The sequence below is a fragment of the Jaculus jaculus genome, chromosome 20 (genome assembly GCF_020740685.1).
Source record: "Jaculus jaculus isolate mJacJac1 chromosome 20, mJacJac1.mat.Y.cur, whole genome shotgun sequence".
NCBI classification, from domain to species: Eukaryota; Metazoa; Chordata; class Mammalia; order Rodentia; family Dipodidae; genus Jaculus; species Jaculus jaculus.
Window position 1 is genome coordinate 17,415,306 of NC_059121.1, and position 123,223 is coordinate 17,538,528.

A 123,223-nucleotide genomic window follows, 5' to 3' on the forward strand; every position below is an offset into this window, starting at 1 on the left:
TTAAGAAGTCTGGGAGAGCTAAAACTTAAAAGCTTAGACAAAAGCGTAGACAACTGCCTGGGGGTGGGCGGTGCCCCCCTCTGCCGGGCTGGCTGCCTCAACCGTCCTCGCGTGCCGAAGACCCTGTGAGCTGCCCGCAAGTCACCACCTATGCCAGGGTGGGCTTCCCAGCGACGCCACTGCCTTCCAGTCATCTATAGCTCCTGTAAGCAGCCCTTCATCTTCCTCTGTAAGTAACCCCAATAAAGTCATTGGTTCACCCAACTGGTTTGGGTGCATTTGTACTTTGTCTGTTACCTGCGCCCTATCTGGGGTGAACAGACATCTCCTCATAAAAAAAGTTTCCCATGACAAGTAGTCATCCTTTTTGTTTGTTTGTTTTCTTTTTTGGTTATTTTGTTTCGTTTTTGTTTTTCGAGGCAGGGTCTCACTCTAGCCCAGGCTGACCTGGAATTCACTATGTAGTCTCAGGGAGGCCTCAAACTCACAGCGATCCTCCTACCTCTGCCTCCCGAGTGCTGGGATTAAAGGCGTGCGCCACCACGCCCGGCTCCTCTTTTTTTTTTAATATTTTATTTTTCTTTATTTATTTGAGAGAAAGAAATAGGCAGGGAGGGAGAGACAAAGAGAAAGAATGGATGCGCCAGGGCCTCCAGCCACTGCAAACAAATTCTAGATGCATGCGTTCCCTTGTGCATGTGGCTTACATGGGTCCTGGGAATCGAACCTGGATCCTTTGGCTTTGCAGACAAACGCCTTAATTGCTATGCTATTCCTCCAGCCCTGTACCTTTTTTAAAAGATGGCTCGGTGGTTCAGGTGCTTGCCTGCAAAACCTAACGACCTGGGTTCAGTTCCCTTGTACGCACATAAAGCCAGATGCACAAAGTGGTGCATGCATCTGGGATCCGTTTGCAGTGGCTGGAAGTTCTGATGCACCCATTCTCTCCATTTCTCTTCTCTCTCTCTCTCTCTGCTTGTAAATAAATAAGTGACTTCTTTAATTTTATTTGCGAGAGAAAGAGGGAGAGAGAGAGGGCATGCTAGGGTCTTCAGCCGCTGGAAGTGAACTCCAGACCTGTGTGTCCCCTTGGGTCCGTGTGCAATATTGCACTCTTGTGTCCCTGTGCATGTGGCTTACATGGGACCTGGAAATTTGAACATGAATTCTTAGGCTTCACAGGCAAGTGCCTTAACTGCTAGGCCATTTCTCCAGCCCTAAGTAGATATTTAAATTTAAAAAAGAAAAGATAAAGGGAAGAGAAAGGAAGGGAGGAGGGTACTTAATAGGTTGACATTGTATATATCAATGATTGAGATGGGGAGGTAATATGACAGAGAATGGAATTTCAAAGAGGAAAGTGGGAGGGGGAGGGAATTGCCATGGGATATCTTTTTTCTTTTTTTTAATTTTTATTAGCATTTTCCATGATTATTAAAAAATCCCATGTTAATTCCCTCCCCCCACACACACTTTCTCCTTTGAAATTCCATTCTCCATCATATTACCTCCCCATCTCAATCATTGTACTTACATATATACAATGTCAACCTATTAAGTACCCTCCTCCCTTCCTTTCTGTTCCCTTTATGTCTCCTTTTTAACTTACTGGCCTCTGCTACTAAGTATTTTCATTCTCACGCAGAAGCCCAGTCATCTGTAGCTAGGATCCACATATGAGAGAGAACATGTGGCGCTTGGCTTTCTGGGCCTGGGTTGCCTCACTTAGTATAATCCTTTCCAGGTCCATCCATTTTTCTGCAAATTTCATAACTTCATTTTTCTTTACCGCTGAGTAGAACTCCATTGTATAAATGTGCCACATCTTCATTATCCACTCATCAGTTGAGGGACATCTAGGCTGGTTCCATTTCCCAGCTATTATAAATTGAGCAGCAATAAACATGGTTGAGCATGTACTTCTAAGGCAATGAGATGAGTCCTTCGGATATATGCCTAGGAGTGCTATAGCTGGGTCATATGGTAGATCAATCTTTAGCTGTTTCAGGAACCTCCACAGTGATTTCCACAATGGCTGGAACAGATTGCATTCCCACCAGCAGTGTAGAAGGGTTCCTCTTTTTCCACATCCCGCCTAACATTTATGATCATTTGTTTTCATGATGGTGGCCAATCTGGCAGGAGTGAGATGGAATCTCAATGTAGTTTTAATCTGCATTTCCCTGATGACTAGTGACGTAGAACATTTTTTTAGATGCTTATATGCCATTTGTATTTCTTCCTTTGAGAATGCTCTATGTAGCTCCATAGCCCATTTTTTTATTGGCTTGTTTGATTCCTTATAATTTAACTTTTTGAGTTCTTTGTGGGATATCTTTTTTATGATCATGGAAAATGCTTATTAAAATTTAAAAAAAAGAAAAGGAATTCGTTAAGAGGCTACTGAAATGGCACAAGCAGATGACAGTAGAGACTGTGGAGGCAGCAAGGAGTGGTTTCAGGTGTATTCAGAAGGTGGAGTTGGGGGCTGGAGAGATGGCTTAGCGGTTAAGCGCTTGCCTGTGAAGCCTAAGGACCCCGGTTTGAGGCTCGGTTCCCCAGGTCCCACGTTAGCCAGATGCACAAGGGGGTGCACGCGTCTGGAGTTCGTTTGCAGAGGCTCGAAGCCCTGGTGCGCCCATCCTCTCTCTCTCCCTCTATCTGTCTTTCTCCCTGTGTCTGTCGCTCTCAAATAAAAAATAAAATAAAATAAATAAAAAATAAAAAGGTGGAGTTGGCAGAGAGGAACAGAACTGTCTAAGACAACTCCATGATCTTCGGCTTGAGTAACTAAGGGTGAGTGCAATTAAGTGAGCTGGGAAAAGACCATGGGGAGAGGGGACACATCAGAAGTTCTGTTTTGGACACTTAAGTGCATATTAGCCATTGGAACAGCACCTTTGGGCTTCAAGGAGACACACTCAGGAGATAGACATTCGGGCTGTTCCAGATGGCGAGTCTCAGATCCTCTGTGGAGGTGGGAGAAGACAGCAAGAATGGAACGTAGGGCCATTCCTGGGTTTAGAGAACAGGTCTCAGGGAAGTGCCGGTGTGCCCAAGGAGGACTTTCCAGAAGAAGAGAAAAGCTGTGGTTCTCCAAGAAGGAAGTGGAGATGGCATTTCAAGGTGGGAGTAATAAACGGTGTCAGGTGACTTTGGTGGCCCGGGCCATCTGAGCTGAATGAGGACCTAGATGTGATCTCAGCTATTGTCCTCAGCAACTATATTCCCCTAGTCCTGAAAGAGAAGCCTGTTTCTTCAAAGGAACATCTCCTACCAGAAGCAGCAGGAATTTTCCCTGACTGTCTATTTGGCACGTAAAGCCAAATGTACAAGGTGGCACATGCATCTGGAGTTCCTCTGCAGAGGCTAAAGATGCTGGTGTGCCTCTTCTCTCTCTCTCTCCTTGCAAATAAATAAATAAATAACCAATAAATTTTAAAAAATACTATGCTCTGGCTGGAGAGTTGGCTTAGCAGTTAAAGGCCCTTGCTTGCAAAGCCTGCTGTCCTGGGTTCAGTTCGCCAGACCCAGGTACTCCTCTATTGGGGGACCAGGGACAGAATGTGGTAGTTTGAATGGACAGCCCCCAATATATTCAGGATTTTACTAAAGTTTGTAATTTAGATCTGCAGCCACCTGGCTGTAGGAAGTTTCACTGTGGGTGGATCCTTGGTTCCAGCCATAAGGTGTGGAGGTGGGCTTGGAATTCCAGTCTAAAGATATGCAAAGTGCTTGAGCTTTGCCTGGAGTTCGTAAGTGTGCTGCGTGGTGCGGCTTTTGCATTTTGCATCTGTGGTTCTTCACTCGCTCTTGGCTTCCACCTGTGAGAACAGGCCAGATTCTTCTGCCATTAGGAAGTGAATATCCCTTCCTCCATACCAGTACCTGATTTGCAAGTTCATCCCAGCAACTCGAGGCTCTCTGCTGCAGAAATTGGCCAAGGTAGGAGGATCACTGTGAGTTCAAGGCAGGACTGAAACTACATAGTGAATTCTAGGACAGCCTGGGCTAGAGCGAGACCCTACCTTGGGGGGAAAAAAAAAACAAGGTGGGGAGAGATTATTAGGGGGTAAGAACAAGACATCATGAGAAGGGACAGATGGCAAAGGTTCTGACAGATAATTGAAAAGACTGGCTTATTCTCTGAAACATAGGGAAAGCTTGGATAGTTTTGAACAGAGCGACATGAGCGTTCACCATTTTGAACGCTGAGGTGGAAGTAATAGCAGAAGAAAGGGTCTGGCTGGGAGATAATAATCAAAGTGAGGCTTGTATGACTCATTAAGGAAGAAATCCAGCACTCAGGAGGCAGAGGTAGGAGGATCACTGTGAGTTCAAGGCCACCCTGAGACTACATAGCAAATTCCAGGTCAGTTTGGCCGAGACGGAGACCCTACCTTGAAAAACCAATAAAATAAAATAAAATAAATCCACACACACACACACACACATATATATCAAAGAAAGGCCAAAGGCAAGGCTCACCATTTTCTACTTTCTACAAGGTGAGATTTTTTTTTAATTTTTTTAATTTTTTTTTTTGGTTTTCGAGGCAGGGTCTCACTCTAGCCCAGGCTGACCTGGAATTCACTATGGAGTCTCAGGGTGGCCTCGAACTCATGGCGATCCTCCTACCTCTGCCTCCCAAGTGCTGGGATTAAAGGTGTGCGCCACCACGCCCGGCTTTTTTTTTCTAAATCTTTTACTAAGATCACTATCCTAGTATATCAATGTAGACTCACAAACAGAAACAAGAGAATATGAATTTGTGTATAATTCCTGGAAAATCCTTCCCTTCTAAATGCAAATTAGAGAAGTCAGAATCTCACTCATCTTGTGCCTCCAGCACACACAGTCTGAAGATTTCCTTGAGCTGGATGAAGGAAGGGTACCAAGGTTCTCACTGTGAATGAGGGAGGCCCGGGGTTCAATTCCCCAGTTACCTCATGAAGCCATATTCATGTGGTGCCACATGCACCTGGAGTTTGTTCATAGTGGCTGGAGGCTTGCAAATTAAATAAATAAATAAATAAAAACCTTAGCATACCATACAGTGCAAGTGTGGTTATTTGAATAGATGGCCCCCAATATATTCAGTGTTTTTTTTTTTATTTTGTTTATTTTCATTTATTTATTTGAAAGTGACAGAGAGAGAAAGAGGCAGATAGAGAGAGAGAGAATAGGAACATCAGGGTCTCCAGCCACTGCAAATGAACTTGAGATGCTTGCACCTCTTTATGCATCTGGCTAATGTGGGTCCTGAGGAATCGAGCCTCAAACTTAGGCTCACAGGCAAGCACTTAACTGATAAGCCATCTCTCCAGCCCATATTCAGTGTTTTATTTAGTTTGAAGTTTACATCTGGAGCCACCTGCCTGGAGGCCACCCTGAGACTACAAAGAAAAGAGTTGAATGGAGAAGGAACCTGCTTTTCAAGGTTACAATTTATTTCATTTATTTTGTCCTTGAATTAAAATATGGCCATGTCCTACACACCTGGTATTAGCTTTGGAAGCATGAAAAATACATGGAGTGGTCATGAATTGCACACGGTTCCAGGAGCTGCTGTTGAGATGTGGCATGAGGCAGGGCCTAATGCCCTGATAGGCTGAAAGAGCCTTTGGAATATGGACCATGGTTTGCATGAAGACCTGAAGATGTTTTGGCTATACCAGGACTATGGGAGGGCCACCATGGAGTGCACTGTTGGCCTGGGATGGAAGTGTTCCCTGCCTCCTCTGCCTAGCTGGAGGAGTGGAAGTGGAAAGTCTGGAAACTCTAGTCACATTGAACTTGAACTGCAAAAGTTTAACATTTGTTTGGTAGTGGTTGAGTTTACATTGTTTTACTCTCTCCTTACTATACCTTATACCAGTTGAAAACGTTTGCTCTGTGCCTTTATATGTTGAACGTATTTAAGTTGTTTGATTTTTATAGGACTCACTGTCTTAACTTGGTCAAGTTTGTGGGGACCTTTGAAAATGGACTGAGTACAATTTATAATGTGCAATGGTTATGAATCTATTGGGGGCCAAGGGCAGAATGTGGTAGTTTGAATAGATGGCCCCCAATATACTCATATACATTGTATTATTATACAATATATACAATATTGTATTATACAATATACTCATTGTATTATTAGTTTGTAGTTTACCTCTGGAGCCACCTGGCTGGAGGCAGTGTCACTAGGTGGATCTTAGGGCCCTAAGGTGTGATGGGATTGAGACTCCAATCTAAAGATATGAAAAGGGTGCCTCGCTGGAGTTCCTGGATTGTGCTTTGCTGTGTGGCTTTTAGCTTTTGACTTTTTGGCTTGTGCTTCTCTCTCTTTCTCTGCCTGGTCCTGTAAGAGTAGACCAGCTTCTTCTGCCATTATGGAACTTCCCCTGGATCTGTAAACTTCAATTAATATCCCTCCCTCCATAACTGTGCCTGGTCTGGAAGTTCACCTCAGCAAACCTGAAGCTGTCTGCTATAGCAAGTAACATATAGTCTATGGGAAACATTTCAAAAAGGGGTGAGAGCTACATAAAGTCTTAAAATATAAACGTTTTTATGTTTTCATAATTGTTACTATAATTGTTAATTTCAATTGCATCATTAAATGTCGCTTTTGTTGCCAGGCGCGATGGCATACACCTTTAATCCTAGCACTTGGGAGGCACAGGTAGGAGGATCCCTGTGAGTTCAAGGCCACCCCGAAGGCCAAGTGAATTCCAGGTCAGCCTAGGCTAGAATGAGACCCTACCTCAAAAAAAAACAAAAAACAAAAAACAAGAAACAAACAAACAAACTAATTGTGTGTGTGTGTGTGTGTGTGTGTGTGTAGCTTTTGTTGATAATATGTAGTCATTTGATTAGATACAATTATAGTAGTATTTCTATTTGAATAGTTTTTATCCTGAAATGTAGAGGGTTATAATCAAGTATTTTGATAGATTTGGCCCTCCTGGGGCTTTCTGAGAGCAAGATAAATTGTTATACCTCAGTTTTACTCATCACGCCATATGGCATATTTTAAGCCGATAGATGGAGTAAAAACAGTCTAAATTATCATAACATTGAAAAACATTTTTAGACTATTGGTGCTTTAAAACCAGTAAGTTGGCAGGGCACACTAAGGTTTTTGGTCTACTAAAATAGAAGCCCTAAAGGTAAACAGTTTGCTGTGTGCCCCCTTCCCTTAACTCTTTGCTTTTATTCTTTCTTCCAACATTTTCTTCCAGGACTTTCTTCCTGTACTCCGTCAATACGCTTTCAGGGTTTTTTAGACAGTCCCCCCTCTGGGAGAGACTAACTCCAATTACTCTATGATGTTCAGCTGGAAGCAGTAAAGACTGATGGGTCATCATCCTCTTTCCACGAACAGCAGTTAAAGAGTGTCTTCTCAGGAGAGGGGGCAATGAGAAGGAGTCAGGTAGCAATTTTAGGCAATTTTAGGGTGACTGGGCCCCTGAAAGTATCCTTACAGTCTCCACTTTGCTAGAGAACAAAGTATGATCTGACTTTTTTTTTTTTTTCTTTTGAGGTAGGGTCTCACTCTAGCCCATGCTGACCTGGAATTCACTATGCAATCTCAGGGTGGCCTCGAACTCAAGGCAATCCTCCTACCTCTGCCTTCCCAGTGCTGGGATTAAAGGCGTGCCCACCACACCCGGCCTGCTCTGACTTTTTATCTCTTCCCTAGATCAGTTTTTCCAGAAATAAGCTGGGCCTCTCCTGGGAAGGAGGACTCTTTTCCTAGGATTTAATCCTAACATTGTGGTTGGTCAAGTTCAGCCCACAGAATTTAGTACCATGGCTAGCCTCTTCCTGAGACAGCCCCTAGCCCAGACCAGTCCACTGTCTCTCTGGCTCACCTGAGCAGGAAGGTGGGGCTCACTACCATAAGGTTATGGTATTTATGAGGGAAAGGCAAGCTCTTTGGGTTGTCTGACCACTCGTGGTTCTGGTGAGTTTCCCCTCATTTTGGTCTGGCTAGGCTGAGATGATGAAAGAGCCCCCTCTTCCCACATGGGCTCTTTACCCCTTCCTGCCCTCCACATGGCAGAAGCTCTTTGTGTTCTTTTTTCTACCCTCTCTACAGTTTATCCAGCCCCACCACATAGGCTCTTGGGCCATGTGGGTGTATCCATTTTCCTTCCCTTGGCTCTGTACTTCTCTACATAAATATAATATTTTTTTTGGAGGGTGGGGGGTTTGAGGTAGGGTCTCAAACTAGCCCAGGCTGACCTAGAATTCACAATGTAGTCTCAGGGTGGCCTCGAACTTACGGTGATCCTCCTACCTCTGCCTCTGGAGTGCAGGGATTAAAGGCATGTGCCACCAAACCTGGCTAAATATAATAATTTAATAATTATACTTCACAGTTTGGTTTACACAACTCCTTGGTTAAATAGAACATGAACACAGGGTTTGGGGTTCAAGGACTTTCCTGAACCCCTAGCACCCTGTTTCAGTTAGCCTTTAAATGTATAAATGGTTCATTCATTCAACGCTGTATATGATTAAAGGAATGAATAAGAACATGTGTTAACACGAATAAATCTTTTAAAAAGATTTATTGAAAAACAAAGCTTCACAACAATACATACAATATTCTAGTTATATAAGATGTAACCATACCCATGCAAAATTAAAGCATATATATATATATATAAAGTATAAAATATGCATAGAAATGTTACTTTGCTGTTTAGCATTCCCTTTGGGATAATAAAAGGATAGACTGGAGCTCCAAGGGTCATATTTTTTTAAAAAAAATATCATACTTGGGGGTGGAGAGATGGCTTAGCAGTTAAGGCACTTGCCTGCTAAGTGTAAGAATGTATGTTCAGGGCTTGAAGCAGTTAAGCGCTTGCCTGTGAAGCCTGAGGACCCCGGTTCAAGGCTCGATTCCCCAGGACCCACGTTAACCAGATGCACAAGGGGGCGCACGCGTGTGAAGTTTGTTTGCATGCATTCTCTCCCTTTCCCTCTCTATCTCTTTCTCTCTCTCTCTCAAAATAAATAATAACAAAATAAAATAAAAATGTAAGATTTGGGGTGGGAGAGATCGCACAGTGTTTTTAGAGCTTGCCTGCAAAGCCGGGAGCTGGTTTGATTCCCCAGTATCCACGTAAAGCCCGATGCACATAGTGATGCATGTGTCTGGAGTTTGTTTTCAGTGGCTGGAGGGCCTGGCATGCCCGTTCTTTCTCTCCCTCTCTTTCTCTCTGCTTAAAAAAAATAATAAAAATATGTATAGTCAGATTAGCTAGGCGTGGTGGTGCACACCTTCAATCCCAGCGCTCGGGAGGCAGAGGTAGGAGAATTGCCATTAGTTCAAGGCCACCCTGAATTCCAGGCCAGCCTAGGCTAGAGCGAGACCCTATCTCAAGAAACAACAACAAAAAAAAAGTTAAATTTGGAAAATATTAATGAGATGGTGACCAATGTCAGTGTTTTACCCAGATCCTCTTGGTCCCTTGAATGGCCTCAATAAATGCCTATAACAAACAGCCTAAACTGCTATTCCCCAGTTTCTCATCTGCTCCTGAAACTCACTGGTTGCATGTTTACACTTTCCATTTCTCTGAAGTTCTCAAGGTCAACTGAGGACTTCCATATTGCTGCCTCGATGGTCACGTTCTAGCCCTTAGCACCCTCTTGGCCCTCCCCAGAGTGAATTCCTATGCAGCAGCATCACCGCTTTCCCTACATGACCTCCACCTTCCAGGACCCACCCCTGCCCTGCCTGCCCTCTCGCCCACCCACTGCTCCTCACTGCCCTTAGCGTCTCGCTGGAACACCCTGGGAGCCCACTTCCATAGTCCTTCTCTTTTCCCCCCCTTCTCCCTGCGCACCCTCACATCTTTAAATTTTATCGGAGGGCTGGAGAGATGGCTTCGCCGTTTATGGTGCTTGCCTGTGAAGCCTAAGGACCCAGGTTCAATTCCCCAGTACTCAAGCCAGATGCACACAGCTGTGCATGTGTCTGGAGTTCGTTTGCAGTGTCCATTTTCTTTCACACATACTCTCTCTCTCAAATAAATAAATAAAATAAAAATTAAATATTATTGGCAACACTGACAAGTCCTAAATTTATATTGCCAAGCCCAAACTTTTCCCTTGAACTTGAAACTGGCCTAACCAACTACCTACCGGAGAGGCCCACTTGGGTACCAGTTTTCTCAGTCCCCCAGTAAATTCTGGCCCCTTGCCCAGCTCTTTTCTCTCAGACTTCCTTTGCGATGCTGGCAATGATTTCCTTCCATTTGCTAAAGGCAAACACCTTGCAGGCATTTCCTCTTCTTTATTTTATTTCACTTATGAGAGAGAGCTGGGAGGAAGAGACTTGGCACCCCAGGGCCTCCAGCCTGCACCACTTCATGCCCACGTGTAGCCTTTGTGCCTCTGGCATAGTTGGGGTCTGGGCAGTCAGACATGGGTCCTTAGGCTTCACAGGCCAGTGCCTTAACCACTAAGCCATCTCTCTAGCCTCTTGGAGTCAGTTTTGATACCTCTCTACCACTTTTCTCTCACATCCCCTCAGATCTTTGGGAAATCCTGTTGATACTATCTTCAGAATGTAGGGTTTTTTTTTGGGGGGGGGGTTCGAGGTAGAGTTTTCCTCTAGCCCAGGCTGACCTGGAATTCACTATGTAGTCTCAGGGTGGCCTTGAACTCACAGTGATCCTCCTACCGCTGCCTCCCAAATGCGCCACCATGCCCGGCTGGAATGTAGTTTTAACATCTGACCTTTTCATTACTGCCAACCTATTGAAGGCAGCTTTATTCCTTATTGGGCTTGTGCAAGAGTCTCCTAATCAAACCTGCTCGCATCTGCCCTTCCTCTAGCCAGGCATGTTGGCATAGGTCTATAATACCATTACTTGGGATTGTAAATTTGAAGCCAGCCTGTGCTATAAAGAAAAATCCTGCTTGGACCACTTAGGAACTTCCAGCTGTGGGTGAGTTCCAGGCCCACTGGGAGGTTCCCCTTAACCCTTACTCCCCACAAGGGTTCTTGATCCCCTCCAGCTCCCTGCATGGCAGCAGCTCCTTGAACTTTCTTTTCTCTCTGCAGTTTTTCCAGGCCCTCCTAATGGGATTTCTAACCACGTGGGTGCCTTTCCTTGGCTCTGCACTTCCTTCAATAAGTAAAATAATTCAATAATAATAATAATAATAATAATAATAATAATAATAATAAAGATCTTGTTTCAAAAAAGAGGAGAAATGGCCTGAGAGATGGCTCAGCAGTTAATGTGCTTGCTTGCAAAGCCTTAGGACTCATGTTCAACTCTCCAGATCCCACATAAGCCAGACACACAAAGTGATGCCAGCATGCAAGCTCACACATGTGCACAGATAGCGCAGGCATCTGTGAGTTCAATTACAGTGGCTGGAGGCCCTGGCACACCAATTCTCTCTCTCTCTCCGATAGACCCAAAGTGCGGGGAATAGTCCATAAAATTCAATTTACTAACCTACATATTTTGAAAGAGAAATTCTTCCCACATTTTCCAGCTTACCAACAGGTTTCTAAAGGGTCCTGGTTTCTTTTAACAGGTAAAGAACTCAAATCTAGTTGCTTAAAGTGATCAGATTCATTTTTGATAAAAACTACTATGCCCTTAAGCTTACAATCAGAATTATAAAAATATGAGCTCAAATAGGTATGCTGTCCAAAATAGAAATATCTTAGCTGATACTTCTAAATGATCATGGATATTGCACTAAAATCAGTAACCCCTTACCTGATTTCCATTTATATGGAAAGTTAATTTTCTTTATGAAATAAATGTAATATTAACCTAATTATAATTACGCTTCAAAATATAAAGGCACAGACAGAAAAAATAGTTTAATACTACACTCAATGTTTCCACTGTGAAAATAAGGTGGAAAAAAATAGAATCTAAACTGCTTTTTATAATTTAATCTTAGGGTTACTAAAGAGTGGGGATTAAAAGGTAACAATAGGAGATACAATCCTTTCCAAATAATTTAGAAAAATCATTCTTTTACATAGGATACAAGTGCATTGTCCCATCTATAAGTTTCAACTACCATTTCCACTCACTGGAAATACCTACCTGACATATAAACAATCAAGACAATGTACAAAAAATATATATTGTTCCTGTAACTTACAATCCACAGAAAAATACCTACAAAAATGGAAATATTTATCCATTTAGCTTTCCAATAAATTAGCAAGAAATTTTAGCCCATTCCACATTTCCTTCTAAATAAAGACTAAAGATTTTAGGGTGGTTCACTGTTAGCTTGACATATGTTTTACCTCACAGTATACACGGCATCGCTTAATTCAGCAACAGAAAGGCACAATTAGCCAGCAATCAAGTTCAGTACCTGCATCATTAACCCAATGTCCAAAATTGTTGCAAAAAAAAGTACATTCAACACAGTGTATAGAACTTAAAAAACCAAAAAGGAATCAAAACCCCAATTTTCCTGAAAATTTGGTCCATTAAAAATGCCTCCCATGGAGGTAATATGATGGAGAATGGAATTTCAAAGGGGAAATTGTGGGGGTGGGGAGGAATGGAATTACCATGGAATAGTTTTTTATAATCATGGAAAATGTTAATAAAAATTTAAAAATTAAAAAAAAAAAATGCCTCCCAGGTTCAACATCATGGATAACATGAAAGTTGAGTCAGTATGTGGTAGCATGTGACTTCTCCGCTAGAAAGTAGTAATTTGGTTAGGAAATGGCTCCCATCATAAGTAAATGTGAAGCATATTTGTTAACAACATACCGGCATTAATCTCCAATAAGATTTTTTAAAAAATTAAAATTTTTAGGAAAAAGCTAGATGGTGTCACTTCTCTAGAAACTGTTTCCTTAAGTCTTTGACCTTTTTTTGTTGTTGTTGTTTTTTCAAGTTAGGGTTTCACTCTAGCTCAGGCTGACCTGGAATTCACTATGGAGTCTCAGGGTGGCCTCGAACTCACAGTGATCCTCCTACCTCTGCCTCCCGAGTGCTGGGATTTAAAGGCGTGCGCCACCACGCTCTGCTTTTCTTTGCCCTTTTTTTTAATACTGCAGTGCTACTCAAGTCCATTCAGCATCCCCTACCTTTAAGAACTGTAGGGTCACAAGCATCCACATGCCTTTAAAAGCCTTAGCTACGATGCTTGCCACCTGGCTAGCAACACATCTTGCCACCGTCTGGAAAGTCTTGACTCAAGTACAGTCTTTTGATGACCTGTATTCCCAGCACTGGGAAGCCTGGAGTGGCAGGATCAACAAACCTGAGGCAAGCCAGCCTATATCATGAGTTTCAGTAGAGACTATTACGACATCATCATCATTGTCGTCATCACAAGTCTCAAAGCAAAGCAAAACAAAACCAAAAGTCCTCTTTCCCTTCAGCCTTCCTTAAAAAGTAGAGCAATGCTGCTCCTCGCCTCCAAAAGTCCCTAAGCCTCCCTTGTTCTCCACAGCACTTGTCACAGCACGGACACAACGCACAGAATTTGTTTATTCTCCAGTATGATTATCGCCAACCAGAGTTAAGGTACAGTCCTTGAGAACAGAACAATTTTGTTTGCTCGTCTGTGTTGCTGTCTGTTGAATCTTCACATCCTACAAAGTCGTGACCCTTGAATATTCTCGAATGAATCTAGTTAACTCCCCTGCAGGTTTGGAATTTCATATAGATTGGTATAGTGACAGACTCAAAAGTCAGTCACTAAGCAGTTGTCTTTAATTCCCAAAGGACTTCCCACTGAATAATGTATTTATAACGTGAAAGAATTTATCTAAACAAGTGCATGTGTGTGTGTGTGTGTGTGTGTGTTGTGGACTACACATGCTGGGCAAGTACCCTACCATCTCCAGTGGGAGAAATCTTTAGTTTGCTTAAGTAGAAGACTGTTAACTTTGAGATTTCATAGTTTTTGGTGGTCTTGTTGATGGCTCCCATTTACCTAAACACTAAAGTTTCATTTTCTTTTCTTTCCTTTTAAGATATTATTTATTTCCAAGCAGAGAAAAAGAAGGAGATGCAGGGCATACCACTGCAAACAAACTCCAGATACATGCGCCACTTTGTGCATCTGGCTTTACGTGGGTACTGGGGAATCGAACCCTGCTCATTGGAGGTTGCGGGTAAACACCTTTCCTCGCCAGCCCTGAAGCTTCATTTTCTATGTAGTAGATTAAACCGTGGAAGGAAACAGAGCTTCTCATTTACCCCACCTGTCAACTTCTCTTCTTGGTTCTCTACTTGGCCTCACTTCTGGCTGAGAACTCAGAGCACAGGCAAACAGCTCTCGCAGGCGGTGAGGCTCTGGCTGCCAGCCAGGGGACTTATCAGGTAATTGGGGCTCATGGAAGAAGGTTCAATTCCAGTTACTGGCTTTGCTGTGAGAAGCAGGCAGGAAGGCTTCTGTTTTGCCTTCCAGCTATTGAACAGCGATTAGAGATCATTTACAAAGGTTAATAACATCATCACCATCATAACAAAAGTCACAGGCCAACATTCATCCCACTCTGGACTTCCTATCCAACAACCTCTGCGGAAGATATGGAGATACCCAAGACTTTGTTTCCTCTGTGGTGACTAACCAGGAATAAAGAAATTACAGACTTGTTTATCATTGCTCTAAAAGCTCCTTCCACCTCCAAATTTCCAGCAGTTTACCATTTATTTGCAAGGAGAGAGAGAGAAAAGGGGGGGGGGATGCGCATGCCAAGGCATCCAGCCACTGCAAACTACAGGTGCATGCGCCACCTTGAGTATGTGGCTTAGGTGGGTCCTGGGGAATGGAACCCAGGCCATGGGACTTTGCAAGTAAGCACCTATAAACAGCTCCCCAGTCTCAATCACCTTGTTTTTCTTTTTTTAAAAAAAAAACTTTTATTCTTTTCAATTTTTTTTGAGGTAGAGTCTCACTCAGGCTGACCTGGAATTCACTATGCAGTCTCAGGGTGGTCTCGAGCTCATAGTGATCCTACCTCTGCCTCCTGAGTGCTGGGATTAAAGGCGTGCGCCACCACACCCGCCTCTCAATTTTTTTTATTAACAACTTCTATGATTGTAAACAATATCCCATGGTACTGCCCTCCCTTCCCCCATTTTCCCCTTTGAAACTCCAATCTCCATCATATCCCCTCCCCCTCTCAACCAGTCTCTCTTTTATTTTGATGTCATGATCTTTTCCTCCTCTTATGATGGTCTTGTATAGGTAGTGTCAGGTGCTGTGTGGTCATGTATATCCAGGCCATTTTGTGTCTGGGGGGAGCATGTTGTAAGGAGTCCTACCCTTTCTTTGGCTCTTACATTCTTTCTGCCATAGACCCTGAGCCTTGGAAGGTGTGATTGCAGTGTTGAGCACTCCTGTCACTTCTTTTGAGCACCATGATGCCTTCTTAGTCATCCCAAGGTCACTGCCATCTGAAAAGAGAAGCTTCTTTAATCAAAAGTAAGAGTAGCATTAATATAAGGGTATGAACATTAAGATAAGTGCTTACTGGGCACTTTGATGAGCATAGTATATGCATTTAGCCAGACAGCAGCAGACATTACACCCCTGTTGTAGGTTTTCAGTATCAGGGATGTATTCCCTTCCATGGAGCAGGCCTCCAGTCCAATTAGAGGGCAGTTGGTTTTCACCATGACAGATGTACCACTATCTCACCTGTTGGCTCATTTGGCCTGGCTGGCAAGATATAAGGCTTGCAGTGTCCACTGTTGGGTATCTTCACTGGTGATTTCTCTCTCTCCTACTGAATTGCGTACAGAATGCCTTCTTCCGGCTTTCTGTCAGCTGGTCTACATGGAGGAGGTTATCAGCTCAGTTCCAGCAGGATTTCTCAGTGGCTTAAACCTTTTTTAAAAAACTTATTTATTTATTTATTTATTTGACAGAGAAAGAGGGAGAGAGCGAGAGCAAAAGCGAGATCAAAAGTAACAGAGAGAGAGAGAGAGAGAGAGAGAGGGAGAGAATGGGAGCACCAGGGCCTCCAGCCACTGCAAATGAACTCCAGAGGCATGCACCCCCTTGTGCATCTGGTTAAAGTGTTTCCTGGGGAATCGAACCTGGGTTCTTTGGCTTTGCAGGCAAATGCCTTAACCGCTAAGCCATCCTTCCAACCTTTGGATTATTTGTTTGAAGATTGGGGAAGGGGCAGTTGGAGCTCAGAGACAATGGTTGTGCCCAGGCCTCTAGCCACTGCAAATGAACTCCAGATGTATGCACCACGTGTGCATCTAGCTTACGTGGGTCCTGGGGAATCAAACCCTGGTCCTTTGGCTTCGCAGGCAAGCGCTTAACCACTAAACCATCTCTCCAGCCCCAATCGCCCTTTGTTAATAGTAAGAGGGAAATGAGCTGACCCTAATAGCTTGTGCTCTCAGGGCCATCTTTGGTCTTTCATTTTAAACTTTTTTATTATTATTATTTATTTTATTTGCTTGAGAAAGAGAAAATGGGCACGCCAGGGCCTTCAGCCCCTGCAAATGAACGCAAGCCACATGTGCCACCTTGTGCATCTGGCTTATGTGCGTCCTGAGGGATCGAACCAAGGTCCTTTGGCTTCCCAGGCAAGCACCTTAACCGCTAAACCATCCCTCCAGCCTTGTCTGTCCTTTTAGAGGTCAACCAGCCTTGTGAATATCCTTTCAAGAACAACAGCTCTCCCCCCGACTTTTTTTTTTTTTTCTCCTCCAGTGGTTCCCCCCCACCCAACACACACAGGGCCCAAACCCAGGCCAGGTTTTCCCCCATGGCAGATTTCCCTGCAATTCCTTCCTGAGTCATGCACCGCGACCAGTTTGCACGCCCTGCACCGTGTGGGCCCCTCCGGGGTGGTAGTCCGGGAAGCGATGGATCCAGGCCCGGCGTGGCTGTGCGCGCGCGCGCTGGTCCCCGGTGGCGGCACCTGGCGGCGGCTGGCGGCGGGCCTCGGGCGGGGTCGGGGCGGCGCTGCGTGACGCGGCGACCGGGGTGGGAGAAGCGGGCAGGTGACACCCCGCCGCCTCCGCCCCAAACGGCGTCTAGTCGGCGGCCCGGGCAGCAGGGGCCGCTGTGACCGACGGAGGAGCACCCACCCTAGGCGCTCGGCTCCGGGGCTGCGGGCGCGGTGAGTGCGGGAGGGGACGGCGCGGGGGGGGGCTCCATGGAACGGGGTGGTGGAGGGGTGGGGGACGGACGGACAAACTTTCCCCGGGCCGCCGGAGGAGTGCCGGGGGAAGGACGAGGAAGAGAGGGCCCCGGGGGAAAAAAGGGGTCCTCGCTGTGCCCCGGTGCGTTCTCCGGTGCCCGCGCCGTGCGCCCCAGGGCGCATCGCCGAGGGGCGCGTGGTGGTGGTGGTGGGAGATGGACGGGCGGTGGTCCGGGCCCGCCGGGCGGGAAGCGCAGAGGTGCCCGCGCTGGACACCGGGACACCAGGAGGGACAGCGTACGACCTTGGCCGCCGAGGTCACTTGGCCAGCTTCACTTCGTCCCAAATCTCCCCGATCCCCTCTCCTCCCCCCCCTTTTCTCCCCCCCTTGTTTCTTCCCTCCTTCTTCCTTCCTCCCTCGCTGTCTCTGGTTCTGTCCCCGCCGGAATGAACTCTTTGCAGGAACCGGGCTCTCTGGCTTCTCCGAGCTGCAGCATCCCGTCCCGGTGGTTGGTGGCCCCGGGGAGGGAGGGAGGGAGAGAGAGAGAAAGAAAGGGAGGATGCCACGCTGAGCTGTGAAACAGGTCGTTCCGGACGTGGACTAAAGAAAACCTTGTCGTTTCACCATCGTCCGAGGTGTGTGACGGTGGTAAAATAAATAAATTGAGATAAATTTAAGAAACAACAACAACAACAAAAAAAACCCCAAAAGGCCCTTTACCCTCCCTCATCAGCCAGCGCTGATTCAAAGTTAACCGGATGTAGAGGAGCGCTCTTTGGAGCTCCCGGGGGATGGGGAGGGGGAACTGGGCTCCGTCCCCGCCCCAGCTCCGGGGTAAGGCTGGGCCAGCCTGCGCCCTCCCGAGCTCTCCCCGCCTAGGGTCCCTCTCCTCTCGCTTGATCCGCTCGGCCCTGCAACTCTCTCTGATCCCCCGTCTCTCCTGCATTGCAATTCTGCCCTGAAAGTCCTCAATACTTTCTGAGCGCCTCCCTCCTTAACCGTGCGCACTAGCTCACGCCCCCCACCCCCGAATTGGGAGGCTCACCAAGGTCAGCTAGCACTAGGTAAAATCCTTGACCTTTCCCCCATCATGACAAAGGTGGGCCAGGGTGCTGGTCCCCAGTCGAGGTAAGGATCTTCAAGGATCATGTGTGGTGTAGGTAGATAAAGCATTCTCATGGTGTGGCCGAGAGCGGTCAGGGGCTCCGGCTGGATCCTGTGTTTGTGGGGTGGGTGTGGACCACTGTGTTAAGCTAGGATTGCTTAAAAGTTCTTTTCTTGGACTTTATTCCTCTGAAGTGGTGTGCTGTTTGGAGCATCGTGGACCAGTTTCTGGTCCCTCTTTTCCTTCTCTTTTATAACTTTAATTAATTAATTTGTGATGGGCGGGGGGGTGGGCAAATGAGCACACCATGGCCTGTAAACAAATCCCAGGGTGGCAAACAAACTCCAGAGGCATGTGCCACCATGTTTGTCTGATTTACATGGGTGCTTGGGGAAATCGAACCTGGGTCCTTAAGGTTTCTCAGGCAAAGCGCCTTATCCGCTGAGCCATCTCTCCAGGCCCCCTCTTTTTCCTTCCTGCGCGTGGCTTTGTGCTGGCCTGGGCTGTCTGAGCCTTCCCAGCCTCCCCCCTTCTCGGATGAGCCACCCGGCGCTCCGCACGTGGGAAAGTATTCTGTCCCACTGAGCTCCATGCCCCCTCTCTTTAAAAGACAGACAGATGAACGGTTTATTTCACAGGAGATGATTGATCCATTTATCCCATGGAACTTTCTCTCTCCCAGCTACTTAGCCTGGCTTATGACTTAGTGTCACCTTCAGATCTGGTGAACACCTCTCAGTGTCCCTTGTAATCCTCTCAAAGCATCACTCTTTTTATCTATTATGTAGAGAAAGAGAGACTGGGCACACCAGGAACTCTAGCATGTAACAAAGTCCAGACGCGTGTGTCACCTTGCCCACGGTGGCTTTACGTGGGCACCGGGAAACTGAACCTGGGTCCTTTGGCTTTGCTGGAAAGCGCCTTAACCACTAAGCCATCGCCTTAACCACTAAGCCATCCCACCGGCCCTGTATCTGTGACTCCTCACCACATCCACTCTTCCCCACCAGGAACAGAGATTGTGTTGCTTGCTGTTCGTAGTCGGGGTGGTGGGAATCTTCTTCAGCGAACGCTTGCTTTCCGCCGTAAGATCATAAGCGACTTTGAATGTGACATTGTCAGATCTTACACCCAGTAATTGCTGGAGGAATGATTGCAGAACACAAGGCAGCATGAACCAAGAAAGTCCTGAGCAGCAGGTTTTGTTTTGTTCATTTTGTTTCTTTGACAGGAAGATAGAAAGAGGCGGAGAGAGAGAGAAGATAGAGGGAGAGGGAATGGGCACGACAGGGCCTCTAGCTACTGCAAACGAAGTCCAGACACATGTGCCACCTTGTACATCTGGCTTACATCGTGGATCCTGGGTAGTCGAACCTGGGTCCTTTGGCTTCACAAACGCCTTACCTGCTAAGCCATCTATCTCTCTAGCCCTGGAGCAGCAGGTTTGATTGAGGGATAAGTCTGAGTTTGAATGGTAGACAGTAGATGAAGGCTCATGCTGACTGTTTTTCCATAGCTTGGTTGGTGCCACTTAACCTTGGAGTGATATTTCAAGGTGTCAAACAGTACAACAAATCAACAGGGAGCTGTGAATTGCCAAACAAAAACCAAAACAGTAATTTTTTTTTTTTTTTTTTTTTTTTGGTTTTTCGAGGTAGGGTCTCACTCTATCCCAGGCTAACCTGGAATTCACTATGGAGTCTCAGGGTAGCTTCAAACTCACAGCAGTCCTCCTACCTCTGCCTCCCGAGTGCTGGGATTAAAGGCGTGCACCACCACGCCTGGCTTTAAATTTATTATTATTATTATTTTTAATTTTAGATAGAGCAAGAGAGAGAGAAAGAGAGAGGAGTGAGAATTGGCATTCCAGGGCCTCAGCCACTGGAAACAAACTCCACATGCTTGTACAACCCAGTAGGCATGTGTGACCTTGCACTTGCCTCACCTATGTGCATCTGGCTTATATGGGATCTGGAGAGTCAAACATGGGTCCTTTGGCTTTGCAGGCAAGCGCATTAACCAGTAAGCCATCTCTCCAGCCCGTAAGTTATCTTTTCTTTTCTCTGTCTCTCTCTATTTCTTTTTTTGAGGTAGGGTTTCACTCTAGTCCAGGCTGACCTGGAATTCACTGTGTACTCTCAGGATGGCCTCGAACTCACGGAAATCCTCCTGTCTCTGCCTCCCAAGTGCTGAGATTAAAGGCACGCACCACTACGCCCACCTTCATAAGCTAGCTAGCTAGCTAGCTTTCTTGCTTGCTTGCTTGCTTTCTTTCTTTCTTTCTTTCTTTCTTTCTTTCTTTCTTTCTTTCTTTCTTTCTTTTGCTTTAATCTCAGGACTTGGCAGGCAGAGGTAGGAAGATCGCTGTGAGATCAAGGCCAGCTTGATGCTACAGAGTGAGAGAGCTCCAGGTCAGCCTGGGCTAGAATGAGACCCTACCTCCAAAAAAAATTTTTTTTGAGTAACTTTTTACTGAAAAATGTAGCACACACATAAATGCATATAAATAAACAGAGTAGGCCATGGATATATATAGTGGCTGAATGTCTTAATATGTCAGAACGTGTTGGATGAGGCATCAGTCAGGGCAAACAGGCATCTTTTCATGAAACGCCTGTAAGTGAGGTGGGCCTGAACTCACCAGGAGAGGTGATGCCGAGAATCGGCTGTACAAGGGAAGTTTGGGGTGAGGAGAAAAGAGGAATGTAAGGCGGTACCCGAATGGTGAGACTAAGAGACTAGTTCCAAACTACTACATGTAATTTGGCCTCAGTGAATATTTTGCTCTTTTGTCCTTTTTTATCTTTTTCTATGCATGTTTTTCTGCACACTCCACATACATTTTTAGTATTCTGTATTTTCTATATAACACATGTTTCATCTTAATACTTTTCCAAACTTACTGTTTGCATTATATTTCAGTAATGTATTACTTTTTTTTCTCTTGGGTTGTGGGGATTTAACCCAGGGCCTAAAACATACCAGGCAAATGGTGTGTCACTAAATTACATCCGTAGCCCTTAATTACTCTATTGCTGCACTGGTGGATTAGCAACAAATAACAAACAATGGAAATGAGCAGCATTATCTTTAGAGACATGTCATTTTACAAATTGGAGGTGGCTTCCTCAAGATAGTCGTCTAGAAGTAGAATCACTGTGGGTGGGCGTAGCCATTTCTCAACCCTCATTTCTTTTTAAAATTTTTATTATTATTATTTAATTGAGAGTGACAGATAGATAAAGAGGTAGAGAGAGAGAGAGAATGGGCATGTCAGGGCCTCCAGCCACTGCAAATGAACTCCAGACGCATGCGCCCCCTTGTGCATCTGGCTAACGTGGGTCCTGGGGAATCGAGCCTCGAACTGGGGTCCTTAGGCTTCACAAGCAAGCGCTTAACCGGTAAGCCATCTCTCCAGCCCTTAACCCCCATTTCTTTTTTTTTTTTTAATATTTTTTGTTCATTTTTTATTTATTTATTTGAGAGTGACAGACAGAGAGAAAGACAGATAGAGGGAGAGAGAGAGAAAATGGGCGTGCCAGGGCTTCCAGCCTCTGCAAACGAACTCCAGACACGTGCGCCCCCTTGTGCATCTGGCTAACGTGGGTCCTGGGGTACCGAGCCTCGAACTGGGGTCCTTAGGCTTCACGGGCAAGTGCTTAACCGCTAAGCCATCTCTCCAGCCCCTTAACCCCCATTTCTGAAAGCGATGGAAAAGAAAAAAAAAAACAAAAAAAACAGGATGGGTACACTGTGCCTATCTTTTCTCTCCGGGAAGTAACAATTCAGTTCAAAATAATGGTACTTTTGTTAGCTCCCTAGGGCTGCCCTGAGCCAACAGCACAAGATGAGTGGTTCAAAACAACGCCCCATGTTCTGCCGCTGGTCCCGAGGCGCGGGGCTGCGTCCACAGCTGGCATTGTCCGTCCCCTGTAGGAGCCCGAGGGAGAGTCTTTCTCAAGCCTTTCTCCCGGCCTCTGAGGACAGCAGCCATCCTTGGCCCTGAGTGGCTCACAGAAGCCATCGGCGGCTGCCTCTGTCTTTACCAGGGACTCTCTGTGTCTCTGTCTTCATGTGACCATCTTCTGAGGGTACCATTCATGTGGATCAAAGGCCAGCCCCACTGCAGTATGAGCTCATCTGAACTAGAAACATCTGCAAACAGTCCATTTCCAAATAATGTCTCGCCCTGAGGTAGTGGGGTTTTCGGGTTTTGGCATCTTCTTTTAGGAGTTACGTGGAAATTGTGAAAGACAGTGGGATGTGCAAAGAACCTTCCAGTAGTTTCTACTTAAGTTTTGGAGGTAGGACTTTTCCTGATTTAGTTGCTTATTCTATCTTTTCTTTCTTTCTTTTTTTAAAATAGAATATTTTTAATTTATTTACTTGAGAGCGACAGATACAGAGAGAAAGGCAGAGAGAGAGAGAGAGAGAGAGAATGGGTGCGCCAGGGCCTCCAGCCACTGCAAACGAACTCCAGATGCGTGTGCCACCTTGTGCATCTGGCTTACATGAGTCCTGGGGAATCAAGCCTCGAACCAGGGCCCTTAGGCTTCACAAGCAAGCATTTAACTGCTAAACCATCTCCCCAGTCCTCTTTTTTTTTTTTTTTAAGGGTAGGGTCTCACTCTAGACCAGGCTGACCTAGAATTCACTCGGTAGTCTCAGTATGGCCTTGAACTCATAGAAATCCTCCTACCTTCTCCCTCTCAAATGCTGGGATTAAAGGCGTGTGCCACCACACCCGGCAGTTGTTTATTCGCTAATGGACCTCTTGTGCAAACATCAGTTTCAGGATTGAGTAGGATGTTATTTGCCAAACAAACAATTTTAGAGCCATTGTAAATACGGTAGCATGTCAAACTGAGAAATGACCTAGAATTTCAATAATACACACTAGATAGTCGTAGGAAAAGAAATATATCATAAACTGATTTTTAGAAAGTATTTTGTACATGTGGTATGTTTTACTATTCATTAGCTATGGAAAACTTGAGAACTAATCCAGATTTGGCTTCTCTTTTTTCTTTCTTTCTTTTTTTTTTTTTTTTTTGAGGCGATAGGGTCTCTAGCTCAGGCTGACTGGAACTCACTATGTAGTCTCAGGGTGATTGATCCTCCTACCTCAGCCTCCAGAGTGCTGGGATTCCAGGCGTTAGGATTAGATTAGCTCAGATTTGGCATGTATATAAAACTAATCTTCTAAAGTTGGGTGTGGTGGTACATGCCTGTAATCCCAGCATTTAGAAGACAGATAAAGGAGAATCAGGCATTTAAGGTCATCTCAGCTACATAGTGAGATTGAGGCCAGCCCAGGCCATGTGACACCCTATTAAAAAAAAAAAAAAGCTTATTTATTGATTTTTTTTTTTTTAATAAAATGACTGTACTCTTGGGCTCCCTCCCCACCCCACCGCTGCCCCAGTTCTGCTGAGGGTTTTCTTCAGTGGGGTTATTGGTATTGATTGTGGGGACCAAGAGGCCTCCGTCAGTTTGGGGCAGGTGTGTGGGGCAGTGCCTTGGGCCGTTCCCACCCGCCCTGAGGCTTTTGCAGTCTTTCCACTCCCCTTTTCCACAATGTTTCCTGAGTCTTAGCAGACAAGATAGGGATCTAATCAGGTATTACATTCTCTGTAGCCTCTGGATCTCTGCTTTTGTTGAGGTTTGAGTGACCTCAGTGTCTGTCACCAGCTCTCTGGAATTTGTTTTCAGGCTACCTGTGTGTGTGGGGGGGGGGGGGCGGGGGTTGAGGGGAGGAGCTGGCTCTTCAAAATTGGCTTGGCTATGTTAACAGCGCTTTAACACTGGGAAGCAAAAGTTCCCCTTCTTGTAAGTGACAGAAGTAGACAGGCCACCTTACACAGTTGACTGTTATGCAAATTAAATGTTTCCTCAAAGGATAACAAATACCTGTGAGGATGTGGGGGAAAAGGAACCCTTATCTACTGCTGGTAGGAATGTAAACTGGTGCAGCCACTATGGAAATCAGGACACCTGAAGATAGAGTTACCTTACGATCCAGATGTTCATGCCACTCTCAGGGACACACACAAAGGACACTTGAGTCAGCATACTTCAGAGATGTTTGGCCCATCCATATGCTTATTGCTGCATTATTCACCGTAGTTAAGAAATGGGTCAGGGGTGGTGGCGCTCACCTTTAATCCCAGCACTTCCAGCACTTGGGAGGCAGAGGTAGGAGGATCACCATGACTTCGAGGTCACCTGGGACTACATTGTGAATTCCAGGTCAGCCTGAGCTAGAGTGAGACCCTACTTCAAAAAACTAAAATAAGAAAGAAAAAGAAAAAGAAAAGGAATGGAACCAGCCTTGATACCCATTAACAAATGAATGAATAACAGAAAATAGGGAACAGGTACATAATGATTTTTTTTTTTTCAGCCAAATCATGACATTTGCAGGGAAATGGATAAGACTGTTGATGAAACAAGCCACACTGAGAAAGACAGAGGACATATGTTTTCTTTCATATTCGGAATTGAGATTTAAATTTGGGCTGGAGAGATGGTTTAGTGGTTAAGTGCTTGCCTGTAAAGTCTAAGGACCCCGGTTCGAGGCTTGATTCCCCAGGACCCACGTTAGCCAGATGCACAAGGGGTTGCATGCGTCTGGAGTTTTTTTGCAGTGGCTGGAGGTCCTGGCGTGCCCATTCTCTCTATCTGTGAGTCTTCCACTCTCAAATAAATAAATAAAAATAAACAAAAATAATTTTTTAAAAAATTTAATTTGTGTGTACATGCATACGTGTGTCTAGGTAATTAGAAAGAAAAAAGACTGAGAGCTGAAAAATGGCTCAGTGGTTAAGGAACTAGCATGCAAAGCCTAAAGACCCAGGTACGATTGCCTACATAAAGCCAGATGCAAAGTGAAGCATGCATTGGGGTTTGTTTGCAGGGTCAGGAGGCCCTGATGTACCCATTCTCTCTGCTTTCTACCCACTTCTTTCTCTCTGTCTCTGTCAAATGAATAAATAAAAGTATTGTTTTTAAAAGAAAAGGGAAGCTGGAGAGATGGCTTAGTGGTTAAAATATTTGCCTCCAAAGCCTAAGGACCCAGGTTCGGTTCCCCAGTACTCACGTCAGCCAGGTGCACGAGGTGGAGCAGGAGGTCCTGGCACGCCCATTCTCTGTCTCTAATAAATAATTAAATAAAAATGAAATCTTTAAAAATAAAAATAAAAAAAAAAGGGCAAGAAACTGCTTTTAGTGATGATATCCGCTGCTTTTCCAGACCAGTGTGCCATGGAAGTTTATTTTTTATTAACTTTTAAGTAAACATTCAAAGCAATGGGTTTCATTGTAGCATGTGCACACATATAGTTTGTTCTTATGCTTCCCTCTTCCGCTCTTCTCCCCTCCTGTTGGTCCCTTTCTCCTCCAGCCTTTCTTTCTGTTCATGTCATGCGTATATTACATTGTTTTCTCCTCTTCTCTGAAGTATCTTCCTCCTTTCTCATCATCCCTTTTTGTTTTTTTGGTTTGTCGAGGTAGGGTCTTACTCTGGCCCAGGCTGACCTGGAATTAAATCTGTAGTCTCAGGGTGGCTTCGAACTCACAGCGATCCTCCTACCTCTGCCTCCTGAGTGCTGGGATGAAAGGCATGTACCACCACACCTGTATTTTTTTTTTTCTTCTTTTTACTTTTAAATTTTTTCTTACTTCTTTAAGAGAGCGTGAGAGCGAATGGGCACCAGGGCTTCCAGCCACTGCAATTGAACTCCCGACACATGCATGAACCACCGTGTGCATCCGGCTTTATGTGTGTACTGGAGAATCCAACCTGGGTCATTAGGCGTTTCAGGCAAACACCTGAACCACGAAGCCATCTTTCCAGCCTGGTTTTCTACCCTTCCAGTAGAAGGTACAGAGCCTAACCTGGACAGCATCGAGGTGTTTTGGAAGTTGCGTGCTCAAGCAGGGCACGGTGGTGCACGCCTTTAAGGAGGATCTCTGCAAGTTCGAGGCCAGCCTAAGACTACAGAGTGGGTTTCAGGTCAGCCTGGGCTAGAGTGAGACCCTGCCTTGAAAAATAATACTACAACAACAAAAACCAGAAGCTGCATACTCAGCAAGTATTTGAGAGTCAGCGTTGTGTCAGGCCAAGGAGGAACTGGTTGGATGGCTGTGGTGTGTGGGAGATGAACAATGTCAGGGCAGTGTGTGTGATCCACGTAGAGTTGTTTGTAGGTGAAACCATGTGGGTAGACTAGGTCACTCTCCTGAGCTCAGAGAAGGGAGAGCTGGGCGTTGTGGGGGTGAGGGATGGGAGACATGGTCCTGGAAGGAAGAGAGAATGCTTTTCTCGAAACTGCTCTTACACAATACAGAAGAGGGCTTGGGATATGGATGCCTAGACTTGTAGGGGCCAGGTTTACTGAGAGCCTCGTTTGGCCTACTGAAGATAATGGATTTGATCCAGAAGCCCATGGGGAGCTTTTGGAGACAGGTAGGGGAGGGACCTGCAAAGACTATAACTCCCTCTGGGATTGACTGCCTCACTTTAGGAAACCTCTCCCCATGTTGTGGCCTATCTCATTTCCTTATCTGATCTGGAAAGGATGTCCACCTTTCATGTTAACATTCACTACCTCTCTGCTTTAAGCTCAGCTCACATTTAAATTCTGGAATAGCAAACAGACTACCAGAGCACCCAGTGTGTATGCCTCTGCACCTAGAGGATGCTTGAGCCTGCATTTAAAGTTTACTCCTGGGCTGGGTGTGGTGGGGCACACCTTTAATCCCAGCACTCGGGAGGGAGGCAGAGGTAGGAGGATCACCATGAGTTCAAGGCCACCCTGAGACTACAGAGTGAATTCCAGGTCAGCCTGGGCTAGAGTGAAACCCTACCTCAAAAAAGCAAAAAAAATTTAAAAAAATAAAAAAAAATAAAGTTTACTCCTGCTGGGCGTGGTGGCGCACGTCTTTAATCCCAGCACTCGGGAGGCAGAGAGAGGTAGGAGGATCGATGTGAGTTCGAGGCCACCCTGAGAATGCACAGTGAATTCCAGGTCAGCCTGAGCTAGAGTGAGACCCTACCTCAAAAAAACCAAAAACAAGTTTACTCCTGGGCTGGAGCGATGACTTAGCTGTCAAGGCACTTGCCTGCAAAGCCAGTGGACCCAGGTTCAATTCCCCAGGACCCATGTAAGCCAGATGCACAAGGGGGCACACGTATCTGGTTTGTTTCCAGTGGCTGGAGGTCCTGGCACACTCATTCTCAAATCTCTCTCTCTCTCTCTTTCTTCCTGTTTCAAAATAAATAAATAAACAGTTTACTCCTCCATGGGTGGCTATGAGGCAGGTATTTGTGGTGTTTCTCAGGCATCTGAGTAGCCACAGGGATGCATTTTATGTGTGTTTTTTCATGAATGGCCTCAGGTCAGCAAGGAGCGCACTGCCTGCTCATCCCATACGCAGATGTAAAGAAGGATGAAAGCAGGAAGCATGTAGTTGCCATTGAAATCCAGGCCTGGGGCTGGAGGGATGGCCTAGTGGCTAAGGTGCTTGCCTGAGCGAAGCCCAAGGACCTGGGTTCGATTCCCCAGTACCCACACAAAGCCAGATGCACAAAGTGGCACAAGCAGGTGGAGTTCATTTGCAGTGGCTGGAGGCCCTGGCGCACCCATTCTCTCTCTCTCTCTCTGTCTCTCATAAATAAATAAATAATATTTTAAAAGCAATCCAGGCCTGCTCGCAAGCTCAGGCTCTTCCCACTTTGTATATTGAGTTTATGGAGTGATGTGGGAGAGGATTTAGGAGACTCCAGGGATTTGATCTGGCACAATTATTTTGTGAAGGCATAGGGTGGTTCAAAAAAAACCTTTTTTAGGGCCAGTGATTAGAATGTGAGACTTGAAAAAGTTTATAGAAGCCCAGAACTGCAATAAAGTCCCTCTTACCTTTCTGCATGTGTGTGTGTATTTTCGAGGTAGGGTCTCGCTCCAGCTCAGGCTGACCTGGAATTCCTCAGGGAAACTCATGGTGATCCTCCTGCCTCTGCCTCCCAAGATGATTAAAGGCATGTGCCACCATGCCCAGCTGAATTTTTTTCCTGTGTGCGTGGAGGAGTGCGTGGCGGGGGACGCAGCATGCGCATGGAGGACTGAGGACAACCTTGGGGTGTCTGCCCTCTTCTACCTCCTTTGACTCAGGGCCTCATGTTTTGCTACTTTTTGCACCAGTCTAGCTGGCTCAAGAGCTTCCAGAATCTCCTGATTCTGCCTGCCACTACTAGAGGAACATTGGGATCACAGATGCATGAGCCCCTTTGCACATCCAGCTTTAAGTGTGTTCTGGGGGGAATTGAACTCCAGCCAGCAAGCTTGAGAGCAGGTACCTTTAACTGATGGACCATCTCCGTACACCAAGTCCTGCTTTCCTTTCTATCCCAGTTGCCAGGGGTTTATCTTAAATAGCACATTGGGGGGCTGGAGGGATGACTTAGAAGCCAAGACTCTTGCCTGCAAAGCCTAAGGATCCAGGTTCAATTCCTCAGTACCCACATAAGCCAGATGCACAAGGTGGCTCATGTGTCTAGAGTCTGTTTGCAGCATCTGGAGGCCCTGATGTGCCCATCTTCTCTTTCTCTGTCTGCCTCTCCCTTAAATAAACAAAAACATAATGATGTAAAAAAAAAAAAAAGTAGAAAAATCAGCCAGGTATAGTGACACACACCTTCAATCCCAGCACTTGAGAGGCAGAGGTAGGAGAATTGCTGTGAGTTTGAGGCCAGCCTGCAATGATAGTGAATTCCAGGTCAGCCTGGGCTAGTAGGAGACCCTACCTTGGAAACAAAACAAAACACACAAACAAACAACAACAAAAAACCGGTGAAGTGAGAAGGAAAGAATGACTTTGGGGGCAAGGATAAAGAAACTTTCTCTCCCTTCTGTCTCCCTTCCCATCTACAAGAAACACAAGAGAGAAAAAAATAAAGATACAGCAGAATATTGATAGCCTGGGTGACGCAGCCCAAGCCAAGCTCAAAATGAAAATAGCGTTAAGATATCATGTCTCACATTTCCAGAAGTGTCTGACTCCGCTGGACCATCTGCTCCGCCAGGGATGCCCATTACTGAGCACTCAGTTATGCACGTCAATAAGGCCACAATGGGCCATAATGCCAGCAGCCCGGCATCACTCCACATTTATCCTCTCCAGTCTGACCAGGGACGGATGGCCAAGGCCCATTGCTGTCACTTAAGTAGTTTTGTGAAGAACATTTAGGCTTTTGAGTTCATGTTTTTGTTAATATTTTTTTTCATGGTCGGTGTAGAAAAAGATAGAGGTTTGTGGCATACATAGGTTTTCTGTACGTGGCCTGAGAAAATTGACACGTACATGCGATCAGTATTGACAGATTGTTTTCTGCTTATAATAATACACAATATTATATGCTGATCTTAGGGATGTGGAAACTTGTAACAGAAAATAACAAAGCGGGGGGGGGGGGCAGGAAAAACATCATAACAAAAGACAGGAAACATTTCACCCATAATCCTACCAAACCAGAAATGACAATTGTTAACATGTTGGAAAATTGTCTCACAGCCTCCTGCAGGCATTTTATTCCTTTTTGTTTTTTTAATTAGTTGCATACACAGTGTGTACACAGTCATGTTGGTACCATCATTAACCCCCTCCCTGTCCCCCTGCCTCGGCAGGGACCCTCCTCACTGGGGAATATGGGTCATCATGTAAGCATTTTTAATAGGTTATTGAGATTTTTTTCTTCTTTGCTCCCTCCCGTCTTTTTGTTTGTTTGTTTGTTTGTTTGTTTTTTCAAGATAGGGTCTCGCTCTAGCCCAGGCTGATCTGGAATTCAGTCTGTAGTCTCAGGGTGGCTTTGAACTCACAGCAATCCTACCTCTGCTTCCTGAGTGTTGGGATTAAAGGTGTGCACCACCACATCTGGCTCTTTCTCACTATTAAATAAATAAATACTTTAAAAATAAAAAGACTATATTTAAGAGAGTGAGCTGTTAGTGTTTGCTGACAAATTTGATGTTGGAGTGAGAGAAGAGGAAGCTTGATCTCACCTGCCAAGTTACCACATGTCTGGGAACTGGCCAGAGTTCCATCTGTCCAGTGCTATATTTGAATTAAACTTCTTCACTTCCCCGTGGAAAAATAAAACCAAGCTCTTCTGTTTGAACATCTCACTCTTAGGCTTTTCCTCTAGTTGCCTGTCTTCATCTCTTTTTTTGTTGTTGTCATTTGTTTTTCAAGGTAGGATCTCCTTCTAGCCCAGGCTGACCTGGAATTTACTCTGTAGTCTCAGGGTGGCCTCGAACTCACGGCGATCCTCCTACCTCTGCCTCCCGAGTGCTGGGATCAAAGGCGTGCGCCACCACACCCGGCTTCTCTCTTCATCTCTGTCGTTCTGGCTTCCTTCCCACCCGTGTAGTGGACATGTCTCCAGCCTCACGCCTGCCCTGATAACCTCTGATCCTGTAACTGCCTGCTCTCTCAGCCTATCTCCTGAAGAAGTGCCAAGAACAGATAATTAGACCTAATAGTCCATCTTCGAGCCACAGCCTCTGGCTTTCCAGCTCTCAGGCCTCCCTTCCTCCCTTTCTTTTCACAGTGTCCTTCATTTCCCCAAAGTGTCTTCATTTTTACCTGTGTTACTTCTGTATCTACCTGGCAAAGCAGCTCCAAACCTAATCCTGTGGTCGTCCTCCAAGTGGCTCCAAGTAGCTGAGCCATGGTTTGGAAAACTGATTTAGAAAAGGTGAATGGACCATGGCACGGTTCCAGTCCCCTCTAGACTCTGGCCAACATTATTCAGTGATTTTGCTCGGTGACTCTGTACCTTGGCTGTATACTAGAATCATCCAGAAGCTTTTGAAGTTCTCACCGCTCGAGCTGGGCTCAGTGGCACACACCTGTATGTAATCGCAGCTACTCAGGAGGATCATGAGTGAAGTCGGCTTGGGTTACGTAGTGCATTCTTGTCTCCAAAAAATACCCACCAGTCAAGCCAAGAATCCCACTGCTTAGGCCAAGGAAGTGTGATGTTTTGGGCTAGAGAGATAGCTTAACAGTTAAGGCACGTGCCTGTGAAGCCTAATGGACCCAGGTTCAATTCCCCAGTACCTGTGAAAGCCAGCTGCACAAGGTGATGCATGCATCCGGGTTCTTTTTGCAGTGGCTAAAAGCCCTGGCGTGTCCCTTCTCTCTCTCTTTCAAATAAATAAAATGACATTTGGGGCTGTCAGTATCACTTCCCATCCTTCAGGAAGCTCCAGTGCATGATTAACTGAAGAGCCACAGCTTGAATTTTGTCCTTGAAGGGTCTTCTTTTCCTGTTCCTCCTAAAAATTATCCTAGCCCTTCACTGCTCTCTAAAATCTGCCCCGCTAGGGAAAGAAAGACAAGTATTGTGTTTTCTCTCATACCTGGGACCTAGATTTAAACACCCCCCCCCCAGCAGTTGAGCATGGTGACATAGTGGTCATGTAACGTCCATGATCTCAGCAGGAGGATCTGAATTCAAGTCTAGCCTAGGCTACATAGTGAGATCCTGTTTAACAAAAAGTTCCCTAACCTAATTCTGTTTTATAACCCTCAGCAATTGACATCACTTTCTACTTTGCAAGAAAAAAAAAAAGAGAGAGAAACTTTTGCTGTGAATCTCCTCTAATTATTATTTTTAAATGACTTAGTGGTTAAGATGCTGTCTGTGAAGCCTAAGGACCCAAGTTTGATTCCCCAGTACCCACGTAAGCCAGATGCACAAGTTGGCATATATGTCTGGAGTTTATTTATTTACAGTGGCTGGAAGCCCTGGGGCACCCATTCTCCCTCTCCCTCTCCCTCTCTCTCTCTCTCTCTCTCTCTCTCTCTGTAAACTAAATAAATAAAATAATTTTTAAAAATAACAAGGAGCCAGGCATGGTGGCACACGCCTTTAATACCAGCCCTCGGAAGGCAAAAGTAGGAGGATTGCCATGAGTTTGAGGCCACCCTGAGAATACAGAGTTAATTCCAGGTCAGCCTAAGCTAGAGTGAGACCCTACCTTGAAAAAAAAAAAAACGAGGGGCTGGAGTGATGGCTTGCTGGTTAATGCATATGCCTGCAAAGCCTAAGGACCCAGGTTCGATTCTCTAGGTCTCACGTAAGCCAGATGCACATGGTGACGCATGTGTCTGGAGTTCATTTGCAGTGGCTGGAGGTCCTGGCATGCCTATTCTCACTCTCTATCTCTCTCTCTCCCTTTCTCTATTTATTTATTTAAATAAATAAAATAGATAAATTAAAAAAAAACAAATAAAATTTTATTTATTTGCAAGCAGAGAGGAGAGACATGGACAGTGGGTGTGCCAGGGCGGCTAGTTGCTGCAAATGGACTCCAGGTTCATGTGCCACTTGGTGCATCTGGCTTTACATGGGCAATGGGGGATTGAACCCAGGTCGTTGGGTTTTGCAGGCAAGTGCCTTAATCACTGAGCCATCTCTTCAGCACCCCCCCACACACACTGTGATTATTTTTGTGTCCATTTAGTCAACTATGCATTTCTGCCCCCTACTTCACACCCTCCTTTCTCTTTCCCCATCTTCCCTGCCCTGGTGGAGAAAGAGGTTGCCCTGAAGGCCTTAGTTCCACCCTCTTCCATGTTTCCCCCGACTTTTCGCCATTCTCCTCATTTCTTTCCACTGCTTCTTTCATTGTGCCTAGAAAAACACATAAGGTGTTATCACTTTATTTAAAAATTTTTTTTTTGTTGTTTCTTCATACTTATTTGAGTGCGACAGAGAGAGAAAGAGGGGGAGAGAGAGAGAATGGGCACACCAGGGTCTCCAGCCTCTGCAAACGAACTCCAGACGCGTGCGCCCCTTTGTGCATCTGGCTAACGTGGGACCTGGGGAATCGAGCCTCGAACCTGGGTCTTTAGGCTTCACAGGCAAGCGCTTAACCGCTAAGCCATCTCTCCAGCCCAGGTGTTATCACTTTAGACAGGGCATTACACATGTAATTCCAGCACCTGGGCAAGTAAGCCAGAGTATTGCTGTGATTTCAGAGCTAGCCTCTGATACCTAGTGATCTGAGGCAAGGCAGAGCTATGTAGTAAAATTCCATTTCAAACACATCCCCTTAAGCCAAAAACCATACAACAGGAGAGACAGAGCTTGGTTTTTGACTGCCTTTTCTTTCTTCCAGTCTTTCCAAAGAGGCCTCCCTCAAGAAACCTATTCAGGGGCTGGAGAGATAGCCAGGTGCACAAGGGGGCGCACGCGTCTGGAGTTCGTTTGCAGAGGCTGGAAGCCCTGGCGCGCCCATTCTCTCTCTCTCTGCCTCTATCTGTCTTTCTCTCTGTGTCTGTCGCTCTCAAATAAATAATTAAAAAACAAACAAACAAACAAAAAAAACACAAGAAACCTATTCAGGGCCCTTCTGTCACTCACCTATCCTGACTTTGCCATTGGCTCCTGTCTCGCTGGTCTGCCATCTTTTCTCCTCTCAAGTCACACAGATGCCAGTGAAGGCCACCCTGCTTGGTCACACTGACCTCATCCGACACATCTGGCTGTCTTTCTCTAGATTTTTCTCACATCTTTCTCTCTTTTTAAAATGTTTTGGCTTTTCTAGGTAGGGTCTCACTCTAGCTCAGGCTGACCTGGAATTCACTATGAAGTCTCAGGGTGGCCTCGAACTCACGGCGATCCTCCCACCTCTGCCTCCCACGTGCTGGGATCAAAGGTGTGTGCCACCACGCTTGGCCTATGGTTTTAATCCTCTGCTAGAGAGAAAAATCTGTTTCTTCAGCCTTGATCTTCTCCCAAATGCCAGATGAACATCTCCACCTGAGCGTCCTGTGGGTTTGTCTGTTTAGCCCGCCTGTCTGATGGCACTGCCGAGTCTGTGCTCACTCAGGTCGGAGAAACTGTAGTCTTTTTTTTTTGTCTGGTGACCCTTTTTTTTTTTTTTTTTTTTTAATTTGAGAGCGACAGACACAGAGAGAAAGACAGATAGAGGGGGAGAGAGAGAATGCGCGCGCCAGGGCTTCCAGCCTCTGCAAACGAACTCCAGACGCGTGCGCCCCCTTGTGCATCTGGCTAACGTGGGACCTGGGGAACCGAGCCTCGAACCGGGGTCCTTAGGCTTCACAGGCAAGCGCTTAACCACTAAGCCATCTCTCCAGCCCGTAGTCTTGCTGTCTTGCTATCTTGTTAGATCATAGCCCTTCCAGAGGACCTCACCGCAGCTGGTCACCTTCCCTCTCTCCAGACACTCCAGAGAGCTGGTAGGCCACCATGCAGGCAAGGCCACCACCCCTGATCCCTGCCATGAACAGAATCAGGGTGGGAAAAGAGCCCCTTGCCCCTCAGAAACCTCAAAGAGGTGGAAACCTTCTCTCCCTCCAGTAGCCCCTTCCCCTTGGAGAGCTTAAGAGGGACCAGAGGCCTTCATGCTGCCCCGTGCCCCCTTCCGTCCAAATGACGAACTCTCCCACGGAGGCTCCAAGCTGAAGGGTGACCTGCCTCCGTGCCCCTCCCAGACCAGCCTGCCCGCCCTCCGCAGTCTCAAGCCCGCTTCACGTAAGGCATCTCCGCCCCCATTGGCCTTGCTTCATGCCCAGTCCACCAACCGCCCGCCACGCATCTTCACTCGCTGACGCCTTGACCCGATCCTCGCTGGGGTGACTGCAGAGATACCCCACTTGCTGTATGCCTGCCCTTGGCCGCACCTCTCACGCTCACCCTGCGTCTGCCTCGTCTGCCTACAGCTCAGGCTGGTCCGCTCGGCTTGGGGCCTCCTGGGCTCAGCACCGGTTGCCAGTGCAGCCCTGGCCCTGGTGAGCCGACCGCCCTGGCACTTCTCACGCCGAGATTTCTGAAAAACCATTTCATCTCAGGAAAGTTCTGCAAGCTCTTTTCACACTGCTCGCTTGCATTCCTTCTTCTGTGAATTTACTCCTTCTCCTACTGGAAAGTACCCAGTTCCTACCAGTCATGAAGAACCACTTCAGGGCTGGAGGGATGGCTTAACAGTTAAGCGCTTGCCTGTGAAGCCCAGGGACCCCGGTTCGAGGCTCGGTTCCCCAGGACCCACGTTAGCCAGATGCACAAGGGGGCGCACGCGTCTGGAGTTCGTTTGCAGAGGCTGGAAGCCCTGGCACGCCCATTCTCTCTCTCCCCCTCTATCTGTCTTTCTCTCTGTGTCTGTCGCTCTCAAATAAAAAAATAAATAATTTTTAAAAATTTAAAAAAAAAAAAAAAAAGAAACACTTCAGGGCTGGAGGGATGGCTTAATGGTTAAGGCCAAAGGAGCCAGGTTTGATTCTCCAGGACCCACATAAGCCAGATGCACAAGGGAATGCATGCATCTGGAGTTTGTTTGCAGTGGCTGGATGCCCTGGCATGCCCATTCTCTCTCTCTTTCCTCCTCTCTCCCTCTCTCTGCCCACCCTTCTCAATAAATAAATAAATGTAAATTTAAAAAAAAGAAGTAGTGCAGAAAAAATGTATGTATTTCTGTTTTCTTTTTTTCAAGATAGGGTCTCGCGCTAGCCCACGCTGACCTGGAATTCACTATGCAGTCTCAGGGTGGCCTCGAACTCATGGGGATCCTCCTACCTCTGCCTCCCGAGTGCTGGGATTAAAGGCATGTGTCACCACTCCAGGCCAGAAAAAAAAGTTATTAAAAAATGGTTCAGATATCATTTCTGCCCCAAATCCTTTTCTTTTTCATTATTATTGTCTTGGTTTTTGAACTGGGAAATGGCTTAGCACTTTGAGCCTTGGACTCTGTCTTTTGGTTTTTCAAAGTAAGATCTCACTCTAGCCCAGGCTGACCTGAAATTCACGGTGATCCTCCTACCTGTGCCTCCCCAGTGCTGGGATTAAAGGCGTGTGCCACCACGCCTGGTTTATTATTGTCTTTTTAAAAATATTTTTATTGGGCCGGAGAGATGGCTTAGCAGTTAAGACACTTGCCTGTGAAGGCTGATGACCCAGGTTCAATTCCCCAGTACCCATGTAAGCCAGCTGTGCAAGGATATATATAGCACATGTATCTGGAGTTCATTTGCAATGGCTAGAGGCCCTAGCAGGCCCATTCTCTCTCTCTCTCTCTCAAATAAATAAATTAAACAAAATATTTTTATTTATTTATTTCACAAAGGCAGAGAAAGACCGAGGGTGTGCACACCACAGTGTCCTGCCGCTGCAGATGAACTCCAGGTGGATGCACTACTTTGTGCATCTGGTTTTGTGTACTGGGGAATTGAACCCAGGCTATCAGGCTTTGCAAGCGAGCACCTTTAGCCACTGAGCCATCCCTCTATCCCTTATTATTAACTTTTTGAGTCAGGGTCTCACTGTAGCCCAGGCTGACCTAGAATATACTCTGTAGCCTCTGCTGGCCTCAAACTCATGGCAGTCCTACCTCAGCCTCTTGAGTTGGGATTAAAGGCCTGAGTCATTATGACCAGCTCTAAAGCCTCCTTAATATTGATATCTTTATAATATCCTCATACACATTAATAAAACATATAACTTATATTATGTATATCTATCTTTTATTTATTTACTCCTGGTATTGATTGGATGCTTGTGTTGTCCCAAGCAACAAAGAACATTCCCAAACAGGCTGAGATGCCCGTAAGAACTTTTTGTGGTGGTGGATTTGTTGTTGTTTTTTTAATTAATTAATTTATTTGTTTGAGAGAGAGATAAAGACAGATACATAGAGAGAATGGGTGTGCCAAGGCCTCCGGCCACTGCAAACAAACTCCAGACACACACGCACCCTCTTGTGTATCTAGTTTACCTGGGGTCCTGGGGAATTGAACCTGGGTCCTTTGGCTTCACAGGCAAATGCCTTAACCACTAAGCCATCTCTCCAGGCACAGTTGGGGTTTTTGTTTGTGTTTGCTCTGTCATGGATCAATAAATAGTCCTATTGCACATGATGAATATGCAATTGGTAGCACAGGCGACGCAACCCAGAAATTCAGCTGCACCTCAGCTCATCTTTGTCTTGTTCACAAGTGCCCTACAATGTCAAATCATTGGCTGAAGAGATGGCTTAATGGTTAAGGCACTTGCCTGTGAAGCCTAAGGACCCAGGTTCTATTCCCCAGTACCCACATAAGCCAATGCACAGGTGGCACCTGTGTCTGGAATTCATTTGCACCCATTCTCACACTCCCTTTATCTGCCTCGCTTTCTACTTCTCTGTCTCAAAATAAATAAATAAATAATATTTTTAAAATATTTTTTGTTCATTTTTATTTATTTATTTGAGAGTGACAGAGAGAGAAAGAGGCAGAGAGAGAGAGAGAGAGAGGGAGAAAATGGGCGCGCCAGGGCCTCCAGCCACTGCAAACGAACTCCAGACACGTGCGCCCTCTTGTCCATCTGGCTAACGTGGGTCCTGGGTAACCAAGCCTCGAACCGGGGTCCTTAGGCTTCACAGGCAAGTGCTTAACTGCTGAGCCATCTCTCCAGCCCCAATAAAATATATTTGTTAAAAAAATCAAATCATGCCAGTTCTCTGTGAGCATCTCTAAATGGTTACCCTTTGATGCTGGACCTGGCTCGTGCTGAAATAGTGAGGAATCACTGGCACCCACCTGCACAGCCCACGGGCAAACTTTGAGAAGGTCAGCGAGGTTTGCTGTGTGCCGTGATGGAAGAGGGTCCACAGCAGGGAGACCAAAGAGTCGGCCTGAGCTTTTCAGCTGAAAGTGAAAGAGAATCATAAAAGGTGAACTGTACCAACCAGCCAGGCTTTTCAGCCCAGAGCAGAAATACAAGAAGGCGTTTGAAACTCAGCTGAAGCACCGTAGGAGCAGAGGAGTGTGCTGTAAGACAAGAGTTGAGTCAAAGCCAGGCGTGGTGGCGCACGCCTTTAATCCCAGCACTCGGGAGGCAGAGGCAGGAGGATCGCCGTGAGTTCGAGGCCACCCTGAGACTACATAGTGACTTCCAGGTCAGCCTGAGCTGGAGTGAAACCCTACCTCAAAAAACCAAAACAACAACAACAAAAAGATAAGAGGTGAGTCAAGAGAGTGAGAGCCATCTTACAGGTTGAGACATCTTGCCCAGGGTTATTGCCACGCCTGCAAAAACCAACTGCTGTTCCCACAATGCACAATCTGCAACCCCACTGAGGAGTGTTCCTAGCAGAATGGGGGCAGGGTGAGGGAAAGGAGGGTACCAGCACACATGATGTAGCCATACAAAATATGTTGTTAATAATAATAAATAAAAAGAGAGAGAGAAAGAGAGAGAGATAGCTTAGTGGTTAAGGCACATGCCAGCAAAGCTGAATGACCCAGGTTTAGTTCCCCAGTACCTGCATGCCCATTTTTGATTTCTGTCTCTCTCTCAAATAAATATATAATTCTTTTCTTTTTATTCCTCAATTTTTATTAACTTTTTCCATGATTATAAAAAATAACCCATGGCAATACCCTCCCTCCCCCCTCTTTCCCCTAAATATATAATCTTATTTATTTATTTATTTGAGTGTGACAGAGAGAGAAAGAGACAGAGAGAGAGAGAGAATGGGTGTGCCAGGGCTTCCAGCCACTGCTAACAAACTCCAGACACGTGCGCCCCCTTGTGCATCTGGCTAACGTGGGTCCTGGGGAACTGAGCCTCGAACCAGGGTCCTTAGGTCTCACAGGCAAGTGCTTAACCACTAAGCCATCTCTCCAGCCCATAATTTTTTTTTTTTTTTTTAAGAGGGAGCCAAATGGGGCTGTGGTGATTCAGTCAGCAATCAACTGGACTTTGAGCTATGTTACAAATTCTTTGTAGCACTCAGATTAGAAGCGAAGCAGACAGTTTTCGTTAGGCTTCTTTGCTGTAGTTTGCCTTTGAAGAACTTTTGAGGTAGAGATCAGCGGGATCACCTTAATCCTGGATCAGATGACCGTGAGGGTTTTATGGAACATGGATGGCTGCCAAGTCCAGAAAACTAGTAGGTGAGAGGTTACAGCAATAAGCCAGGTGAGATGTGATAAGAGTGAGGAAGTTGTACTGAGGAACCATGGAAGAGAGTGGAGTGAGGGAAGGAGAAAGGGATTTTTAGAGAAATACCACTTAGATGGTATGAACCACATGGTCTTTCAGGATTCAATAAGGGGATTTCTGGGCTAGAACAATGACTTAGCGGTTAAGGCACTTGCCTGCAGAACCAAAGGACCCAGGTTCGATTCCCCAGGACCTACGTAAGCCAGATGCACAAGGTGGTGCATGCATCTGGAGTTCATTTGCAGTGACTGGAGGCCCTGGCATGCCCTCTTTCTCTCTCTCAAATAAATAAACTAAATAAATATTTTTTTAAAAAATTTAAGGGCTGGAGAGATGGTTTAGCAATTAAGCGCTTGCCTGTGAAACCTAAGGACCCCGGTTCGATTCCCCAGGACCCACGTTAGCCAGATGCACAAGGGGGTGCACGCATCTGGAGTTGTTTGCAGTGGCTGGAAGCCCTGGCGAACCCATTCTCTCTCTCTTTCTCTCTCTCTCTCTCTCTCTCTCTCTCTGCCTCTTTCTCTGTCGCTCTCAAATAAATAAATAAAATAAAATAAAAATTTAAAAAGGGATTTATTGTAATTTCTGCCTTTGGAATGGTGGGCAAGAGGTCCAGGTCGGGCTGGAGAGATGGCTTAGCGGTTAAGCGCTTGCCTGTGAAGCCTAAGGACCCCGGTTCGAGGCTCAGTTCCCCAGGTCCCATGTTAACCAGATGCACAAGGGGGCGCACGCGTCTGGAGTTCGTTTGCAGAGGCTGGAAGCCCTGGCGCGCCCATTCTCTCTCTCCCTCTGTCTTTCTCTCTGTGTCTGTCGCTCTCAAATAAATAAATAAAAAATGAACAAAAAATATTAAAAAAAAAAAAAGAGGCCCATGTCACTGGGATGATGGGTTAGCAGGTCAGTTCACTGGGAAGGTGCATACTAGAAGGAGAATTTATTATTGGAGATGTGAGAAGTCAGAAAGCTGAGGCTGTCACCCCAGTTAGGCTATGATGTGCGGACCTATGGCAGAGGATTATTCAGTGTGTTTATGTGCTTGGAAGCATCTTGAGAATGTGTATCCATTTTTCTACCTCAAACACTTGTCCTGTGGAACATATTCAAGACCTGGTTCTTAGGCTCAATTTAAAAAAAAATGGATATTGCTTTATCTTATTTTTATTTATTTATTTATTTGAGAGAGAGAGAGGGAGGAAGGGAGAGAATGGACGCACCAGGGCCTCTAGCCACTTCAAATGAACTCCAGACACATGGGCTACTTTGGGCATCTGTCTTATGTGGGTACTGGGGATTTGAACCTGGGTCCTTAGGCTTTTCAGGCAAGTGCCTTAACTGCTAAGCCATCTCTCCAGCCCTGATAATAGTGTTTTGTTTTGTTTTTTTTCTGTACTATAAAAGTGAATTAAAATAGCACAAACGGACCAAAAGTCTAGGTTTCCATGCCTGTTCTCTCTGCTGTTTCACAAGGCTCAAATCAAGATGCTAGTCGGGCCTGGCGGCGCACGCCTTTCATCCCAGCACTCGGGAGGCAGAGGCGGGTGGATCGCCGTGAGTTCGAGGCCACCCTGAGACACCATAGAGTGTTCCAGGTCAGCCTGGGCTAGAGTGAGACTGTACCTCGAAACAACAATAAAACCAACAATAACAACAACAAAAATCAAGACGTTAGCTGATTGGATTTTTCTCTGGAGGCTCTGGAAGGAAAAGGTGTTTCTAAGCACATTCAGGTTATGGGCAGAATTCATTTCTGTGTGGGTATCAGGCTAAGGCTGTTGCTTCCTCACAGCCTATCAAGTAAGGGCCATCTTTAGTTCTTTCTTTCTTTATTTATTTTTGGAGATAGGGTCTCACTCTAGCCCAGGCTGACCTGGAATTCACTATGTAGTCTCAGGGTGGCCTCAAACTCACGGTGATGCCTCCTGAGTGCTGGCATTAAAGGCATGTGCCACCACGCCTGGCTATCCTTAGCTCTTACAGGTCTCTCTAGTTCTTTTTTTAATTTTTATTTATTTATTTATTTATTTATTTATTTATTTGAGAGTGACAGACAGAGAAAGAGGCAGAGAGAGAGAGAGAGAGAATATGGGCATGTCAGGGCCTCCAGCCACTGTAAACGAACGCAAGACGCATGCGTCCCCTTGTGCATCTGGCTAACGTGGGTCCTGAGGAATTGAGCCTCAAACCGGGGTCCTTAGGTTTCACAGGAAGTGCTTAACCACTAAGCCATCTCTGCAGCCCTTTAGTTCTTAAAAAAAAAAAAAAAGTGGTGTCTGTGTGTGTGTGTGTGTGTGTGTGTGTGTGTGTGTTCATGTGTGTGCAGAGTTCAAAAGCCAACCTTTGGCGTCACCCTCTGGAATGCTATCCATCTGTTTTTTTGGGGGACAGGGTCTCTCTCATTGATCTGGAGCTAATCAGTTAGAATCGAGACTGGCTGGCCAGCAAGCCTCAGGGATCCATCCTGACTGGCACTGCCATCCCTAGCATCACCATACCTGGCATTTTTACATGGGTACTGAGTATTGAACCCAAGGTAAGCGCTTTACCAACAGAGCTATCATCCAGCAATCCTCCTCAACTGTGGGCACCGTGAGGGTGAATTCTCACTGCCGACTTGACTGGGTTTAGACAGTTACATTCAAACCACCTCACGTACCATGGTAACACACCCCCGTGTATGTGTGCGAGGTTGCTCCCAGAAAGGTTTTATTGAGGAAAGACAGAAAAACAGTCCTACCCCATGGGCTGAAATCCTAGATGGAATAAAAAGGAGAAAGTGAGCTGAGCACCAGCATTCATGTTTCTTTCTATTTTTTTTTAATTTGTTTTTGTTTTATTTTTACTTATTTGAGAGCGACAGAGAGAGAAAGATGCAGATAGAGAGAGAGAATGGGCGCGCCAGGGCTTCCAGCCTCTGCAAACGAACTCCAGACGCGTGCGCCCCCTTGTGCATCTGGCTAACTGGGACCTGGGGAACCGAGCCTCGAACCGGGGTCTTTAGGCTTCACAGGCAAGCGCTTAACCACTAAGCCATCTCTGCAGCCCTTAAATCTCTACTTTCTAAGGAAGAGCTTGGCATGTGCTGATTGTCATCTCTTCTCTGGTAATGAATTACCTGCTTTTGCTTCCCATGTCTTCGAGCCCTGTAGCAAGTACTTAGTAAATATGTAATTGTGATAATTACTGCTCAATGCACTTCCTTCTATAAAATATAGGAACCATTAATAAATATATGTTGCTATTTTAACTTCATTCAAACAAGTAACAGATGGTATCAGTTGCTTGTTACTCCCCAGAGAGATTCTGTATCCAAACAAGGAAGTAGTTCTCTCATGCCTGGCCTTAATTACATATTTTAATGATTATTTCATGGGAGGAGCCTAGATAAAACCATTCCATTCCTTTATCTCTTTTTGTGTGTTAGCTTTTCTTTTTTCTTTTCTTTTTTTTTTTTTTCAAGGTAGGGTCTCACTCTAGCCCATGCTCACCTGGAATTCACTATGTAGTCTCAGGGTGGCCTTGCACTCAGGCAATCCACTTACCTCTGCCTCCCTAGTGCTGGGATTAAAGGTGTGCGCCACAGCGCCCAGTAGGTTTTGGTTTTCTGAGGTAGGGTCTCACTGTAGCCCAGGCTGACCTGGAATTCATTACATAGTCTCAGGGTGATCTCAAATTCATGCAATCTTCCTACGTCTGGTTCCTGAATGCCAGGATTAAATGTGCCACCACACCTGGCCCATTTCTTTATTTCTTTTTAAAGCCCCATTCCTCTTTTTTTTTTTTTAATTGAGGCTGGAGAGATAGCTGTTAAGGTACTTGCCTGCAAAGCCTAAGGACTGGGTTTTGATTCCCAGTACCCATGTAAAGCCAGATGCACAAAATGGCACATGCATCTGAAGTTTTCGTTTTGTTTTGTTTTCATTTTTCGAGGTAGGGTCTCACTGTAGCCCAGGCTGACCTGGAATTCACTATGTAGTCTCAGGGTGGCCTCGAACTCACAGCGATCCTCCTACCTCTGCCTCCCAAGTGCTGGGATTAAAGGTGTGCACCACCACGCCTGGCTCCATGTGAAGTTTTGTTTGCAGTGGTTAGAAGCCCTGGCATGCCCAAACTGTCTTCTCTCTCTCTCTGTCTATGTGTCTGTGTCTCTGTGCCTGCAAATAAATAAGTATTTTTTAAAATATTGGGAAATTTTAATATATGAACATGTTGCACATTGATCGTATTTCCATTGTGTTACTCTCTAACGTCCCCTGTCCCCAGGTCCAATTCCATTGCAGGCCCTCCTCAGTGGGGGTATTGGTCGTCACTGTCAGTCCCTGTGTAGAGGACAGTGCCTACCAGTGTACTTTCCAATCTGTGGCTCTTCTGTTCTTTTACTTCCTCTTCCTCAATGCTCCCTGAGCTCCGGAGGGTGTGTTAGGAGTCACCTTCAGTGTTGAGCTCTCGGCAGCCTCTGGTTTTCTGCTGTGATGAGTTTTGAGTCTCCTCAGTGTCGGCCGCCATCTCCCGGGAGGAGGTTGTCAGGCCAGCAGTGAGAGCAGCCCTCCTATTTAGGCTGCCACTTTGTAATGTTTCCTAGGCCCTGAATGGGTGTGATGGAAATGACTTGTCCTGAGAAAGACACTCCTCTCTCTCTTGTCATTTTGATGGGTCTTGGATCTCCCTGGTATTCAGCACCATCTGAGCAAAGCAGATTTCTCTAACCAAGTGTGAGAGCCAGATTGATCAAAGGGGGTAAATGTACATATTTAGAAGGCCTTTCTTTTTTTTTAAATGAGAGAGAGAGTAGGCATGCCAGGGCCTCCAGCCACTGTGATGGAACTCCAAACACGTTGCCATTTTATGTGTCGTCTTGCACAGGTAGGTGCATCTTGTCTAGCTGACTGATTTTGTGGCTCGCAGGATTTACTGTTTGTCCACACTGTTGGTAACTTTTTTTTTTTTCTTTTTTTTTTTTGATGTAGGGTCTCCCTGTAGTCCAGGCTGATCTGGAAATCACTCTGTAGTCTCTGGCCTCGAACTCACAGCGATCCTCCTACCTCTGCCTTCCAAGTGCTGAGATTAAAGCCATGTGCCACCACGCCCAGCAGTTGGTAACTTCTCTCTCTCCAGCAGCACTCTGACAGCTAGCCAGCAGAGAGGTGGCCTCCTGCTCAGTGTCAGCTTGATTTCTCATTGTCCTGAGACTTAAGCCTGTGGTATCTATAGCAGTAGAATCTAGTTCTTGTGGGTAATCAAGTGCTTTGGCAATGGCCTGCATTTTTGGGGTGGGGGGGCTTCTGGGTCTATCTGACTAATAGTTCGCTATAGAGGCAATCCAGTTTTGGCACTGGGATTTACCAGCAACAGCCTATGGTTTCAGAGTAAAGCGTGTTTTACCCCTGTCAGGTACTTAGACCCAAACTATCCTTCACTATCTATTTATTTATTTATTTATTTAAGAGAGAGAGAGAGAAAGGGCAGATAGAAATAATTGGAGAACCAGGGCCTCCAGCCACTACAAATGAACTCCAGATGAATGTGGACGCTGGAGTATTGAACCTGGGTTCTTAGGCTTCACCGGCCTAATTTTTCAAAAATATTTTTATTTTTATTTATTTATTTGAGAGAGGGAGAGAGAGAGAGAATGGGCACACCAGGGCTTCCAGCCACGCAAACGACTCCAGATGGGTGCGCCCCCTTGTGCATCTGGCTGATCTAATCTAATTTGGGGAATCGAACTGAGGTCCTTTGGCTTTGCAGGCAAGAGCCTTAACCACTAAGCCATCTCTCCTGCCTGTTACTGTCTTTTTAAGATAGTTATATCTTTAAATTAAGTAATGAAGAAGCAGGTTTCTGATTCTTCTTTTATTTGTTTATTTTGTTTTATTATTTGTTTTGAGGTAGGGTCTCACTCTGGTACAGACTGACCTGGAATTCACTCTGTAGTCTCAGCATGGCCTTGAAGTCACAGCGATCCTCCTACCTCTGCTTCCCGAGTGCTGAGATCAAAGGTGTGTGCTACCACGCCCGGCAGGAAAAGTCGGTTTCCATCTTTAGTTTTAGAATTTTCTCCTCCTCTCCTTCCCTTACCCTTTCCTCCCTCAAGACCCCTGTACCCCCTGCCCCTCAACTTGCTTACTATTCCCAGCACTAGTCCCCCTCAAATCTCATTCTGGCTTCCTTACCAGGGTTACTGATGCTTACTCACAATGTATAAATAACTCAAACTATCCCATGTTTGATTCCCATATGAGCGAATATGCAGGGTTTGTCTTTCTGAGCCTGGGTAGCCTCGCTTAGTCCATGGAATGAATGCACCAGTTGGTTTACAAGTGGACATTTGATTTGTTTCCACTTTCTGTGAACTTGTCATATGTTTTGTCAATTTGTCTTTTTAGTGGTTGCTTTTTTTCCCCCTTTTAATTAATTAATGTATATTCAAGCAGAGGGGGGCGGGGAGAGAAGAGACTACAATAGCCTGGGCCTCTGGTCACTGCAAACACACTCCACACGTTTGCAACCACTTTGTGCATCGGGCTTTACGTGGATAACAGGGAATCAAACCCCTGGTTCTCCGGCTTTGCAGGCCGGGGTCTTAAACCACTGAGCTAGCTCCTCAGCCCAGCTTTTTTTTTTTTTTTTTCCTTTTCATTTGTTGATCATCTGTCTAATCAAGGAAGTAGCCTTTTTGGCTTTTTTGGATATGATATTTATATAGTGTGTTTTCTATTTGTTTTATCATTTGTATACATAGGCTTTAGTTATACACAAATGTTGAATTTTAGGTGAGCATATTTAGTTAACTTTTATATCTGTGATGGCTGTGTTTGGATTATTGGAAAGTCCCTTTCATTCTAATATTATGAAAGAATTATCTGTTTCACCAAGTATTGTTTTAACTTTCTATTTTGTAGTAGTTGTAGATCATAGGAAGTTGCAATGTTAATGCAGAGAGATCCTAGAACCCTCTCATAGCTTGCTTTCTTTCTTCCTTCCTTCTTTCCTGTCTTCCTTTAGTTTTTCAAGTTAGGGTCTCACTCTAGCTCAGGCTGACCTGGAATTTACTATGTAGTCTCAGGGTGGCCTCGAACTCACAGCAATCCTCCTACCTCTGCCTCCCGAGGGCTGCTGGGATTAAAGGCGTGCGCCACCACACCCAACTTTGTTTTCTTTCTTTCTTTTTTTTGTTAAACTCTTGACTGTTTAAACTATCACAGCTGGCATAGACCATACCATGCCATTGTTAGTACGTTTTCCAGAGAGATACCTGTTCACATGACCAGTGCTGTTCTTGTTTCGAAAAATATCTTTTCCAAGGTAGGGTTCTCATTCTAGCCCGACCTGGAATTCACTCTTTAACCCCAGGCTGGCCTTGAACTCACAGAGATCTGCCTGTATCAGCCTCCCATGTGCTGGGACTAAAGGCATGCGCTACCGCACCAGGCTTTCAGAATCTTTTTATGGTGTAAGTTGGCCCTGGAATTAACCTTGTGGTTGCGGGGGTTGTGCTGGGATACAGGCGAAGAAACATTGATTCTTTGTCGTCCAGGACTTTATCTTAAGCTACCAATCTCAAGCTGTTTAGACTATGTGGCAAAGTCTATAGCTCCTTCTCACTGAACCTTGCTGAGGAATATATGTTATCCCCATTTTGTAGACAAGAAGATTCAAGTGGCCTAAATCTTGGCTTATGGGACAAGTTAGCAAAGCTCACTGAAATTCTGGTCTTATGACTCATATTGTCCCAAAGCATTCCAGGACACACCTCAGGTCTGCCTACTATTTCTTTTTGCTCCATCGATCTGAGATAACAGCTACTGTAATTTGTGAGTTACTGGGTCACTTCCCTGTTCCAGCTCTGATTTTTTTAGGTACTTGGAGTGTATATTTGATATTTACATCATGACCATTTTAAATTCTTATCTTTATTTTTACATATTTTTATTTTATTTATATGAGAGAGAGAGACAGAGAAAGAGAGAGAGTATGGATGTGCCAGGGCCTCCAGCCACTGCAAATGAATAACAGATGCATGTGCCACTTTGTGCATCTGGCTTTATGTGAGTAATGGGGAATTGAACCGGCATGATCAGACTTGGCAGTCAAGCACCCAACCGCTGAACCATCTCCCCGGCCCTAAATTCTTATTCCTTTTTTTTTTTTTTTGGCTTTTCAAGGTAGGGTCTCACTTTGGTCCAGGCTGACCTGGAATTCTCTCTGTAGTCTCAGGGTGGCCTCAAACTTGCAGCGATCGATCCTCCTACCTCTGTCTCCCAAGTGCTGGGATTAAAGGTGTGCGCCACCATGCCCAGCTCCTAAATTCTTATTCTTTAGAGAGAGAATTGGTTAAGCAAAAGTGAATGACTTTTGAGGTTTTTCTGACATTTTTCCATGTGATGCTACAGAAAAAAAGAAAAAAAACAACTAAAACTCATTTGCTGATTTAGTTATTTGTATTTAGGTATATAGATTTGTATCATTCTTAAATTCTTTCCTAGATGTATGATTTTGAATATATATAAATACACACACACACACACAAACACACATATATGCTTAATTTTGCTAGTTTTCTTCTCATAGTTTTATGTTCCCATATAAGAAGGAGGGAACAAGAGCATCTAAAGAATGAAAATACTTTTTAATTTTTATTTATTTGAGAGCGACAGAAAGAGAGAGAGAGAGAGAGAGAGAGAGAGAAAGAGAGAGAGAACAGGTGCGCCAGGGCCTTCAGCCACTGTAAACAAACTCCAGACATGTGCGCCCCCTTGTGTATCTGGCTAACGTGGGTCCTGGGGAACCGAGCCTTGAACCGGGGTCCTTAGGCTTCACAGGCAAGCGCTTAACCGCTAAACCATCTCTCCAGCCCGAGAATGAAGACATTTTTATGTGGGTTATTTAGGAGGGAAACATAGAAATGTACTAATCCAATTAAAATCACATTTGTCAGGGGAAGTCATTGTTTAATGGATCATATAATGGTAGTCATGGCTTCAGTTGGTTACATAGCTTGCTTGCTTATAGGCCTACCATTTAAAATTTGCCACGTGCTTAGGATTTTAAGGTTATCAATTCACAGACTCTTGGGATTCTCGTGCAGCTCTGTTAGCTGCAGGATGGCTCATGTGAGGGTTTTGTTTGTTTGTTTGTTTTGTTTTTCGAAGTAGAGTCTCGCTCTAGCTCAGGCTGACCTGGAATTCACTCTGTAGTCTCAGGCTGGCCTTGAACTCACAGTGATCCTCCTACCTGCCTCCCGAGTGCCCTGAGATATAATTGCAACAGTAAGCTGTGTTCTCCATGTGTCTACACTTCCTAAAACCCCTGCCCATGAAAAAGCTCACATGAAGGCTGGGTGTGTTGGCGCACGCCTTTAATCCCAGCACTCGGAAGAAGTAGGAGGATCGTCAAGAGTTCGAGGCCACCCTGAGACTGCACAGTGAATTCCAGATCAATGTGAGCTAGAGTGAGGCCCTACCTCAACAACCAAAACAAACAAGCAAACAAAACCCTCACATGAACCATCCTGCAGCTAACAGACCTGCACGAGAATCCCAAGAGTCTGTGAACTGAAAAACTTAAAAAAAAAAAAATTATCACTTCCAGGGCTGAGGAGATGGCTCAGTGGTTAGACACTTGCTTGCAAAGCCTGATCACCCCAGATTCAGTTCCCCAGCACCCATATACAGCCGGGTGCTCAAAGTGGCACATGTGTCTGAAGTTCATTCGCAATGGCTAGAGGCCCTGCCATGACCATTCATTTTCTCTCCTGCTCTATCTCTCACAGATAAAATAATTACAAAAGGAAAGAAAGATTTATCACTTCCAGGTGCTTTTGCTCACTTTGCTTGAATTTTTGTTTTTGTTTTTTGAGGTAGGGTCTCACTCTGGTCCAGGCTGACCTGGAATTCACTATGTAGTCTCAGGGTGGCCTCGAACTCACGGTGATCCTCCTACCCCTGCCTCCCGAGTGCTGGGATTAAAGGTGTGCTCCACCAACGCCCGGCACTTTGCTTGACATTTTCACGTCACAGAGTCTCTGTGCGCAGCCCTCGGAGGGCTTTCTTATGGGACATAAATCTTTTAATGTGCTCCATGACAAGAGATGTGCTCTGACTTAGGGTCTGGTGAGTTAATGGAAGGCTAGCCACACCCAACAAACAGGTTCATAAACTTGAATTCCAAGTCATCCATGTGGAACTGGTCACATAAACAGAGGCGCGGGTTGAGCAAATGTGCAAGGGGCTATTCAGTTCCGGAGATCCAAGGCTAGATGAGAAGGCTGTTTGGTCAAAGTAAAGTCTAAAGAGATTGACTCAGTTCACAGTACCCTCCTAGGGCATCCCAAAGAAGCCAGCAGAGGTGGGAATGCAATCTGGTCCAGCCATTGTGGAAAACAGTGTGGAGGTTCCTAAAACAGCTAGAGATTGATCTACCATATGACCCAGCTATAGCACTCCTAGGCATATATCCAAAGGACTCATCTCATTTCCTTAGAAGTACATGCTCAACCATGTTTATTGCTGCTCAATTTATAATAGCTGGGAAATGCAACCAGCCTAGATGTCCCTCAACAGATGAGTGGATAATGAAGATGTGGCACATTTATACAATGGAGTTCTACTCAGCGGTAAAGAAAAACGAAGTTATGAAATTTGCAGAAAAATGGATGGACCTGGAAAGTATTATACTAAGTCTGGTAACCCAGGCCTAGGAAGCCAAGCGCCACATGTTCTCGCTCATATGTGGATCCTAGCTACAGTTGACTGGGCTTCTGCGTGAGAATGAAAATACTTAGTAGCAGAGGCCAGTAAGTTGAAAAGGAGACATAAAGGGAAGAGAAAGGAAGGGAGGAGGATACTTAATAGGTTGATATTGTATATATGTAATTACAATGATTGTAATGGGGAGGTAATATGATGGAGAATGGAATTTCAAATGGGAAAGTGTGGGGGTGGGGAGGGAGGGAATTACCATGGGATATATTTTATAATCATGGAAAATGTTAATAAAAATTTAAAAAAAAAAAAAAAAGGAGCCAGCAGAGTAAGTAGTTGGCCGTCTATGTTTCGGAGTCTCCCGGAGAACTTCTGCTTAACACTGCATTTTCAGTGTTAGACCACTTTCCCTACCCTAACCCTAACAGAATCATTACAACCTGAATAAGCGTCATAAGCCTCATGAATTTTATGTAATTTTTTTCTTAATTTTAGAGAGAGAATTGGCATGCCAGGGCCTCAGCCACTGAGATGGAACTCTGGACGCTTGTGCCACCTGGTGGGCATGTGCGACCCTGCGCTTGCCTCACCTTTGTGCGTCTGGCTTACGTGGGATCTGGAGTCAAACGTGGTTCCTTTTTTTTTTTTTTTGCCTATATGATGGAAGGGTGGCACATCATCGTCCTTATCACAGAACGGCTCCTTTGTTCCCAGTCTGGGAGGTGTGCAGGCATCTCTTCCCACAGCAGCAGCCGTCGATGCTGGGTCCACCTGCAGGTCCATGATTGACTCTTACATGTTGTCTCTGGCACGAGAGATGCATCCTGTTCTAGAAACCTAAAGATTCTGCTCTTGACTCTTCTCCGAGACTATGAATATTGGCAGTGAGGTGCACCAGAGCCGTTTTAGGTTAGAGGCCAATGATGATAGCTATGCAGCCAGAGGTTGCTGGGTTAGGTTACCGTTGTATCTCTTATCAGACGTTTCCGAGTTACATCTGGGGTGGTGTGGGTGGAGTAATGCATCTTTTTAGACTGGCTGGCTCCAGCTGGCCTTCCAACTGGTTGCCTGACTGCCTCTAAGAAGACGTCCTTGTCTGCTTCTCTTCCTCTCCATACTTGCTGCCGTAGCCCTGGGCTTATAGTTATTGTCGAACAAAGATCGGAACTGTTTACTTGTCTGTGAAGTCCAAAAAAGTAAGCTCTCTCTACTTATTTATTTATTTGAGGGTGACAGAGAGAGAAAGAGGCAGAGAGAGAGAGAATGGGCGTGCCAGGGCCTCCAGCCACTGCAAATGAACTCCAGAGCATGCGCCCCCTTGTGCATCTGGCTAACGTGGGTCCTGGGGAACCGAGCCTCGAACCGGGGTCCTTAGGCTTCACAGGCAAGTGCTTAACCGCTAAGCCATCTCTGCAGCCCTCTACTTGTTTTTAAAATATATATTTTATTTATTTGTTTATTTTCAAACAGAGAGAGAGAGGGAGCGTGAGCATGCTAGGGCCTCCAAACATTGTAAACATATTCCGGATGCGTGCGTGCATCTTGCTTTACGTGGGTTCTGGGGAAATCGAACCTGGGTCGTTAGGCTTTGCAGGCAAGCACCTTAACTGCTCAGCCATCTCTCCAGCCTTACTTGTCCTTTTTTTTTTCTTTTCAATACAGGGGATTAAACTCAGGGCCATGAACACATGCTAGACAAGTAAACACTCTAGTACTGAGCTATCTCCCCAGATACATACATACATATGTATATATGTTTATATATACATACACACACACCTATCTATCTATCTATCTATATTTTGTTTTTCCAGGCTGACCTGGAATTCTCTCTGTAGTCTCAGGGTGGCCTCGAACTCGTGGCGATCCTCCTACCTCTGTCTCCCAAGTGCTGGGATTAAAGGCGTGCGCCACCACGCTTGGCTTCCTATTTACTTTTTATTTTTTCCAGGTAAGGTCTCACTCTAGCCCAAGCTGAGTACCTGGAATTCACTCTGTAGTCCCAGGCTCACCTCAAACCCACAGCGATCCTCCTACCTCTAGCCTCCCAAGTGCTGAGACTAAAGTCATGTACCACCACCCCTGGCCATACTTACTGATTTTAGTTTTATATATATATATTTTTTTTTTTTTTTGCTTTTTCGAGGTAGGGTTTCACTCTGGTCCAGACTGACCTAGAATTAACTCTGTAGTCTCAGGGTGGCCTTGAACTCACGGCGATCCTCCTACCTCTGCCTCCCAAGTGCTGGGATTAAAGGCGTGCGCCACCACACCCGGCCCTAGTTTTTAAATTTTTAAGATAGGGTCTCCTTAAGTTGTCCAGGCCACCCTTGAGTTTGAGGATCTTCATGCCTCAGCCTTCCACGTGCCGTGCCACCAGCCCTGGCTTGCGTACTTAAAAACTTCAGAGACTTATAACTGTTATTAGTAATGTATGGTCGAGTCCTGTAGATTTCATAAGTAGAAGAGAACATCTTACCGATTTTATTTTATTGGAATAAGATCCTTAGACAAAGATGTTGATATAGTCTTCAGTCTGATAAGGCTACAGGACTTTTCAAGGCCCTTTAGTGTAAGTTAAATTACTGTTGTAATAGGCTCTGATGTATAAAAATGTACTTTTGCCTATTGTTACTAAATAAATAACTTGAAGTTAGCAGAAAAAAAAAATTCACAGGAGGGTACTTAATAGGTTGATATTGTACATATGTAAGTACAATGATTGAGATGGGGAGGTAATATGATGGAGAATGGAATTTCAAAGGGGAAAGTGTCAGGGGGGAAGGAGGGAATTACCATGGGATATTTTTTTATAATCATGGGAAATGTTAATAAAAGTTTAAAAATTAAAATAAAATTCACTATGTAGTCTCAGGCTGGCCTCAATCTCATGGTGATCCTCCTGCCTCTGCCTCCCAACTGCTGGGATTAAAGGTGTGCATCACCACACCTGGTAGACTGCCTTTTTTTAAAATTCGAGAGTGAGTGAGAGAGAGAGAGAGAAAGAGAGAGAATTGACATGCCAGGGCCTCCAGCCATTGAAATCAAACTCCAGATGCACGTGCCCCCTTGCGTGCATATGAGAACTTGCACCCTTCTGTCCCTGTGTGTCTGGCTTACGTGGCACCTGGAAAGTTGAACATGAGTCCTTGGGCTTCACAGGCAGGCGCCTTAACCGCGAGGCCATCCCTGCGGCCCGCTTCATTCCTTTTAGCTGCTGAATATTTCACTGTGTAGACATACCACATCATTGCCTTATTAGTTGCTAGACATTTCAGTTGTTTCTGTTTTTTATTTAATATTTATTATCTGGGGAGAGTGAGGGAAAAAATGGACTCACCAGGGCCTTTAGCCACAGCAAATGAACTCCAGACACACGCACCACCTTGTGTACCTGGTACTGGGGAATCGAATTCAGGTCCTTAGGCTTTGCAGGCAAACACCTCAACTGCTAAGGCGTCTCCCCAGTCCTTATATAGTAATTCTTAATGTTTTGAGGAACTGCCCAATTCTTTTCTCTAATTCCTCACCAGTGCTTGTTGTCTATTCCTTTTTTTTTTTTTAATTTTTTTCTTTCTTTCTTTCTTTTTTTTTTTTTTTTTGGTCTTTCAAGGTAGGGTCTCCCTCTAGCCCAGACTGACCTGGAAAGACTGGCTTCAGACTCACAATGATCCTCCTACCACAGCTCCCAAGTGCTAGCTTGTTTCTTTCTCTTTTTTTTTCTTACTTTTATTTTTACTTATTTATTTGACAGAGAAAGAGGGAGAGGGAATGGGTGCACCAGGGCCTCCAGCCACTGCAAACGAACTCCAGACGCGAGCGCCCCCTTGTGCACCTGGCTAACATGGGCCCTGGGGAATCGAACCTGAGTCCTTTGGTCTTTGCCGGCAGATGCCTTAACCACTAAGCCATCCCTCCAGCCGTTGTTTCTTTTTAAATGATAGCCATACTAGTGGGTATGAAGTGGTTGTCTAGCCTCCCTGTGAATCTGTCCATGGTGTTAGTAAGTGTTGCCTGATTGGCTAAGCCTCTTTCAGCATCTTGCTCCTGTCACCCCACCCCCACTGAGCAGCTGTGTGCCTCTCCCGTGGATGAGCACAGACTGGAGGCCTGTTGAAATCCAAACGCTCGCTCAGCAATTTAATAGCTGGGTAACCCGGAGCGATTTGCTTAACTTCTCTGTGCCTTGGTTTATTTATCTGTAAAGTGGCAATGGTGCCTCTTTTGGAGTGTTGCCATTAGAAGTGACTGTATCGTGAATAGAACAGCGAACACGGGGCTGGAGAGAGATGGCTTAGCCGCTAAGGTGCTCGCCTGCGAAGCCTAAGGACCTACGTTTGATTTCCCCAGAGCCCACATGAGCCAGATGCGCATGGTGGTGCATGGGTCTGTAGTTTGTTGCCAGTGGCAGGCGACTCTGGCGTGCCTATTCTCTCTCTCTCTAACAAATCAACCTAAAGAAATGCAATACCTAACACAGGACCGACCCAAGGTCTTCATGAAATGGGCCCTGGTTCCTCTTGGGTATGTGGGCAGCGCCTCCTCCTCCCCTGCCTCAGGACACAGATAGTAGCTGGCTTCTCAAGAGATGCACCCACTTGCAGTCTTTGTTCACAAGGACACCTCCCTTGCCTACTTCAGGAAAACTCCCAGCAAATCTCCACTTGGGATCTGTTCACACCTCTTCCACCTTTGAGTAATATTCCAGATTACAGAGCAGGGAGGGAACCATTGTCTTCAGTGGGTCTGCTGCTACTTGTAAATTTATGCTAAGCTTTAACTGACCCATTTCACAGGTCTGTGTGCTTCCAGTAACCGTGGTTAAAGTGAGAAGGCTTGGGCTGGAGAGATGGCTTAGTGGTTAAGGTCCATGCCTGAGGACCCAGGTTCGATTCTCCAGGTCCCACGTAAGCCAGAAGCACATGGTTTCACATGTGTCTGGAGTTCATTTGCAGTGGCTATAAGCCCTGGAATGCCCATTTTCTCTCTCTCTCTGACTGTAATAAATAAATAAAAATAATTTTTTTTTAAAGTGAGAAGGCTTTTCAGAACCACTAATTTCAAAAATTTTAGTTAAGATAGTTTTAAGAAATATTTCTATTTATTTGTAAGGAGGGACTGAGGGAAACAGAGAAAACTTTAGTAAAGATACTTTACTTATTTATTTTTTTTAGGTATGGTTTCACTCTAGGTTAGGCTGACCTGGAATTCATTCTGCAGTTTCAGGCTGGCCTCAAACTCACGTCAGTCCTCCTATATCTGTCTCCCCAATGCTAGGATTAAAGGTGTGCATCACCACACCTGGCTAAGACAATTTTTAAAAAATTCTATTTATTTGCAAGAAGAGAGAGAGAGAAAGAGAGAACAAGTATGGGTACACATGGGTACACCAGGGCCTCTTGCCACTGCAAATGAAGTGCAGATGCATGCGCCACCTTGTGCATGTGGCTTGACATGGGTCCTGGGGACTTGAGCCCAAGGTGACAAGCTTTGCAGGCAAACAAACACCTTCAACCACGGAGCCGTCATCTCCCCAGTCCTAGGATGGCTTTTTAATGGCAAGAAAGCCTTTTTCCCACCGATTTCAGGTGGGCGTGGGTCGTTTCGGGGCAAGTGAGAAAAAAAATCTCTTTGGCCTCTGCCAGGGACGCGGGCTGGCTGCACGGGTTTGGTGCCACGTGGCCTTCGAAGCTTTCATCCCAGGCGGCACGGTGGTGCTCCAGTGCCAGGAGCTTGCACGTCTCCCTCAGCGGCCACAGGGGACGCCTGGCATTACTCCATTTTACGTGTGTGTGCATTTCTGTCACTTGATGTTTTCACCCGAGGGAAAGTCCTTGGAGAAAGGATTGTGCGCAGTTCTCCTTAGGGACTCTCTTTTCCTGTCATTGATCGGCCTAGTTTTGGTTGTCACTTCTCTTTACAAATCTCATAGTGATCTTTCAGCAAGTGCCCTCTGAGGTCCACTAACCCCCCCCCAAAAAAAAAGCCAGTTTTTTTTTTTTTTTTTGGTTTTTCGACGTAGGGTCTCACTCTAGCCCAGGGTGACTGGAATTCACTATGGATTCTCAGGGTGGCCTCGAACTCATGGTGATCCTCCTACCTCTGCCTCCCGAGTGCTGGGATTAAAGGCGTGCGCCACCACCCCCGGCTCAGTTTTTTTTTAAACTGGGAAATAAAAGATATTTATAAAAACAAAACAGCCGAGGACTGCTGTGTGGGGGACATAGAGAAGACGACCAATGAGAGACAGCTTACTGAAGAGGAGAGTAGTTGAGTGACAGGAAATGGGTGTGAATGGGCAGCACGCCTTTAATCCCAGCACTCGGGAGGCAGAGGTAGAAGGATCACTGAGTTCGAGGCCTTCCTGAGACTACAGAGTGAATTCCAGGTCAGCCTGGGCTAGAGTGAGACCTACCTTGAAAAACCAAAACATACAAAAAAAAAAAAAAAAGAGTGGGAAGAATGGTGTCAGATAATTGGGCTGAGAATTTGGGACTCTGTGCAATTCTTTTAAAAAAATATTTTTGTTGCCAGGCGTGGTGGCGTATGCCTTTAATCCCAGCACTTGGGAGGCAGAGGTAGGAGGATTTCCAGATCAGCCTGGGCTAGAGTGAGACTCTACCTCAAAAGAAATTTTTTTTGTTTATTTACTTAATTATTTATGAGCATTTTAATTTTAATTTTAATTTTTTTTTTCAAGGCAGGGTCTCACTCTAGCCTGACTTGGAATTCACTAAGTAGTCTCAGGGTGGCCTTTAACTCACTGCAATCCTCCTACCTCTTCCTCCCAAATGCTGGGATTAAAAGTATTGGCCACCACACCCAGCCTTAATTTATTTATTTATTAGAAACAGAGAGAAAGAGACAGAGAGAGAGAGAGAGAGAGAGAGAGAGAGAGAGGGAGAGAGAATGGGCGCGCCAGGGCCTCCAGCCACTGCAAACAAATTCCAGACACACGCACCACCATGTGCATCTGGCTAACGTGGGTCCTGGGGAATCGAACCTGGGTCCTTCAGCATCGTAGCACAAAGTGGTGCATGCATGTGGAATTGTCTCTATCTGCCTCTTCCAAATAAATAAAATATTTTTTAAAAAGGGGTTGGGTGGGCCTGTGGACTAGGTGTGCACGCCTTTAATCCCAGACTCGGGAGGCAGAGGTAGGAGGATCGCTGTGAGTCTGAGGCCAGACTGACACTACCTAGTGAATTCCAGGTCAGCCTGGGCTAGAGTGAGACCTACCACAAAACAAAACTAAGAGTCCATAGAATGGTTTAGGAAGAGTGAGTCTCTGACCTTTGAACTCCAGCTTCAGGGAGAAGTTGCCTTTAATCAGCAGGAATGGCTATCTGGGAACAGATAAGAAGATAGCTTTAATCAGCAAGATGGCTATCTAGGGACACAGCCCTTCCTGCCTTAGATGTCTGGAGTGGATCGGACTGCCAGTGCTGAGAACAGCGCAGAGGATCTCCAGGACCACCTTCCCTCGGGGGTGCCCTGGTATTGTTTGTGAAACCACGGGTCACCCAAGAACCCTGAAGATGAGAGAGAGAAGATTCCCACGCCCGCATGAGACTGCATCAGGATTATTTTCCTTTTATTTGGAGAAACCACAAACTCTACACTTCAGTTATGATAGGAAGAAGTCCAGTAAATATTGCCTCTCTGTTGCAGGGGGGAAATGGGAAAGAGAAAGGTGAAATTCTCTCTCTCTTTTTTTCTTGTTTTTTCAAGGTAGGGTCTCACTCAAGCCCAGGCTGACCTGGAATTCACTCTGTAGTCTCAGGGTGGCCTCGAAGTCTCCAAGATCTTCCTACCTCTGCCACTGGAGTGCTGGGATTAAAGGCATGTTACCACGACTGATGATTGATTTTTTTTTTTTTCTGAGACTGTAGACTCTGATGGAAAGAAGTTCCAGATAACATTCCCCACTGTTATCAATATCTATAGACATTGAACAAGTGCACATCTGTCTGGAAATAAAGTATCTGCACAGTCAGCTATTCTGAAAAGATGTAGGCCTTCACAACTCTGGAGTTTAAAACGAATGGATGCCAATTTGTTTTCCTCGCTTTTACTTCACTTAAAAAAATTGCTAGAGGGCTGGAGAGATGGCATAGTGATTAAGGTGCTTGTCTGCAGAGCCAAAAGACCCAGGTTCAATTCCCCAGGACCCACATAAGCCATATGCACAAGGTGGCGCATCTGGAGTTCGTTTGAAGGCCCTGGTGTGCCCATTCTCTCTGTTGCTCGCTCTCTCTCTCTCTCTCTCCATATATATATGTCTGAGGAGATTGCTCAGTAGTTAAAAGTGCTTACTTTCAAAACATGCCAGCTTGGGTTCAATGCCCCCATACCTACGAAAAGCCAGATGCACAAAGTGGTGCATGTGTCTGGAACTCATTCACAGCAATAAGAGGCTCTATATCTCAAATAAATAAATACAAAAGAGACAGTAAAAAAATTTAAATTTAGATATAGTATGGATTTTTGTTTTGCCAAGTTAGTAATGAACTGTAGACAGAGAGTGAGAGAACATTTGAGGTGCATTTGGTCTGGTCATACGTTCAGTAGACTGGGCAATGCTGTATCTTTTAACTTAAAATCCATACACAAAAAACATGTAAAGTTCCCAGGAAACTGAAATTATCAGTAGCAAGAAGCATGTCTGCCTGTCCATCTGTAAAAAGGCTGCTGCTCTAGCATCATTCTTTTTTTTTTTTTTTTTTGAGGTAGGGTCTCACTTTAGCCCAGGCTGACCTGGAATTCACTATGTAGTCTCAGGGTGGCCTTGAACTCTCTGAGATCCTCCTACCTCTGCCTCCCAAGTGCTGGGATTAAAGGCGTGCACACCACGCTCGGCCCTCTAACATCTTTCTATATTTTAGTAGGAAAATCTTAAGGTCGAGGCTAGACAGGGAAGCACAACCCAACGGTTGTCAAAGTTATTTGTGTGAGTTGTTTGGACCCCAGTTTCATGGTCTCTGATCTTTGTTCTTGGTATGTGTACACACACACACACACACACACACAGTATCTATATTATCTATATATGTACTGCGTCTTCCTTCCAGCCATGAGGATTTTGTTAAATAACTAAAAAGAATAAAACGCAGCCAATCTTATTTCCAATGTTAAAAAAAAAAAGAGAGAGAGAAAGGGCAGCTGACATTAATGAAAACACATTCTTCAAGTGTTTGAGAATTAAATCTCATTAGAGAAAATCTTTTGAGAAGATCAAGTACAGTTTAGTGAAAGGGCGAGACCACAGACAGAATATAATTCATCAACAGAAAGTTGAAAAGCTGACCTTGCTATGTGTGTTATTTACAGACAAATATGCCCTGTGTCAGCTTCCAACTTCAATTCAAAGCCAAGAAAACTGAAGCCTTACTGGTAGCAAGTAAAGCAAAACAATGACCAGCGATGGCCTTTTCACTTACTGATTGACTAGTCAATACCAGGAATATTTATTCTTAGTTCACTTCCTCCAGTAATGTAATGTACACTATACAAATTTGGATGTCTTTCGCCATCTGACTCCATGAAAACTTAGAGAATTTTTTTTAACATATTTTTTTTGTTTTGTTTTGTTTTTTTGAGGTAGGGTCTCACTGTAGTCCAGGCTGACCTGGAATTCACTATGGAGTCTCAGGGTGGCCTTGAACTCACAGTGATCCTCCTACCTCTGCCTCCCGAGTGCTGGGATTAAAGGCTTGCGCCACCACGCCCAGCAACATTCTTGTTTTATCTTATTTATTTGAGAGCGAGAAAGAGGTAGATAGAGAATGGGCATGCCAGGGCCATTGGCAGCTGAAAACAAACTCCGGACGCCTGTGCCACCTTGTGCATATGGTTCACATGAGTCCTGGGAAGTTGAACCTGGGTCTTTTGGCTTTGCAGGCAAGCACCTTACACTTAGCCATCCCTCCAGCCCCAAACCTAGAGGATTTTAAATAAGGTAAGAGATAGCCACAAAGGAAGTGCATTTTTTTTTTGAACCTGGGTTCTTTGGTTTTTACTTTAATTAATTAATTTATTTATTTATTTGAGAGCGACAGACACAGAGAGAAAGACAGATAGAGGGAGAGAGAGAGAATGGGCGCGCCAGGGCTTCCAGCCTCTGCAAACGAACTCCAGACGTGTGCGCCCCCTTGTGCATCTGGCTAACGTGGGACCTGGGGAACCAAGCCTCGAACCGGGGTCCTTAGGCTTCACAGGCAAGCGCTTAACCGCTACGCCGTCTCTCCAGCCCGGAAGTGCATTTTAATGGCTCTGAAATACAAGGGTCCTGTAGGCGTGAAACCAACACACACAGTCATTCAATTCTTTCCTACTGCCACCACCTTTTCCTAGTTCTATAGATGTGTTCAGGATATTTTTCATCCTTGAAATAAATCCTTCTACTCTGTTTTTTTCCCCTCCTTCCTATAAATATCTTGAGAAACAGACAATATACAATGGGAAAGAGGGCTGGAAAGATGGCTGAATGGTTAAGGCCCTTGTCTGTGAAGCCTAAGGACCCATGTTCAACTCTCCAGATCCCATGTAAGCCAGGCACAGAAAGGTGTGGCAAGTGCAAGGTCTCACATGCCCACTAGGTGGCAGAAGTGTCTGGAGTTTGATTATGGCGGCTGAGGCCCTGGCACACCAATTCTCTCTCACACTCTAAAATAAAAATAATAGTAAATAAATACAATAAAAATAGAGCCAGGTGTGGTGGCGCACGCCTTTAATCCCAGCACTCGGGAGGCAGAGGTAGGAGGATCGCTGTGAGTTCGAGGCCACCCTGAGACTACATAGTGAATTCCAGGTCAGCCTGGGCTAGAGTGAGACCCTACTCAAAAAAAAAAAAAAAAAAAAAAAAAAGAATGGGAAAGAGCCCAGAAGTCAGTTGATTAGCACTAGGTCTGAATTTTTCAGATCAATGCTTATCAAATATTCCCCTAGGATAAACTGATCTGCAGTTCTAGCTCAGAACACCTATGAAAGCATAGAACCCCACGGAGAGGTAGCTGTCCTTTTTAGTGTTAAGTTGGGTTGCACTGAGTGCTCATATCACTGCTTGTTTATCCATTTTTTTGTGTGTGTGTTTTTTCAAGGTAGGGTGTCACCCTAGCCCAGGCTGTGATTTTATTTTTTTTTCTTTTTTCTTTTAAAATTTTTATTATTTTTATTTATTTATTTTTTCTTTTTTAAATTTTTATTAGCATTTTCCATGATTATAAAAAATATGTGATTTTATTTTATTTTCATTTATTTATTTATTTATTTATTTATTTTAGTAAAAGGCGAAAGATTTATTCGCTTTGAAGAGAAACCAGAGTATCATTTATTTATTTATTTTGAGGTTGGTTCTCACTCTAGCCAGGCTGACCTGGAATTCACTATGGAGTCTCAGGGTGGCCTGGAACTCACGGTGATCCTCCTACCTCTGCCTCCCGAGTGCTGGGATTCAAGGCGTGCGTCGCCACGCCCGGCTTTGATCTTTCTTTTTTTAAGGAGGGTCCTACGATGTACCCCACGTAGGCCTGTAGTCCTGTTATAGCAGACAGGCCTCAAACTCATGATACTTCCACTTCAGACTCCCAAGAAGTAGGGTGATCACTGTGCGCCATGATGCCTGATCGGGTTTGGTTTCTGTGTTGTGTGAACTTCTTGCCCCATCCCTAGGCTCAATCTGTCTGTAGTTTGCCATGGTCTTCCATGACATGAGTATCTTAGTGCTGTCTGGGCTTTTATTTATTTATTTTTTAACTTTAAAAAAATTTATTTGAGGAAAACAGGCAGAGAGAGAGATCATTGGGCAAGCCAGAGCCTTTAGCCACTGCAAACAAATTCCAGATACATGTACCACCTTGTGCAGCTGGTTTATGTGGGCACTGGGGAATCGAACCTGGATCCTTAGGCTTAGCAGGCAAGCGCCTTAACTGCTAGGCTATCTCTCTAGTGCAAAATTGCTTTTATTTTTAAAATATGTTGCCTCACATGGCCTGGAACTCTTGAGGTCAAATGGTCCTCCTGTCTCTACCTCCAAAGTAGTTAGGACTACAGGCGTGTACTACAGTTCCTGGTGATGGTCAGTTTTTAAAATATTTTGTTTTATTTACATATTTTATTTATTTATTTGTAAGCAGAAGGGGGGGGGCAATAGGTGTGCCAGGGCCTCTAGCCACTGCAAACAAACTCCAGATGCATGTGATACTTTGTAAATCTGGCTTTACGTGGCTACTGGGGAATTGAACCCTCATCATTTGACTTTACAGGCAAGCACCTTAACATCTGAGCCATCTTTGTAGTCTGTAATTGTCATTTTACACACACACACACACACACACACACACACACTTTTGAGGCAAGCCCAACAGACTGGCCTTTTTTTTTTTTTTTTTTAATGAGAGAGAGAGAGAAAAAAACTTGGTGTGCCAGAGCCTCCAGCCACTGTAATTGAACTCTCGACACGTGCACCACCTTGTGCATGTGTGTGAGCTTGCACATGCATCAACTTGTGTGTCTGGCTCACGTGGGGTCTGGGGAGTCCGACATGGGTCCCTAGGCTTCGCAGGCAGGCGCCTTAACTGCTAAGCCATCTCTCCAGCGCTCGTTTTAAAGCTTTGCTCAATGTCAATGCCAAGGGCCATCCCACCCCGCAGGGTGCGTCACTCCTCAGCCTCTGCACCTGCGGGCGGTCCATTCCGCAGTCCAGCTCAGGGTCTCCGCCAGCGGAGCCCGTTCTGTTCTCAGCCCCAGGGAGGCGCGGGCTGGAGCGCTCAGTCCATTCCTTCTCCATGCGCTCAGCCTCGGCGCCTCACCAGCAGGAGTGGGGCAAAGCTGCTTGTGGCTCCTCCTCCACGCTGAATGAAGCTTTTCCTCCAAAGCTGAAACAGATGTTTAAGATCTAGACCACTCGTGAGCTGAAGAGATGGCTCAGCAGTTAAAGGCACTTGCCTGCAAAGCCAGTGCGCTCGGTGGCGCACGCATCTGGAGTTCATTTACAGCGGCGGGAGGCCCTGGCGCCCCCATACTCACTCTCTGTCTGTTTATCTCTCTCTTTCTCTCAAATACATAAGTCAATATTAAAAACGGAGATTTAGACCACTTGTATGACCTTTCCTTGGGTTTTTTTTTTAATTAATTAATTATTTATTTATTTTTTGAGGTAGGGTCTCACTCTAGCCCAGGCTGACCTGGAATTCACTATGTAGTCTCAGGGTGGCCTCAAACTCATGGTGATCCTCCTACCTGTGCCTCCCAAGTGCTGGGATTAAAGGTGTGCGCCACCACGCCCGGCTCTTATTTCTTTCTATGAGGTTCTGTGGCCCTCATTTTGTTTGTTTGTTTTAAATTTTCTCCCTCCAGTCTGCAGTATTTGGAGGCATTGCTACTGCATCTTGACTGTAATTGACCTCCTTGCAATCATTCCTGTCTTCTCTTCCTGTCTCTTAAACATGGGTGTTTCCTGAAGTGCCGTCCTTTGCCAAGTCTCCTCCTGTGCTATTTCTCAAGAGATTTATGCTGCTCCCACGTCAATTATTACCTCTTTTATCGCGCACCGAGGTCTTAATCCTAGTGTCTGACCCTGGAGTTTGCTTGACATTCAGTGAACGCCTCCGCTGGCTTACTGGTTTGGAAGGGCTGCTTTCAAGAAGGTGCCACCAACTGGGTGGTTGATCTCCACAGGTCTGAAGGTTAGACATCTGAGGCCAAGAGTTTAGTAAGACTTGCTCCTTCTGAGGGAAGAGTCTATTCCCGCCTCTTGCCTTGGCTTGGATTTGGCAGTCTCCATGCTTATAATATTGTTTACTCTGAGTATACTGTCCATGTCTAGTTTTCCCCCCTTGTACAAAGACACCAGGTGTATTCTCTTAGGACCCACCCTAATGACTTTATTTTTATTTATTTTTAATTTTTTTGTTGTTGTTTCATTTTTATTTATTTATTTGAGAGTGACAGAGAGAGATAGAAAAAGTCAGAGAGAGAGAGAGAGAGAATGGGCGCGCCAGGGCTTCCAGCCACTGCAAACGAACTCCAGACACGTGCGCCCACTTGTGCATCTGGCTAACATGGGACCTGGGGAACCGAGCCTCGAACCGGGGTCCTTAGGCTTCACAGGCAAGCGCTTAACCACTAAACCATCTCTCCAGCCCTATGACTTTATTTTTAATCTGATCGCTTCTTTTAGCTCCAAAAGAAGTCACAGGCTGAGGTACTAGGGACTCCATCCTAATGTGAATTTTATTGGGGGGGGGGACACAATTTAATCTGTAATGCTGAATGTCTCCTACCACAACCATTTCCTGCTGCATGCTAGGTGTTAGTACAGGCAGGTACTGGGAGGCCCAATCTCTTCCCTCCCGATGAGCAGGACAGATAAGGGCTAACAAGCAAGCGCTTGGCAGAACTACGCAGTGTGTGCTGTCATAGATGAGAGGTTGTTACAAGGACAGCTTAGTGGGACGCCTGGTCCTGCCCGGCTGGCTCAGGGATGACACCTCGGAGGAAGAGGCTCTGCACTGTGTCTTTCCCAATAGGATGCAATACTGAGTAATCGCCATCCACCCACCTTCTAAGCCACACCCGTCATTGCCCGGCCCTGGACCCCGCCACCCAGCTAATGTTTTCCAAGGCTCACATTGATGAAGAGATTCCGAAGTTGAAAAACCTGTCATGTCTCCCTGTTGTGAACAGAACTAAGTCTAATAAAATTATTTAACTTGGCTGGCTTATGGTTCCTCCATAGTCCTCTACCACTATGAATGTTCCTTTCGGTTATTCCCTTCCTTAATCTCTTGCAATAACAAGAGGGAATGATAACGTTCTAGAAGCAAACCTGTAGCTTTTCCATAATTATATGCAGGCGGGGTTTTTGTTTGGTATTCCACTATATTATTGGCACCTAAGATAGTACTTGATATATAACAAGTATTTTTATTGAGTTTTTTTTTTTTTTTGAGAGAGAGAGAGGATGATGGAAAAGGAGAAAATGGGCACACCAGTGCCTTGTAGCCACTGCAATGAACTCCAGACACATGGCCACCATGTCCATCTAGCGTACATGGGTTCTGAGGACTAGAACCTGGGTCCTTAGGCTTCCCAGGCAAGCACCTTTAACCACTAAGCCATCTCTGCAGCCCTATGAAATTTTTTTTTTTTTTGAGGCAAACCCAACAGACTGGACCTTTTTATTTTTTATTTTTTTAAATATGTTTTGTTTATTTATTTGAGAGTGACAGACACAGAGAGAAAGACAGATAGAGGGAGAGAGAGAGAATGGGCGCGCCAGGGCTTCCAGCCTCTGCAAACGAACTCCAGACGCATGCGCCCTTTTGTGCATCTGGCTAACGTGGGACCTGGGGAACCGAGCCTCAAACCAGGGTCCTTAGGCTTCACAGGCAAGTGCTTAACCGCTAAGCCATCTCTCCAGCCCTTATTTTTTATTTTTATTTATTTTTTTTTTTTTGCTTTTTCGAGGTAGGGTCTCACTCTGGCTCAGGCTGACCTGGAATTCACTATGTAGTCTCAGGGTGGCCTCGAACTCACGGCGATCCTCCTACCTCCCGAGTGCTGGGATTAAAGGTGTGCGCCACCATGCCCGGCCTTTTTTTTTTTAAATGAGAGATGAGAGAGAGAGAATTGGTGCACCAGGGCCTCCAGCCAGTGCAAACTCCAGACTCATGCTCCATCATGTGCGCATGTGTGACCTTGCTCAGTTACATCACCTTGTGGGTCTGGCTTATGTGGGACCTGGAGAGTCAAACATGGGTCCTTAGGCTTTGCAGGCAAGCATCTCTCCAGCTCCCCCATAAGTATATTTTTTTTGTTTATTTTTATTTATTTATTTGAGAGCAACAGAGAGAGAGAGAGGGAGAGAGAATGGGCATGTCGTCAGGGCTTCCAGCCACTGCAAACTAATTCCAGACACATGCGCCCCCTTGTGCATCTGGCTAACGCGGGACCTGGGGAACCGAGCCTCGAACCGGGGTCCTTAGGCTTCACAGGCAAGCGCTTAACCGCTAAGCCATCTCTCCAGCCCCCCTCCCATAAGTATTTTTAAATATTGGTTGAGGAGCTGGGGGCAATGGCTCAATGGATAAAGTGCTTGCCATACAAGCATGGGTACCTGAGGTCAGAGCCCCAGAAGCCAGGTACACCTGGATGCAGTAGTGCCAGCATTTGTAATCCCAGCATTCCTATGTCAAGACAGCAGGCTGGGACAGGGGAATCCCACAGAATCTCCTGGACTGGCTGGCCTTGTGAATACAGCAGTGAACAATCAGAAACTCTCCTTCAGACACAGTGAAAGGTGAGCACCCACATCTGCGGCTGTCCCCTGACTTATACACACACACACATACACACCAAAAAAGTTTTGATTGAATAAATGACTTTTCCCCCTTAAAAGTCTGTGTACAATATATGCCCTCTTCTGCAGGACACTTTTTTTTTTTTGGCATATTGAAATCTTCTTCCCAAGGCTCAGCTCATGTGTCCTCTCCTCGGCTATCTATGGTTTGCCTCTTGGTCACAAGTGTCTCCTTTCTAGGGCTGAGGTGACTTGCGTGCATCATTCCACTGGACTCAGTGCTTGGCTTAGGTGTTGTGGTGTGATGCCGTTTGGAAGAAACACTCACAAAAAAGAAACACAAAAAGTTGGGTGTGGTGGTGCATATCTATAATCCTGTAAGTAGGGAGTCTGAGGCAGGAGGATCATGAGTTCCAGGCCAGTGTAGTTTATATAGAGACTGTCAAAGGGAGAGAGGGTGGGAAGGAACAAGGAAAGGAAGAAAGGAAGGGAGGGAAGGAGGAAGGGAAAGTAGGAAGGAAGGAGGGAAGGAAAGAAGGGAGGGAAAAAATGCTTTTGAAGATACATAAGAAGATGATATTTTGAATGGCTCCCACTGTCTTTAAAGATAGCCAAGCAGAGGCTGGAAGGATTGTCCAGTGGTTAAAGAAACTTTCTAACAAAGCCCAACAACTTGGGCTCAATTCCCCAATACCCATGTAAAGCCAGATAGGCTAAGTGGCATGTGCGTCTGGAGTTTGTTTGCAGTGGCAGGAGACCTTAGTACAACAATAATTTCTCTCTGTGTTTCTCTCAAATTTATATATATATATATATATATATATATATATATATATTAAAGATGGAAACTTACCTACTTACAAGAACTACCCTGACTTTGGATTTCTTGTTCTATGAGATAACATATCCCCACAGTGATTAGGGTATTTCGAGTTGAGTGTATGGTTTCTTGAAGACAAAGTCTATCTTCTGATTTGATAGCAATTCTTATTTTAAAAATAAAACATGAGATATTTGGGCTGGAGAGATGGTTTAGCGGTTAAGCACTTGCCTGTGAAGCCTAAGGACCCTGGTTCGAAGCTCAATTCCCCAGGACCCACATTAGCCAGATGCACAAGGGGGCGCATGCATCTGGAGTTTGTTTGCAGTGGCTGGAGGCCCTGGCGCGCCCACTCTCTCTCTCTCTCTCCCCCTCCCTCTTTCTCTGTCTGTTACTCTCAAATAAATAAATAATTTTAAAAAAATTAAAAAAAAACATGAGATATTTAATATTCATTTTACTCTAGTCTTGTGGCCTAGCTCCCTCCAACATCATAAGAGCTAAAGTGCAGTTTTTTTTTGTTTGTTTGTTTGTTTGTTTTTGGTTTTTCGAGGTAGGGTCTCACTCTGGTCCAGGCTGACCTGGAATTAACTCTGTAGTCTCAGGGTGGCCTTGAACTCATGGCGATCCTCCTACCTCTGCCTCCCGAGTGCTGGGATTAAAGGCGTGCACCACCACGCCCGGCGAAAGTGCAGTTTTGATTGACTCTCTTCTAGATGCCCTGATAACATCAAGCTCAGTTGACTCCTAAAGTAAGAAGTCAGTTTCCTCACATCCAGGATTCACGTGCTGACTCACGTATCTCCCAGACCTCCCGTTTTATGCAAGTGCCTTTGAATCACTAGGTTAATCTTTTCCACTGTCAGCGACACCTCTTCTTCATAACCTGGTTCAGATGCTTTGTTCAGGGGACCTTCACTAACTGAATCGTTTCATGTGTTTTTACGCCTGTCTGGATGCTGTGGGTCTTGTCTCAGAATGGTGCATGCAGGATTCAGAGGTTGCAGGCTTAGTCCATCGTCAGAATTTTCCCCCAGACTCTAACTGTATTCAGATCTGTTTCCATGAGGCTGACTGATACCCAGCTCAGCGAATGACCAACATGAAAGATCTAGAATATAGAAAAAAAAAAACCCTTCTCACATTCCTTTGTCTTTTCCCTGGCGTCTGTTGTTCAATTTCTTTGAGTCTTCCCTCTAGGTCAAGATTAAGTCAATTTTTCTTACCATAAAACTCTTATTTTCAAGCCAGGCGTGGTGGCGCACGCCTTTAATCCCAGCACTCGGGAGGCAGAGGTAGGAGGATCGCCATGAGTTCGAGGCCACCCTGAGACTCCATAGTGAATTCCAGGTCAGCCTGGACCAGAGTGAGACCCTACCTTGAAAAACCAAAAAAAAAAAAAAAAAAAAAAACTCTTATTTTCCTTTTCATCTTAACACAATATTGTTTTAAAATTTTTTTGTTCATTTTTATTTATTTATTTGAGAGTGACAGACAGAGAGAGAAAGAGGCAGATAGAGAGAGAGAGAGAATGGGTGCGCCAGGGCCTCCAGCCACTGCAAATGAACTCCAGACGCGTGCGCCTCCTTGTGCCTCTGGCTAATGTGGGTCCTGGGGAATCGAGCCTCGAACCGGGGTCCTTAGGCTTCACAGGCAAGCACTTAACCACTAAGCCATCTCTCCAGCCCTAACACACTATTTATTTATGGAACTGCCCCTTCAGGTCACACAGTTCCTACTCATATGAGCCCATATTGTCTACAGCTCTTCTGCAACGCGTCCATGCCCCCCCCCCCAGGTGCTCAGAAGTCTTTCTCTTGTTATTACACAACACAGAAATGAAAAGAGAGTCCCGTAGCTCTTTTCCATTAGGCCATCGGCCCCTGGCCCGGATATACCCGGGCAGCACTGACCCCTTATGATCCAATTTCCAAGACAGCCTGCTGGGCACTTCTCTGAGGCCTGCATTTTACTGGCCCCACGCCAAACGTGAAACGCGCTTTCCTGCGCTTGGAGTCAGGGAAGCCTGTGGTCTGCACCCCACGTTCTTCCGTCTGGCTAAGTGCATAAGCTTTTTGACCCCCAAATTTGATCCCAAATGCTGGGACCCGGCTTTCTGTCTCTTTGCCCTTCTGCTCTGTGACATTCTAGGACAATGCACACAACCACCTTACAGGATAGAAATGAATGGCGAGAGGGGAGGGAATGCAATGCAAGAGACAATAAGGAGAAACGTTAAAGCAAGAGGGGGCTGGAGAGATGGCTTGGCGGTTAAGCACTTGCCTGTGAAGCCTAAGGACCCTGGTTCGAGGCTCGATTCCCAGGACCCAGGTTATCCAGATGCACAAGGGGTGCACGCGTCTGGAGGTCCTTTGCAGTGGCTGGAGGCCCGGGTGCACCCATTCTCTATCTGTCTATCTGTCTCTTTCTCTCTCTGTCTGTTGCTCTCAAATAAATAAATGAATAAATAAGAAAAGCTGAGAAGTCCTTTGAACAACAGAATAGTGAAATAAGTGTTTCATGCCAGAGTAAATGTAGGGAGCAGGCTTCTGCTTCTCACGCCAGGCACTGCAAGATTATTTTAAACAAGCAGTTCGCCACTTGGGGCAGTCTTGACTTCTGGGGGACATCTGGCAATTTCTCAAAGCATTTTTGGTTGTCTCAGCTGTGGAGAAGGGATTCTTGGCATCTAGTAGACAGAGTCTACAGTTGTCCCAAGGAAATGTCCCCACAACTAAGAATTACTTGGCCCCAGATGTCAATACCGTCTAGTTTTAAGAACTCCTTCTTTAAGCAAGTTTTTTTTTTTTTATCTTATAGTCATCCCTCACATTTTGTTTATTTTTAAATGTTTTTAAAACGTTTGTTTTATTTTATTTATATATTTGATAGTGAGAAAGAGACGGGGAGGGAGACACATGCAGAAAGAGAATGGGTGCACCAGGGCCTCCAGCCGCTGTGAACGATCTCCAGACACATGTGCCACTTTGTGCATCTGGCTTATGTGGGTCCTGGGGAATTGAACCTGGGTCCTTAGACTTCGCACAAAGTGCCTTAACGGCTAAGCCATCTCTCCAGCCTTGTTTATTTATTTTTTGAGGTAGGATCTCACTCTAGTCCAAACTAAGCTGAAATTCATTCGGTAGCTCCAAGCTGGCCTCGAACTCACAGCGATCCTCCTACCTTAACCTCCCAAATGCTGGCATCAAAGACGTGTGCCACCACACCCGGTTGCCTGAGATTTTAAGATTCCTCTAAGGTTCTAGGCTTAGTAAATCATCAAGAAGGACCAAGTGCAAGCTCTGAATCTTTCTGTTTAGGGTGACAGACCCCGTGAAGTTGTGTTTCTGCTTACGGGGGAGAGGGTGGGGCAAGAGGGAGGAAACCAGTTCCAGGCAGCGGCAAGATGTGGAAACACACAGATCGATAGCTAGTTGGAGGGCTGGAGAGATGGCTTAGCGGTTAAACGTTAGCCAGGTGCACAAGGGGGCACACGCATCTGGAGTTCGTTAGCAGTGGCTGGAAGTCCTGGTGCACCCATTCTCTCTCTCTCTCTCTCTCTCTCTCTCTCTGTGTGTGTCTCTTTCTCTCTCTGTCACACTCAAATAGATAAATAAATATGATGGAGAATGGAATTTCAAAGGAGAAAGTGTGTGTGGGGGAGGGAATTAACATGGGATTTTTTTTTATAATCATGGAAAATGCTAATAAAAATTTTAAAGCTGAATAAAAAAATAGATAAATAAAAATGAACAAAAAAAAAAATCTAGTTGGAAACTTCCCTATCAGTGTCTTTCGGAGGTTTTTCCCTTCCCAAGACTGTGGGAGCAGAGACCTTTATTACCTGTGATTTTCCAGATTCAAAACCCCAAGATATTGCAGTACCCCCACCTTTAGGATCCAGGGGCTTTCTTCACCCACTTGCTGGGTTCTTCCTGTTGGACCCCCAGGGCTCTTTCTCGGGAGCCAGCCCTTGGATTCCTTGTCCTTTGCTTTCTCTATACCACTCCAGCTCTCTTCTCTTCTCACGCTTCTTGACTTTCACAGGATTCGCTTGTTAGCTTGCTCCGATGTTTTCTGAATTTCGAGTCATAGTTAGAAAGACCTCACCATCCCCAGGTCATGATGTCTTCCCCTGTGCCGTTATCTTCGTAATCTCATCCCTTTGGAGTTAGAGTAGAGTTTCCTTTCTTTCTTTCTTTCTTTCTTTCTTTCTTTCTTTCTTTCTTTCTTTCTTTCTTTCTTTCTTTCTTTCTTTCTTTTTGGTGGGGGAATGGTTTTGAGGTAGGGTCTCACTCTAGCCCAGGCTGACCTAGAATTCACTCTGTAGTCTCAGGCTGACCTCGAACTCAAAGCCATCCTCCTACCTTGGCTTCCTGAGTGCTGAGATTAAAGGTGCATGCCACCACGCCCGGCTCAGCTTTCTTTCTTTCTTTTTTTTTCCTAATGGCTTTCTACTGTTCCAAATCACTGATTGAGTAGTTGTGAGAAACTTCGTACCTACATATTTAAGATGTCACCTATGCCATGTACTAGATACTTGTTTTATTTATGTATGAATACACACATAAATATAGTAATATTTTAAAATATTATTTATTTATTTATTTAAGAGAGAAAGAGGCAGTAAGAAAAAGAGAGAGAGAATGGGTGCCCCAAGGCCTCCAGCCACTGCAAAAGAACTCCAGATGCATGCATCACCTTGTGCATCTGGCTTATGTGGGTCCTGGGGAATCAAACCTGGGTCCTTTGGCTTTTCAGGCAAATGCCTTAATGGCTAAGCCATCTCTCCAGCCCAGTAATGTTTTAGAATGGTAGGAGAAAGCCTCAATTTTCCTATAGTAAACCTAGAGGAATTTTTTTGTGGTATGACATAATATACATAATGTAAAATTTATATTTCAACCAATTTTCAATGTAAAAGTCAGTGGCACTGAGCACATTTACATTGTAAGCCCATCAACATCGTTCATTTGTAGAACTTCTCCATTTAAAAAAATTTTTTAAATTTATTTTTGTTTGAGACAGAAAGGGAGAGAGAAAGAGAGAGAATGGGCACGCCAGGGACTGTAGTCACTGCAAATGAACTCCAGATGCATGTGCCACCATGTGCATCTGGTTTACATGGGACCTGGAGAATTGAGCCTGGGTCCCTAGGCTTTAAGCCATCTCTCCAGCCCTCCATCTTTTTATCTTTGAGTCACACCATTACTTTTATGACACCTTACCCACTTATAAGGTATACCTTGATTTTTATCTTTAGCTTTATTTTATTTATTTCAGAGAGAGAAAGAAGGACAGAGAGGGAGAGAATAAGTGTGCCAGGGCCTTCAGCTGCTACAAACGAACTCCAGACACATGTGTGGGATTGGACCTGGGTCCTTTGGCTTTGTAGGCGAGCGCCTTAACCAGGAAGCCATCTCTTCAGCCCGGTGTTAAATTATGGAAAACTATACATCTTAGTATTACTGAAATACAGTTTTCCCAGATTCCCACATTTCTGGGTGTTCTGCTCCATTCACTTGTTCTCTGTCTTCTAATGCCTCAGTGTCTAAATCACTGAAGATTTGCAGTATCTCTTCATGTGTAGGAGGGATCGTTTCTCCTCATTGGCCATGTTTCTCAGAAGCCCTTTTGCTGTCTACTAAGCCATTTTCCTCGTCTCTGCTGGGTGCTTCCTCCTCCTTTCTACCTCTGTTCCTCTTACATATTAGAAGACCTTTTGGGCCTGAAGATGTCCAAGTCCTGGATACGTGTACCTTCTCTGAAACCTCATGTCCCCACGTCTCCTTCTTCTGCTGGGTTTGCACTGTAGCATTGCCACAGTGGCACATCAACTGCTGACCTGCATTTGCTCCACACAAGGGAGACGGTCCTAATGTGTCAGGCATGTGTGCGCGCCTTTCATCCCAGCCCTCAGGAGGCAGAGGTAAGATTGCCTTGAGTGCAAGGCCAGCCTGAGACTACAGAGTGAGTTCCAGGCAGCAACAATTAAAAAAAAAAAAATTCCGGGCTGGAGGGATGGCTTAGCCGTTCAAGTGTTTGTCTGCAAAGCCAAAGGACCCAGGTTCGATTCCCCAGGACCCATGTTAGCCAGATGCACAAGGGGGCACACACATCTGGAGTTCATTTGCAGTGGCTGGAGGTCCTGGTGCGCCCATTCACTCTCTCCTCTCTCTCCCCCTCTTTCTCTGTCAAATAAATAAATAAATAAATAAAAAGCATAAAAAATTTCCTATAATTGCTGGTATGGTGGCACTCAGGAGGCAGAGGTAGGAGGATCACTGTGAGTTCAAGGTCACCCTGAGGCTACATAGTGAGTTCCAGGTCAGCCTGGGCTAGAGTAAAACCCTACCTCAAAGAAAGGAAGGGAAGGAGGGAGGGAGAGAGGGAGGGATGAACAAAGGAAGGAAGGGAGGGAGGAAGAGCTCTGGGCTGGAGAGATTGCTCGGCAGTTAAGGTGCTTGCCTGCAAAGCCTAATGACCTGGGTTCGACTCCCAGGTACCTATGTAAAGCCAGATGCACAAAGTTTGCAGTGGCTGGAGGCACTGGTGTGCCCATTCTCTCTGTCTGTCTCTCTTCTCTCTATCTCGCTCTGCTTGCAAATAAACAAACAGCATATCTTTTTTAAATTACCTATAATCATTTCCTTGTTTTGTATCGTGTCTGTGCACAGAGCCCCTTCCTCAGTGAGGCTAGCCGTGCCCCTGGGACAATGGAAGTCGTCTGCAATGCCCGCAGCAGCATTAGCATTTCCTCTGCTGACTAAATGCCTTTATCCTAAGTACAACGTCATCGCTGTGCCAGTTATTCCTATTAAATTTTTAGCATTTTACTATTGTTCTGCTAAAAGCTCATCATTATTGGCATCTATAGATCATAAACTCATCTCTATTTCATTTTAGTGAGGAATCCATTAAAAGGGACCTCTTGTGAAGGAAGATGGCCTTCAGTGATCTCACATCGAGGACGGTGCGTTTTTACGACAATTTGATCAAAGATGCTGGTAAGTAACTGAGGTCTGTCTTTCCTCTTCCTGTCGAATTCCCACATTAGCAGGATTTCCCTGAAACAGAAAGAGACTTTACAACTTCTCCTTTATTACTAGTTAATGAGGAGGAAGTGCCAAAGGGTTTCTTTTTTTTTTTTAATATTTTTTGTTCATTTTTATTTATTTATTTGAGAGTGACAGAGAGAGAGGGAGAGAAAGAGACAGATGGAGAGGGAATGGGTGCGCCAGGGCTCCCAGCCACTGCAAACGAACTCCAGATGCGTGCGCCCCCTTGTGCATCTGGGTAACGTGGGTCCTGGGGAATCAAGCCTCGAACCAGGTTCCTTAGGCTTCACAGGCAAGTGATTAACCACTAAGCCATCTCTCCCCAAAGGGTTTCATTACTGAGTTGTGCATAGATAGAACCACACAGCTCTTCCTGAGGATGTGAATAGTGAGCTAGCCTGAATACCCACAGAAGGGAACTGGCTAATAAATGATGGCAAACTTCCGCGTCTCAGCCATTAAAGGTGATACGAGAGGGACCGTACACTGCCTTGATGCTCCTGAGGGAAACTGAGGTTGTTGGCAACAGCAGCTCTGGGCAAGAGAGCTGCCACCCCTCTGAGCGCTAGCTCAAAGGGCTGGGAGTGACTCACGGGGGGGCGAGGGGATAGCCCCGAGTCATGAAATGCAGTCAGTGTTTTAGAACTTGTAACGCTAGTGAAAGGAGTTGGAAATATGTTAACTAGCAGCTAGGTTTAAAGCGCGGCACGCGTTTCTTCTGTGGGAGTTAGCAGTTATTTCTACAACACGGAATTAGGGTTTCTATGATGGTATCACTCCTGGGGCTTGAACCCAGGACCTCACATTTGTATGGGTTTAAGTGCCTGCTCGGCCACTGAACGACACCCCCGTCTCACTGGATAGCTTTTATTGACTTTGCTATGTCTGTTAGGGAAACCGCAACCAATGTGATATTTGCAAGAGCCCGTGAGATTCACATGATTTGTATTATGTGAGGCTTATAAGGTTCTAGAAGCACTAGACATTTTCATATGTGCTCTTTCAGAAGTCCACCTCCACGTGTATCTGTGGATCACCTCTCCTTTTTTTTTTTTTTAAATTCATGGTAGGGTCTCCCTCTAGCCCAGGCTGACCTGGAATTCACTATGTTGTCTCAGGGTGGCCTCGAACTCACTGCGATCGATACTCCTACCTCTGCCTCCCGAGTGCTGGGATTAAAGGCATGCACCACCACACCTGGCCAACTCTCCTTTTCTTCAAAAAAGTTTTTTAAAATTTATTTAACAGAGAGAGAGAGAAACAGAAACAGAGGGAAAAAAGCAGAGAGGGAGAAAGAGAGAGAAGATGGGCACGCTAGAGCTTCTAGACACTGCAAACAAACTCCAGATGCTTGTGCCACCTTGTGCATCTGGCTTTATGTGGGTACTGGGAAATTGAACCTGGGTCCTTTGGCTTTGCAGGCAAGCTCCTTAAGTGCTAATCCATCTCACCAGTCTTTTCTTTTTATTCCCCTCCTTTTTTATTAGAAGTGCTTTCATCAGAAAACAGAACTCCGCTAGCTCAGAAAAAGTAATGGGAAAGGCTTCAGGAGGTTAAAGGTGGGGAGTGAGGAGACCTTTAGAAACAGTGTTGTAATCAGAGCAGGGGAGAAGGAGGAGAGAGGCAGAGAGGAGGTGCAGACGGTGCCACTCAATTGGAGGCGTGCCAATTTGAAATCTCGGTGCGACTGTGTGCTGTCCAGAAGTCCAGGTTGCTTTGTGAAATCACACCTTGCAGCCACTACCTTACCTGTGTGAAAGTACCCTGACGCAAACAGCGGTGGTGATTTTTTTAAAAATTTATTTATCTGTGAGCAGAGACGAGAAGTGACACTCCAGCTGCTGCAAACTTGCTCCAGACACATGCATCACTTTATTCATCTGGCTTTGACGTGGGTACTGGGGGATCAAACCTGAGTCGTTAGGCTTTGCAGACAAGCACCTTAACCTCTAAGCCAAATCTCCAGCCCAGTGGTGGTGATTTTTATAGATAGTTGTTAAATGTTTTTTTTTTTTAAATAAATAGTTTTATTCATTTTTATTTATTTATTTGAGAATGACAGAGAGAGAGAGAGAGATTGAGAATGGGCACTCCAGGGCTTCCAGCCACTGCAAACAAACTCCAGACGCATGCGCCCCCTTGTGCATCTGGCTAACGAGGGTCCTGGAGACTTAAGCCTCGAACCGGGGTCCTTAGGCTTCACAGGCAAGTGCTTAACCACTAAGCCATCTCTCCAGCCCTGTTAAATGATTTTAAAATGTCACTGAAATCTTTTTCTTTATATTTTTCTCCCCTGTCCTGTCCTAGTGTAGTGGGGTTAAAAGGTTTTCTGTCAGGATTTACATCATCAGGAAAAACCTGTCAGGTATAGCCAGAGATCTTTTCCCCTTGTGCTTAGTGAGGTATGGATCTCCAGGAGGCATTGGTTTTGCTTTGCTAACCCTGGGAAGGTCTGAGCGCATGATCGAGGAGCAAGCATGTGAAGTGTATTCTTGGCCTGGGCCCTAATGCTGGGTAGCCTTGAGAAAAAAACCTACTGTTTTTCATTGGTTTTCATATTGCTGGAGAAGGGGGTGGTCATGCATAGTTGCTTCACATGGAAAATTCCACAGCTACACAATTAAAAAAAATAGCTTGATTCACACGTAAGCTATGAGGATTTATTAGGAATCTTAGATATGGAATGTTAGCCTTTTTGTTTGAACCTCTCTCTCTCTTTTTGGTTTTATGAGGTAGTCCAGGGTAACCTGGAATTCACTATGTAGTCTCAGGGTGGCCTCTAACTAATGGTGATCCTCCTACCTTTGTTTCCCGAGTGCTGGGATTAAAGGCGTGTGCCACCACGCCTGGCATGTTAGCCGTTCTTAAAGAATATTTTAAGTTATTTATTTAAGAGAGAGAAGGGAGAGAGAGAGAAAGGGTGTGCCAGGGCTTTTAGCCACTGCAAATGAACTCCAGATGTATGCATCACCTTGTGCATCTGGCTTCTGTGGGTCTTGGAGAATTGAACCTGAGTCTTTAGGCTCCACAGGCAAGCTCCTTAACTGCTGAGCCATCTCTCCTGCCCAAATATTAGCTTTATTTTTTTCTTGTCTTGGTGAAGTTTACTTTCTTATTTGCTGATCTTTTTTGTGTTTCTTTGTTTTTTCTTTCAATTTTTTTTTGACAACTTCTATACTTACAGACAATAAGCCATGATAATTCCCTCCCCTCCCTCACTTTCTCCTTCACAACACCACTCTCCATCATATCCCCTCCATCCCTCAATTAGTCTCTCCTTTATTTTGATGTCATTGTCTTTTTCTCCTATTATGAGGGTCTTGTGAAGGTATTGCTAGGCACTGTGAGGTCATGGATATCGAAGCCAATTTCTGTCTGGACAGTTGCATTGTAAGGAGTGGTACCCTTCCTTTGGCTCTTACATTATTTCAGCCACCTCTTCCGCAATGGACCCTGAGCCTTGGAGGGTGTGATAGAGATGTTTCTTTGCTAAACACTCCTCTGTCACTTCTTCTCAGCACTATGGTGCCTTTTGGGTCATCCCAGTGGTCACCACCATCTGAAAAGAGAAGCTTCTCTAACCAAAAGTGAGAATAGCATTAATATATGAATATGAACATTAAGTGTAGTGCTTTCAGGGCAGTTTGGTGAGAATAATATATGCATTTAGCCAGACAAGAGCAGGCTTTATACTCTAAGGCTCATGATGTTCCCTGCCATAGGCTTTTGATTAGGTTTTCAGTACCAGGCATGTATTCCCTCCCATAGAGCAGGCCTCTAGTCCACTTAGAAAGCAATTGGTTTCCCCTAGAGCAGACATGCCACTATTGCACTCATTCATTCATTTGGCCTATCTAGCCAGACTTGAGGCTTCCAGTGTCCACTGTTTTCACCGCTGATGACTTTTGTCTCCCATGGGGCTACATGCAGTACAATTTTTTCTAGCTTTCAGTTGGCTGGTCTACAGGGAGAAAGTTTTCTGCTCAGCACCAGCTTGATTTCTCAGTGACTTTGCTGCTCAGGCATGTGAAGTCTTCAGCAATAGCGTCTTACCATCTGTTACTCATAGCCTGTAATGTTTTGGAGGCAACAGGGACCTCCCTGGCCAATAACTCACTGGTAGCTATCCCATTCTTGGCACTGAAAATTTTCTAGTAGCAATCTATGGCTTCTGGATGTGCCATTATTTAAGAAAGTAGATTTTCACATGTCTTATTCAGAATATCTTAAATTTTGATTGATCCTCCCCCCCTTTCGCTTAATCTCTTCCCCTGGCCTCACTTAGTTCATTCCAGTCCCTGGAATCGGTTCTTCTACTTACATATATACAATACCATCCCCTTAAGTCCTTCCCTCTCCTCCCTCCCTTACAGCCTTTTTCTAGTTTACTGGCCTCTGCTACTGATGTTTGGTTCCAGCTCACACACAAGTCTAAACATTTGCAGCTAGGACCCACATATGAGAGAGAACATGTGATGTTTGGCTTTCTGAGCCTGGGTTACTTCACTTAGCATAATCCTTTCCAGATCCATCCATTTCCCTGCAAATTTCATAACTTCATTTTTCTTTACTGCTGAATAGAACTCCATTGTGTAAATGTACCACATCGTCCTTAGGCATTCATCTGTTGAGGGGCATCTAGGCTGGTTCCATTTCCTAGGTACTATGGCTAGATCAGCAATAAACATGGTTGTGCAAGTATCTCTAAGGTAGTGAGAAGAGTCATTAGGACATATGCCTAGGAGTGCTATTTCTGGATCATACTGTAAGTCTATTTTTAGCTGTCTCAAGAACCACAGTGATTTCCACAGAACGTTAGCTTTTGAAACAATGCTATACTAGCATTTGGGGCTTTGGAGAAATGAACAAGGTCTTAATAATTAGGGCAAAACCTTCTCTGTATTTGGGTTGTGATAATCACTTTTGGACTTAGGTGCCATCTTGTTGGGCAAGAAGATAGAACATGGGTAGGACTGCCAGCATTCGGAAGCCGTGGTACTTCAGAGCACTTGGAGTGTACCTTTCCTTTTCCTCCCAGCTTCATTTTCTTGCCACTTAGAACTGCAAAGGGGGTGCTCTTTGATCCAGGACTTAAAAAGAGGACACTGTCAGCCGGGCGTGGTGGCGCACACCTTTAATCCCAGCACTTGGGAGGCAGAGGTAGGAGGATCGCTGTGAGTTCGAGGCCACTCTGAGACTACAAAGTGAATTCCAGGTCAGCCTGGGCCAGAGTGAGACCCTACCTCGGAAAACTAAAAAAAATAAATAAAAATTAAAAAGAGGACACTGTCAGCCGGGCGTGTTGGCGCACACCTTTAATGCCAGCACATGAGAGGTAGAGGTAGGAGGATTGCCGAGAGTTCGAGGCCACCCTGAGACTACATAGTTATTAAGCTCGTGGTAAATCAGAACTTGGGTGACCTCTGGGGGTACAGCCACACAGACAGCCGGCTCTTCCGCCCTCTGCTTTCCTCCTAGCTCTGATCATGACCCTTAAAGCAGTGCTGGTGCCACATAGAAGCTTCGTGAAGCTCCCTCCCTCCTTGGTCTTTGGTCTCTGGGGACACAGAGAGTACCCACTATGCCCTTCTGCTGCGGGGTCAGTCATGGGATCACAGACTGGGTTTAAGTTAACTTTCAGTGCTGTTGCAGTCCAGTTCGCATTGCTGGTAGAAATCACCCAACCAAGAGTAGCTTCTGGGAAAAAGAGGTTTATTTTGGCTTACAGGCTCGAGGGGAAGCTTCATGATGGCAGGGGAAAATGATGGCATGAGCAGAGGGTGGACATCACCCCCTGGCCAACATATGATGGACCACAGCAACAGGAGGGTGTGCCAAACACTGGCAAGGGGAAACTGGCTTTAATACCCATAAGCCGGCCCCCAACAGTACACTCCCTCCAGGAGGCATTAATTCCCGAATCTCCATCAGCTGGGAACCTAGCATTCAGAACACCTAAGTTTATGGGGGACCCCTGAATCAAACACCCACAAGTGCCATCAACCGCCGGGTCATCATTGCCTCTCATCCACAGGTGTGCCGTAAAGAGAAGTGACAAGGAACTGGCCTCTCCCTCAGAAAGGTCCAGCTGCTTGCTGGGAGGGAGGGTAGGGAACAGGAGTTATCGACAGTCCTGAATGTCTTTTCATGCAAAGACTTTGAGTTCATTTGCTTGCTTTGGTTTTGTAGAGGTAGCATCTCACTCTAGCCCATTCTGACCCGGAGCTCAGTCTGTGGTCCCAGGCTGGCCTCGAACTCTCGGGGATCTTCCTACCTTGGCCTCCCAAATGCTGGGATTCGAGGCGTGCACCACCATGCCCAGCTGACAGCGACGGGGAGCTAATTTGAACAAAATCGGTCATACACCCCACCCCTGATTTTCAACTCCGACAGCTCATTGTGGCCATCCCAAGAGTTTAAGAAAACATTTATTTCATATTAACAGATTATAGCCATAGCCGTTTGTGATTTGCAAAGTGATGGTGTAATAATGTGTACATTGTGGAACAATTAAGTCAGTTCAGTAACATACCCATCACTTCAAATTCTTACCCTTTTGTCGGAGTGAGAACATTTTAAGTCTAATCTGTTGAAAGCCTTGAAGCATGTAATACACTATTACTAACTATAACTATAACCATATTTATATATATATATATAACTATAACTATACCCTGCAATAAGTTTTATAAAATTCATTCTTTTTTTTTAAATCTTTTTTCAATCATTAATTTGTTTTTATTTTAGAGACAGACAGACAGAGGGAGAGAGGGAGAACTGGCCCTGCCAGGATCTCAGCCATGGCAGTCGAACTCCAGATGCTTGCGCCACCTAGTGGGCATGTGTCACCTTGCACTTGCCTCACCTTTGTGTGTCTGACCTATGTGGGATCTGGGGAGTCGAACATGGGTCCTTAGGCTTCGCAGGCAAGCGCCCTAACTGCTAAGCCATCTCTCCAGTCCAAAACTCATTCTTCCTAATTGAAATTTTGTATCCTTTGACCAAACATATCCCTCTTCCTGTCAACCTACGCAGCCACTGGTAACCATGTGTTCCACTGCGCCTCCCCAATGAGGAGGGTCTCTTCACAGGGGTGGGGGTGAGGGATGAGGGTAAGAATGGTACCAACACCAACATGTGCTGTTTACACACTGTGTATGTATATAACTAATAATAATAATCATTTTTCAAAAGATAGAGTCTCACTCTAGCCCAGGCTGACCTTGGACTCGCAGTGATCCTCCCTATCTCTGCTGAGGGCTGGCATTAAAGGAATGCGCCACCACGCCCACTAACACATAGATTTTTTTTTTTAATTATTTATTTATTTATTTGAGAGCGACAGGCACACAGAGTGAAAGACAGATAGAGGGAGAGAGAGAGAATGGGCGCGCCAGGGCTTCCAGCCTCTGCAAACGAACTCCAGACGCGTGCGCCCCCTTGTGCATCTGGCTAACGTGGGACCTGGGGAACCGAGCCTCGAACCGGGGTCCTTAGGCTTCACAGGCAAGCGTTTAACCGCTAAGCCATCTCTCCAGCCCAACACATAGATTTTGACGGGCTGCTGTAGTATACTTCCTCCAAAGAGGGTTGTCCGTAGAACCATCCTTCCAGATTCTGGCAGTGACCTCTTCTTGTCCTTTGAGATGTAAAAGCAACTAGAGCCCCACTCTCTCTAGCCAGGGTTGCTCCCCTCCCCTTGGCAATTCTCCTGTCAGCCTTCCTAGAGACCCTGGGATCACTGCCCCCCGATGTCCACTGCCAGCATCGGAGGTGGCTGCTGGGGGCTACCTCGGGCTGCGGAGCTGTGCACTTACATGTGATCTTTCCCTTAGATCCCAGAGTTGAAGATTTCCTCCTCATGTCCTCGCCTCTGCCACAGACCATCATCCTGGGACTCTATGTCTATTTTGTCACGTCCCTGGGACCGAAGCTCATGGAGAGTCGAAAGCCCTTTGAACTCCGGAAAGTGATGATAGCGTACAATTTTTCCATAGTGCTGTTTTCTGTGTACATGTGCTACGAAGTAAGTGCCTTCAGTATTCCTCACAGAAGTCGTGGTGATGTATCGTGATGGTGTTTGTCAAATCAAGGGGTTTTAGAAACTGAGGCTCACCGTACGAGGAACCCAATAAAACAAAGCAAAACAGAAATAACAAAACACTGTCATATGTAGACCAAATAATAAACTTGAAGATCTCAGAATAGTCCTCCACCATAGATCATGAGAAGAAAAAAGCACATTTAATTCAGAGATTTACACAAGGCGGTCTTAACACATGAATGACTGAATCAGTAAGTATTAGCTTCGAGGGGCCCCATACCCAAAGAAATTAAGTAGCTAGCTCAAAGAAGCAGCTGGTAAATGGAAGACGTACCTGAACGCATGCCCAGATGACTCCAGAGTTCATCCTGCATCTGTAACGTGTCACCAGTCTGGTAGGAAGAGAAATTCTGATTTCTCTGTGCTGTGCTGGACTGTTTAAGTTTGGTGGAGTGGGTAATTTGAGGCAGAAGAGAACATAGACTCTTGGAAAGTGATACATGAAGGGCTGGAGGGATAGCCCAGTGGTTGAGGCGCTTGCCTGTAAAGCCTAACCACCTGACTCTGACTCCCCAGTGGCCAGATGCACCAAGTGGCATGTGCAGCCGGAGTTCATTTACAGAGGTCCTGGCAGGCGCGTCCTCTCAGTCTTTTTCTCTACATTCTCTCTCTGCTTGCAGGAAAAAAAAACAAAACAAAAAACGGGGTGGGTGGGTGGGATGGAGAATTGGCTTAGTGGTTAAGGCGCTTGCCTGCAAAGCCAAAGGACCCACGTTCAATGCCCTAGGACCCACAAAGCCAGATGCACAAGAGGGTGCACACATCCACAGTTCATTTGCAGTGGCTGGAGGCCCTGGCATGCCCATTCTCTCTCTCTCTCTCTAGAAAAAAGAAAAAAACAATTGTGCTTTGTACTTCATCTCAGGTGTTGTTGATGGTGTGGAGCAGTTTTTTCTTTCTTTTCTTTTCTTTTCTTTCAAGGTAGGGTCTCACTCTAGCCCAGGGTGACCTGGAATTCACTATGTAGACTCAGGGTGGCCTTGAACTCACAGTGACCCTCCTACCTCTGCCTCCCAAGTGCTGGGATTAAAGGCATGGGCCACCACGCCCGGCTGGGGAAATTTCTTTGGGCATGCGCAGTCAACACTCTGCTGGGGATGCCTGGCCAAACATAAGCAAGGTGAAGAAACTCTGATGTCCTGTCATTCTTGTTGAAGGTGCTAGATGACCTGGCACCAGTCAGATGCTAATTAAGAGAAACCGGGTGAGACCCATGAAAGGTCAAGTCACACAGCCTCTCTTGGCCAATACCTTGTGTGCTAGGATCAGGTGGAGAATTAGTCATCCCAATTTAAGAAACCAGCTCCTGGGTTTGAGTCTTACTTGTATCTGTCGAAATGAACCTGAGCACAACAGGAAATGCCATTAATCACTGCAAGCATTTTGTGAAACAGAATGAACTTCTGCCCTCACATTCCTTTGTTACTTTGAGATCTGTTTGCTTTAAAAAAAAAAAAAAAAATTGGTAAGGCATTTGCCTGCAAAGCCAAAGGACCCAGTTTCAATTCCCCAGAACCCATGTTAGCCAGATGCACAAGGGGGCACACGCATCCGGCATTCGTTGGCAGTGGCTAGAGGCCCTGGCGCACCCATTCTCTCTCTCCCCCCCTTTCTCTCTGTCAAATAAATAAAAATAAAATGAAAAAAGATTACTTAATTTTTTTTTTTTTTTTTTGTGGTTTTACTTATTAGAGAGAGAGAGACAAGGCCGGGCGTGGTGGCGCATGCCTTTAATCCCAGCACTCGGGAGGCAGAGGTAGGAGGATTGCCATGAGTTCAAGGCCACCCTGAGATGACAGAGTTAATTCCAGGTCAGCCTGGACCAGAGTGAGACTCTACCTCGAAAAAAGAAAAAAAAAAAAAAAAGAGAGAGAGAGAGAGACAGAATGGGCACACCAGGGCCTCCAGCCACTGTAAACAAACTCCAGATGCATGCACCACCTTGTGCATCTGGCTTTATGTGGGTCCTAGTGAATCGAACCGAGGTCCTTTGGCATTGCAGGCAACTGCCTTAACCACTAAGCCATCTCTCCAGCCCTTATTATTTTTAGTGACCCACCGAGTTTAGTTAGTAGTGCTTTAATGAGCATGGGTTGGGAAAGGGAGGCATTATTTATCATACCATGGGCAATTTGCCAGTGGTTGCATCACTAAAGAAAATATGTCAACTTGTTTCTGTAAGGCATCTCATCCATCAGATGCCTATCTTGCACTTTTCTGAGTTAATTTTCAAGATCTCATCATTTACCTAGTCTTATTATCTTCTACCTCAAACTACGAGCTAGTAGCAGAGATGTGTTTTCAAATACCACATTTAAATTTGCTCTTTGCATTTTTTTCTTCTTTTTGTGTATTAAAGTATTATCCTGGCTGGTTGTAACAGTAGTCACGTGACCCCAGTCCCCAAGAGGCTGACAAGAGGATCCTGAGTTTGAGGCTAGCCTGGGCTTAAATAGCAAGGCAATAGCTTAAAAAAAATTCTGATAAAGCTTTTATTTTGAGGTAGAGCCTCATTTTAGCCCAGGCTGACCTGACATTCTCTATGTAGTCTCAGGGTGGCCTTGAATTCACAGTGATCCTCCTACCTCTGCCTCCCAGGTGCTGGGATTAAAGGTGTGCGCCACCATGCCCAGCTCTGATAAAGCTTTTGAAACAGTTGGTTAGAGAATTTAATTTATTTGCAAAGTTATGACTTTAGCTTTAATAGCAATAAAAATAGACGTTTCAATCCAAATGTGGTGGTGCGTGCCATTCATCTCAGCATTTAGGAGCCAGAGGTGGGGGGGCCAGCCTGGAACTACAGAGTAAATTCCATGTTAGCCGGGGCTAGAGTGAGACCCTACCTTGAAAAAGCAAGACAAGCCAACAACCTGAAAGCCAGACACGTTACATTTGTTTCAATGGCAGAAAGTGGCGTGAACATTGTACTGGCAGAGAAGACACCCCAAGGCAGAGGTTGACTCTTGGAAGAATAAGAAGTTGGAGGGCTGGAGAGATGGCTTAGCGGTTAAGCGCTTGCCTGTGAAGCCTAAGGACCCCAGTTCGAGGCTCGGTTCCCCAGGTCCCACGTTAGCCAGATGCACAAAGGGGTGCACGCATCTGGAGTTCATTTGCAGTGGCTGGAGGCCCTGACGCACCCATTCTCTCTCTCTCCCTCTATCTTTCTCTCTCTGTCTGTCACTCTCAAATAAATAAGTGAAAAATTAAAAAAAAAAATAAGAAGTTGGAGAAGAGATTACTGTTGCTGGTACCAGCCAGCCATTTAACATATGCATTAATTGAAAATGAAAGCACTTGTCTTTTGTTTGCAGCTGCTGTTTTACAAAGATCCTCCCACTACCAAGCTGAAGGAATGGCGATGTGGTCTTTGAATTCCAATTCAGGCTTAGCAACAGTAGGCATTTTCCCCCCTTCTTCCCACCACTTGAGGGGTCACCACCAGTGGTGGGTGTATTGGAATGAAGGCCTACCAACTGCACTCCTGTGGGGACCAAGAGCACTTTCTTCTCTTGTTTATCTAACATCTGAGTCCTATACTTGGTCAGTCTTTATTTAAGGAAAGAGAGGGCTGGAGAGATGGCTTAGCGGTTAAGCGCTTGCCTGTGAAGCCTAAGGACCCTGGTTAGAGGCTCGGTTCCCCAGGTCCCACGTTAGCCAGATGCACAAGGGGGCGCACGTGTCTGGAATTCGTTTGCAGTGGCTGGAGGCCCTGGCGCGCCCATTCTCCCTCTCTCTCTCTCTCTCTCTCTCTCTCTCTGCCTCTTTCACTCTCTGTCTGTTGCTCTCAAATAAATAAATAAAAATAAAAAGAAGGAAAGAGGAATTGAGCCAGGTAGTACTGTTTCTTACCACATTCATGTATTGTCACAGCCACCCTATTGCTGCATATATCTGCCCATTTGTCTATTGACCACCAGGAAGAGTAGAAATGGCTAGAAACAACTGATTCAGAGCCAGGCATTCCCTTTTAAAAGTATCAAACGCCGGGTGTGGTGGCGCACACCTTTAATCCCAGCACTCGGGAGGCAGAGGTAGGAGGATCACCATGAGTTCGAGGCTACCCTGAGCCTACATAGTTAATTTCAGGTCAGCCTGGACCAGAGTGAGACCCTACCTTGTAAAACCAAAAAAAAAGTTAAATTAAATTAAAAGTGTCAACCAGGGCTGGAGGGATGGCTTAGCAGTTAAAGCACTTGCCTGCAAAGCTAAAGGAGCCAGGTTCGATTCCCCAGGACCCACGTAAGCCAGATGCACGAGGTGGTGTATGTGTCTGGAGCTGGTTGGCAGCGGCCGGAGGCCCTGGTGCACACATTCCCTCTCTCTCTCTCTCTTGCCCTCTCCATCTCTCGCTCTTTCAAATAAATTTTTTTTTTTAAAAGTACCAAGCCAACATAAAGATACACATACGCTAAATGCCCGACCAGCATTTGCTGATTAAGCAGAATTCCCCCATGGCTGTTCTTCACTAGCCTAAGGTCATCTTTCCGGGAAATGGGCAGTTTGGTTTGAATACAGTTTAGATCAATGACATACGAGTTTGTGGCTTTGAAAACTGCCCATGTCAAGTGCCTAGTCATTCTCCCGCCTTTCTTCATGCCCACTCTACTTCCTCAGCCAGCCATGGATGCTGGCTTTATTTATTTATTTTTATTTATTTTATTAGAGGCAGAGAGAAGGGGGGAGAGAGAGAGAAAGAGAGAGAGAGAGAGAGAGAGAATGAATGGGCACGCCAGAGCCTCTAGAACCACAAACAAACTCAAGATGCATGCGCCACCCTGTGCATCTGGCTTACTGGGGACCTGGACAGTTGAACCTGGGTCCTTAGGCTTCGCAGGCAAGTGCCTTAACTGCTAAGCTATCTCTCCAGCCCCAAATGCTTCCGTTTTTAATATGCATGTGTTCTCTTCCAGTTCGTGATGTCTGGCTGGGGTACAGGTTATTCATTTCGATGTGACATTGTTGACTATTCACATTCACCAAAAGCTATGAGGGTAAGTTTTCCTCTGGACAATCTTGTCATTCAAAATTCAATGTGGAAAACAGTTTCTATGGAGTCTGTTGGCAATGTTGGATATGAATTCAGAATGAGTAAATAACTCAGTTATCAGATTGTATATGTTGTGAGGGGGGAGCTATTAATTACAGGAAAGAAAGCAAGCCAGGTATATAGTTTTCTATAAAATAAGATTTTTGTTTTGTTTTGTTTTGTTTTGAGGTAAGGTTTCATTCCAGCCCAGGCTGACCTGGAATTCACTATGTAGTCTCCGGGTGGCCTTGAACTCATGGGGATCCTCCTATCTCTGCCCCCCAAGTGCTGGGATTAGAGACGTACACTACCATACCCTGCTCAAGCATTTTTTTTTTTTAATTTCTTGGATTTTTTTTTTTTTTTTTTGAGGCAAGCCCATCAGACTGGCTTTTTTTTTTTTTAATGATAGAAAGAGAAAGAGAATTGCTGTGCCAGGGCCTCATGCCATTGTCCTTGAGCTCTAGATGCATGCACCTCCTTGTGCGCATGGGCGACCTTCTGCGCTTGCGTCACCTTGTGCGCCTGGCTTACGTGGGATCTGGAGAGTTGAACATGGCTTCTTGGGCTTCACAGGCAAGGGCCTTAACCTATGAAGCCATCACACCAGCCCTGATTTCTTGCATTTCAAAACATACCTGGTTTCAGAAAAGATGAAAAATAGGATTAACATAAGATCTAGCAGGTCCGCCTTTGGGTTCATGCCTGAAAGGAATTGAAAGCTGGGGTTCAAAGAAGTATTCAGGCACAGTCCACTTGATCACAGCGGCATTATTCACAATGGCCAAAACGTAGAAACAGCCCACGTATCTGAAGATGGCAAGTGGTTAAATAAAATGTGTATACATTTGAAGAAAAAATAGAATAGGATGCAACATGTGAAAGAAAGGAGAATCACTGGTTACAACTAGTAACATGATCTTGAGGCCATTGTGCTAAGTGGTATAAGGCCGTCCCAAATTCCAGAGCAGGCTCTAGGCTTCAGCTTTCCTGAGTCTTCTAGAATAGTCAAGTGCACAGAGAAGGCAGGTAGAATGGTGGCTGGAGGGAAGTAGGAAATGGGAAGTTGTTATTGTTATTATTATTTTTTGAGGTGGGGTCTTACTCTGACCTGGAATTCACTATGTAGTCTCAGGGTGGCCTCGAACTCACGGTGATCCTCCTACCTCTGCCTCCCGAGTGCTGGGATTAAAGGCGTGTGTCACCACACCTGGCTTGGGAAGTTCTTTTGAATGGACATAGAGTTTCACTTTTGCAAGGTTAAACAGAGTCCCATGGTTGGCAGGTTGTGATAGTTGCACAGGAATGTGAAATCAATGCCTGTACACTAAAAAAAGAAAAATTGTTTATATGGTAAATTTTGTAATATGGATTTTTTTAAAATCGATTTTTAAGGTAAACTTTTCTTTCATGCAAAATTTGAATAAAATATTATTTATTTTGCTTTTGTTTTTTCAGGTAGGGTCTCACTGTACCCCAGGCTGACCTGGAATTCACTTAGGAGTCTCAGGGTGGCCTCGAACTCACGGTGATCCTCCTACCTCTGCCTCCCGAGTGCTGGGATTAAAGGCGTGTGCCACCACGCCCAGCTTCAAATTCTTTTTTTAAAATTATTTTTATTTACTTATTTGGGAGAGAGAATGGGCGTGCCGGGGCATCCGCCCACTGCAAATGAACTCTAGACGCATGTGGCACCTTGTGCATCTGGTTAACGTGGGTCCTGGAGAATTGAACCTGCATTCTTTGGCTTTATAGGCAAGTGCCTTAACTGCTAAGCCATCTCTCCAGCCCCTAAAGTAGATTCTTATTTGTGTTTCTTTCTACAGATGGTACATACCTGCTGGTTGTATTACTTCTCCAAATTTATTGAGCTGTTAGACACTGTGAGTATGTGGTCACCACATTTAAGAAATGCTTGGCATCTCCTTGGAAGCAATCACATTGTGTAGTCATCTGATAACTTTGGTTAATTCTCCTCCCCAGACCAACCCACTGTTATCTATCTCTTTAATTATCTGTACTTTTAATTACAGACTAGATAGGATATGCTTAATTTCCAGTATTTTGCAAACTGAAAATAAATAAATATATATACACATATATGTATGTATGTACGTACATACATACATACCTACATGGAGCATCTGATTATTGTAAACAGGCAACTGCCATTAGCACTGCAAAGTGCAGCCTTATGTCAATGTTGGCGGTTCTTTTCTGAAGCAAGCTCAGGAAGCAGAGAACAGGGATCTTTATCTTTGGCTCTTCATCCTGAAGCACTGGGGCCAATGATGTTCCTGTAAGAGGCCGAGCAATTCAAAACTCACAAACTTCTACCAGGATGGGATGTGATCGTGGGGCATTTGTAATCTGGGGAACAAGAGATCCATCACCAGCTGCTTGTCTGAAGTCTGTGCTTGTTAGGACCCTCAGCTCTTCCTCCTCTGGGTCCTGGTGAGGATAAACTGTAGCAATGAATGGCTGGGTCCTGGGAGAAGAAAATGCCACGGATTCGTGTGTTGTAAATAAAACAAGAAAGCCATGAACCGTCCTTGTTCCCCCCAGCGGCGTAGTATGTCTCTGGGCCAATAAGTCTTGGTTATTTGGAACCACTTCTGGTTCTGAGATTGGCAAGTATGTCCCTAGGGTACATACTCCCATTTTTCTAGTAGGGAATGTCAGCATCCTTTCCTTTCTCAGTTGACTGACTGTGTAATGGTAAAATTAGACAGGACCTTGGTGAATTTAGAATCCAGTGGGTCTCAAACTTTAGCATGCGTTAAGATCACCTGGAGGAATCTAGCGCTTACAAGAAGGCTGAGGCGGGAGGATCACAAGTTCGAGGACAACCAGGGTTACATAACAAAAAAAATGTGTCACAAAACAAAAAAGAAAAAGAAAATCACCCGGTGGGTTTGTTAATATTCCTAGACTCCCATCCCCAGACCTCCTGATATATTCGGTACTGGGGTGGAACCCCAGAATTTGCTTTCCTAGCAAGATCTTAGATGATGCCCATAGCGTTTATTCAGGGGCACCTTGAGAAGCTCTTGCCATAGATTACTGGTTCTCAGCCTTAGGGACCAAACAAAGAAATGTGAGCCCCCAGCTCTTGGGATTTCGGTGCCAAATGGACAGGAGTAGAGGCTATTTTGAAAATATTCTTTACCTTATAACATACAGCCAGGGTTGAGAACCATTAATCTAGTTCAGAAAAAAAAAAAAAAAAAAAGCTATACAGAGCCTAGGACCCATGCTTTGATTTTCCAGCTTTTTCTGTTGCCCCAGGCTGCATTCTTTCATGCGCATAAATGTATTTTGGCTTCATGGACTCGGCTTTGCATGTTCACAGTAACTGCTTCTGTTAGGAGCCTGCCTCTTCCTCTGTGTCCTTCCGTGTGACCATATCTCTCCGCTGTTCCCATCACAGCCATCCTGTGTGTGGTCCTCTGGGCTGAGCTGGAAGTCTAGCCTTGCTCTGGCCCTCTGAACTTTGCTGTCAAATGTCTTGGACATTTTCCCCAAATAACTCGCTTCCATGTGCACAACTACAGGCCATTGGCATGTGCCACGTCAGTGGTACCTCCATAGTTGCCCATCTCATTTCAAAGAAATTTGTTATTATTTATGTATTTATTAGAGTCAGAGAGAGAGAATGGACGCACCAGGGTCTCCAGCCACTGTAAAGGAACTCCAGACCCGTGCGCTCCCTTGTGCAGCTGGCTAATAGGGATCCTGGGGAATCGAACCTGGGTCTTTTGGCTTTGCAGACAAATGCCTTAACAGCTAAGCCATCCCTCCATCCCTGCCCCTCTCATTTTTATTTTTATTTCATTTATTTATTTGAGAGAGAGAGAGAGGGAGAGAGAGTAGATGCACCAGGGATTCCAGCCACTGCAAACGAACTCCAGACACATGTGCCACCTTGTGTACCTGGCTTACGTGGATCCTGGAGAACGGAACCTGGGCCCTTAGGCTTTGCAGGCACGCTTCTTAATGGCTGACCCACCTCTCCATCCTGCCTCTGTCATTTTCCTTATGCACCTGAGCTTTCCTTTCCATTGTATTTTTCCGATGAACTCTTTAAGATTTTTTCTGTTTGTCTTTTGTAATAATAACTTATTAACTGATTTTTTTTTGTTTTGTTTTTCGAGGTAGGGTCTCACTCTGGCTCAGGCTGACCTGGGATTCACTGTTGTTTCAGGCTGGCCTCGAACTCTCGGCGATCCTCCCACTTTTGCCTCCCAAGTGCTGGGATTAAAGGCGTGCGCCACCATGCCCGGCATTAACTGATTTTTTTTGCAAGTTTTTGCAAGTTTTTTATTCAGTTTGCTTTGTCACTTATCCAGACAGAGTGTGTTACAAGATCTTTGTAGGATGACATAATTTAATCCTTAGGATTAAGGATTTCTGGCTGCCATATAGTGCTAAGATTTAAAAAAAAAAATAGTACTTCTTTCAATAATTTTTTGGCCATACTTCCCACTTTATGTTTGCTTTTTAAATTTTGTTTTAATCTATTTATTTGAGGGTGACAGACAGATAGAGAGAGAAAGAGGCAGAGAGAGAGAAAGGAGAGTGGACGCGCCAGGGCTTCCAGCCACTGCAAACGAACTCCAGACGCGTGCGCCCCCTTGTGCATCTGGCTGACGTGGGTCCTGGGGAATCCAGCCTAGAACCGGGATCCTTAGGCTTCACAGGCAAGTGCTTAACTGCTAAGCCATCTCTCCAACCCTGCTTTTTAAATTTTTTTTAAAAAATATTTTATTTATTTATTTGAGAGCGACAGACACAGAGAGAAAGACAGATAGAGGGAGAGAGAGAGAATGGGTGCGCCAGGGCTTCCAGCCTCTGCAAACGAACTCCAGACGTGTGCGCCCCCTTGTGCATCTGGCTAACGTGGGACCCGGGGAACCGAGCCTCGAACCAGGGTCCTTAGGCTTCACAGGCAAGCGCTTAACCGCTAAGCCATCACTCTAGCCCTTAAATTTTAATTTAAGTTTATTTATCTATTTGAGAGAGAAAGATGCACAGAGAGGGAAAGACAGAAGGAGGGAGAGAGAGAAAATGGGAGGTGCTAGGTCCTCTATCCACTGCAAATGAACTCCAAATGCTTGCACCACCCTGTGCATTTGGCATTTCGTGGATACCAGGGATTCAAACCTAGGTCTCTTGGCTTTGTAGGCAAGTGCCTTAACTGCTAAGCCATCTCTTCAGGCCCTGCTTTTTTTTTTTTTAACCTGCATAAAACTTCTCACTTTCTTACTGGTTCTCCCATGATACTGTGTTATAACTCAAGTTCCTTCATTAGCTGTGGAGGATCAGCTGCTCTTGTCAACTATTCAGTAAAGCAGCACTTCCAAAGCGAATTGTGAGGTGAAAAGTCATTTGCTCTTTGCCGATACGTTTTTTTTTGTAACACTCGGTAAATTATTGCACGATGTTTATGAACTTGATTTTCTTTAACTTATTTCAGATCTTTTTTGTTCTGCGTAAGAAAAATAGCCAAGTGACTTTCCTTCATGTGTTCCACCATACCATCATGCCATGGACCTGGTGGTTTGGAGTCAAATTTGCTGCAGGTAGAAAAGGGAGAGCTGGGGGTCATGTGACGTTGATTCTCTGTGCTGGGGACACGCATTTTATCCTTCAATGTAATTTATAAGAAACTCAAAAAAAAAAAAAAAATCAAAGACTCACATTGGTTAATATTACCTGAGAGCTGGCAGTGGTGATGCACACCTTGAACCCCAGCACTGGATAGGCAAAAGTAGGAAGATCGCTGTGAGTTTGAGGCCAGCCTGGGACGACAGAGTGAATTCTCGGTCAACCTGGGCTAGAGCGAGACCTTACCTCAAAAAAATAGGCGTATAACACCTGAAACAGAAACGCAGATCTCTTCGTTAGACTTCCGTAACCATAATTCCTCAGATATGCATGAATTTTGGGCAAAGTGTTCTATGCATATTCTTTTTTTTTTTAAATTATTTATTTATTTATTTATTTATTTATTTATTTATTTGAGAGTGACAGACACAGAGAGAAAGACAGATAGAGGGAGAGAGAGAGAATGGGCGCGCCAGGGCCTCCAGCCACTGCAAACGAACTCCAGACACGTGCGCCCCCTTGTGCATCTGGCTAACGTGGGACCTGGGGAACCGAGCCTCGAACCGAGGTCCTTAGGCTTCACAGGCAAGCGCTTAACCGCTAAGCCATCTCTCCAGCCCTATGCATATTCTTTTGTTTAGATTTTTATTATTTCCCAGTAGAGTTCTATTGCATGCCTTCAAAGAAACAATAAACAGACAAATAGGGAAAATGGTAAAAAGCCATGGCTTCATAGATATCTGGTTATATAACAAGTCCTTGTATGTTCCCAGGACATTAGGATATTTATTTCAAGGTTTATGTCTTGTTGGCCTTTGGATTCTTTGTAACTGACATACACCTCTGTTGGTCTTGTGTGTGTGTGTGTGTGTGTGTGTGTGTGTGTGTGTGTGTGTGTGTTGCTATAACAAAATACCTATGGCTAGTTGGTTTATAAAGGAAAGAAGTCTCTTTAGCTCACAGGTTTTTGCTTGTTTGATTGTTTTCTGTTTTGTTTTGTTTTGTTTTGTTTTGTTTTGTTTTGTTTTGTTTTGTTTTGTTTTGTTTTGTTTTGTTTTTCAAGGTAGGGTCTCATTCCAGCCCAGGCTGACTTGAAATTCACTCAGGGTGGCCTCAAACTCAACGGGAATCTTCCTACCTCCTCCTCCTGAGTGCTGGGATTAAAGGCGTGCGCCACCACGCCTGGCTTAGCTCAATTTTGGAGGCTGAAAGTCCAAGAACAGGCGGCTGGATCCACTTGGCCCCTGGTATAACGACCTTGTGGCAGTATCATTTTATGATCAGTGACATCGTGGCAGACGTGGGGGGGGGGTAAGAAAGAGGAGGGGGAGAAGGATACAGAGATAGAGAAGGAAGGGGAGGGAGGACTGCAAGAGAGTCCAGACTCATTCTTTCATAAAGCCTACTCTGGAGAGAACTAACCTACTCCAAGCTGTGAGACCTGGGCTAATCCCTTCACCTCTCCCTCCCCACTGGGCCCCACTTCTTGAAGGGCAGGTCATTTTGCCTTGGGGACAAATGAACTGTTAGTGAATGAACTCCATTCAAACACTGGCACAATGCAGCCCGATGTGACTAAAGGTGTGTCAGACTGCATTCATTAAAACTCTCTAGAGCATTCTACCCTGTGTTTTTTAGGCCAAGATCATTTAAATCAAGAGCCTGACTCACAGGCTTTGTCCCTTTTGGTTTCATGCTTCTGAACATCAAAAATAGAAAACAGGCAGTATTTTTAAACCTCTCTTAAAGTTTTAATTAGTGTCCCCAGTATATCCACATCATAATAAAAAAAAATTTTTTTTTTGAAGTAGGGTCTCACTCTAGCCCAGGCTGACCTGGAATTCACTATGCAGTTTCAGGGTGGCCACGAACTCATAGCAATCCACCTCATAATTTAAAAAAATATTTTTATTTATTTATTTGAGAGAGAGATACAGAAATAGGCAGGTAGAGAGAGAGCAAATGAGCATGCCAGGGCCTCCAGCCACTGCAGACAAACTCCAGATGTGTGCACCCCCTTGAGCATCTGGCTTACATGGATCTTGGGGAGTTGAACCTTGGTCCTCCAGGTTTGCAGGCGCTTTAACTGCTAAGCCATCTCTCCAGCCCACCTCATAAAATTTTAATAAACAGCATCCCCAAGCCCATATACCTAGATTAGCAAACTATAGTTGGAGGATTATTTATTCTTATTTCTTTTTTAATTTTTAATTTAATTTGATTTATTAGAGAGAGAGAGAGAATGGGCATGCCACAGGGCCTCTAGACTCCAGATGCATGTGCCACCATGTGCATCTGGTTTACGTGGGTTCTGGGGAATTGAACTTGGGTTCTTAGGCTTCTCAGGCAAGTGCCTTAACTGCTAAGCCATCTCTCTAGCCTCTCTTCTAGTTTCTTTTTTTAAACTTTATTACTTATTTATTTAGTTGAGAGAGAGAGAGAGAAAGAGAATGGGCACACCAGGGCCTCCAGCCACTACGAACAAACTCCAGACACGTGCGCCCCCCTTGTGCATCTGGCTTACGTGGGTCCTGGGGAATCGAACCTGGGGCCTTTAGCTTTGCAGGCAAACGCCTTAACCGCTAAGCCATCTCTCCAGCCTATTCTAGTTCCTTAAAGTTAGAAAGATTTATGAAAAGAATATGACTCCTCCTGCAGCCCATAGGCAAGAGTACTTAAACAGTCACCCCGTTAGACTGCATGGACAAGAGAAGCCTGACCACTGAGCTCTTCTCTATGAAATGGAGGCCGGGTGCGGGTGGCCGGGTGGGCGGAGGCAGGACGGGCATGTCTCAGAGGAACTCCTGGCAGCTCAGCCCCCAAGCCCGAGAAGTGCAGGCTAAGGGTTGTTTCTGACAGGGCCTGCGGGTCGGAGATTTCCATATAATCCATGCATACCCCAAATTGGCTTTTTTGTTTAAATTGAATTTTATTTTTTTGGTTTTTCGAGGTAGGGTCTCACTCTGGTCCAGGCTGACCTGGAATTAACTCTGTAGTCTCAGGGTGGCCTTGAACTCATGGCGATCCTGCTACCTCTGCCTCCCGAGTGCTGGGATTAAAGGCGTGCGCCACCACGCCCGGCCCTAAAATTGACTTTAAAAAAAAAATGCTTTACTTATTTATTTATTTGAGAGAGGGGGAGTGAAAGACAGAGAGAGGGAGAGAGAGAAAGAGAGAGAGAGAGGGAAAAAGAGGATGTTGCAGTCCAGTTCGCATTGCTGGTAGAAATCACCCAACCAAGAGCAGCTTCTGGGAAAAAGAGATTTATTTTGGCTTACAGGCTCAAGGGGAAGCTCCACAATGGCAGGGGAAAACGATGGCATGAGCAGAGGGTGGACATCACCCCCTGGCCAACATAAGGTGGACCACAGCAACAGGCGGGTGTGCCAAACACTGGCATGGGGAAACTGGCTATAAAGCCCATAAGCCCACCCCCAACAATACACTCCCTCTAGGAGGCATTAATTCCCAAATCTCCATCAGCTGGGAACCTAGCATTCAGAACACCTAAGTTTATGGGGGACCCCTGAATCAAACCACCACAGAGGGAGATAGAGAGAGAATGGGCTCACCAGGGCCTCCAGTTGCTGCACACAAACTCCAGACACATGGTCACCTTGTGCGTCCAGCTTATGTGGGGACTGGGGAATCAAACCTGGGTCCTAAGCCTTCTCAGGCTAGTGCCTTAACTGGTAAGCCATCTCTCCAGCTCCCAAATTGGCATTTATTGATTGATACTTAATTTTTTTAACTTATTGATTTTTTAATTTTTTTTTAATTTATTGATTTTGTTGTTTTTTCAAGGTAGAGTCTCACTCTAGCCCAGGCTGACCTGGAATTCACTAGATAGTCTCAGGGTGGCCTCAAACTCACTGGGATCCTCCTACCTCTGCCTCTCAAGTGCTAGGATTAAAGACGTGCGCCACCACACCCAGCAATTTGTTGATTTTTATTTTTGTTTTTATTTATTTATTTATTTATTTATTTATTTATTTATTTTTTGGTTTTTTCGAGGTAGGGTCGGTCTCACTCTGGCTCAGGCTGACCTGGAATTCACTATGTAGTCTCAGGGTGGCCTCAAATTTGTTGATTTTTAATTGTGTATGTTTTATAGTTTATTTTATTTTATTTGAAAGCAGAGAGAAATGGAGAAAAGAGAAACAGAGAGAACGGGCCTCTAGCCACTGCAAATGAACTCCAGATGCATGTGCCATATTGTGCATCTGGCTTGACGTGGGTACTGGGGAGTCAAACTCAGGTCGTTAGGCTTTGCAGGCAAGCACCTTAACCACTGAGCCATCTCTCCAGCCCTGGAGTATTTTGTTTTAATTTTCAGATTATTGTATTTGTTTAGGGAAGTACAGAACCAAGGAAAGGCACAATTCAAAGAGCTCCTGCCATGTGGGGAGCTCTGGGGAGAGGTAAAGAGCCCATGTGGTGAGTAAGGGCTGGGGGCAGGGGCTCTCCCCTGGGCTCAGCAGCAATAGCTGGAAGTTCCCCAGAGGTTAGGCACCCCAGAGATCTTGTTCTCCCCTCACAAGCTAACCTCCTTTTTTTTTTTTTTTTTTAAGTAAATGTAACTATTTTTGCTTATGACATAGGTTAGTGTGAAAATTTAGCTCGTATTCTCACAAGACGATCAGGTGTATCCATTCCTGAAAACCCCAAATAGCTCTTGGATGTCATGCTCATCATTTCCCTCAACTGTCCTTTCTCTTTTTTTTAAGTTATTTTTATTTATTTAAATTTTATTTATTTATTTATTTGAGAGCGACAGACACAGAGAGAAAGACAGATAGAGGGAGAGAGAGAGAATGGGCGCACCAGGGCTTCCAGCCTCTGCAAACGAACTCCAGACGCGTGCGCCCCCTTGTGCATCTGGCTAACATGGGACCTGGGGAATCGAGCCTCGAACCGGGGTCCTTAGGCTTCACAGGCAAGCGCTTAACCGCTAAGCCATCTCTCCAGCCCATTTTTATTTATTTATTTGAGAGTGACAGACAGAGAGAGAAAGAGGGAGACAGAGAGAGAGAATGGGCACACCAAGACCTCCAGCTACTGCAAACGAACTCCAGATGCACGCGCCCCTTTGTGCATCTGGCTGACCTGGGTCCTGCGGAGTCGAGCCTCGAACTGGGGTCCTCAGGCTTCACAGGCAAGCGTTTAACCGCTAAGCCATCTCTTCAGCCCAATCAACTGTCCTTTCTTACTTGTGTTTTCTCTCACATACTGTGACTGTCTTGGTTCACTTAGCTAATACCCTCTGATGCCTTAGATGTGTTGGTGAAAGCATGGAAAATACTTAAACACTGACTACTAGAGTCATTTCTCCCACACTCCATGTCATGAAATGGAAACAGGGTTGAGAAGCATTTACTTCACCTTCTCCGTTAAGCAGCTTGGCTCCTGTTCCTACAGAAAGAGGTTCCTTTTTTTTTTTTCTAATGCTATTTGTTTTATTTTATTTTTTAAATATTTTATCTGGGCTGGAGAGATGGCTTAGCAGTTAAGGCGCTTAAGGACCCACGTTCGACTCTTCAGATCCCATGTAAGACAGACGCACAAGGTGATGCAGGCACAGAAGGTTGCACGTGCCCACTAGGTGGCGCTCATGTCTGGAGTTCAATTACAGTGGCTGGAGGCCCTGGTACACCAATTCTCTCTCTATTTCTCTTTCTCACAAGAAAGGCCAGTCTGTTGGGCTTGCATATATATATATATATATATATATATATATATATATATGCGTGTGTGTGTGTGTGTGTGTGTGCTTTTTTTTGTTTTGTTTTGTTTTGTTTTTCGAGGTAGGATCTCACTCTAGCTCAGGCTGACCTGGAATTCACTATGTTGTCTCAGGGTGGCCTTGAACTAATGGCGATCCTCCTACCTCTGCCTTCCAAGTGCTGGGATTAAAGGTGTGCGCCACCACGCCCGGCATTATACATATAATTCTATTTATTTGCAAGGAGAGAGAATGAGAATTGGTGTGCCAGGGCCTCGATCCACTAGAGACCGCAAATTCATGTGCCACTCTGTGCATCTGGCTTTACGTGAATGCTGGAGAATTGAACCCTGGTCATTAGGCGTTGTGGACAAGAGCCTCAACCACTGAGTCATCACTCCAGCCACTTCTTATTTTTTAAATGCTAGCAACAGTGTTTTTACACTCACGTGATCTATCTCTGTTTCTACCATGAGACCAAAATACATTTGTACCTCCATATCTGTGGGCTCTGGATCCATGGTTTTGACCAACTATGGATGGGGAAAAAAATGAAAAAAAACCTGGATCTGTACTCAGCATGTACAAACTTTTTTTTTTTTAAATTATTATTGATCATCATTCCCTAAAGCAATATAGTATACCAACTGTTTACCTAAGAGTCTCATTGTTTGGCACTGTACATAATCTAGAGATGATCTAAAGTATGTGGCATGCTATGCATAGGCTATAAGCAAATAATATGCCACTTTTTTTCTGTTATGAATTTTAACACTCACAGATTTTGGTACCATTAGAGAGTTCTGGAACTTACATCCCATGAGTCTCAAGGGATGACTACATCATATTTGAATACTACAGAGAAGTCGAGAAAATATTGGAAGTCAGTGTTCCAAACCACACACAGGTGGCATTAGAGATGCTGAAACAAAAGCATTTTTCCATTTCTTCTTTTGCCTGCTCTGACTTCTCTCATTCTTCTGGTAGTTGTGTGACCGGAAACAAATTTTACCTAAAGAATGGAGCTAGTCTTTCTCTCACTTCTCTTTGGAGTCCATTAGCAGGCAAAACAAGCAAATGCTTTCAAAAATAAAATTCTAAACCTGGAAGCTACCACAGGTTTTAAAATAGTTTATTTATTGAGAGAGAGAGAGAAAGAGAAGCCGGACGTGGTAGCATACACCTTGAATGCCAGCACTCGGGAGGCAGAGGTAGGAGGATCGTCATGAGTTCAAGGCCACCCTGAGACTACAGAGCAAATTCCAGGTCAGCCTGGGCCAGAGTGAGACCCTACCTTGAAAAACAAACAAACAAAAAACAAGAGAGAGAGAGAGACAGCGAATGGGCACTCCAGGGTCTCTAGCCACTGCAAACAAACTCCAGCCCCATGCACCACCTTGTGCATCTGGCTTTACTTGGGTACTGGGGAATCGAACCTGGGTCCTTTGGCTTCACAGGTGAGCGCTTTAACCGCTAAGTCATCTCTCCAACCCATACCACAGCTTTTAAATGTCAACATGTCTGGCTGTTGGTCACTTTACCACGGCATCCTTAGTCACATCTCCAACTCCCATTTCCTTCACCGAACGTCTGTGGTAGAGTTGTCTCTGCATGGTCCATGGGCTGGGGTGCTGAGCTCCGTGGGCTGGGGTGCTGAGCTCCCCCTTGAGCCTTCCTGACCCCGGTCAGTGCAGGAGCAGCAGGCGCGGATTTCTGTTCGTAGAACAAGACTGCCCTTTTCAGCTGTCCTGTCCAAAAACCAAGATACAACTGATCTCCATCTAGAATTTCACTTCCCGTCACCTCCTGTGTATTCTTTTCTAGAATAATAGCAATCCAGCTTTCCTTCAGAATGAGATGAACATCTTGCTGTGGCAAGTTATTATATTAATTGTATCAGTCCTCGCCTCCCCTCTTAGAGAGACAGGGAGAGTTGTGAAAGCCACCCAGGTGGTTTTTTCTTACGCTTGTTTTGGGGACCCATTCTTACAGCACTTCTTTTGAGAACCTTTCCAAAGAGGAACGCAAAATAAAAAAGCATCACTAATTAGCAGGTGGTGGTTCTGCGAACAAACTTATTAAAGTAACTGAGCAGAAAATAATCATAGGTAGAGAAAATAAGCAAGCGAATTTGATCTGACAGCTGATTTTGATCAGTAACCCTTATTAAATGCTCTTAGCTACATTATTAGTGCTTTGTTAATCCCTGTCACAGGACCCTCATTTGAGGACATTTCAGTGATGAGGTAAAAAAGAGAACATTGAACACTCCTTTACCAAGCACTGGGAAGAAGAGGTGTCATAGTGGGAAAGGCTCAGATGCAGTCCCTCGTAAAAGCGAACTGGGGAGGAGGGCAGGAGAGATGGCTTAGTGGTTAAGGCGCTTGCCTGCAAAGCTTGACAACCTAGGTTCGATTCCCCAATACCCATGTAAAGCTAGATGCACAAGGGGGCACATGCATCTGGAGTTCATTTGCAGTGGCTAGAGTCCCTGGTGTGCCCATTCTCTGAATCAATCTCTTAGCTTGCAAATAAATTAAAAAAAAATTAAAAATAAAAGCTGAACTGATGTGTGCTATTCTGAGACACAAATGGGCTACAGACGTCTTCCCTTGAATCTGAGTAAAAGTAGACAGCTACTCTATTTTAAAATTATCCGGAATGGGTGTTTTCACGCCACTGTAGTTTATTTATTTAAGTTTCTGTGGTCCAGGAAGATTAATTAATTCAAATGGAATTAATCAAGGCTAGAAAGGATGTTAATAAAGTCCATTAATTTGGTTGCTTGTGAAATTAGTGATAAAGGGTTAACTGAAATTTTATTTACTCAGAAGTCAAAGTTTATGAAGCATGGAATAATTGTACAAGCTTAGGGCAAATATGTACTGACTTAAAAGGAATTATTAAGTATGCTCTTCAAAGGGAATACTCTAGCAGTGGGTATATCTAGAAAAATCTAGAATTGTTACAATTATGAATACTTGTTAACAAGTAGTTAATCTCTATTGTATGCTTATTTATGACATTTTTCCTTAGATTCCCCCCCCCCCAAGGTAGGTAGGGTCTTAGTCTACCCCCAGCTGACCTGGAATTCACTATGTAGTCTCAGGCTGTCCTTAAACAGAGAGCTGCAATTAAAGACATGCACCACCATGCTGGGTGAATATTTTGTTTGTATGAGTTCAGAAGTCCTACCATACATAATTAGTTGCAAGTTTTGCCTTATTTCTGGCATTAAAGACTTTTGAAATTAAGAAAATGAAATTTTATGGAGAAAAATTCAAACTACTAAACTGAGTCATGTTATGCCTATGTTGATTTTTCTCAATTGTGCCTGTTAGGAAAGAGACCTAGGGACAAAGTTTGGTTTTTCTCCTCCTCCACCATATGCTTATCACCCTGCTCCTGCCTTTGAGGTTGGTTACAGCTAAATACAATGACCGACTCTTATATCACTATGATTTGCTCTCTTTATTTTTATTTTTTATTTATTTGATGGGGTGCAGATAGAGAATGAGCATGCCAGGGCCTATAGCCACTGCAAATGAACTCCAGATGCATGTACCACCATATGCATCTGATTTTACATGAGGACTGGGGAATTGAACTTGGATCTTTAGGCTTGGAGGGAAGCACAACTGCTGAGCCATCTCTCCAGCTCTCTTTTTATTTATTCTTCTTTTAAATTTTAGCTTTATTTATTATTTTTTTTTAAATATTTTTGTTCATTATTTATTTATTTATTTGAGAGTGACAGACACAGAGAGAAAGACAAATAGAGGGAGAGAGAGAGAATGGGCGAGCCAGGGCTTCTAGCCACTGTAAACGAACTCCAGACGTGTGCGCCCCTTGTGCATCTGGCTAACGTGGGACCTAGGGAACCGAGCCTCGAACCGGGGTCCTTAGGCTTCACAGGCAAGTGCTTAACCACTAAGCCATCTCTCCAGCCCTATTTTTTTTTTTTTTTTTTTTTTTTTGAGGTAGGGTCTTACTCTAGTCTAGGCTGACCTGGAACTTACTACGTAGTCCCAGGGTGGCCTCAAAATCACAGCGATCCTCCTATCTCTCTGCCTACTGAGTGCTGGGATTCAAGGCGTGCACCCGGCTTACTCTGCTCTTCTTAATGGTGAAATTAAAAGAAGAAAAGCAATAGATCAAAGTGTAGCCAAATGGAAGCAGAAAAAAAAAAAAAAAGATGGTTTAACAGTAACTAGACGTTCTAGAAAAACTATAATCGATTAAAGCAAATTCAGTATAACTTACTAATGAAAGCCGGTGACTTTCCTGCCAAAATGTTTGTGGCATTAAAAATATTTAATACAAATTGTTGAGAATGTGTGAAGAGAACTTGATTCCACACAATGACATAAAATATTCTTTGCAGCTTTATTCATAATAGCCCAAACTGGAAAGAACCCAAGCGTCTCTCAAAAATAAATATTGATGTATTCATCTGCCATCTTAATCCTGCAGGACAGTACCAAAAAGGGCAGGTTATTAGTTCAAACACCAACATGCAAGAAACTTCAGAACCTCATGTTGACTGAAAGGGAGCAGGCACAAAAGAGTTCATGTTGTGTGGCGCCAGTCATATGAAGGATACCAGACAAAATTAATTAATAGGTGATGATAGAAGTTAAAGAAAGGCCACTTTGGGAGAGGCATATCCTGGAAGGGCACAGGGGAAACTGTAGTGGTGTAAAGAATTCTCTGTAGCTTGGACCTTGGTGGTGATGTCACTAAATATGATGTGAAAAAAATCTTTTTTTTACTTAAAATTTTTTTTTGTTTATTTTTATTTATTTATTTGAAAGTGACAGAGAAAGAGGCACATAGATAGAGAGAGAAAGAGAGAGAGAGAGAGAGAGAGAATGAATGAATGGGTGTGCCAGGGCCTTCAGCCACTGCAAACGAACTCCAGATGCGTGTGCTCCCTTGTGCATCTGGCTAACGTGGAACCTGGGGAACCGAGCCTCGAACCGGCGTCCTTAGGCTTCACGGGCACGCGCTTAACCGCTAAGCCATCTCTCCAGCCCTGAAAAAAATCTTAAATTGCAAATTAGGAGTAATGTATGTCCTTTGGGTAATATCTACATAAATATATATATTCTTCACTAAAAGTAAGTTCTGATTACTATTAAGCAATGTAGCATGTACTAAACTTAATTGGTTTAAAGTAAGTCCCCATCATAGGACCATCTTAAGGTTAAGGCATAACAAAGAATGGCATGCTCATTTATTTTCTAAGACTTCTGTCTTACATTTGGCTAAATAGAGTGTTCAGCTTCCTTGAATTTGATGGCTGTTTAACAGAACTCATATTTCACATGCATATGTTTTCTTGGATTAGACTAAATTTGTAGGACTAAGTGTGTCTGATTTTAAGGAACAATGCACCATCTTAGAGTCACCTTCCTTCTCCGCAGGCGGCTTAGGAACGTTCCACGCCTTTCTGAACACAGCCGTGCATGTGGTGATGTACCTCTACTACGGCCTGTGCGCGCTGGGGCCAGCGTTCCAGAAGTATTTATGGTGGAAGAAATACTTGACGTCCTTACAGCTTGTGAGTCAATTTATTGTCTTCAAAATCAGATGTGAGACTAAATTGGCGTCACTTGTTTTTACCGCCCATCAGGATTCGGTTGACTCAAGAACATGGTTTGCGAAAAACAGATAGAGGTGTAGTGTCCGGCCTCAGTGTAACATGCTGTCACTGTTCTTCCTTCCTTTCTTCTTTCTTTCTTCCTTCCTTCCTTCCTTCCTTTCTTTCTTTCTCTCTCTCTTTTTCTTCCTTCCTTCCATCCTTCCATCCTCCCTTTCTTTCTTTCTCTTTCTTTCATTCTCTCTCTCTCTCTTTCTCCCTTCCTTCCTTCCTTTCTTTCTCTTTTTCTTTCTTTCTCTCTCTCTTTCTTTCTCCCTTCCTTCCTTCCATCCTTCCTTTCTTTTTTTTTTGTTTTGTTCTTTTAAACTGGTCTTGTTGGTTCTGAGGGAGAACAAAAAAGAATTTATTAAGTATTGCAGATGTTATTAAACAAGGTGTGTTTTTTTTTTTTTTTTTTTTTTTTTTTTTTTTTGGTTTTTCGAGGTAGGGTCTCACTCTGGTCCAGGCTGACCTGGAATTAACTCTGTAGTCTCAGGGTGGCCTTGAACTCACGGTGATCCTCCTACCTCTGCCTCCCGAGTGCTGGGATTAAAGGCGTGCACCACCACGCCCGGCTTTAAACAAGGTGTTTTTAACACAAGAAAGAACAGAAACAGTATACATGGAGTTGAAAATGTTTGAAATATATGAGGAGGCAATCATGACATATAAATAATCTTAGAAAAACTTATGCTAATGTTCACTGGAGAAAGACATTGTTATTTCATGTACAAAGAGGTCCTAGAGTGTATGGATTTGGGTATAACAACTAGAATAGGTGGTACGTAGGTACATTACTAAGAGTAGAATTACTACTGTGATAGAATCACACATAATTTATTTGAAGAAATATAAGAAACAAATCAATAATAATAGCAAACTGTATTAAATGATTATCATTATTGACAGGAGAGGTCACAAATTTATACTATCATCTTTCAATATTCTATTTACTTGAGAGAGGGAGAGAGAGAGGAAGATGCAGATAGAGAGAGAGAATTGGTGCACCAGGGCTTCCAGCCACTGCAAACGAACTCCAGACGCGTGCGCCACCTTGTACATCTGGCTTAATGTGGGTCCTGGGGGATTGAACCTGGGTCCTTAGGTTCTGAAGGCAAGCACCTTAACCACTAAGCCACCTCTCCAGCCCTGTCTTTTCTTTTTATTTGAATTGTGTCAGAAACGTTGGTAAAAGCAGAACATATTTGGTGAGTAAGAGGCTGGAACAGTGGCCCCCACATTGCATCTTTACGTGGTCTGCCTGCTGTTACGTGCATTGCACAAAACATGCAAAGTTGCATGAGTGTCAGTAAGCATCACACTACAATGGAGGCCAGAAATTCCATAGTCTAGCTCAAATTCACCTTAAAGCAGTACAACTTTGAAGGCATAATGGGCTTTTTTATGCCTACCTGCTCAGTCCTCTCATTGATCAGTTTGTGTTTCCTCCCAGAAGTAAAAAAAAAAAAATTATTGTCAGAAGCCGGGCGTGGTGGCGCACGCCTTTAATCCCAGCACTCGGGAGGCAGAGGTAGGAGAATCTTCATGAATCTGAGGCCGCCCTGAGACTACATAGTGAATTCCAGGTCAGCCTGGGTTAGAGTGAGACCCTACCTCGAAAAACCATAAAAAAAAACAATCCAGAAGAAGCGTCACCAACAGTGGATGATAGCCGATAGAGACAACAAAATACAGGAACAGCCAGAGCTCCAGCCAGCTTTCTGCATACCTTAGGGCTGAACCCCAAACTCCACCGCCGGTGACACGCCCCCTAGAGCGGGCTATTTCTGTTGTTTTTGTAAAGGCTCAATTTTAATAAAGCATCTGAGCCTATAGGACCATACGTTCCAACTCCCACATTCAAACCACCACAGTTATTTAAAGAAGCCCTGTTGGACTTGTATAGGTCTGATACCGTACCTAGCCCCTCTTATTCCCATGGAGGTCAGATTTAAAGATAAATTTCCCTGCCCAGACTAGATATGGTTAAAGACCTCACAAACATGTGTAGGTAAAGAATTGTAAAACTTGCATGGAGGCGTACCCCTTTAATCCCAGCACTCGGGAGGCAGAGGTAAGGAGGACTGCTATGAGTTCAAGGTCAGCCTGGAGCTACAGCGTCCCAAGTCACCCTGGGCTAGAGTGAGACCCTACCACACACACGCACACACACACACACACACACACACACACACACACACACACACACACACAATAATACTCTCTTTTTACATCTGAATTTTTTTTTCACTCATCCATGTTTCAGGTCCAGTTTCTCCTCGTCACCATCCACATAGGCCAATTCTTCTTCATGGAAGAGTGCAAGTACCAGTACCCCATCTTTCTGTACATTATTATGAGCTACGGGTGCATCTTTCTGCTGCTGTTTCTCCATTTTTGGTACCAAGCTTACACCAAGGGTCAGCGGCTTCCCAAAACTATAAAACCTGGAAATCCCAAAAACAAGCATCACTGAGATGTGACTTGAATCTACGACTGAAACTGATATCCCGTCTTCCTTGACAATCAAGAGATATTTACCTATGCAGTGCATTTTTGTATATTTTTCAAAACCAAGAGCTTGTATTTTTATGATAAGTTATTCGGGTTTCTGATCTTTGAATGTCAGTCCAAAGCTCTCTGTAAATCTTCTCATTACAGGGCCTGCAACAGCTACAAAGTTCCCAGCTGCTTTTAAACCTAACCTAAAGGTTTGGTTAATACTTTTTTTTTTTTTGTCACAGCGAAAGCAGGATATGAAGTCATATAGTACTCTTCAAAGAAGTCCAGTTATAGATGAAAAATACTAGTTTATTTTGAACATGGACAGAGATCTTTGAGTACAATAGACTCCTTCTGTCTGGAAACTTGTAACTGTGGGCTCTGGCTCTGTCTCACCCAGTCATTCACCATATCCAGAGCAGATCGCTTATATCATAGAGTTCAGTTCTCAGCCGAAAGTGCTAATATAGGTGACCTTCCAATGGAGTTTAGGTAAGTTCTCATTCTAAATGTTTAGTGATAAGCTATCATGGATTTTTTTTTTTTTTTGAACAGCTGCCAACAGTTATGCCAGTAAGACTTGCTCACAATACTTCTATAAACTGGCATCAGTGCTTTGGGGTTCCTGTGCCCATGCCCTTGACACTGAGGTGAAGTTAATATTTTGGAAACAAGGTGACTTGCTTTTTTCTAGGTTCGTGAATGCTTTGCTGATTGCCAGTTTACAGTTAACTTTGGGTTTGTCTGGAAGGGGGAATGGTGTTCTTGGAAAAGGTGCTGTGTAGTTTAGAGGGAACACTTTGTCGTCCGTTGTAGTACGTGATCTCACTGTCAGACATTGTCACGACTTGAAAGATTGTCTTGCCTAAACAGGCGCTGGTTAGATCTCTTCATGTTTGTATGATTAACATACTCCAGGTACCCTTAAGTCCTAAGATTTTAGACCACCTATTCTGCAAAGTGTCCAGAGGGCTTAGGAAGCAGGAGGTGGGTGGGGTATCCAAGTATCTAAGGGAAGATGTGATTACCTAAATAAGGGCTGTGCTACTTTGAGAGAGACAGACAGACCACTAGCTATGTGTATTTAGTGTTATAGACATACTATATGAAAAGGTATTTTTCAGAATCATGACTTTGCCAGGATTCCTTCTTAATTGTTCAGGCCAATAACCCATGCAATGAAGGGCTGAAATATATGTGCCATATTTTCTTTTTCTTTAAAAGATGCTGTGTAGAATTTTCTCATTACCATGTTGTCTTGTTGGAGAACCAGATCTATTGACCGAGAGAGTATTTTCCAGGAAACAGCAATATTTGGACATCTGTAAAACCGTCCATTTTGCTTCTTTGGACTACTTTTGTGTAAAGAACTCTAGAAATTAGGGCTGGAGAGAAGGCTTAGCAGTTAAGGCGCTTGCCTACGAAGCCCAAGGACCCAGATTCGATTGCTCAGTGCCCACATAAGCCAGATGCACAAGGTGGCACATGTGTCTGGAGTTCGTTTACAGCGGCTAGAGACCCTGGCGTGCCCATTCTCTCTCTCCCTGTTTCTCTAATAAATAAAAATATATGCATATTTTTAAAAAGAACTTCAAAACTTAGTACCAATGGCCCCCAGTTATGGCGTAACACAGTAAGTCTTCCCGTAGAGCAAAGGCTGAGTTTACCATGAAGTGGCCTTTAGTGATTTCACTTGCTTCCAGTATGAGCTGAAGAATCTTAAGTGGGAGGAAGTTACTATTTATAAAAAATAAAATAAAATAAAAATACAAAGTAACAGGAGAGGAGCACCAATTGCAGCCGCTTCTCCCGGCTGTCACTGTAGAGGTCTCAGGGATCTTGTTTTTCACTCTTTTGTTGTGTCCAACCTGTGACAGAGAGAGAGCGCAGCAGACGCTGTCACATAATACAAACACTTCCCAGAGGTTCACATGGGGGGAAAAGAGCAAAACGAGGCAAACACAGATCAAAACAGGAGGGTGTGTTTTCCTTCAGCCCCACATCATACAATACCCCATTCCTCTCCAAACTCAATGTTTGCCCTGCCTGGAAGCTAAAAGTACTGTGGGGTACACTCATATTTTCACTCACATGAGTGAGTGTGGGAGGCGAGATGTCACGTGCTCACGGATGACAGAAGTGCCCTCTCAACGAAGACGAGTGGTCAAGATGGACATCGCTGGGCATAGAATGTGTGGGCAACTGAACGTGGTGAAAAGAAATTCCACTGGGAACTCATGACCTTTCAGCCCCTAAGCCATTGAATTTGCTTGTCTAACAAACAAACAAACAAAAACTCAAAGCTAGCTAATATAATTTATTACATAAACTTCTATGAATCCTTGAAGACCTGTATGTATATTATATAGAAATTCAAATTATATATAAATTCTATGAGATGTCGCCAATTTAGTCTTGATTATGTAGCATTCTTAAGTATACTACATTGTTTTATAATTTATGAAATTATGAGACTATGTCCCTCAATTATCTCTCTTGTTTTCTGTGAACTTTTTAAAAGACTGGAAAACTGTGGAAATTTGTCAAAGTTTGGGTTTCTTCTCTGGTATTATAATAAATTTGTGGTGTTACATGAATGGGTATGTGTTTCATTTCGGGATCTGTTGCCTTTTTGCTTTTGTTTTTAGTTTTTCAAGGTAGGGTCTCATTCTGGCCCAGGCTGACCTGAAATTCACTGTGTAGTCTCGGGGTGGCCTCGAACTCACACTGATCCTCCAACCTCTGCCTCCAGAAAGCTGGGATTAAAGGCGTGCATCACCACACACGGCAGATCAATCTACTTTTGTTTACATTGAGTAAAAAGTTTTAAATGCAAATTCTTACCTTCTTAAAGCAGTTTGCACGTTTATTGTACGCTGACTGTGTTCAGCATACTGTGCCAGAATTCTTTGAAATGAGATCGTTGCCTATTCTTTTTTATTTGAAGTTCTTACTTATGTCACTATAGAGTCATGAATATCTATTACTATACTTTGGACAATAATCTAATAGTACTCTATTTTATCACACAGCTTCTCCCAACATCGGCCATTGCTGGCTATTTTTTAAAATATTTTTTTGATTATTATTTGTTTATCAGAGAATGACAGAGGGAGAGAGAAAGAGGCAGAGAGAGAGAATACACATGACAGGGTCTTCAGCCACTAAAAACCAACTCCAGACGCGTGCGCCCCCTTGTGCATCTGGCTAACGTGGGTCCTGGGGAATCGATCCTTGAACCTTAGGCTTCACAGGCAAGCGCTTAACCACTAAGCCATCTCTCCAGCCCCTATTTTATTTTATTTTATTTATTTGAGAGAGTCTGATAGCGAGAATGAGAAAGCATACAAGGGCCTCCAGCCACTGCAGACGAATTCCAGATACATGTGTCACATTGTGTATCTGGCTTTACATGGGTACTGGGGAATTGAACCTGGTTCCTTTGATTTTCTGGTGAGTGCCTTAATGCTGAGCTATCTCTCCAACCCCATTACTAGCTTTTCTTTTCTTTTCTTTTTGAGGCAAGTCCATCAGATTGGTCTTTTTTATGAGGCAGAGAGAATTGGTATGATATATCAGGGTCACCAACCACTATAGTGGAACTCCAGATGCTGTCCCACCTTGTTCTCATGTGTGACCTTGTGCATCTGGCTTACATGGGATCTGGGGAATCAAACATGTGTCCTTAAGCTTTATAGGCAAGTGCCTTAATCTCCAAGCCATCTCTCCAGACTCCATTACTAGTTATCTAACATTGATCTTTGTCTCTGTGACATACCCTTACTTCCTTCTTGGCCCTACAAGATGTTTCAGGGTTGTCTTTACTTTTTTGTTTGTTTGTTTTTCAAGGTAGGGTTTCACTCTAGCCCAGACTGACCTGGAATTCACTATGGAGTCTCAGGGTGGCCTCGAACTCATATTGATCCTCCTACCTCTGCCCTCAGTTAATGAGGGCCAGGGTGGAATGTGGTGGTTTAATTAGGGGTCCCCTATAAACTTAGGTGTTTTGAATTAGGTGTTCCCAGCTGATGGAGATTTGGGAATTAAGACTTCCTAAAGGCAGTGTATTGTTGAGGGCGGGCTTAGGGGTGTTATAGCCAGCTCCCCCATGCCAGTGTTTGGCACGCTCTCCTGTTGCTATGGTCCACCTTATGTTGGCCAGGGGTTGATGTCCACCCTCTGCTCATGCCATCATTTTCCCTGCCATCGTGGAGCTTCCCCTCGAGCCTGTAAGTCAAAATAAACCTTTTTTTCCCCCCAGAAGCTGCTCGTGGTCAGGTGATTTCTGCCAGCAATGCAAACCTGACTGCAACACCTCCCTTGTCTTCCTTACCCTCCACTCCTCCTCTCCTCCACAAATTTTAATAAATTTCTAGCTTCCATGCTCTCTTTCCTTTTCCACACACATCTCCACCCTGCTTGTGAAAGCTTTCAGGTTTGTGTTCCTAAACTCTCATGATCAACTCAAATTTCACCACAGTATTTCCCTGATCAGCATTAAAAAAAAAAAAAACAAGACAGAAGGGGGATCCGGGCGTGGTGGCGCACACCTTTAATCCCAGCACTTCAGAGGCAGAGGTAGGAGGATTGCCGTGAGTTCGAGGCCACCCTGAGACTACATAGTGAAGTCCAGGTTCCAGGTCAGCATGAACTAGAGTGAAACCCTACCTCGAAAAACCAAAAAAAAAAAAAAAAAAGAGGTGGGCTGCATAGATGGCACCGGTCCTCTCTTCTCTCTCCTCCTCCTCATTTTCTCTCATAAAAAGGGAAGGGAACAGAGAACGTGGGGGCTAGGATAGAGTTTAGTACACTGTTTATCAATCAGGTGTCTGAGGCTCTGTCCGAATCCTTAAGAAGCCACAAAATGGGTGTGTGCTCAGTGACAGGAAATGATGGCGACTCTTCAAGCTACCAGCCTAGAATGTGCTACTTGCCAGGAAAAAAAAAAGTAACTATGGATCATATATTAGGTAATATTATCATGTTAGTATGAAAGTATAAATGTTACAGTAGTATTGTGGTTAAGTAGAAAAGGGTCCTTGTTCTTAAAAGATACCTATTCAGACAAAGTCAACCCAAAGAGAAAAGAAAACACAAAGTATTTCTGTGTGAAGATCACTAAAATGTTAGCAATTGGTGAATATAGGTGGAAAGTGCATTGCTTTCATTGGATTGTTTTTCTTTTAGATTTTTTTTTTAATTTTTATTTATTTATTTGAGAGCGACAGACACAGAGAGAAAGACAGATAGAGGGAGAGAGAGAATGGGCGCGCCAGGGCTTCCAGCCTCTGCAAACGAACTCCAGACGCGTGCGCCCCCTTGTGCATCTGGCTAATGTGGGACCTGGGGAACCGAGCCTCGAACCGGGGTCCTTAGGCTTCACAGGCAAGCGCTTAACCGCTAAGCCATCTCTCCAGCCCTCTTTTAAATTTTTTTGTTCATTCTTATTTATTTGAGAGTGACAGAGGGAGAGAGAGAGAGAATGGGCGCGCCAGGGTCTCCAGCCTCTGCAAACGAACTCCAGACGCTGCGCCCCCTTGTGCATCTGGCTAACGTGGGTCCTGGGAAACCGAGCCTTGAACTGGGGTCCTTGGGCTTCATAGGCAAGTGCTTAACTGCTAAGCCACCTCTCCAGCCCTCACTGGATTGTTTTTATTTGTTGTAGTACTTGGAAAGCACTCCACCCCTGAGCTATATCTCCAGGTTTTATTTAATTTACTCAGGTTGTTGTTATTGTTTTTGGTTTTTTTTTTTTTTTAAAGTTATTTATTTATTTATTTATTTGAGAGTGACAGACACAGAGAGAAAGACAGATAGAGGGAGAGAGAGAGAATGGGCGTGCCAGGGCTTCCAGCCTCTGCAAACGAACTCCAGACGCGTGCGCCCCCTTGTGCATCTGGCTAACGTGGGACCTGGGGAACCGAGCCTCGAACCGAGGTCCTTAGGCTTCACAGGCAAGCGCTTAACCGCTAAGCCATCTCTCCAGCCCTGTTTTTGGTTTTTTGAGGTAGGTTCTCGATGTAGCCCAGGCTGACCTGGAATTCACTATGTACTCTCAGGCTGGCCTCAAACTCACAGGGATCCTCTTACCTCTGCCTCTGGAGTGCTGGGATTAAAGGCATGTTCCACCACACCTGGTTTGCACACAAGTGCCTCCAACACCTATGTTATCTCCCCAACCCTCAAGCAGCATTTTTATTTATCTATCTCTTAATTTGCAAGCAGAGACAGAGAGAGAGGAAGAGTTATTAGTTTGGAGTTTTGAAACCAGGTGCTCAGGCTCGCTAGGTATGGTGGTTTGATTCAGGTGTCCCCCATAAACTTAGGTGTTGGGAATGCTAGCTCCCCAGCTGATGGATATTTGGGAATTAATGCCTCCTGGAGGGAGTGTATTGTTGGGGGTGGGCTTATGGGCTTTATAGACCGTTTCCCCATGCCAGTGTCTGGCACACCCTTCTGTTGCTGTGGTCCACCTTATGTTGGCCAGGGGTTGATGTCCACCCTCTGCTCATGCCATCGTTTTCCCCTGCCATTGTGGAGCTTCCCCTCAAGCCTGTAAGCCAAAATAAACCTCTTTTTCCCAGAAGCTGCTCTTGGTTGGGTGATTTCTACCAGCAATGCGAACCCGACTGCAACACAAGGCAAGTACTGAATTATTGAGCTGTATTCTAAATCTCAATTATTCATTAAAGTCTTCCATAAGTTTGCTTTTTTTCATATTACTTTTTGGGGGGGCGGGATCTCCCATAGTCCAAGTTGGTCTTGAACTCACTATGTAGCCAAGGATGAACTTGAACTCCTGATCTCCCTACCTGCGCTCCTTGAGGCCTGGGATTACTGGTGCATACCACCATGCCTGATTTATTTAATACTGGGAATTGAACCCGACTTTGTGAACGCTAGGCAAGCACTCTATTTGAGCTATAGGTCCAGCCCTGTAGGTTTGATTCCCCCCCCCCCAATACAAAGTTGGATACGCAAGTGGTTGGGGAAGGTACTTTTAGAACTATGACTAAGGGCTTGTTGACACATCTTGCTACCTAAATTGCCTTGTCACTCCTCACAGTAGAGTTCCCCCACTTCCTGATCCCTCTGTCCCTCACACAGGCCAATTCTTATAAAATTTATGGCTCACATGGGCTAGGAAAGTTTGAGGAAGAGGGGGCAGAAAGATTGTTAGAGCCACATGTTGGGACATTATGCACAGAGACATTGCCTCTTATCATAACTGATGGCTACCCTCACAATGTACGACCCACATTCCCCAACGAGGAGGGTCCCTGCGGAGGGGGGAGGACAGGGAGGAGGCTAATGACGGTACCAACATGGCTGTGTACACACTGTGTGCATAACTAATAAAAAAGAATTATGGCTCTGCAGGCAGACAGCTCTCAGAGAACACAGATGGATCTGAGCCATGACTGCAGTTTTACTTCCTAAACTCTATTCAGAGAAATTACAAGGCCAGGCGTATTCCTCTAAGCTTCTTAAACTGTGGGTTGTGACCTCATATGGGGGGTCATGTAACTCAACGTGGGGGGTCGTGGGAAATTTGGCAATAGTAAAAGGTTTCTGAATGCACCGTGGTCAAAAATTAATTCGAAATTAGACATGTAATGAGTCCACGGCGTTTGGTGCACTGCCTTGCTTCTGAACACACAATACACACACTTTACACTGGACATACTGTCATGCCCTGTGACATCAGTGAACGCTGCCAGAAACACCTGGACTCAGACTTAAGACTGTTTTGTATGAATTGCAGTGTTTTTTTGTTTGTTTGTTTGTTTTTTTACTATATATGCAAGTTTTCTTTTCATGTAGAAGAGAATGATTTAATGATAGAAAACGGTATTTTCTTTACTCTTCAGCATGTAGCTATCAAATGCATGGATCTTTGAATTGTATTGTGTTAGAATATTTGATTTTAAAACTTTCTGCTTGGAGGCTGGAGAGATGGCTTAGCAGTTAAGGTGCTTGCCTGTGAAGCCTAAGGACCTAGGTTTGATTCCCCAGCACCCATGTAAGCCATGGGCACAAGGTGGTACATGTGTCTGGAGTTCATTTGCAGTGGCTGGAGGCCCTGACATGCCCATTCTCTCTCTCAGTCCCCATTTCTGTCTTCTGCCATCTCTCCTCCTCTCTCTCTCTCTGTCTCTGCTTGCAAATAAATAAATAAAACTGCCTGGAGGGTTGAGGGATTACATAGGGGTTGCAGGCACTTGTCTACAAGGCTTGCTAGGCCAGTTTTGATTCCCCAGCGCCCATGTGGAACACAATATGAGTGCTTCATGTATCTAGAGTTCATTAGCAGAACCAAGGGGTCCTGGTGTACCTATACATACACACTCCTCAAAAAGTAAAATGATGAAGTGTTGCTTGAAAGCTGGGCGTGTGGCGCATGCCTTTAATCCCAGCACTTGGGAGGCAGAGGTAGGAGGACTGTGGTGAGTTCGAGGCCACCCCGAAACTACATAGTTAATTTCAGGTCAGCCTGGGCCAGAGTGAGACCCTATCTCAAAAAACCAAAACAAAAACAAAAACAAACAAAAAAAAAAAATGGAAGAAAGAAAGAAAGCAAAAGAAGGGTAGGACTCCTTACAACATGCTCCTCCAGATACAAAATGGCCTGGATATCCATGACCTCACAGTGCCTGACACTACCTACACAAGACCATCATAATAGGAGGAAGAGATCATGACATCAAAATAAAAGAGAGCCTGATTGAGACGGGGAGGGGATATGATGGAGGGTGGAGCTATGAAGGGAAAGTGGTGGAGGAGAGAATTGCCATGTTTTATTGTCTATAATTGTGGAAGTTGTCAATAAAAATTAATTAGTTAAAAAATATAATTGGGACTGGGGACATGGCTTAGTGGTTCAGTTGTGTGCCTGCAAAACCAAAGGACCCAGGTTTGATTCCCCAGGACCCACATACGCCAGATGCACAAGGTGGCACATGCATCTGGAATTCATTTGTACTGTCTGGAGGCCCTGGCATGCCCATTGTCTCTCTGTCAAATAAATAAAAATATTGAAAAAATATATATATAAGTGAATTTTGGTTTAGAATTAGAACAGAATTTCTAAACGTTTCTGAGGTAGCCCTAAACATACGCTGTGGACTATGTGTCTCTGTGAGGAGCACTGAGAATGTTGGAGGTGATCTGCATCCTTCAGTATAAACCATTTAGCCAAGATTTAATAAGCACATCCATTTCATTAGTATGCAAACTCATTTTTGCCTTTAACAAGTTGTAGAGTTATGTGTATGCCAAATAATTATTTTAAAATATGTTCCGTCAGCAACTTATTTGCATACATAAATACCCCGGGGTGGTTTTAAAATTTCTTGGGCAAATCCAGGTGCCTGGTGGATTGGCACTATAGCTTGGCAGTGACTTCTGGGAAGACTCAAGGTTCATCAAGTTGATGAGGCGTGATAGCTGAGGGCTCACCCCAGAATGAGGCATCGCTCTCACACCCTTCAGGGCTCAGGAACATAGTGGAAGGGGAGGAGGAAGGAATGCCAGAGCCACAGGGTGGGGAGGAGCGCTCTGTGGCACCGTCTTCTGTTACCACCACAAGACCTTCACAACAGTGAGACATCAGGCCTGGAGAGATGGCTTAGTGGTTAAGGCGCTTGCCTGCGAAGCCTAAGGATCCAGGTTCAGTTCCCCAGGACCCACATAAGCCAGTTGCACAAGGTGGCACATGCATCTGGAGTTCATTCCCAGTGGCTAGAGGCCTTTGTTGCCCATTCACTCTCTCTCTCTCTCTGCTCTTTTTCTCTCTTAAATAATTTTTTTTTAAACAAATAGAAGTACTACTTGAGAGGTAGGGTGGGGGACAAACAAACATAATGGGAGTGGATTATGATCAAGTTACAGTATGTCTTATGTTAAAATTCTCAATAAAGCATTGAAAAAATTATTGGGCAAAAAACAGTCAAAAATAAGAAAAGTTTTCCAGGCGTGGTGGCGCATGCCTTTAATCCCAGCACTTGAGAGGCAGAGGTAGGTGAATTGTCATGAGTTTGAGGCCACCCTAAGACTACATAATGAATATCCAGGTCAGCCTGAGCTAGAGTGAGACCCTACCTCAGAAAGCTAATAAAAAAAAAAATCAAGAAGCCCTGTTGTAAGGCACTCATTCTCAGCCTAGATGGAATATTAGACTCATTTGGGGATTCTAAACTCAGGCCATATATTCACCTTTTCCTAAACTCAGAACACATCTCAAGATAATCACATCATAATCTGCGGAGGTGGAAGGCAGGCATCAGTAAGTTTGAAGCTCCCTAGTTGATAGCATTATGTGAACATGATTGAGAGTCTGGCTAGAGATATGGCTTAACTAGTCCAGGCTACATGAGACCCTGTATCCAAAAGCATTCTAGGGGCTGGAGAGATGGCTTAGCAGTTAAGGCACTTGCCTGCAAAGCCAAAGGACCCAGGTTCGATTCCCCAGTACCCATGTAAGCCAGAAGCACAAAGGGGCACATGTGTCGAGTTCATTTGCAGTAGCTAGAGTCCCTGAAGCACCCATTCTCTCTCTGTCTGTCTCCTCTCTCTCTCTCTCTCTCTCTCTGTCTTTTTCTCTCTCTCAAATAAATTAATAAAATATATTTTAAAAGCATTCTAAAAATTATTTCAAAATTAAGTTTCTGGTGACTGGAGAGATGGCTCAGTGGTTAAGGTTCTTGCCTGCAATAGCTAAGGGCCGAGGTTAGATTGTCCAGGACCCACATAAAGCCAGATGCACAAAGTTGTACAAGCATCTGGAGTTTGTTTGCAGGGATTAGAGGTCCTGGCACACCCAGTTTCTCTCTCCCCCTCTCTGCTTGCAAATAAATAAAAAAAATAAATAAATGCAATATATTTAAAAATCAAGTTTATGATTGTTCATTGACAGTATATAAAATGACAAGGGATAATCTGTTTATTGATCTCATATCCTGTAGTCTGGCAAAAATTTTCTTATTAATAGCTATTTTATAGATGAGGTCATAGTCTCTTCCACATGAACATTTATGTTGTCTACAAGTAAAGACCATTTTATTTCCAATCTGGAAAACTGTTTTCCTTTTCCTTGGCTCACTGCCCTGGTTTTACTATAATAGTGAATCAAAATGGCAAGAATCCTAGGCGTATGGCTCAGGGGTTGACCATGTGCTTGCTTAGCAGGTAGAAGGCCCTAGGTTAATATTCAAAAATACAAGGAAAAGGCCAACTATTCTTGGCTTATAGCTTTTACCATTAATTACCATAATTGTGGGATTTTCATATTCTCATTCTTGGGTTGAGGAAGTTCTTGTCCACTCTCTGGTTCATTGAGCATTTTTGTTTGTTTTTCAAGTCAAGAAGAGATCTTGTCAGTCAAGCCGAGGGCCCAGGTGGTGCCCTGAGTGCCCAGCCAGGAAGCGTCCTGAGGACAGAGGATGCGGGCATCTCAGGAGACAGTAGTTCCTTCCTCCTGTCTTCTGGAAAGTGCAGCGGCATGCTGAAGGAGTGTGAGATTCAGGCCCTAAGGAGAGTCAAGTCGGGTCTTCAAACTGGACCAGGAGGAGGCCAAAGGCCATGATGACAGAAATGGAGGTGTTCTAAGAGGGAGGTTTCGGGGTGAGCCTGGAGTAACTACAGAGCTTCAATGCCAGAGCTGGATTGTGTGAAGGGCTTATATTTATTTATTTATTTATTTTTAGTTTTTTGAGGAAGGGTCTCACTCTAGTCCAAGCTGACCTGGAATTCACTCTGTCGTCTCAGGGTGGCCACAAACTCATGGAGATCCTCCTACCTCTGCCTCCGAAGTGCTAGGATTAAAAGCGTGCGCCACCACACCTGGCGTTTTTGTTTTTTGTTAAAGAAAGATTTATTTGCGAGCAGAGAGAGAAAGAGAAGAAAGACAGACAGAGAGAATGGGTACACCAGGGCCTCAGCCACTACAGATGAATTCCAGAGAGCCCCAAATGCTGTATTTTATCTACTAACTAAAATCCTTTTATTCTCTCTCACTCTAATTTTCAAAGTTGGTGTTTGGGTACAAGGTACCTAGGCTAACTTCTTGGTGACTGGACACTGAGAACTTTGTTTCTTTCATCCTGAAATAGTGGAAAGCCTGCGATGTTATGTCCATGAGGGGGTCTTCTTAAGGGCTGGTCATGATTTGTGCTTGCAAGTGGATGGTTGAATTCAGGATCTAGACTGCTTTCCATGCATTGTGGAATGGCTGGTGCAGGGTGGTTCTTTCTATTCTGTTTGTTGATGTTCTGGTGACAATAGTGTGTTCACTGAAGGACTGGAGAGCTGGCTTACTGGTTAAGGCACGCTTGCCTGCGAAGCCCAAGGACCCATGCATGCTCGACTCTCCAGATTCCACATTAGCCAGATGTACAAAGGTGAGGCAAGCGCAAGGTCACACATGCCCACTAGGGGGCGCATGCCTTTAATCCCAGCACTCAGGAGACAGAGGTAGGAGGATCTCCATGAGTTCAAGGCCACCCTGAGACTATAGAGTGAATTCCAGGTTAGCCTGGGCTAGAATACCTTGAAAACCCAAAATAAATAAATACATAAAATAAAAGTTCACCAAAGAGCCAGGTGTCATGGCACACGCCTTTAATCCCAGCATTGGGAGGCAGTGGTAGGAGGATCATTGTGAGTTCGAGGCCACCCTGAGACTATATAGTAAATTCCAGGTCAGCCTGGGTTAGAGTGAGACCCTATCTCAAAAAATCAATAAAAATAAAAATGTTGGGCTGGAGAGATGGCTTAGCAGTTAAGCGCTTGCCTGTGAAGCCTAAGGACCCCGGTTTGAGGCTCGGTTCCCCAGGTCCCACGTTAGCCAGATGCACAAGGGGGCGCACGCGTCTGGAGTTTGTTTGCAGAGGCTGGAAGCCCTGGTGCACCCATTCTCTCTCTCTCTCCCTCTATCTGTCTTTCTCTCTGTGTCTGTCATTCTCAAATAAATAAATAAAAAATGAACCAAAAAAAAACTTTAAAAAAAAATAAATAAATAAAAATGTTCACTGAATGAGAGTTGGAGAGATGGCTCGGCGGTTAAAGGTACTTGCTTGCAAAGCCTGACGGCCGGGATTCTAGTTCCCAGTACCCACAGAAAACCAGATGCACAAAGTGGTGCATGCATGTGGAGTTTGCTTACAGAGGCAGGAGGCTCTTGTGTACCCAAATAACTTTCTCTGTTTCTCTTTCTATCTCTCTCAAATAAATGAATTAATAGTGTTTTCAAAAAATATTTATTTTTAGCTAATAAAAATTTAAAAAATTTAAAAAAGAATATCTCAAAGAGAAAAAAAAATATTTATTTTTATTTATTTGAGACAAAGAGAGAGACGGACAGAGACAGAGAGAAAGAGAATGGGCATGCTAGAGCCTCTTAGCCACTGCAAATGAACTCCAGATGCATGTGCCACCATGTGCATCTGGCTTACGTGGGATCTGGAAAACTGAACCTGGGTCCTTAGGCTTCACAGGCAAGCACCTTAACCACTAAGCCATCTTTCCAGCCCTACTTTTATTGTTTTTTAAGTTAACTAATGGCACACATATAATCTGTCCACTTTATTTTTTAAAATATTTTTATTTTTATTTATTTATTTGTGAGTGACAGACACAGAGAGAAAGAGGCAGAGAGCGAGCAAGAGAGAGAGAATGGGCATGCCAGGGCTTTTAACCACTGCAAATGAACTCCAGATGCATGCGCCCCCTGTGCATCTGGCTGACATGGGTCCAGGGGAATCGAGCCTTGAACCGGGGTCCTCAGGCTTCACAGGCAAGTGCTTAACTGCTAAGCTATCTCTCCAGTCCTAATCTGTCCACTTTCCTCTCTATGGCTGTGCCCTTCCCAATGACATTTCAGTATATGCTGAGCCTCATGCACAGGGCGGTGCCACATGATTCAAAGCAGCTGAAAATTCCCAGCCCCTAGCGACACTGTCCTTACCATTGTGATTCATTACAGCTGTCTCCCGGGTGCAATACAGGCTCATGCCTACAAGCAATATGCTATGCCAGGTAGTCTTTGTAGGCAGCCGGCTATGCCAGGACACGCTCTGATGTTCATGCAATGATGAGACTGCCTAACAACACATTTCTCAGAATGTGTTCCCGTTGTTGAGTAATGCAGATTGGTACAGAGTATCATCCAACAAAAAGTTAAAAGAAAAAAAAAAAAATCACACCACCAAGCGTGGTGGTGGAGCATGCCTTGAATCCCAGCCCTTAGGAAGCATCCATAGGATTACTCTGAGTTCAAGGCCATCCTGGGACTACAGACCAAGTTCCAGATCAACCTGGGCTAGAGTGAGAGCCTACCTCAAAAAAAAAAAAAAAAAAAATTCGTGACAAATGTACCACTTAAAAAAATTATTTTTGTTTTATCTTTATTTATTTATTTGAGAGTGAGAGCAAGAGAGAGGGAGAGAAGCAGGGCTTCCAGCTACTGCAAACGAACTCCAGACACATGCGCCCCCTTGTGCATCTGGCTAACGTGGGTCCTGGGGAATCAAGCCTCGAACCAGGGTCCTTAGGCTTCACAGGCAAACACTTAACTGCTAAGCCATCTCTCCAGCTCTGTCCCACTTTTTTTTTTTTTTTTTGAGAGATATTAACAATGGATAAAACTCCACAGGGCCTAGAGAGGAGACTTAGCTGTTAAGGCGCTTGCCAGTGAAGCCTAAGGACCCATGTTCAACTCTCCAGATCCCATGATAACTTTCCAGCCATACTGGCTATTCATGGACCATTTGTGGTGAATCTTTTCAACTATAAACCAAGCTTTGAAATATATTATCTTTTTATTTTATTTATTTGGGAGAGAGAGAGAGAGAGAGAAACAGGCAGATACAGAGAGAGAGAGAGAGAGAGATTGAGAATGGATGCACCAGGGCCTTCAGCCACTGTAATTGAACTCCAGACACCTTCAGCCACTGTAAGTGAACTCTAGACACATGCACCACCTTGTACATCTGGCTTACGTGGGTCCTGGGGAATTGACCCTGGGTCCTTTGGCTTTATTGTAAAGCACCTTAACTGCTAAGCCATCTCTCCAGCTCCAAAATATGTATCTTTTTTTTTTTGTATGTGAATGTGTGTGGTGTGCATGCATGGAGCATTCATGATTATGTGTGTGGGTATGCACACGTGCACATGCATATACATGCATGTTGAAGCCACAGGGTAATGTTGGGTATCTTTTTTAATAATACTCTCCACTTTATTTTCTTTTTATTTCTTTATTTGAGAATGACAGACAGAGAGAGAAAGAGGCAGAGAGAGAGAGAGAGAGAGAGAGAGAGAGAGAGAATACGCCCCCTTGTGCATCTGGCTAACGTGGGTCGTGGAGAATGGAGCCTCGAACAGAGGTCCTCAGGCTTCACAGGCAGGTGTTTAACTGCTAAGCCATCTCTCCAGCCCATTCTCCACTTTATTGAAGCAGGGTTTCTCTTTCTTTTTATTTTATTTATTTATTTATTTTTGGTTTTCCGAGGTAGGGTCTCACTCTAGTCCAGGCTGACCCGAAATTCACTATGTAGTCTCAGGGGGCCTCAAACTCATGGTGATCTTCCTACCTCTGCTTCCCGAGTGCTGGGATTAAAGGTGTGCACCACCACGCCCAGCCTCTTTTTAATTTCTTTTTATTTTTAGGAGAGAGACAGAAACAGACACACAGAGAAGAATGGGGGGTGCCAGGACCTCCAACCACTGTAAATGAATTCCAGACGTGTGCCTCATTGTGCATGTGGCTTTACATTGGTACTGAGGAATCAAACCCAGGTAGTTAGGCTTTGTAGGCAAGTGCCTTCATCACTGAGCCATCTCTCCAGTTCCCACTCATTTTGTACAAGGTAGGGTCTTGCTCTCAGCCAGGCTGACCTGGAGTTCACTACGGAGTCTCAGGCTGGCATCAAACTCACGGTGATCCTCCTACCTCTACCTCCCGAGTTCTGGGATTAAAACCATGTACCACCATGCCCAGCTAGGATTTCTCTTTTTTTTTTAAAAAAAATTTTTATTAACATTTTCCATGATTATAAAATATATCCCATGGTAATTCCCTCCCTCCCCACCCCCACACTCTCCCATTTGAAATTCCATTCTCCATCATATTACCTCCCCATTACAATCATTGTAATTACATATATACAATATCAACCTATTAAGTATAGGATTTCTCTCTTGAACCCAGAACTCGCCTACTGGGCTAGTTGACGAGCCAGCTTGCCCTGGGGAACACAGTCCGCCTTGCAGACAGGTGTCACACAAGGCTAACATTTATGTGGGCGCTGGAGGGCTGAGCTCACTTCCTTATGCTTGTATGGCAAGCAGGCCTTGTCTGCCAGCCATTTCTACAGATCAGATTTGAATCAGCTTTTAAGATTTTCCTTAATCCTGGGCTTAGTTGCTACGGCTCAGGGAACTGGTCTGCTCACACTAAACCTTTTTATTTGTCAGCAACCCGAAAGTTAAATTCTATGGCACAA

General features: G+C 44.8%; 1 protein-coding gene across 1 annotated transcript; it reads left to right on the top strand.

The window, feature by feature from the left end:
* Positions 1–17,043: 17,043 nt before the first annotated feature.
* Positions 17,044–109,277, top strand: Elovl7 (ELOVL fatty acid elongase 7). Its single transcript, XM_045138993.1, has 8 exons — positions 17,044–17,107; positions 73,968–74,068; positions 81,955–82,145; positions 87,134–87,214; positions 89,076–89,132; positions 92,726–92,831; positions 104,005–104,141; positions 106,486–109,277. Exons 2-8 carry the CDS (start codon positions 74,005–74,007, stop codon positions 106,693–106,695), a joined length of 846 nt encoding a protein of 281 aa, XP_044994928.1. The 5' UTR covers positions 17,044–17,107; positions 73,968–74,004; the 3' UTR covers positions 106,696–109,277.
* Positions 109,278–123,223: the final 13,946 nt, after the last annotated feature.

Bases quoted from the DNA above. Each gene is read 5' to 3' on its own strand.
- Elovl7 (XM_045138993.1), top strand. From the start codon at position 74,005: ATGGCCTTCAGTGATCTCACATCGAGGACGGTGCGTTTTTACGACAAT. The intron at 89,133-92,725 runs GTGAGTATGTGG...AACTTATTTCAG, and splicing joins TTATTGAGCTGTTAGACACT to ATCTTTTTTGTTCTGCGTAA. The intron at 92,832-104,004 runs GTAGAAAAGGGA...CCTTCTCCGCAG, and splicing joins TGGAGTCAAATTTGCTGCAG to GCGGCTTAGGAACGTTCCAC.